This window comes from Azolla caroliniana, unplaced genomic scaffold (assembly GCF_043228905.1).
Source record: "Azolla caroliniana isolate FFs.n. ecotype wild unplaced genomic scaffold, voAzoCaro1.0.p SCAF_12, whole genome shotgun sequence".
NCBI lineage: Eukaryota > Viridiplantae > Streptophyta > Polypodiopsida > Salviniales > Salviniaceae > Azolla > Azolla caroliniana.
The window spans coordinates 1,550,937-1,695,115 of NW_028230447.1; the positions used below are offsets into that span (position 1 = coordinate 1,550,937).

General features: G+C 39.5%; 8 protein-coding genes and 1 pseudogene across 14 annotated transcripts in view; 5 read left to right on the plus strand and 4 right to left on the minus strand.

The window, feature by feature from the left end:
- Positions 1–606: 606 nt before the first annotated feature.
- Positions 607–13,216, plus strand: LOC147856754 (FKBP-like peptidyl-prolyl cis-trans isomerase family protein). Its single transcript, XM_087328245.1, has 7 exons — positions 607–759; positions 949–1,280; positions 2,146–2,229; positions 3,520–3,569; positions 3,913–3,961; positions 4,051–4,125; positions 12,973–13,216. The coding sequence occupies exons 1-7, from the start codon at positions 726–728 to the stop codon at positions 13,090–13,092; spliced, it is 744 nt and encodes a 247-aa protein (XP_087184371.1). The 5' UTR covers positions 607–725; the 3' UTR covers positions 13,093–13,216.
- Positions 13,217–13,266: 50 nt separating this feature from the next.
- Positions 13,267–19,511, plus strand: LOC147856755 (uncharacterized). Its single transcript, XM_087328244.1, has 2 exons — positions 13,267–13,404; positions 16,579–19,511. Exon 2 carries the CDS (start codon positions 16,686–16,688, stop codon positions 19,281–19,283), a length of 2,598 nt encoding a protein of 865 aa, XP_087184370.1. The 5' UTR covers positions 13,267–13,404; positions 16,579–16,685; the 3' UTR covers positions 19,284–19,511.
- Positions 19,512–30,995: 11,484 nt separating this feature from the next.
- Positions 30,996–39,019, plus strand: LOC147856756 (uncharacterized). The gene is made up of 2 exons (XM_087328702.1): positions 30,996–31,020; positions 36,848–39,019. The coding sequence occupies exon 2, from the start codon at positions 36,868–36,870 to the stop codon at positions 38,749–38,751; it is 1,884 nt and encodes a 627-aa protein (XP_087184828.1). The 5' UTR covers positions 30,996–31,020; positions 36,848–36,867; the 3' UTR covers positions 38,752–39,019.
- Positions 39,020–41,217: 2,198 nt separating this feature from the next.
- Positions 41,218–44,843, minus strand: LOC147856757 (NADH dehydrogenase [ubiquinone] 1 alpha subcomplex subunit 1-like). 2 transcript variants are annotated; one of them, XM_087328942.1, is made up of 4 exons: positions 44,706–44,843; positions 42,460–42,580; positions 41,592–41,675; positions 41,218–41,509 (listed from the first exon to the last, which is right to left on the minus strand). In XM_087328942.1, exons 2-4 carry the CDS (start codon positions 42,556–42,558, stop codon positions 41,489–41,491), a joined length of 204 nt encoding a protein of 67 aa, XP_087185068.1. In that variant the 5' UTR covers positions 42,559–42,580; positions 44,706–44,843; the 3' UTR covers positions 41,218–41,488. The 2 variants fall into 2 exon arrangements, with proteins under 2 accessions (XP_087185068.1, XP_087185067.1); XM_087328941.1 differs by lacking the exon at positions 44,706–44,843 and having other exon boundaries at positions 42,460–42,615.
- A 2,412-nt stretch (positions 44,844–47,255) lies between these two features.
- LOC147856758 (uncharacterized) lies at positions 47,256–55,983 on the minus strand. The gene is made up of 6 exons (XM_087328828.1): positions 55,639–55,983; positions 54,510–54,623; positions 54,101–54,187; positions 53,769–53,941; positions 47,945–48,041; positions 47,256–47,601 (listed from the first exon to the last, which is right to left on the minus strand). Exons 1-6 carry the CDS (start codon positions 55,924–55,926, stop codon positions 47,485–47,487), a joined length of 876 nt encoding a protein of 291 aa, XP_087184954.1. The 5' UTR covers positions 55,927–55,983; the 3' UTR covers positions 47,256–47,484.
- A 1,207-nt stretch (positions 55,984–57,190) lies between these two features.
- On the minus strand, positions 57,191–69,330 carry LOC147856759 (uncharacterized). Its single transcript, XM_087328544.1, has 11 exons — positions 68,838–69,330; positions 67,515–67,825; positions 67,333–67,413; positions 66,355–66,474; positions 63,638–63,845; positions 63,452–63,540; positions 61,984–63,257; positions 60,140–60,390; positions 58,895–58,985; positions 58,409–58,651; positions 57,191–58,065 (listed from the first exon to the last, which is right to left on the minus strand). Exons 2-11 carry the CDS (start codon positions 67,615–67,617, stop codon positions 57,256–57,258), a joined length of 3,270 nt encoding a protein of 1,089 aa, XP_087184670.1. The 5' UTR covers positions 67,618–67,825; positions 68,838–69,330; the 3' UTR covers positions 57,191–57,255.
- A 39,431-nt stretch (positions 69,331–108,761) lies between these two features.
- Positions 108,762–133,645, minus strand: LOC147856760 (inositol hexakisphosphate and diphosphoinositol-pentakisphosphate kinase VIP2-like). 6 transcript variants are annotated; one of them, XM_087328455.1, is made up of 33 exons: positions 133,563–133,645; positions 133,289–133,420; positions 132,844–132,975; positions 132,624–132,767; positions 132,316–132,375; positions 130,771–130,817; positions 121,619–121,702; positions 121,326–121,389; positions 120,510–120,663; positions 120,245–120,315; positions 120,045–120,149; positions 119,693–119,785; positions 118,792–118,866; positions 118,624–118,709; positions 118,332–118,541; positions 118,127–118,226; positions 117,948–118,018; positions 116,382–116,463; positions 114,479–114,634; positions 114,048–114,090; positions 113,685–113,767; positions 113,538–113,600; positions 113,367–113,441; positions 113,164–113,283; positions 112,005–112,246; positions 111,350–111,394; positions 111,197–111,263; positions 110,181–110,252; positions 109,747–110,006; positions 109,599–109,656; positions 109,329–109,493; positions 109,158–109,232; positions 108,762–109,033 (listed from the first exon to the last, which is right to left on the minus strand). In XM_087328455.1, exons 4-33 carry the CDS (start codon positions 132,714–132,716, stop codon positions 108,785–108,787), a joined length of 3,168 nt encoding a protein of 1,055 aa, XP_087184581.1. In that variant the 5' UTR covers positions 132,717–132,767; positions 132,844–132,975; positions 133,289–133,420; positions 133,563–133,645; the 3' UTR covers positions 108,762–108,784. The 6 variants fall into 6 exon arrangements, with proteins under 6 accessions (XP_087184581.1, XP_087184579.1, XP_087184582.1 ...); XM_087328453.1 differs by having other exon boundaries at positions 132,624–132,773; XM_087328456.1 differs by lacking the exon at positions 132,624–132,767 and having other exon boundaries at positions 133,563–133,643.
- LOC147856761 (uncharacterized) lies at positions 128,123–129,890 on the plus strand (annotated as a pseudogene).
- Positions 133,646–143,162: 9,517 nt separating the features above from the next.
- LOC147856762 (uncharacterized) overlaps positions 143,163–144,179 on the plus strand; it is a 2,962-nt gene continuing 1,945 nt past the window's right edge. The window contains exon 1 of the mRNA XM_087328732.1: positions 143,163–143,932. Within this exon, the coding sequence (XP_087184858.1) occupies positions 143,226–143,932 (707 nt within the window). The 5' untranslated portion in view covers positions 143,163–143,225. The remainder of the gene's footprint in view (positions 143,933–144,179) is intronic.

Genomic DNA, 144,179 nt, shown 5'->3' on the forward strand with positions numbered 1-144,179 from the left:
AACTCTCAGACAACAAAACCCATCTTCCTTGGTTCAATTCCCCCTTGGTGCCTGCGGCTCACGTTTCACATGCATGCATGTAACTTTGCGACAACATAGGTTCCTAAATAAGATATAGGCTCTGCTCTAAATTGGACATAGGATCCTTCCCAATATGTACCTAATCCAAGCTATCATTCCATGCATGCCCGCCCTTCTTCGTTTTGTTGTTGCTACCCCAACTAAGGCCCAAGCCTTTTGTAAAAACTAGGCAATCTATCAATATCTGTCACTAGTAAGGACAAACAGACGAACCAAGAGATCTGTCGCATTCTTCGTTGTTCCAAGAGGCCCGAATCTTTTGTAAAAACCAGACATCTATCTACATATATCAATAGTCGCCAGGATGGACTGGCAGACCAAGAGACGAGTCGCATTCTTCGTTGTTTCGAGAGACCCAATTATGTATGTATGTAGTGCCGGGTGTCCGTCGTGTGGGACCATGGGAGGCGGGCCAGGGGCCTCTCTCTCTTCATTTTGGTTCTCTCTCTCTCTCTCTCTTTCTCTCTCTCGAAGAGTGCTTATCTCTAAGCAATGGATAGATATAGTTACTTCACTTACTATATATGTATTTGAAGAAGAAGAAAGAAGAAGAAAGAAGAAAGAAGAAAGGAGAAGAAGATTGAAGGTCTGTCTATCTTCACCATCATCATCTTCATCTTCATCAAGCCCATCCATCCCTTCTAATGGTGTCTACTTCCATGCTTCTCCTTCATCAAGGTAAGAAGAAGAAAGCAAGAAGAAGAAGAAGAAGAAGACGAAGAAGGAGACAATCCATGGCCGTCTCTGTTTTTCTTTGTGTATCCATATGTGAATCTATGGATGCTTTTCTAGATATATAGATTTATTGCTGTTTGTGTATAAATTTTTTCCCACGTTTGTCATTAACTCTGCTTCTTCTTCATGAAGGTCCATCTGCCCAGCTTAATGCGTCTCCGTTGCACCATGTGATCAAGTTTCCTTCTTCTTCTTCTTCGTCTTCTTCTTCTTCATCTTCTTCCCCTCGCAACAGAGGAGTGATGATGAAGCCATCGTGCAATAACGATAAGAATAAGAATAACGTAAAGAGACGAGATTTTTTGCAATTGCTCAGTGTGGGGACTGCCATTTCTACTACTTTTGATCACAATGTCCGTTGGATCTATGGACGTGATGATGATGATTGTGCGATTGCTGCTGGCCTCCCTCAAGAAGAGCCTCTCAAGCTCTGTGATGCTTCTTGTGAGAAAGACCTTGAAAATGTATGTTGATCGCCAGTTTATTAATTTTTTTTCGTTCTCTCTTTGTTCAATGAAGCATTAATTCACACATTCCCTTTCAGAAATTGATTATCTGTACGTTCAATCCCATTGTCTTTCCGCATTTAAGCTTTCATTCACATATTTCCTTGACAATGTAGTGTTTTGATTATTTGCACATAAATTCCATCTCCCTTGTGCATTCAACCATTAGCAAGCATAAATTTCATTCTGTCTTGTGTCTTTCTTTGATTAAGTATTATATTCATTGGTTTAGGTGTTTGTGGAAATCCCTAACAGCATTAAAACTTAGATATGCCATAATTTCTTTGGATGTAAGAATTTGTTTTCGCAGCCATCCTACATAGTGTAGTTTGTTCATGCTCATTAGGAAACACTCAGACTGAAAAATTAAGTCATGTTGTTAGAAATGCAATGTCATCAATATACTTTAGCCTTATGGGTTGGCTAAATGTTTAAGTTGATGCTATTAAAACCCCATTATCTGGCGTTTCATTGGAAAGATCTTAGTTTCCAGATCACTATTGTAATCATCTGCATTTCAAGATAGGTGTTCATGATTGAAAGTTTGAATTTTTTTGAAAACAAGGATGTCATAAAATCATGATTCTAGTCCCAGATCATAATTGCTTTTAGTTTCTTAATTTTCTGAAATAATACAATTCAATCAAGGAGACGTTTTCATCGATAAGAGGATGTTTACATTGAGCATAAGATGATCATGAATATATGTAATAGGCATCCAACCTTTATTCCACTTAACTATATATTATCAACTAACAATTTGAAAATAAATATATGTATTTGGAGACTCATGGTTCTAAATATTTTTGAGTTCTATCTACAGATTCCAACTGTCACAACTGAGTCTGGTCTTCAATACAAGGACATAAAAGTTGGTTCAGGGCCAAGTCCTCCGGTTGGTTATCAGGTTCGTTGACATTATCTTTTCCATGAAAGGGGAGATCAGATTATATATATATGCACTATTTCTTGCTATGCCATTGCAAGTTCTCTTTTTCTGTGTATTCAAGTTTAATGAAGTATTCTCAACAGCGTCTGCTGGAGTTTTTTCATATTTCTTCCAATGTTGGATGGAGTGAATGAACAGCAAAATATTGCATGTTTTTCACTTGTTAAGTACGGCATCAGCAGGAGATTATTTGCATTCCTTCCAATGTTGGATGGTGTGAATGAGTGGCAAAATACTGGGAAAATATTGCATGTTTTTCACTTGTGAAGTAGTGGTGGAATATGTATTCTGTTTTCCAAGTACACAACTTTCAACTACAGAGATGCATAGATAGATATATCATCCTCTCTTAGTGACTATGCTTATTTCTACTGTTCTATTGACTTCTACAAAATTTTGTGTTGCATTTAGTTATATGCAATTGTTTTACTTGAAACATTTGGCTGTATTACTGTAAAAATATCGTACATTGTTATATTTATAGGTTACTCGTAGTGTACCAACCCTATGATCTATATATGAAAATAAGGAGATAAAGAACAAAATCTCTACATGATGGTACTTAGTATTTACATGAACCAGTGGGAGGGGCTATATGCTCATGGAGGCATGCAAACTGGGAAAACAGAGATGTTTTTGTCCAGTCACTTGGAATGTTGAACCAGCGGGAGAGGCTATATGCTCATGGAGGCATGAACCAGTCACTTGGAAGGGAGTGTTGGGCGCTATTCAATGTCTAATTAGAGGTGTCTAATGTATAGGCAGCTTGTTGCTCTCATGTTTAATGAGGTGTTGTAAGAAGAATTCCCTGAGGAGTTGGACAATGGTACACTCATAGTCATAATCAAGTCTAGTGAGTCATCACCTTAGTAGAACAAGTATCACGCTGTCATGATGGAAACATATTTGAGTTCTATGTTCCGCAATATTCTGAGCATGAGATTCAATATGGTGGATCACATACTTACGCTTATGAGCAATCATAGAGGAGCAGGGACAATGTACTTCAGTAAAGCTTTTTGACACCGTATTGAAAGAGTCATGTTTGAAGTCTCCATTGACCTCTTATATTGACTTGTATGTTGGATAATACTTGAATCCAACCAATGTAATTTTCTTAGTCCTTTCAGGATGTAAAATCCTGCATTTATTTCTGTTTGTTAGTACAAATATAAGATTCTCTTTCGATGGAGGAGAATCTCTATATGTATCTCTCCATTCATTGGTTTCTCATTATATTGTTTTCAGGTTGCTGCAAATTACGTTGCCATGGTTCCATCTGGGAAAATCTTTGACAGGTACACATGGAATGAATGATTATAGTGTCATTTATTTTTATATCATTGGCTGTATACCTAGGAAGGGTCTAGCTGATGAATTAGCTATATTAAAAACGTTCATTTTTTGGACTTTTTGATATAAATAAGGTTTTCTAGTGATAGGGGGATAACTGCTTTATCAAGATCTGGTCATAGGTTTTTAATTACAATCTGCTACTTGTGAACTAAGATTTTGTGAGGAAAAAATGGACCATGGTCTCAAAATTCTTTTCAGGAGAAATGATTTTTCTAGCATTTTAAGTTCTACGGGCGTGACTCATACAGAATATAACTTTTCATCTGTTTGTTTTTTGTTAACTAGTTCATTAGAGAAAGGAACACCATACATATTTCGAGTTGGCTCAGGACAGGTCATTTAACAATTAACTTTGCTTCCAAATATTCATGATGATAAAGTTGTGTCGTGCTTTAATCTTGTGAAGATCAAAACTCTATATAGGTTGTCAAGGGTTTAGATGAAGGAATTTTGAGTATGAAAGTTGGTGGGAAACGTCGCATATATGTACCCGGACAGGTACCATGATCATATTCTTTTGAATATTCATGTTTTTTATTTCTTCTCTCTTCTAAGTACAACTCTATGCATTTTTTTATTAGGTTTTTGGTGCTCAACAAGAACAATGCCTCTAGATCTGTCTTATTTTTAGATTTAGCGTAATTGTGAAAAGAAACTTTAGGAAAGAGAAGCCTTGTCGGATTGTTTCACACATGCAATTTCGGCCTCTTCAAATCTGATAGTATATCTTCTTTCTTTCTTCCTCCCCTCTCATATCATAACTTCTTTCTTCATTCAATTTCTCTTTTTCTACTCTTTCCGAGAATAGATGGGAGCATCCCTAATAGTGAGCGAAGCACTACTCTGTTTAGGAACTGGTATTTGTTGGAGGATGGCAGCTCCAGACCTCCACTCTCTTTCATCTTTATTATCTGTCTTCAACATTCTCTCTCTAGAATCTACGACTTTAAATGCCTTCTCTCTCTTCCACTTTTCCAAGATATTCCCTCTTATTCCTCATTTGTTGTACCTTTTTGGTGGTACAAGATTCACTTAACTAGCAAACAACCATTTCACCCATGTTCCCCAATTTTGTATAAATAGGCTATACTAGCCACTTTTATAAGAACTTTATTTTTGCTGCTACTTACAAACAGGCTCTGCTCTTCGGCTGTATCTCTACTCTTTGCAACTATTTTGCTATTGCTGTCTAACATCCTTCTCACAGCTTGGCCGTGTCTATTTTTTCTAACAACTGTCCCGTTGTTACACACATGGTATCAGAGTTGTGAGGTAGTAAACAGTGATGCTACTACACACATGACTAATGGCAAATCTATTTTATATAATGTCAAACCCAACTCCTCTGAAAGCTTTCCACCATTTCTACTCTCAAAGAGGGGCACTGCTCGCCAATTTTCTACACCCAATACAGTGTGGTAGAAATGAAGAATCAGGCAGTCCAAGAGATGGCTCGTGCAATGCTCTCATCTGATCTTTCTTTCTTGGTTTGGGGTGAAGCTGTCAACACAACAATCTACATCATTGATTGCTGTCCAACTAAAGCAATGCTACAGTGACCCATTCAGAAGCATTTACAGGTTTAAAACCCTCAATTTCTCATTTAAAAGTCTTTGGTTGTGATGCTTATTTTCACATTTCAGATCATAAATGGACTAAAATTGAGTCCAAAACCAAGAAATGTAAGTTTCTTGGTTACAACACACAATCTAAAGCTTACAGGTTATGGGATCTAGAATCAAAGTCCTTAGTCATCTTTAGGGATGCTCATTTTGTGGAGTCTAAGCTGGATGACTCTAGGATTTTACTTGAGTTAATGGTTGAAATCCCAGCTGCCCCGAAATCTCCTAGTCTAGGTGAAGATGTCTCACCGTCAAGCCCCCATCTCCTCCCACTCCTACTCAAACTCCAAGTCCACCACTTTTCTACCAACATGAAAAGAACATGCAGGTCATAATGGCTTCTTTACTCATGCAACTTTGCCTTATTGTACACTCTTGTGCAATCGCAAGGTCCCACTACAACAAAGGAGACTCTTGTTCTTCCGAAGTGGAAAGCGACAATGGAAGTTGAACTTTATTCCATTGAGTGGAATCACACGTGGGAGCTTGTCCCTTGGCCTCAACATAGGCAAGTCATTGGATTGAAATGGATTATCAAGAACAAGTACCATGTTGAAGGTACTTTGGATAAGCATAAGGCATGCTTAGTTGCAAAGGCTACTCACAATTGGAAGGATTGCACTATGAGGAAACTTTTGCTCCAACAACAAGGTACACCTCTATTCAATGTGCACTTGCATTTGCGCACAACAAATGGCCGATCTTTCAAATGAATGTCAAGTCAACCTTCCGTAATGGTGACTTCAAGAGGAAGTTTATGTAGAACAACCTCCAGGTTTCAAGATTTAAGAGTGGAAAACCTTGGTCTACATGTTACATAGTCTTGTATGGTTTAAAGCAAGTTCCCAAAGCTTGGCATGACAAAATTGATGCATTGTTTCTCTCTTGGGTTTCAACACTATTTTGTTGACAACAATCTCTATGTCTTTTCCCAAGATGATTTGTTATGCTTCATCATATTATATGTTGATAACCTTCTAATTATAGGGTCCCTTGTGTGAGAAAAGCTGTTAATAGCAGCAATGGAAAAATTAGAATAAAATAGACACAGCCAAGCTGTGAGAAGGCTGTTAGACAACAATAGAAAAAATGGTTGCAAAGAGTAGAGACATAGCCAAAGAGTTGTGCTTGTTTCTAAGTAGTAGCAGAAAATAATCTTATTACAAAAGAGGCTGGTATAAGCCTATTTATACAAAATTGGGAATGGTTGTTTGGTAGTTAAGAGACTCTTGTACTACCAAACAGGTACAATAAACTAGGAATAAAAAGGGAATATCTTGGAAAAATTGGAAGAGACAAAAGGCATTTAAAGCATTGCAGATTCTAGAGAGAGAAGAATCTGAGAAGAGAGAATGTAGTACAGAGATAATAAAGATGAAAGAGAGTGCAAGTTTGGAGTTGCCACCCTCCAACGCCTCCTCTCAGCTCTAGAACGGCCATCAAACATTGAGTCGACCGAGGAGCTGATTAATGGCATGCCTTGGTAGCGGGAAAAAAAAACATAGAGATTGTTGTCAGCATAACAGTTTTGAAACCTAAGAGAGAGAAAAAAGGTGTCAATTTTGTCATGCCAAGCTTTGGGAACTTGCTTTAAGCCATACAAGGCTTTGTGGAACTTGTAGACCATGTTTTTTTGCTCTGAAATCTCAAAACCTAGAGGCTGTTCAACATCAACCTCCTCCATGTCTCAATTAAGGCAGGCTGACTTGACATTCATTTGAAAGATGGGCCATTTGTTGTGAGCAACAAGTGCAAGCGCACATCGAATAGAGGTGTACCTTGCTGTTGGAGCAAAAGTTTCCTCGTAATCCACTCATTTGACTTGTGAGTAGCCTTTTGCAACTAAACGTGCCTTGTACTTATCCAAAGTACCATCAACATGGTACTTGGTCTTGAAAATCCATTTCAGTCCAATGACTTGTCGATGTTGAGGCCTTGGAACCAGCTCCCATGTATGATTCCGCTCAATGGAATCAAGTTCAACTTCCATTGCGGCTTTCCTCTTTGGAAGAACATTGTTCCTCTTTTGCTGTTGTGGGTTCTTGTGATTGTCCAACAGTGCACAGTAAGGCAAAGTTGCATGAGTGAGGAGGCCGTTGTGACTTACGTGTTCGAGAACCACATGTATACTCATGAAGTTCAGCATCGGAGAGATGAGAATCATGAATGGTGGCTTGAAGCCACTTGGGAAGTGGTGGAAGCTGGTTTGTAGTGGGAGGGCAAACACGTGGAGTTGAGGGAGAGGTTTGAATTGTTGGCGAAGTTAGAGATTGAGTAGGAGGAGATGGGGGGCTTGAAGGTGAGACATGTTCGTCTAAAATAAGAGATTCGGGAGGAGCCGGGATTTCAACCGTGAACTTAGGTGAAATCCTAGAATCATCCGGTTGAGACTCCACAAAATGAACATCCCTAGAGATGACTAAGGACTTTGACTCTAAATCCCAAAACCTCTATGCTTTAGATTGTGTTGTAACCAAGAAATTTGCATTTCTTGGTTTTGGACTCAAATTTCATCCTTTTATGATCTGAAATGTGAACATAAGCATCACAACCAAAGACGTTAAAATGAGATATTGAGGGCTTTACACCTGTAAATGCTTATGCAGGCGTCATTCCAACAACTGCTTTTGTTTTTGTGGGCAGCAATTGATGATGTAGACTGTTGTGTTGACAGCTTCACCCCAAAACGAGAGAGGAAGATCAGATTGAGATAACATCGTACGAGCCATCTCTTGGACTGTCCGGTTCTTCCTTTCCACGACTCCATTTTGTTGAGGAGTATTGGGTGTAGAAAATTGGCAGCAGTGTTGCACGATGATAGGGCTTAGCCGTGTTGCACGTTTGACGGGTCAAATTAATCCCACCCGAAGGAGCTTATCAATTTCCTCTTTGTCTTTGGCCGCGTAATTGGGACTCGTTCAGTAACGGCGCTGCTGCACGGGTCGGGCATCACGCTTCAAATTGATTTGGTGCTAGAAGTATCGCGGATTTAACCCTTTCATATCGCTGTAAGACCAGGCAAAGACATCCTGATACTCCGTGAACAGTCTTACCAACGCCAAACGTTCGTGGGGGGGTAGTTCCTTTGCTATTTTCAGGGATCTCGGGTCTGTGGTGGTACCGAGATTGATTTCTTCCAGAGTGGACGCCTTCACCCGTTGTGAGATGGCTAATTCTCGTTCGAGCTCGTCGCATGCATGGTGTAATTTTTCGATCAATCTTGGATCAGGTTCTCGGCCTATATCTTGCTCTTCTTCCGCTGGCTCGAAAACATAAGGGCCGACGGCTGTTACGATATCAATATCGAACAACGGAACAATCCTCGGGTGATCCTCCAGGAAGTGGCCCACATAGTCCATTGAGCATGTGGACACCTTCCGCATACAAGGGAGTGGTGTCCTGTGGGGTGCGGATTTGCTCCTCCGTGGCGACACGTACCTTGGTTTTCCCGTGTCGGAATGATATCATTTTGCGCTGCCAGTGCTGCTTAATGTTGGCCGTGCGTAAGCAGGGACAGACGAACAGCATTGGGTAGGCGCCAGGAGCATCCAGCCGTAACACCACTGCCGAAATCGTGAATGTGTGGCCTCCGAGGATGAAGTCGAGGTGTCGGATTAAACCCATCGGTCTGATGGATCGTGTATCTGCCATCCGAAACCAAAATGGGCATGGTTCCCATTGGGTAATGCCGAAAACTCGGCAAGTGGCCTTGCTGATGACATTGACCGTCGATCCACTGTCGATAATGCAACCGTGAACATCCCGCCATTTAATAATGAGTTTTACGGCGGGGTTTTGGGAATCCATTAGTGGTGGTCTTGCATTCGGCTCAGCAAGGTGCACGCGCATGGTCTTCTGATCTTTCCCGGTGGTCAAGGAAACCACCGTGTCCTTGAACCGTGGAAGTAAATGCAGAAGCTTATTTAGGGGCATTGATATCTGGCAGCTAGTAAGTGCTTGCCAAGTGGGATCCTCGTCCAGCGAATCGGTGGGGTGGGAGGAAGGCGATGCACCGATAGTGATTTCCTTCATCTCGGTATTCATGTGGTCGACGTTTGCGTTATTAGATTTCTCGATCCAATCCTTCGCGGCTTGCCGGACTTCATCTTGGACTTCCCATTGCATGTGTTGTGCCTTGCTTCTTGTTGTGACCTGTTGGACTTCGGCCATAATGATATTTACTGTGGGTCCTTTGCCATGATCACTGACCGGACTCTGTGTGGCATAATGCCCTGGTTGATTACAGTTAAAACACATGACCGGCGCCGAGTTGCTTGATTCCCCTTGCTCAAATTGAGTTGTTTGATACCGTTGGGAGTTTTCTTCTCTGGGCGGCGCGGCGTATTGCTGTGCTCAGTGGGAGTCATCGTAAGGCTCGGTCAAGGCGACCAACGATGGTCTGGACGCGGTGGGTCTTGGCGTTGATTATCTGGAGGTTGTTGATTATTTCCCGATTGCTGATGACCTTGATTATGTTGGGGAGGCTGCTGATCGTGCCTTTGGTTGGAACGATGTCTTGGTTCGTAATCGTCGTTCTAATCGTAGTAGTCGTCTACTGGTCGATAGCGGTCCTCCCTAGGCCGATAACGATCTTCCTTGGGCTGGTACCGATTGTTTGGCCGATAGCGATCCTCCTCGGTCCTATACCTCTCGTCATGTTGGTATCGATCATCGTATTGGGCCGCTCGGCTTCCCGAAATCTAGGTGGCGGATGATTATGATCCTCCTGTCGAGGACGATTGTGGCGGGGTTCGATTTGGCATACCGGGGCAGCGGTTGTGTGAACAAGAGCGAACACCGGAGGCTACGATACAACAGCTGAACGCCGAGGACCACCTAGTGGCACCAACAGACAGTCAAACGACCGAGGAACAACCGACACACCTCGAGCAGGCGGTCGAGTTCGACACTAAAGTAGATGACTTGCAGCAATCACCGAGCATCTTGCACATTTTTTATGAAGAGTAAATAAAGATCCATAGTTTTGGCAAGGACATTCTTTTCGATTATGTTATTTTTGGGTTCGACGTGCAAGGCACTGTCCCACGGGCGTGACAGGTGTTAACCAGTGGGACAAGGGTGACAAGGTGTGAAACGAACAAAGGGAGCGAAGTACCACAAACAACCGAAAAAAGAAAGCTGAGTAGCGTAAAAAAGGCATACAAAGACTATAAAATTGAAGGAGCAGGGGACCGAAGAAGGGAGAGGATAGATCGTCATTAGACTAAGATTAGAGAGAGAGTGAGTGCTTACCGATAATCGGTACTTGTATCCGAGTGTATACACTTTAATCGAATATACTTCTTGTGGGCAACTCAAGTGTTTGTTTTTAAGTCTAGTATATAAGTACTGTCTGTGTAAGAGTTGTGTTCTAGGATCGGTTGTAGCCGATATCCCGGAAATACTTTTCTTTGTTCTATCATTTGTACTCCATATAAGTGGAACGGTCTAAATAATGGCCTATAGGTCTCACTAGTACAGGGAAATCCGTATACTGGGTGACAACTCGGAGAACAGTCTCTGTGATCCCAATTTCTTATTCGTGCCACCATACCTTATTCCGATTACCTAGGAGGAGTAATCGAAGGTGTTTCCTCCAGTAGAGAGTAACACACATTAGTTAAGAAATTGACTTACACGGTTGTGGAATCAGAAGAATATTATGTTTGCCTTTTTACTATTTTTTATGAAAAAGAGAGATACCATTGCCTCTTCACTTACGGCTTTATCTCATTATGTAAGGCAATGGAATACACAAATTACCTAGGAGGAGTAATCGAAGGTGTTTCCTCTGGTAGGGAGTAACACACATTAGTTAAGAAATTGACTTACACGGTTGTGGAATCAGAAGAATATTATGTTTGCCTTTTTACTATTTTTTATGAAAAAGAGAGATACCATTGCCTCTTCAATTAAGGCTTTATCTCATTATGTAAGGCAATGGAATACACAAATTAACAATGATTGGGACTGTTCTTACTAGAGCTCAAGTGACATAACAAGAAGTTTTTTAAGGACAACAATACGACACATTAACTCATCAATAAAGAACCATCACAACTATCTTTAGTTCTATTATTCATCATATAAGTCAATTGAGGGCTGCATAAGTACGGTCTCAACCACAATGTTCAAAAGGGGTCATAATAAAGTGGGAAATAGCAATTTGTTGTGCATGTAGGCCAGACCCATCTAGACCAGAACTCTGTCATCCCCTGCCATGGACAAATAAAGGCCAGTATTACGTGACCACAAAGGTGCTTTTGCCTCAAAGGACTCTCCACCTTGGATTGTTCCATGATGGGACCTTTTGATGCGAAGATTTGAGTCCATCTAAGCTTAGAATATCTCGCTAACAATACTGTTTGGTACCTCGGGAAATTCTATTAAGTTGCATTAATTCTATTTGTTCTAAAGAATGAGAGAACATTTTAAGATGTAAATTCTTGCGTTGCCTCAGAGCCATTCTGGCTTCTTAAAAGATTCTAATATATCTTTCTTTCTACTCTCTGCTACGAAATTCTTCGGACATGCTCATGAAGCTTTGTTAGACCTTGTTGGAATATCATCCATTGTAACTCATGACTCACATCCTGAGATTTCTAAGGGTTAGTGGTGACATAGGTTCCTTCCCATGATTGAGTTGCCGCATGGATTAAAGGAGTGCCCAAGTTAGGCAAGTCACTCCGTAAAGTACATAAAGTTGGTGGTTAAGATGGGAGTTTGCATTTTTAAACCAAGACATGTGTAGCTTCCATTTTGGTTCAGATGTAGACAATCAGCCAGTAAGAACACTGCCGAAATAGCTACCAAGAAGATAGCTCTGTTATACAAGAAAACATTTTTAGGTCACAGACTCTGTAAGGATCCATAATTGCTTACCATTTTTGTGCTGATCACTAATGATGAGATGAGCCCAACTTTCATGCCTTGGCCCCACAATACAGAAGTGGCCCAGATTCTTTTAGTCCAGGAGGTGCAATGGTGGGTAGCAGTGATGTGTTATAGGAACCATACTTTATCGCAATACCTGAAATTTAGGAAGGTGTCCACTTGGTCCTTATGCCTTTCCTGGCGAAATCTCCATAAACCTCCGCGATTTTCCATGCCCATTCTTCCATGGAAAGGTTTATGAGCTTGCAAGCATAGTATGAACCATACATGCATTCGCATTTGAGTATGTTTTGTTCATTCGAGTATGGTAAACACCCTCGACATATGGTAAATACCATACCTTTGTATTCATGTTTTACTGTAAGGTAAAACTTTTTTTAAGGTAAAAAAGAGAAAATAATAATAATAACATAAAAAAGAAAATATAAGTATGTTTTCATAACATATACATTCGTTTGCAAATGTATGAAAACGAATGTTTGAGCAAAAGAATGCGAATATTACGTTCTATGTTTGCAAGTATATCCATGCTGATATCGTGCATAGAAACCGCAGCTTGTCGCAAAGAATGAGGTCGCAATTGGGCATATATGCCTGTAATAACTAAAATGAATGCCTCAGGCTTGAAAACTGGTGGTTAGCCTCGTCAATGCCCCCAAACCTAGAGAATTTAATCTTTTGCTGTTAATTATTTATATTAGTGTGTAGTTTGAAAATAATTACGTACTTTCTGAAAATCCAAGTTCATTTGTGATAAATTGGTTTTGCTCAAACATGTTGCACACATTACACCGTTCTAAAAGTGGTGTTGCCTTGAACCATTTGACAGCTAGCCTTCCCGAAAGGTCTTCCTTCAGCTGCTGGGAGGCCACGTGTACAACCAAACAGTCCTGTTATATTTGATGTCAGCCTTGAATATGTACCCGGTCTCGATGATGTGGAGGAATGAACTGTAATACATATATCCTTTTTTGGGGGGTCTTCAGTGTGAATAGCACGAGAAGCGATGTCAAAAAAGGGGTGTACAATAAGTCTCTTACTAATTATAGAATGTATTCATTTTTGACGATTCATATTCTTGCTTTCTTGGCAACTATTCGTTCATCGCCAATTCGTAAGTTGTAGCAAAAGTTTGTTTTAAGAATTCCAATGCTTCTTTTGAACATAAGTCTTGTGGTATAGCAGAAACCTATGGAGGAAGTGGGCCATAAGAAATACATGTTTGTGAGAGCCCATCTAACATCTGGAGATTGGTGCCAAGGTAATGGAGTTACTAACTAGTGTTTGTGAATAACAAGTACAATTTTACTGGAGACATAGATTGAAGGCAGTGGTCAACATAAGTTCATGCCCAAGTAGGCAATGAGGACTATGTGAGGAAGTGAGACTTTCCAAATCCACACAATAATGTATTTGTATCTAGGGTAACCAAGCATGACCACTATATCGATTTTGGATACAACAAATTATACACAATTTTTTCCCCATTTGGCTTACTAGCATTCTAAGAGAAGCACACTTTCATCACCACTGTCCACTTGTGTGCGATCCACTTTCTGCTATCTGAGATTACTACTGAATGTAGTATTCAGAATTGCACTTCAAACCGTTACCACAAAAAATCTACATGATGTTACTTGCATGAGTTCTTACCTCTGCTTTTGCTAAAACTATTGTAATCAATATATACAATCGATTTATTGAAGCGTTACCATTTGAGTATCAAATGGAAGGCGCAAAACCTTTTTAAAGTTTCCTGCATAGTACAACACAATTGAAAATCATTACTGGATCATATCTAAGGTCATCACAAATGTTGAATTTCATTATGTGGAATCCCAATGTGGTTGGTTTGATAATTATGAATGCTTCCTATAACATCTTTTTTAGGTAACTTTGTTACCATGGTCAAATTCATGTGTGATTTTTGTTGCAATAGTTTGTAGTGCTAGGCCACATTGAGCGAACATATGTGACTATTGTGTTGGAGTTGTTGTGATTTGAAACTCCAATGATATTTTTACAAAATACATGAATCCTATAGTTAGTTCTTTACATCCTTACCCACATGAAATATGCGTAAAACCTTGAACACTTCCCAAGTCCTTAACACAAAAAAGTTGTAGAAGATGATTAGTTGTTAGCAAGCCAGCCTTGAAGGCCTCTCCGTCTCTCAACACGTACACAAAAGCCCATTTTTGTTAAGTACAAATGTTAGATAGTGACACACAATGTTTTTGGCATGAGAAGCGAGTGCGTTTCATTCCTTTGGTGCCAAAAGGTTTGCGTGGCCGACGTAGAAAGGAAAAGGAAAAGGAAAAGGCGATGGTGGGGGGAGTATAAAGAAATTCGATTACTTTTTCCCCTAGTATAGTAGTGGGTGGCCTCTCTCTTTGTCTCTTTTCGTGTAGACGCAGACACGCACCATTCCTCTCTCTCTCTCTCTGGGTCTCGGATGTGAAGGTGAGTAGCACCTTTTGTCTCTCCCTAGGACCACGTAAATACTCTCTCTTCTTTTCCGTAAAAAAACGTGAAGGAAACCCGCACCTTTCTTCATCGCGTCCGAGTAAGTTTTTCATTTTCTGTTTTCCTCTCGCGTCTCTTTTACTTTACATACACACAACACACACACACACACACACACACACACACCCATACACACTTTTTCTTTTAACCTTTTTCTTTTTGTAAAGAGGACCTCGTGGGATGTGTTTTTTTTTTCTTTGTGATTTTTTTTTAGACCACAACAAATGCATTTCTTGGGTGCCCCCCCCCCCTTCCTCTTTCACCTTTTTTCCTTTTTCTTTTCTCATTTTTCCTAGGCTTTAAGAAAAAAGCAAAAAAGAAGAAGGAAATACATAAAAGAAAAAGCCGAAAGCAAAAAGTAAAGATTTCCCAAACAAAAAGAAAAGAAAAGAAAAGAAAGGAAGAAGAAAAAAGTTTGGCGCCACAAAGCAACGGACTCGGAGGGCGCCACGTGGCGCCGTGGCCCCCGGCCCCGCTGACGTGGCACTGCGCGTGCTTTGCAAGCTAAAAAAAAACAAACAAAAAGTAAATAAATAAAGCAGCTTTTTTTTTGAAGCTTTTTGACACGTCACCCGGCCGCTTTCTCGGGGGAAAAGAGAAGGGAAAAAAGAAAAAAGTAGAAAAAGCTTTTTCTTGCTTTTGTTTTGTTTATTTATTTATTTTTAAAAGGAAAAACAAAGCAGGCAGAAAAGATGGCCCCAGCCCACCGCCGACGTGGCAGCCCCCGTCCGACGTGGCAGACCCCCGCATGACGTGGCAGACCCTTGCCTGACGTGGCAGATCCCGGCCGACGTGGACGGCCACGGCGGAATAGCCCAGCTGGCGTGGCACAATGGGAAACCGATCTGCTCGGGGCCCCTATTTCGTGGCACTGACGTGCCGGCCGACGTGTCAGGGGTCCTCCACGCGGCCATCGATGCGTGCCGCCACGTAGGTATGGGCGGGGACAGCTGGCAGCGGAGGCGATCGTCTCTCTGTTCTTTTCTGTTTTTTCTCTGATTCGCTCGCTGCTTTCTTCTTCGTTTTTCGTTCGTTTGTTTTTCCTTTCATTTCTTTTCTCTGTCTTGTTTCTTTTCGCAACAGTCATTCATGGCTATGGAAAGCTCAGATTTCGACTAGTTCTCTCTTCTTTTAACGTCTTCTCTGTTCCTTCCGTTTCTACTCTCTTCTTCTCTCTCGATTTTTTTTTTTTTTTTTTGTTGCCTCTCCAAATTGCAATGCGTTCTTCATTCATCCCGAAACCCTAAAATATCAACCAACAATTCCTTTCATTCATCCCGAAACCCTAAAATATCCCCACATTTCCTTTCCTTCCTTTCTCCATGCCTGTGAAAACCCTAAACATTGTCCATTAATTTTCTTTGCTTCTACCTTAATCTTCTCTTTCTGCTGTTCTTGTTGATTTTCCTTCCATGGTTAATGAAACACTAAACAGAGATTTACCTTCTTTTGCTTGTCCTTCAGCGCAGCAGTTTTTTTGATTTTTTTAGTTTTCGGCCATGTCCAAACCCTAAACCAAATTGCCGTCTTTTCTTTCCTTGGATTCTTTCAATTGATTTGAAACATTAAACCCCCCAAAGTCTGCATTCTTTTGCGCAATTTCCATGCCTGGAACTCAAAAATCTACAAAAAATATTTTCGCGCTTTCTGTGTATGGAGATTCATGAGTTCCATGAGCAAAATAATTTAATCTTTGTCTTCTCCTTCTCTGTATAGTAGTCTACATTTATTGTCTTCATCTTCTCTGGTGAAGTCCATGTCTGGAAAGCCCTAAAAAATTCTTTATCTCCTTCCCCATCCTTAACACCCATGCCTCTTAAACCCTATATTGGTTCTTCTGTACTTTCCTGCTTCACTTTTAACATCCATGCCTGAAACCCTAAATTTTAGTCCCTGTCATCTTTTAGAGATTGCAAAGCGGTCAGATAGTATTGCATTTTGGCTTAATTGCTGGCGTTCAGGTTAGAAAGCTAGTCGCGTTGAATCAGAAGTCAAGAATCTAAGCTAAGATCTGCCATGGATCAGAAGAGCAGTATAACAACAGATCAGTCGTCTGCAGAAGAAGAGAATGACCAAAAGCCTGTGGATGATCAACCCTCGGTGGCTTGTCCGAGATGCCATAGCTTCAACACCAAGTTCTGCTACTTCAACAACTACAACGTGAAGCAACCTCGCCATTTCTGCAGAGAATGCCAACGTTACTGGACAGCAGGAGGTTCTCTGCGTAACGTCCCTGTTGGTGCGGGTAGAAGAAGGAACAAAGGATCATCGCCGACGATCAGCTCTAATGGCGCCATCGCGACTCCTTATCATAACGATCACATGTCAAGAAGCCTTTTTACTAACCACCATGGCAGCGATGGTCATGAAGGTATGTGCGTTTCTTCTTCTTCTTCTTCTCCTCCTGTTGATTCTACGGTGTCTTCCATTCTTTCCTTCAAGCAGCCCGCTATGGCGACAAATCTGTCAGAATCGGCCCAGAGAAGCTTTGCGCTACTACACAATCTGTCTGAAACGCAGAAGAACTTCGCGGTTCTGGCGCAGAAGCATCCTTCAGAGTTAACGCAGCAGAATATTGCGGTCCTGCAGAAGATTCACTCAGAGCTAACGCAGCACAACCTCGCAGCTCTGCAGAAGAACATCCACTCAGACGCAACGCAGAATTATGAGGCTATGCAGAGGAACGGGTTCGAGACACACAAGAGCTTCCCTGCTGTCCAAAAGAATCACACAGAAGCTCAACACAGTTTTGGAGTTCTACAGAAGAATCCATCTGGATTGCACCAGAGCTTCACGGTTCTTCAGAAGAATCCATCTGAATCCCACGAAAGTTTAACGGTTATTCAGAAGAATGCATCAGAAACACATCAGGGCTTCTTAGTTCCGCAGAATAATCCTTCGCACACCCCAGACTCATTGAATGCTGCCACAGAGACGATGGAGAAAAAACCTGACAGAAAAGTTTCACTGGAGTTGAAGTTATCCAAGGCCAATGGTGAAGAAAAGGTCGAAGAAGGATTACAATCTGCGAAAAGTTCTGCAGAGGATAAGATGGTGGTGCTAGCACCATCGTCTTATACTTCTACTGCACATCATCCTCTTCCTGCTCCTCCTCCTCATCAAGATCTTCCATCCTCTCTACACAATACAGAACATGATGAATCCACTTGCTGCTCTTCAGTAACAGCAGCTCTTGCTTGCTCATCTTCAGAAGCTGTATCTCATCCTGCTACTGCTACTGCTACTGCTACTACCATAGCCATGGCACCTTCCAATATTGTACCTCCTGTCTCGAACCTTCATGCAGGCTTTGTGAATCCATCTCCATTGATGTTTCATCCATGGCTCTGGCCGTTCATCCTCAACAGCACTGGAGCTTTGCTCGGTGCGGGTATCCCTAGATTTGATCCATCTTTTGCAGCAGCTTTTAGTGCTATGGCATTAGCTCAAACTGATCCTACATTAGCAGCAAAAATCGCAGCTATGGCTTCTTTAAATGGAGCTATGACTTCAAATGGAGCTATGGCTATCAATGGAGCTATGACTTCAAATGGAGCTATGGCTATCAATGGAGCTATGGCTTCTTTAAATGGATCTACGCCATCCAACGGAGCTGTGGCTATCAATGGAGCTATGTCTGCTTTCAATGGACCTATGCCTTCCAACGGAGCTGTGGCTACTAATGGAGCTTTGCCTTCTTTGAATGGAGCTGCGGCTTTTTTGAATGGATCTATGCCTTCTAATGGAGCTGGGCCTTTGAATGGAGCCATGCCGCAGAGCATTAATCCCCAAGTTTATCAACCTTCAACGGCTTTGAGTAATACTCCCCAATCTTATAATCCAGCCTCAATCTCTTCAAGCAGTATTCTCCAAGCTTATAATCAAGCTTCGATGGTTTCTAGTAGTATTCCTCATGGTTGTAATCAACCTTCGATGGCTTCTAGTTGTGTTCCTCAAACTTACAATCAAGCTTCCATGACATCAAATATTGTTCCTCGACCTTACATTAATCAAGCTTCCATTGCTCAGACCAGTATTCCACCATCATCTTTGAGTACTCCTCATGTCGATCCAGCTCTCATGGCTCGCGTTGCAGCTTTAGCTTCTGGAAGCATGGCTCATCTTGATCCATCTCTAACAGCAGCTTTAGCAGCAAGCTACCTACAATGGCAACAACAAGCATGGAATCCTTACACATGGGGGTTTCCGTGGAACCTTCAGTGGAATACATCAAATACTATTATGAATACAAACACGAATGTGAATACTGCTAACAATAGTACCAATATTAGTACGGCCAATGCCCCGAATATGGTAAACAAACGGCCTCGATCTCCTCCTACAAACGAAGAGCAAATATCAGCTCTCGAAATTCGCAAGACCTCGAAAATAGAAGCAGACACGGAAGATGGAACAAGAAATCATAGCATTGGTCTGCCCTCGGATTTTCCTAATCCATTAGGTTCGCTTGGCGCGTTTGGTTCCTTCAATCCTCAACTTAATGGTAGCTTTCTCACACAGAAAGCTATGGCTCAACAAGGAGTCGTGCAATCGGATCAACAGTCTAAACCTAGTAGTCAAGCTCAATCAGTTGCCTCTCAAGAAGGTACTTGAGAGTGAATGTTAAAAAGGTGTGATTCAGTGTAGGCTCTCTTAATCTTAACATATATGTATACATTGTGAATCATCAGCTATCATAATGAGGTGAAAACATGTATTCAAGTTTTCATCTTCCCATGAAGAAGAAAACAACTAAATCATATTTGAGGTTTCACCACTGATCAATCTCTTGGGCATGAAGTATATGTCTTCTAAGTAATGAAAGGTTATAAACTTTTATACCCCACGAGAAGTATTCTCTTTGTATCAGTGAGTGAGTGTGTATGTATGTATGCCTCAAGTCATGCATTTGTATTTATGTATATATATATATATATATAGTATGTGGGTATCTTTGCATGATGGTAAGACCCCATCAAAAAATGCAAGCCTTTTCTTGTGACTGAGAGAGAATTCATCTCAATGTTTGAACCCTAAGGATTTGATAAGCTTCTGAAATCTTCGTCCATTGAAAGTGAAGAAGAAGAAGATGATCACATGGTAAGTGCAAAGTGGGGCTATGGAGCTTCTTAATTGTAGCTATGCATTTTTGGGTGTTCTTAGATAATCTTTTGGTAGTTAAATGGATAGTGCCCAAAATGTGATCCAAAGGAAAAAAGATGGCATCACCCTCCAAATGAGGGGGGAAAGAGACCAAGCAACCGAAATAGTTATTCAAACTAGATGTTTGGAAACCTAACAGTTGATTGATAGAAGTTCTTATTGATGGACAAGTCCATGAGAAGTGAATCGCTGTTTCTAACCTTAACCAACACCTTACATAAAGAGACTGATTTATTCTCCTTTTCTCTAGGCAAGATCCTATTGAAAGTATATCTCATAAGCATCTCCACAATAAGGCCCTTTGATTTAATCACTAGAGCATGCATCCGATTTCGCGTTTCTCCAAAGAGCACTTCCATGTGCTTATATCAAAGAAGTGTGAAGCAGCTTGCAGATGTTATGAGCTGATCATGCATCCAATCGGGCACTTGGGTTACATAAATTGCTTAAATTGACAATTGAAAAGCCTATCTAATGTTTCTAATGGTGGCGTAGGGGTAAATGATTGTAATTGTTCCATAAATTTAAATCTAAATGTAATATTTCTGATTAGGATTGAAACGCTATCATCGTGTTGAATCTTGAAACCTTAGTACATGTCTGACATCATTGAACACATTTTAAATTAAGTTAACACCTTGTTTGGGTTATTGAAAAGAGAACTCCAATGGCGGCTCAAAATCTCATGGAGTTGCCTCTCCCTTTCCACATAAGGTTTTGGATAACTCAAAATCATGTGGTGTTTTAGTCCACTGCCATTTGTTTTGACTTTCATTTTTGCAAGTCCTCTTTGAGACAATCTCTTTATGATTGCCTCCATTTTTCAAAACTCCATCACAAATTATTTTGCTTTACTTTGAGTACTTTTTGACCTAGAATTGAAGCTTTTCGCCAATAAGGTATTTGTCGCGAGTAAATATGATAGAGACAAAAGAATTGCAAAAGAAATGTGCTTTTATGACCAAAGTAGTGACTACAATGGTGAGGCAAATACCCTTGCCTTGACTTTATAGAAGGGTGTATAAATGGCATTTTGTTGAAGGGCCATGCTAGAGGAGTAGAAGCCCAAACCCGTGTGGGGATACTCCAAATAGAAGTGGCATGATAGTATAGTGAGTAAATAGTCAAGTGAGTAGCAGACAAACTTTATGAACAAGAACCCTAGTGAAATGAAGTGTCTTATCTCGCAATATAAGTTATATGAGCCTATAAAGTTTCATGAGGTAAATTACAATTGCATGACATGGTGTAATGATCCAACCCCCTCAAAAGAGTTAATGATGTTTGCTTTGAATATCATAGTACATAGTACATCTACAAATGTAATGTTGCTCAACTTTGTGTCCCATTCAAATAGTTGGCAAAGCCTACACTCCACTATCACGTCTCCCATTCACCAATCTCCTAAGATTATGTGAAAAGATGCTTAGTTGTTTGATGATCACATATATAGTCCATGAGTAAGATGTGTAGCCATGTATCTAGAATGGATGATGAAACCATCGAGGGAGACTTGGAAAGTGGGTATAGTGATTTGTCATCCTTGTCCCATGATGAGTTAACTCATATATTCTCAGTCTTTAGCTTTGTGTGTGATCTATTATCACCAAAACAACTTTCAATCGGTTAATCCCTCGATTAGGCTAATCCAAAATATTAACCAAAAGAGTCTATTTGTTTATATGCACACAATTGCAAGATCAATGAAGTGCCTCTTTGAGCATTATCAACATTTGTTTGTGTTTGGTTGTTCCGAATAAGTGCATAGGTAGCAAATGAGAGAATAAGTCATGAATTTGACTATGAAGTCAGTCTTTGTTCGTTAGAAAAGACTATTGCAAACATGTTGGATGCTAAGAGGTCTAACAATAAAGGACAATATGAAAGGATCAAGTATTAATGGAGGAAGGAACTTGATGGTATATAAAGTTAGAGGCATTTTTAAAAGGTAGAAAAAGAAAAAAAGACGCAGAAAATGTAAGGCAAAGAAAAAACCTAATAACTTCTTCATCTCATATCCAAATTTCAAAAGAAAAGATTCATAAGAAAGCTAACAAAGAGAGCTTTCTTGTTAACAAATTTGGGATGACAATGCAGAAATAATGGTATAAAAAAACGCCTCACATATACTTGAGGATATGTAAAAAGAAAATATTCTAAAAGGGAAAAGGCAAGAATAACGCAACCAAAAACCTATAAATAGGGGGGTATTCTTAGCAATTGAGAAGGAGGAATAAGAAGGCTAGACGAAATAAGAGGAGTCTTAGTAAAAGAAAGAGAGAAGAAAGAAAAACTATTCTAAACTAGTGTCATCGAGATTAAAGTAGTTCTTTGGGGATGTTACTATTGGAGTCTACGAAGATGGTATTGTTTTCCTAATAGTATATTAAAGTATTGCTTTCTCTTCCTCTTCACTTCTCTATCTTTTTTCTATATCTCTCCATCATTTTGGCGCTCTAGGGAGGGCCGATTCTTTCCATACCCCAAGGAGGGTTAGATTTTTTCCGTATAATTAGAAGCCAATATGGCTTTTCAATTTGCTTTTGCAGGTGACATGGTCTAAGATGGGGGAGCTTTCTTAGCTGCCTTCGAACATCATGCAATATCAATAGGGGAGATGACAGATTTTGAGAAGCTTCCTCTATTGGTGGCCACTTTTTATGGACGAGCAAGGGATTGGTATGAGTCCTTGCTACGAAACCAACAAGTGAATTACCAACTATTGGCGAAACAATTTAAAGCTAAGAATATTCGATGCCGAAATGCAACGGAAGTACGAGAGGAACTCTTTCGCTTATGAACGTCATCAACAATGGAGTATACTGATTATGAGAGGGAGTTTATTGACATGTGGACCACATGGATTCGACTACGTGGTGGAACAGAGGATGAATGGTTTAAGATGAACCGTTTCAAAGTGGGATTAAGTTCACACTTTGCGTTGGAGGCAAATCTAAAGTATCCTACAACTTTCCAAGCGCTTGTTCAAACTTTCAAGCCTACAATAGACAAATCCAAGTTCTAAAAGAGAGAGCGGATTCAACTGTTGCAGCATTTAAATCTCCTATTCTTCAACAATCATCAATTGTGCATGGAGATCAAGTATTCCCTAATGTTTTTATGACCATTCCAACAACATACCAACCTAATGTTCCGGTGATGCAAGAAGCTACTCAACCTAAGGTGGAAGGAGGTTTCTCAAAGCAAGTAAATCAACGTCTCGATGAAATTACTCGACAAATCCAAAACGTGCAAGCAAATTTTAATGTAAGTCAAACTCGTGATGCTCCACGGCAAAGGAGAGTGATTGTGTGCTACACATGTGGTGTTGAGGGACATATATCCGCACGATGTCCTTCACAACAACAAGGTGATTGGAGTCAAGGCATGTATCAATTTCAGAGTAATCAAAACAACTTTCACCAACTCAACAACCATGTGGTAAGAGGGGAAAGTACTTTAGTGCAAATTCCAACAATTCCCCCTAAGGTAAATCTTATTGACTTCATGTATGATATAGCTGAAGATTGTGATGTTGCACATATTAAGACATCTAGTGCATCACATAAAAATAAAGAGTTGGAAAGAGAGTCTAGTAACTCTCAACAAAATGAGAAGGCTAAGGAGACTAATTTGGAGGATAGACCTAGAAAGAAACATTCACGAAGATAGATTAAAATTGATGATATGCCTACGGGGAAATGAGTAGAACCATTCGATCTCAAGCAAGAGCTAATCTCTAGTGAACCTCGCATCACTTGGCCACAACTTCTTCAACTTTCGCCATCACTAAAAAAGGAGTGGGGACATGTATCGAGTATACAACAAAGTATAAAGACATCGTAACATTGTGCGAGGATTGTGCAAGTGAAAGATCGAAAGGATATTTGGCCCGCTATTTCAGCAACTGTTCAAGGTCTTTAATTACAGATGCCTTAGTAGATAGTGGTATTAGAATTGATCCTACATCTAATGTCATATTGAATAAGATTGGAAATCCTATCTATCAAAAATCCTCTACAAGGATAGACATACTTGATAGACATTTAGGATCTCGTTTTGGAGTTATAGGGGATGTTGTCGAGTGTTTTGGTATATCCATTTCTATGGATTTACATATAATACTCCTTAAAGGGCCATCTTGTTCCTTAGTTTTAGTACAATCTTGGATGCAAGAATTACATGTAATATCGCATTGGACTATGATGAACTTATCACTGTCGAATGGGTTTAATATCTTCTATGACTTGTATCTACAACGAGTAAAAAGGAGAAAGAAACATCTATCAACAATGGCAAGAAAGAAGAGGAAAGCATAACAAATGATAGATCTTCGTGGGATAGGGAAAAGAAATTGTTCCACGTGGTGTGTAAGGATGAAGGAAAAATGTCATTGAAGAAGGTATTATAACCTTAAAGGGGAAAAAGAAGATGATTTCAAACAATGTCCAAGGAGAAGAGGATCTAAGGTTTATTTCTATTCATTCTAAGTTTCCAAAGTTATTCATAGATGACTATTCACAACTAAGAGAAGGAATCAAGCACCACATCAAGTTGAAGGAAACTATACCAATTACCCAAAAGCTTCGACGATTAGGGATTGTGCAAAAGGAAGACCTTATAAAGGAGTTGAAATCAATGTTGCAAGAGAGTTTCATTTATCATGTGGAGGATTTGAAGTGTGTGTCACCTATTGTTGTGGTTCCAAAGAACAATGACATCGACTTCAAACCCTTGAATGATTCCACCACACGAGATCAGTTTTCACGTCCTTTCCGAGATGAGATTCTAGATGAAATAGTTGTACATATAAGACAAGGTAACGTGGAGAATGTGGTGTTGGGAAAACATATCCCTCCATATGGGAAGGAGAGAATGAGTCAGATTAGTCGGATTCGAAGGAAAAGATAGACTGGATCCAGATTCAAATCAGTGTCTAGATCAATGTTTGGATAGGCATCCGAAAAAGGACACATATGTAAATAAGTTTTGTGTTGCGCCTATTTAGGCTAGAGTTGTAAATAGTCCTAAAGTTATATCAATGTAAATATAACTAGGGCAAAACATTAGGCATGTGATGTTCATATTGTTGTAACTGTGTGATATTGAGTGTGTGTGTGTGTGTGTGTGTGTGTGTGTGTGTGTGTGTGTGTGAGTGAGCGTGAGAGAAGTGTAGCATCTCTATTGTAACCACCTGTAGACAAAGAAGACAAGCTCGAGGTAGGTAGGTGCTTGTGAGTCTCATTGTATTTTCTCTCATATAGTGAACAATTTGGAGTAAGTGAACTCCCATGGTTTTTCCTATTCAGGGTTTTCCATGTTAATATCTTGTGTCCAATATTTCTGTATTTTTGTTTCTCTCCGTTTGTACTTGAAACTCAGTTGTGGCCAAGTCCCATTTTCTTATCGTGTAGTGTGCCAAGAAGGAAGTAATGTTGATAAAGCAAAGATCAAAATAATTCAAAAGGTGACAACCCCAACAAGTCTCAAAACTTTGAAGGTATTTGTGCAAAAAGTTCGTTCGCTTTAAAGGTTTATTCATATGTTGACATGCCTACTTCTATCAAGAACTATGTATCGCATGTCCCTACTTTTGTTCCAAGAGTTGATAAAGACATACTAATTGTGGTAACCTCTTTCTTTGTATTGACAAGTAGAAAGATGGTGATGGTGATTGTCAATGTGTGTGTGTGTGTGTCTAGGAGTGTGAGATTTTTTTCTCACTCAATAATTTGTTATATTTTTAGTATTTATACTCCTTTGTCTATAGCCTACCATAAGGCAAAGGATTTTTTCATCTTCTTTTTTAGGCTCACCATAAATGGTTCGCTCAACAAGCAAGAAGAGGGGCTAAATGTGAAGTCAGTCTTTGTTCGTTAGAAAAGAATGTTGCAAACATGTTGGATGCTAAGAGGTCTAATAATAACGGACAATATGAAAGGATCAAGTATTAAGGGAGGAAGGAACTTGAAGGGATATAAAGTTAGAGGTGTTTTTAAAAAGTAGAAAAAGTAGAGGGGGGGGGGGGGGGGGAAGACGCAGAATAAGGCAGAAAAAGCAGGGCAGAGAAAAAACCTCATAACTTCTTCATCTCATATCCAAATTTCAAAAGCCTCACATATACTTGAGGATATATAAAAAGAAAATATTCTAAAAGGGAAAAAGCAAGAATAACGCAACCAAAAACCGATAAATAGGAGGGTATTCTTAGCAATTAAGAAGGATGAATAAGAAGGCTAGAAGAAGTGAGAGGAGTCTTAGTAGAAGAAAGAGAGAAGAAGGAAATACTATTATGAACTAGTGTCATTGGGATTAAAGTCGTTCTTTGGGATTGTTACTTTTGGATTCTAAGAAGATGGTATTGTTTTCCTAATAGTATATTAAAGTATCCCGTTCTCTTCCTCTTCTCTTCTCTATCTTTTTTCTATATGTCTCCATCAACGATCAGGGGGAGGGTTTCATAATCTTTGTATGGAATTCATTATTTGAAGTAGATCGTGAACTACCATGGGTAAGGACTTTGGCTCTCCCATGACAATCTCACGTGGAATTGTATCAAACATTGTATAAGCATGGTGAGAAACTTTTCCATAGCTTCCATCCATCATGATATTCTATGTCGGTGATTTTCTTCTATGAGTGGTTCTCTACACTTGTAGATGGATGGCCACGAGGTATCATGTGATCGATCACTTACACCAATTAAACCAAAATGTTTATAAGTAGAGGTTCAAGACAAACCAACACTGACAATGAGTAACACTTTTACAAAATTTACACTCTTCGATTACAATGATGACATTAATGTAGTTATAAATGTGTGCTTGTAATGGGGCTTTTATACTATATAGGATGGGTTGTTATCCCAAGTTAAGCTTTTAATAACTTACAATTTGTTGGTTGCTTGATGATCAATGATCACTTTAATCCTAAACTATTCATATAGCATCTTAAAGTATATGCTTCATCTTCCATGACTTTCTATGCAATATAAGTGGGGAGTCTACGAGTTCTCCACAATGAGGGGTTAGCTTGGTGGTTGCAAGGTAGGCCTTGACTATGGACAAAGGTACCATGGGAGTGGCAGTCTCAAGTGTAGCATCTTCATGGCTACTCACATGTTGGTCCCACCTAGACAAGATGGTGACCCTCATTCATTGGTCACATTCATGCCCGAGTTCATGGTATGCTTGTTCTATAATTCTCCACATCTAGGAAGTCAGCTTCCTTACCTTGCTGGACCTTACCTCTATGATCTGCTTGGACAAAGTGAAGCTAGATTGCATTTGCCACCCATTCGTGCCAAGAAAGCCTTTATGGCTACCTACAATTTCTTGACCCCCTAACATTGGAGATCTCATGGTTTGAGCTCATGTTGGTTGCAACGTCCTTGGTCACGACCTCGTTTTTGGAATTTGTGAGCTACTTAACTAGTATATTAACTCATTTGATGAGTGTGGCCACATGAGTTCTCGAATGATCCGATCATCCATCATGAGGTTTGGCAATTAGTCTAGCTAAATTTGGGGCCTATGCAAGGTTGTTGACTTTTGGGCTTTCCAATCCCCCTTCTCATAGCATGTTCAAGCTAGAGAATTTGCTATGCTAACTAGTGGGATAGCTGTGAGCATTCCCGTGGTCGAGATGAACTTTGGCGCCACTATAGTGTGTTGCACCTCTACATTGGATGTTGATTGGTCATCTAGTGGGGATAGAGAGGGTTGGGCCTTCTTGTGGACGATTATCGTGATCATAGGCAACTACAACATGAGTGGGTTTTGTGGGGGCCGATGATATCTTGGGCTATTGGCAACAACCTAGTTTCCATGAGGTACTTGATAAGGAGCCATCACAAGCTTTTGCTAAGGTTCTATCAATGTGGATTAATCAATTCTTTGGGGGCAACTCAAGAGTTGGGGAAGTTGGGGTTATTGGTGGTGGGTTGTTAGGGTGACGTGGTACTTCTACTGGTCCTTCAACCAATGTGAGCAAAGGTTGGAAGAGAACATTGAATGATCAAGGGAGAGTGGTTGGATGCAAATTCTTCAAATGTTTTGTGCACTGATGCAACTTCTTCTGCGACCGTGGATTTTGCGACATAATGGCCCCAATTGACATCCTACCCTTGGTAGGCCATAATATTTTGGGGCACATAAGGTAATTTGTAGTGAAACAACCCCCTTTTCCAATAGGAATGCCACAACCTCTGGGACGAGCAACTTGGGTTGTCCTAGGTTATGTATATCTTGGACAAGATTGAACATTGTTTGAATGATTGAATCATCATGTTGGAATCGGGTTAGTATGGTTGGCTTTATAGAGTTTGGCCTAGAATTATGTATGTGCCAAACCACCGTGTTTGGGCATGGTGGCTTATTTGCTAGCCACGAGGAAGGTTGCTAGGGTTGTTGATGACAAATGCCTTGTCTTGTAGGGGGTAAGTAACTCGCATATTGCTCTTCCCAACCTTGGCATTATGGTTTAGGTCCACATGGAATTGATTTTGAAAAATGTGTGTGAGTCTCCATGTTGCAATTTAAAAAACTCTCCTTGTTTAAATATATTCACTAGAATATCTTACATTGGTGCAAATGAGCTAGTTTTGAAAAAATATATTCTCCCCTTACTGAAGTGTTAGATGCCAAACACAACGTGTTGTGGAAAATCTGCTAATTTCATTGTTGTCATTGTTTTCTGAGGAATTTGCGTGATCTCCAATTACAATTGATAAAGAGTTTCTAGTGGTCAATCTAAACCTTTTATCACAATCTACACTAATGAACCCATGAACTTCATTTTGCAAAGCACAAGAATTACAACTATGACTTGATGGATGTTTACATGTACATTTGGAGCTTCTTACACAACCTATAAAAGCCAACCCTTTCACATTTATCCATTAGTGCATGACGTTTTGTTTATATCTCAAAGTTTGTTTGGGAATTTCAAGCACATACAGGAAGCAAGAGAATTGGATGTGTCTGCGAAACATGCCCTAGAAAATGTGGGGATAGTGAAACCCATGTAAGATAAGGTGTGTATACCTTATTGAGAAGGTGGAGCCTCACCTCTTGGCACTAACTATAAATAGAGATGAGAAACTCATGTTGGCAAGCAACTTGTAAAGAGCAAAGTCTAGTTGTTGGACAAATTACATTTGTCTTCATTCTCTTCGTCTCAGACTCTCTTGCTCATTGCCATATTTTGACTCTAGACTCCTTGCGCATTTGTGATTTGCTCATTTTCATTAGTCTCTTCAATAGGAAAATGAGTGAGTGATCAACAGATATTAGTATCCCAATAGTGGAGATTATTATCGTATTATGCCATCGAGCTAGATTATGATTAATGAACTAAATGGATTTGTAAGTAGTTATCTGTTATGCATTTCCTTCAAATATTTGATTGATTAATATTTGGTGTAATGAACTTCAAAATCTACAGTTTAACTAGAGATGTAACTATGCGTCAAAAGGAAAGCAATGACTACCACATTTTGCTATACATTATATTACAATTTACAATTATCGTAGCTACATGTAATTATGCAATCATGGAGTCATCGAAGGCAAGTTAGATGACAATGTATGATCATGCTAAGAAGGCAAATAACTTTGACCTATGGCACCCAAAATGAGCATTACAAGAGAATCTCTTATGTTGGCACTCATGTATGTTTTTTAGGGAAACTATCAATATGTTTACACAAACTACCCTTTGTATTTTCAACAATACCAAAAACATAATATATCCTTAGTTTTAAAGTAGCCCACAATGGTTGTTTTACCTCCAACTTCAACGCACAATAAAGAGCCAATTTCGCCATCATTGTAATATGCTTATACATAATAAGATAAATGATCATTTAGTATGCTTGATTTCTAAGTTACCTATATGTGCTTGGGAAAGTTGACTCCAATAATCACATGATAATTATGATGAAGCACACAATTAAGAAAACAACAAGCAACACATGGCTTCGAAACATTCACTTAGTCAACATAATGATAAATTCTTATTACTTTGATCGAGCCTAATGCAACAAGATTTGGATGCTATTATTCTTGATGCCGTGCATTGCTTAAAATGACGATTGGTTTAATCGTGTGAAATTTACTTCACAGACATCATGTCGTGATTGGTGTGAAACTAATGTTCATTATGCCCAAGAGTATACTTTGATATTATTGAAAACACATGATGTACCATTAATATTTCTTTAGCATGATGTGCGTATATATGTATATATATATCTTGTATTACGAAAAGACAATGTATCTTGTGTATACAAATATGTAATGTATAAATATGCCATGATTGGAATCATACCTACCACCATTTCCTCATATACTTTTGTTGCTTTGATTTTCACAATTTGTCTATGTTTGCTCCATATCACATAGTTATGCGGTAGACAAGCAAACTATGTTAAAATCTAGGCAAGTAGTTGTCTACCCCAAGTTTGGGACGGATGATCTTGATCCGCAAAGCCCCCCCCCCCCTCCCCCGAAATAAAAAATAAAAAATGGAAGCACCTTTGATTGTCCGGCCTCAAAAAAAGACTTGGACAAGCAACAATGATGCACTCTCCAAATTCCGGGACATGTGTTTTTTGATCCTCCCAACATACTGGTCAATTAGGGTCATGGAGAATTCTGGAGCTCGGACTACGGTGATAGGGCTAATAGAAGGATTTGTTCAGGTCACAGAAGAAGAAGAAGAAGAAGAAGAAGAAGAAGAAGAAGAATTTAAAAGAATGTTGGAGAAGGAGTTGTCTGGGTCACAAAAGAAGAAGACGAAGAATTTAGAAGAAGAATTTAGAAGAAGAAGAATTTAGACGAAGAATTTAGACGAAGAAGACTTTAGAAAAAGACTTTAGAAGAAGAAGAAGAAGAAGAATAGGAAGACAAACCAAAGGATAGATTAGGTCCCTCGGATTCGATCTAGGCCGTCCATTCCAAAACGCATCGGACGGTTCTGATCTTCTCATCAATGCGTGTGATACATACTTGACACAGAGAGAGAGAATAGGAGGAAAAATAAATGAAAATTACAAATCCGTTTTATTTTTGGGCTTCTGTTTCAGAAACCCTAAAAATTCTCTGCGTCTTCTCCTTCTCCTCTCCATCCATTCCATGGCTTCTTCCTCCTGATCTCTCCCCTCTCCATTCCTAGGGTTTCCTTCCAGGTTAGTTTCTCTCTCTCTCTCTCTCTCTCTCTCTCTCTCTCTCTCTCTCTCTCTTGTGCTCTCTTATTTCTCTATACTGGAAAACGGTTCTCCTGTTTAGCTCAATACTGTCACGAATCTCCCTGTAGTTTTGTACCTCATCGCTGTAACGATTCTCTGTAAAGTTTTATATCTCGACACTGCAACCATGCTCTGCGTAATTTCCTTTCCCATTTTATAGATCATATATCTGTTTCTCCTTCGAACATACACACACAGAAAAAAGAAAACTCTCTCTCTCTCTCTCTCTCACACACACACACACACACATGTATGTATGTATTCATATACGCAGAAGGACATAAATTCTTTTATCCTTTTATGCAAAAAAAGAAACAAGTTTTTCTCGTGAAGTGAAGATTCTTTTTAAAAAAAAATCGTTGAACGAAAGCATTATATGTAGTGAAATGAGTACTGTCTCCAAAAATCATATGCTAAATTTCTGCCATGGTCGATTAATTTCTAGAGTACTTGTGAAAGTATAAATTTCAGAACTGTTGCATTCTGAATTGATTGAGTTTAAGCAACCCATTTCATATCAACATACTCGTCCGACATAGGTGATTGGTTTCTTCAATGCTTTCAGCAACATATTTTTATGAATGCTGTATTGGAGAACGTACAGGTTCACACTTTCTATATATCCACATGTCTGTGCGTGGGAAGAGTCATATTTTCAGGAATGAAACATTTCATTCACAAGAAAATTCCTTCATCTTTCCTTTTGCTTCATTTGTATAAACAACACAATTAACAACCTTGGCTCATGCTTTATTCCTTAAAACCAAATCACTTGAACCAATTCTTATATTTACAACCTCGTAACAACTCATAATACATGTGGAACCCTCCAGTTCCTTCTTCTTCGTAGGAGGGATACTATAATCTGATGCTTATCCTCTTAACTAATAAAATTGGTGTCTGTTCTTGAATATCATTTCACATGTGTTAAATCATATCCCACATTATTAACTGTAAGTGATGTTTAAAAACCAAGACTATGTGTTTGTTTAGCAAGATGAAGAGATTACATTATATTTGGTGAATGTTACATTCCTCAGTTGAATGTATCCACTAAGCTCTAAAAAGGCTTTTAAAAATGTGCATTCATTGTTATATACAAAAATAAGTATCATTGCTACCTCCCAAAAAACCATGATTAGCAACCTCCAGGTATATCTTCGCTATCTGAACATCTGGATGAGGCTATGTGATATTGATGTATAGATATGACAACGTAGCCTACAAAATATGAGGGGATACCCTTCACCTATTAAATCGTAGGATTTAAGATTGTTAACTGTTCTGGCGGAAACACCTTCGATATGCCTACAAGCTATCGGTATCAAGGGAAGTGTAATCGTGAAGACTGGTGCACGGAGGTGTCGTTAGGGGGAGAACACGGAAAGCATACCTGGAATAGAGCCCGGGTCGTATACGTAGTTGAGACCCTAAAAGCGACGACACATAGATGAAAACAACAAGAGCTATAGATATGTATTACTGCAATAGTTAGCGATGATTACAAAAGAACACGGCCCACAGCCGGTAGCCTTACAAAGCTTTTTTAACTATGAACCGACCTCCCTAGGCTCTGGATATCTCCCCTTTGCTGAGGTACGCAGACCTCGGTTTATATACTTCTTTTCCTTCATACAACGCCGAGCGGTCGGCTGATTGTGAGGCTCGAAACTCGGCGTTTTACCTAATTCTCCCTTACCTACTCGCCTTACTTCCGGCGTATTATATTTAATTAATTTCTATTTTTGGCCTATGGACAACACCTAGCACGCCCGTGGGACAGGACTTTGTCCGTCGAACCCATGGTTCACCATGGATTTAACAAAACCACACGAATTGCAAAAATGGCCCGTTCCTACGGGGCTTAGAGGTTGGTCTTATTCTTCTTCCAATATGCTGAGGATATCCTCGGGGGCGTGGGGTTGGGTTGGCTGCTCGGCCGATGGGGTTGGTGATGGGGGTGGTGTTGCCGAGTTGGGGATGACGGTGTCGGCGTGTGTGCCCTCCTCTGTTGGGACCGATGCAGGCAGGGTCGGGGTTATAGTCTGTGGCTTCGGTGGGATGTGGACGTTGGTAGGAGCAGACTCCTCCGGTCTAGCTGCCGTGGGGAGTGACTCGGTTCCTTGCTCGGTGTTTGTGGGAGCTCTGTGACTCCCGGTAGCGAGTCGTTCTTCCTCGTATGCTTCGGCTTCTAAACGAAACACCATTAGATCGTCGTTGAATTCCTCCAAGAGTTGCTCGATGGCCGTGGTGTGGGATGTTGCCAAGATATGATATTCTTCCGTTAAGTCCTCACGGAGGGTCTGGATGCTGGTGTTATCCATCTTGTAAAACCCTCGGCCCTCCTTCCGTCGGTTCTCGGCATCCACGCTTAGTATGTGTAGGTCCGTAGCTTGGGCTGACCACTCCTACCAAACATGGTCAAGCGTTTCTTTGATCTTCGTGGTGAATTGTTGGCGATACTTGTGGATTAGGGTCTTGATTTTGATATCGTCCATGCCGATGCTCGCGCGGTGAACTTCCAGTGCCTCCCTTGCGGCCTTGGCTTTTGCGGGTGAAGAGTGCTAACGTAGCTTGATTATCTTTTGCTTTTTCCGTGATGAGCGCGATGGTCTGCTCATAACGGTTGGTGACCTGAGCTACAGTTTCGTCCCTTCCTAGTTACCAAGTGTCCCGGTGTTCTTTGACGGCGATGTGCTCGGATTGCAACTGGTGATATGCATCGGAAATTTTTGCTCGTTGCTCCTCCGAGATCCTCGACTTCTGCATATTTTCGTTGACCATGTCCTGGAAGGCTCATTGATGATGGCGTAATTCCTGGTTGTCGGTGAAGAGCTCTTGTTCTCGTTGGCTATTCCGCTCGGTTTCTTTGATGAACCGTTCCTTAGCCTCAGTTATCGAGACTTGGAGGGTCATCACCTCTTGTTCTCGTGCTTCAAGCGCAGCCGACCTTTCAGCAAGCAAGCGCTTGAGGTCCGCTTCGCGGCTCGCGGCTCATTCTCGTTGTTGGCCAAGAATGTTGTTGTGATTCTGTTCGGCCATTTCGGCCAACGCGATCTGGGCCTGAAGCTCCTCCTGGTAGTCCCTAAGGGGAGGCCCTATCTGGGTTACCGCTTGCTGGAGTTGTGCCGAGGACTCCGTCTATCTGTGTCGCTCGTTCCATGACTTCCGGAGGTGGTGGCGTTTGTGTCGAGGCGTGGCTGGTATGGGGGTGCGGGCTGATATCTGCCCGTGACGATGGCTCACATGCTTGTACCGAGTCAGTCATTGTGCTGGCCTCGGCCATGGCTACTGTGGGGTGGGCGGTGTCGTCTTTGTGTGCTATGGTACCTTCAGCACTCAGGCTCGGGTTCGGAAGAGTGGCTGGTGAGACAGCTTCACTCGGCGTAGGGAGGATTAAGGGCGGCTGTTGCTGCGTGAGTGTCACCGGTTTCTCCTCGGGGGCTTGCCATAGGTCGGTAGCCTGTTTGGCTTGCTGATGCGCCGTTTTGATACGTCGGGCCATGTCCTTGGCTGCCCGAGTAGTGTGGTGTAGATTGCGATATGCCTCAACTAAGGCCATGTTCAGATCCGGTAGTTCCATGAGAAGCGAAGCATTCTGGACTTGCTTCTTCCGTCCTATCTTTTGTAAGGCTTGATCCTCGTGAGGTTCGATTTCACCCATTAGCGCGTGTTGGTTCATCTTTGTTTCGGCGTGCTCCTCGGCCATACGAGCGGCAGCAGCTACTTCGACTGGGCACAACTTACGAGTTAATGGATTTCCTCGTTCGTAGAGGCTCCCGTAGGCTGGACAGGAATGCGTCCGGATTGTGTTGTGCAGAGACATCGTCGGCCACTTGTTTGTAGAGATCCTAGAACCGGATCGTGAATTGTGTGACCGTCTCGTGCGGTTCTTGTCGCATGGAGAAGAACTGTCGGAGCAATTCTCGTTTGGGCACCTCGCGATGGAACGGTTCTAGGAACTGTGTGCGAACGTCGTGGAATGTGCCAAACTCCCCTGTGTCAAGGCCAGAATACCATCGCACAGCTGGTCCATCGAGGGATAGCGTTAACTCGGCAATTTTTGAGGCCTCGATTTCGGCAGGCGAGAAGCGCTGGGTTGAGTGGTTGGCCTGCCGGTGGATACGAAGGCACGGATGTGCGACTCCGCGTCGGGGCTGTCGGTGTATCGTGGGTAAGGATACGACATGGTATCGAATTCGGAGTCTTCCAGTAAAGCCGGAAAAGGGTTAGGGTCAGGGTGGGTGATCTCTGGAGGGCTTGGTGGAGAGGTTGGTGTGGACTCGACTCGCGACCAAGTAGCAGATGGCGAGGATTGCAACCGGTGAGCCTCCGATGTTTTTGGGAAGGACTGGTCCGTGACCGCTGAGTCGGAAGTGCCTTCGACTGGCTCAGGGTGTCGGCCAGATGGCCGAGACCGCTTGATGCGCATGGGCGCCGTAATGGCGGCTGAAGGTTGTTTTCAACGTAGTTCGCTGTGATCTCACAGCTGTAACTGGGCGTGCCAAATTGTGTTAACCATTCTGGTGGAAACACCTTCGATATGCCTACAAGCTATCGGTATCAAGGGAAGTGTAATCGTGAAGATTGGGTCACGGAGGTGTCGTTGGGGGGAGAACACGGAGAGCATACCCGGAATAGAGCCCGGGTCATATACGTAGTTGAGACCTTAAAAGCGACGACACATAGATGAAAACAACAAGAGCTATAGATATGTATTACTACAATAGTTAGCGATGATTACAAAAGAACACGGCCCACAGCCGGTAGCCTTACAAAGCTCTTTTAACTATGAACCGACCTCCCTAGGCTCTGGATATCTCCCCTTTGCCGAGGTACGCAAACCTCGGTTTATATACTTCTTTTCCTTCATACAGCGCCGAGCGGTTGGCTGACTGTGAGGCTCGAAACTCGGCGTTTTACCTAATTCTCCCTTACCTACTCGCCTTACTTCCGGCGTATTATATTTAATTAATTTCTATTTTTGGCCTATGGACAACAAAGATCACCTTATTTCTTTGGGATAACCATCCATATGCTTCATTTCTCTGTTGGACTATTGCCTTTTCTAGTTGATTTCTTTTTCTATGTGATCTGCAGTCTTTTGTGACTGATGGAAACCCTATTATCCCCTAACCTTGATCCATTGGTATTCAAAGTCATGTAATTATGCTTTGATTTCAATCTAACATTCTCATTCATACCATTGCTTTCATTTTATCTGATACGTGAAGTTAGGATTTCTTTTACGGAGTGAGTATTTTTCATTGACATGCTAGATCAACTAGACACTGTACAATTACCAAGTGTTTCAAAAATAAAGCGAACATTTTGGTCAATTTTTTACTTTTATTTAATGATTTAAATCCCAAAGTGAATCATGATTGGTATAAAGGCTGTTAATAACAAGCATATCATAAAGGCACTTTCTTAACTCTGCTTGTATAGTATCTCAATGAAAGGCACTTAGTTCAGAATTCCCTTAGTAATGCAATAATTTATAAATGCACTTACTTAGCTCTCCTTTTGTAGTCTCTCAATGGAAGGCACTCAGTTCAGAACCCCTTTAGTATTGCAATAATCTTTCTATTGATCAAACCATATATTAGTTTCCATCAAGCCAGAAATGATACTAATCTCTGTTATGATTTTCGATTTGATTCTGGAAATAACCCATTATATCTTCTGTTGAATTCTATGGAAATGCTCAGCATTATGAAGTTTTTTCTTATTTTCTTGCTTCATTCTGTCTGAATTCCTTTTTCAGAAGTTAAATTAGAACTGAGGATGGAAGCTCTCGTAGAAGAGTGCAAGATGGGCTTTGCAAGGAAGCTAGCTTCACCAAGTTTGAAGACACGTGAAAAAGCTATCTCACTGCTTGTTGCGTGGCTTACATCTAAGAAGCATATTGAAGATGAAGAGTTGAAAAAGATTTGGAAAGGACTTTTCTATTGTGTGTGGCACTCCGACAAGGTACCTGTGCAAACTGATCTCATTGAAAGATTGACATCAATTCCAGAGAAGCTCGATGGTGCACTTTCATTACAATTTTTTAAGGTTTTTCTTGTGACCATGAGAAGGGAATGGGCTGGGATAGACAGACTCAGATTGGATAAGTTTTATCTTTTGCTAAGGAGGTATTTAGTCCATATGTTGATGGTTTTGGAAAGGTCAGGGTGGGATGCCAGTTTGACCAAAGAGTTTATGGATGCCCTTTTGGAGTGGACATTCTTGGCAAAAGATCATCATGCTGCTCTGGGGATTAATCTCCATTATGCTGATATTTTTCTCAACGAACTTGAGAAATTTCTCCCATTGAGAGATGATATATTTAAGATATTCATAGAGCCTTTCATACAGGTCATTGCCCATGCTTCTGACAAGTCCCTTCTCCAGAGAATTAGAGAAAATATTTTTGGACGCCTTCTTGAGCATGGGCATGCCTATGTTAGGGCCAAGCAGAATGAAACTTTATGCAAATCAGATGCAGAATTGCTTGGGTTCTTGGCTCTCAGCTCTCCATTAACTTTTGAGGCTTTTAAACTTGCATCTATGCCCACTGTTTCACAAGCAAATCGGAAACTTTTGTATGAGTTACATAGAGAATATGAAACTCTTGAGAAGCTTTTCAGTGCCTCTGGCATCGTGCTTCCTATATCTGGAAAGATAAAGAAGAGAAAAAAGATTATGGAACAGGCAGATCCAAAGGTTAAGCAGAAAAAGAAGAAAAATAAGTATGCTACTAAAAGCATCAATGTTCTAGCATGTGGAACCTCAGAAATGGTGGAAGGTGAAGGTTCAGGACAGAAGAGTGAACTAACATTCACAGCAGACAAAAATGGAACCAATGAAGAGCTGAAATTGGGTGAAGCTAATGTATCTGAATGCCAAATAGATACTATTTCAAGTAACGGCACACTTTCTACTGAAAAGAAGGGAAGCAAGCAAAAGATGAAGTTGAGTAAACGGAAAGTGTCTGAGGCTATGACAGACCCTTCAAAAAGTTCCAGGCCAGCCTTGTCAGGCATGAAAAAATCAAATAAAAAGTCAAAGAAAGAAGTTTCTGAAATTCCCTTAGACATTGTTGATGTGGCTGAGAAGCATGCTAACAATGTAAAAGAAATTTCTGATTTTACAGCTGAAAATGACGCCAGAGTATTAACCATGGATGATTCAGTGATTTCAAATCTGAAAAGGCAGTTTGATTTACTTGCAGAAGAAATATCTGAGTCTGACACATGTTTATCACCTGTTGCCATGATTACTGCTGTTTCTCCACGTAATACTGGAAGTAAGAAAAAGAAGCTAGTGGATGTTTGCGAAAATAAAGGAGCAAAGTCGCCCAAAAAAGTTGATGCTGAATCTAGCATGGACACCTTTGAAAGAACTACCACCAGTTCTACTAAGGTAAAAAAGGTAAGATTTGCTCTCAAGAAAAACTTGGTGTGGAGACCAACTTCTCCGCTTCCACCAGAGAGTGTAAGAGTACCTCCTTCAGCCACCCCTCGAGGGAGTGCTTTGAAGAAAGGAGTTCCTCCTGGTCCTATCATTTCTGAAATGAAAAGCATGGCAATAAAACAGCGAAAGGGGACTCCAAGAAGACCTCAAAATAATGCTAGAAGTATAACAAAGAAGCCCAAAACATTATCTAACCGTCGGAATAGCCTTTGAGAATTTATCACCATTCATTTATGTTAAGTGATTTGACCAAAGGCTTGGGTGATTAGATGTGGTTGAAGCAGTAAGATATCTCAACCTTTGAGAGGTGACTGAGAGGCATAAGTCTCTGTCTATGAAGCATCTGGTGATTTGAATTTTGACCTTGATTTCTTTTCTTTTTTCTTTTACCTTCAATCTAATTCTATTTGACACCATTAGGAACTCCGGATACTCTATTGAAAAGGGAATACATTTGTTGAGGTGCTCCTTTTTTTCTGTATCTGAAAGTTTCTGACTATACATAAGTTTGTGTGGCAGAAGTGTTGCTTATATTTCTGATACAGGCTTATACAATATCTTCATGATACTGTACAGAAATGTAAGTCAGAGACAAGGTTCTGTTCTCTATCTATGTATACTCTCTTGATTTAGGAATTCAAATGCCAATATATCAAGCAGAATTACAGAATGGCTGGCTGAATGTTTCTTTGTCAATGCCCTCTGGTATTCTAGGGATTTCACTTGCTCAATTAATCCTGTTTGTTGCTTGAAGAAATTTACTTTGATTCATTGGTTTGTAATTGTATGTGAAAGAGATCATGGTCAGTCAAAAGTTGTCCTACTGTATAGTTTTTTCCATGCAGGGTAAGACATGATCAAAGAACTGGGATAATTTGTGGCCAAGTTGTCCTACTGTTTAGTTGATTGATAGTGTATGGTAATGTACGATGCTTTAAACTAGTTCGCTGCAAAGATCCAGACACAAGTGTGGTAGGTGAACCTCCCATTCTTACTGATGGATATTGTAAAAGAAAATTGCAATATATTATATATATATATATAAATAGATATAGATATTTGACATTATTGATAGTGGATGGTAATTTACAATGCTTTAAACTAGTTCGCTGCAAAGATCCATACACAAGTGTGGTAGGTGAACCTCTCATTCTTACTGATGGATATTGTAAAAGAAACATGCAATATATATTATATATATATAAATAGATATAGATATTTGACATTTCCAAGGCTGTGAAAGAAAATTCACGTGGGATTGTTCTGTGCTCAGTACGACATGATCAAACTAGGACTAGAGTAATTTTATGTTAACCATATTTAGTTGAAATCATTAAATTTATTTTCTGTAGCTACTAATCAATTTTGAATGCCTTTTGAATTATGCTCAGAAAACTTGGTTGACATAATTGATGAATTGAAGGTGCTATTTAAAAGCTTGTGTTAATATCTGATAGGGCTATCTATATAATTATCTCTCTTCATTTTTATAACCTGCACTTTTTAGAATTTGGTAGAATCCAAAAACAGCAGGATAATGTATATGCTTTAAATTTTGTGGTGCAAGAGTCTTAAGACCTCAGGAGTATATTTATCTTGGGTAGTGTTTGAAAGCTTTTGAATGCATATGAAGAAGTAAGGAGTCTGCTTATCTTCGATAGTCCTTGAAAGCATGTTGCCATGCATATGTAATACCTCAAAAATATGCTCTTGGATATTACTAAATGCACATGCAAATTTCCCAATGAAACCTGAGGAGTCTGTTCATCTTGGACAGTCTTTGAAAGCACAGTGCATGCATACGAATGCCTTAGAAATATGCTCTTGGATATGTATTCCAAAATGCATGAGCAAATTCCCCAATAAAAAATGTGCACGAAATCAAAGAAGTGAGTCTGTTCAGAGGGTTGCTTTTCAGAAAAACGTCTTTATGAAGGTGTATTACTGACAATTTGTGAAATTAAAGGTAAAGATATTCTCAGTTACGAATAATGCCATTTCATGGATTGGGCAAACATGACTTTACAACAGTCACGTCCTCAGGAATAGTATACACGGAATGGAATGGCTAAAAAGGCCGTTTTCACCACTACACAGTAAACTGTTGCATCAAACAATTAGACAAACGATTCAATGGATCAATTTCAATACTAAGGAATAGAATGTCTTTAGCAGGAGCTAAATCAAATTATGCATTCACAAATGACATCAATTCGCAGTGAAATTCCTATTTTGTTAACAATGTCTGGTATAGATAAATATTGGCTGTTGTCCATGAAATGAAACAAACACAGTTCTTTTTGGTAGCTGTTCCTACAGAAGGGCAACTTTCTTCCTAGCATACAAAACGAAATGTTGAATATTCTAAAAATTCGTGATGATTAATGATTCCAGTCCATAGATGTGCATTTACTTAAAATCTTTAGGCAAACAAGCTGTAGCTAAAGCATTTCCTACAAAAAAACAGAAACATGAAAATGGGTGGTTTAAAGTTAGAAGCTATTGACAAACTTCAGTCTCCCTATAAAAACAGGTGGTTTAAAAGTGCGGAACCTATATCTGTTTCTCTCTACACGTTCTCAAGGATTAATAGAGAGTGGACAGTTCAATTATGTGATCAATATCTTCCATCATGTGTGCTTGGTTTGAAAGTCAAAACACACCTTGAAAAAGCAAAACCAGAATTCACTATGTTTTAAGCTCAAAATATTTGACGATGCCATAAAATAAAGACACATTCAGAAAAAATGTGGATCTTACTTTGTCAATATCTGAAATCACCCACACGTACTTTTATACTTCTTCCAATGATAAAACATGCTACTAATTGAGTAAAAGTGCAAACGTCAGTGACAATATCAGCAACTTTATATATGATGGCTGAACAAAAATTTCTAGTTTTCTTATTTTTGTAATCAAGATTGTCAAAGTTTGTTCCAATGTGAAACACTCATTCGGCCTTGTTACTCGACTGTAAGCACATCAAAGAAAGAAAATGAAATGGGAGATCTAATATGGAAATCAAAAGAAATAAACATTGAAAGAAAAATTACCTGAGCTGCTTCAGCTTCTTCGCGAACCCTCCAATCTCTTTCTTCCATGGCTCTATCCCAAGCATCTGAGCAAGGATGTTTGGGCTGAAAGTAACATAAATATAGAATAAATCCTAATTAGAGCAGAAACATAAGGAACCCCGATATCCTGGAAAATAGTCACTGGTCTACAAATAGCCAAAATGTTTCACTGATCCCAATCGTACCTTTTCTTTTCCTCTTATATAAACTATATACGATCTCGTGAACGAATGACAAACAGATCTCCTGCTTTTAAGATCCTAGAAAATGTATTAATCTCTCAGGAATTACCACCTGCTGTGATCTATTTGTTTTAGTTGCTACAAAATACATTAATCTTATCTACATCAAATGCTAAACAGGTTTCTAAAAATGGATTCTCAAATGTTAAATAATTTCTTGTTTTAACGTTTCACAGTCTGGCCATCTCCATGCATCCTCCACTTCAGATCATAATATTGTACCATAACATTATGAAGTCAGATCTAACCCCCTCTTTCTTCAATGTCTTTTTTGGATTTCACTGAATATCCTTATATTTATATTAATAGTATACAAATCACCTGGCCCAGCTTCACAATGCATAAATAGTAAGAATTATAAATGGCGCCAATACTCCTGATCTACCTGAGCATTAACCCGTCAAACATTTTGTAGCACCTTTAGCTACATAACCAAGAAAATAATATTAAATATATATAGATATAATATATGCGTGTTTATGCATGTATTAACAGAAATTTTAATTCTGCAAGAAACACTATGTATATACTCACAATCAAGATTAGGTTCACCACCCCAACAATAATTTCGACGGAAAATAATTAACCATTCTATAAAATAATACCTTGCCAAATGCAGCCTTATGGAAGAAATCTTGTGATTGTCCCATTATGAAAATCATCCCAACAATAATTCCCATGGGGAGCATGGATTCCCACCACATTTTTCCTTGTTCCTAAAAACCACTGCATCAGCAAGAAGTTAAGTGAAATAAAACATGTGGATGCTATACAATGTAGACAGTGCTTAGAAGAACAGTCATCTTTTTCCTATCTCAAGTGTCATTTGGCACAACAGCATGGTCTTAACCTCTCCATCACGTATTGAAAAGAATAGAAAAATACTACTTAAATGGGATCCTCAGGGTTTTCTATAAATCTCTGCTGCGACTGTCCCATTATGAAAATCATCCCAACAATAATTCCCATGGGGAGCATGAATTCCCACCACATTTTTCCTTGTCCCTAAAACCACTGCATCAGCAAGAAGTTAAGTAAAATAAAACGTGTGGATGCTATACAATGTAGACAGTGATTAGAAGAACAGTCATCTTTTTCCTATCTCAAGTGTCATTTGGCACAACAGCATGGCCTTAACCTCTCCATCACGTATTGAAAAGAATAGAAAAATACTACTTAATGGGATCCTCAGGGTTTTCTATAAATCTCTGCTGCGACTGTCCCATTATGAAAATCATCCCACAATAATTCCCATGGGGAGCATGGATTCCCACCACATTTTTCCTTGTCCCTAAAACCACTGCATCAGCAAGAAGTTAAGTAAAATAAAACGTGTGGATGCTATACAATGTAGACAGTGATTAGAAAAACAGTCATCTTTCTCCCATCTCAAGTGTCATTTAGCACAACAGCATGGTCTTAATCTCTCCATCACGTATTGAAAAGAATAGAAAAATACTACTTAAATGGGATCCTCGATCCTCAGGGTTTTCTATAAATCTCTGCTGCAGTGATAACCTTTGACAGTTTAAAATCTTAGCCCTCCTCTAAAAATTTTGCAGGTGTCAAACATTGTAAATGCACAAAGTTGCTGGCTAAATGTAAGGATTGGGATATCTAAACTATGACACTTGGAAAATTTACTATGAGAATGGAAGCCAGCCCAATATTATGAATTTGCCACCAAATTAGTACTTGATCTCAGGGGGAAATTGCTGAAGACGGCTTGCCAATGCAGACGCTCACATCTGGACACCCATGCTGTGACACTGATGTGCACAGGCTTACGCACATTGAGCGTACAAATTGCTGGTTAGCTGAATAGTGAGCCAAAAAATAGAATATTCCAACTCAATCTACCAAACACAAAAGAACATGAAATGCCTTCCATATGAGGACACCAGGCACGACTTGCAAGAAATCCCACAATGTTTTATCTTTCAAGAAGTTCTAATAAGAACAAAACCATTGCCAATGACAGTGGACATACTTTTTGCTTGTCGCCTTGATAATAGAGCCAAACAAATGACAGATTCAAATAGTGAAACAAGCTTGGTTCACATTCCAGATTTTACAGTATATTTTTCTTCCTCCATTCTTTTAATCCCTCAATTCCACGGCAGGGGAGAGTGCATTGAACATTTTCTGGTTCCATGGGTCATATTGGTTCTCTATGGACATAAATGTATATCATCATCACCTTTCTCTTTCATACACGCTTACAAACATACAAGTACAAACCCCCTACTTCTCTCCTCTACAAGAATGTTCCACTTTGTTGAGTCAGCAACAGAACCAAGTAGTTACGTTGGTAGGGAAGAACTGTGGGAGCATCGAAGCAGAAAGCAAGTAAAATAACATCATTTTTATAGGTGAGAGGTTAAAGGCCCACCAGGACGATGGGCTTCCTTATACCAATCTATTTCCAACATAAACTTCCATATATCCTCCATCCCAGTTGTCATATGACCTTATACGGCATCATAGACAGAACCCAAGTTTGATCATCACTATGGGATCACCCCCGCTCCATGGATTAAACCACAGAGATAGATCACCAACAAAGCACCATTATTTTACCACACATGCTCACATGATCTTATTCGGCGATTTCTTGGGTGGAGGATAAAACAATTTAGGCATATTTTACATCTCTGTCGAAACTCTGATGATGTTGACATTGAAAGAAAAACCCAAAAAGAAAACAAAGAGAAACCCAAAAAGCAACAAAATAGAAATACAGATGAAAATAAAAGAAACAGAAACAAAAATTCAAAATACAACAACAGAAAACACAGAGAAAAATAACATTAACACTGATGACGATGAACAGGGATGGTGGGTTGATTACCTGGACCAGTATGACAGAGATCCTTGCGAAGCAGGCGAACGATCTGACCTAAACGCCAAAAGATCTAAAATGAATTGAAAGATGAGATGTGAAGATAAGAGCTATTTACGAGTACAATTTACTGGTTCCATTAACCTGCAATTATGCATAATACAAGCTCACTAATAGTGCCATGGTTTACGGACAATAGATCTTATCGAATGTTAAGGACACGACACGGATTTTTTACAATGATGGTATACATCGGATTTTTACAAATAATCTACAAAGAGTAGTATCAAGGATTATAATCTACAAAGGGTAGTATCAAGGATTGATTACCGTCGTGTGTGATGTTCCCTTTTCGTCTTAAGAAGCTCTACTCATCTCGTGCCAGCTATGATGCTCCCAAGTCCTTTGGCATCTTGATATCGAGAATAGTTGTTCCCATTCTTGAATTGTTGAAATAAGAGTAGGGGTTTGTGACATTTGTGGTGTTGTTCATTAGGGGCAAGGGTAAATGCCCAAGAAAGTATTGAAAATTCGGATCCAAATGATCTCATTGCTAATTGAACAAACTTAAAGCAATTAACATAAGAGGTGGATTGGGATAATTCTCCTCACCCAATTGAATGTTGTCAAATAGAGAATTTTGTATTGGTCCATCTTATCTTCACATCATGTACAGAAGCCAAGCATAAATACCTCAGAATGCTAATGCACCTCGGTACAAAGGTGAAACTCCAGAAACTAAAATAGAAGAATCTCAAAAAAGCACACAATTAATTGAAAGCCCTATTTATACCATTAAACTCACCTATATCCAAACCATAATGTGGACAACCATATAACCATCGATGCATGAAATGGTCACATAATACTATCAAATGCCTTTCAAAAACGTTGCTTGTTTAAGCTACAACAAAAGATATTAGGGACATAATTGATAAAAAGTAAAAGACATAGAAAGGTTGATATGACATTTGATGATCCAAGTTGCACTCAAGCTCTTTCCATAGACACAATTAAGAAAGTGGTGGATTTTTTAGTACATGAGCCTTATATCCCTACATGTTTAGATAAGGGCATGTACAACCAAGCCTAACATTAAAATGATTGTACTAATTTAAGAGGCCCTAAAGATGGAAGGTATTAAATTAGCCTTGGACGTAGGATCATGTGTCCTCATATTGTTTTTTGTCCACCTTGCCAAGCTTTTACTTGTACATCACCTATGTGTTTTGGTTGGTGGCATCAAAGGCTACCCCATGCTATTACTAGAGGTGTGTCTATTGTTTGCCCTTACAATGGGAATATGACTTTAGCATTGTTAGGTCTTGTAAGGAAATCGAGATCCCAATGAGCTTTTTGAAACAATGGTTCAACAATTGGATGTGGAAGTATTATGTTACCACTTCCTAGATTCTTGCACAGTTATGTGCATGCATGCCGAATTGTTGGGACAAGATAACCTTTTACAAGATTTTGAAGTGTGCAAAAGCTTTTATTGCCATTGACCATAATGCCAAACAAACCAAAATCCATACACATAGATGAAGATTGAAAAGAATTCCAATGGTGATAATAAGATTTCTTTTGAAAAGGTTGCCCTCCAAGCTTTAACAAGACACATAGAAGAGGGAAGAAGAGCAATAATAAGGAATGCTTGCCATGACATTAAATTATCAATATTAGTCTTCACCAACAAACCAATCACCATGAGACCCAATTAGACACTCTTAATGAGGGCTCAAATTCCTCTCCTTTTGAAATCCTTCTTTTTCCAAATCAACTTCCCGATTTAACACTCTTAACGTGTGATTCAATCATTTTGAAACCTAATTGCACCTCTTGTGCTTGATTTTGCAATCATAAATTTTGCAAACCAGCCTCCATTTCCTCAGAATTTGATGCAATTCCTACATTAAACCACAAACAACAGAACTTAAGATAACTACAGCATAGAACTAATCAACTCAAGTTAGGAAGCCCAATGTTGATTTTTTCCATTCAAATCATCTGTCCAAGTGATAATGGAGAACATACTGAAAGTTTAGGATTTGCAACAAAGCTAGCATACATAGATTTAATGCCCATTTGTATGCAACAAGTTAAACTTCTTTGCAATAAACAGAAAGTACCCCATAAAATTGACATACAACTAATTGATAACTGATGCTAAAAAAATCAACACTTGATATACATATGGAATGTACAAGAGATGGAATCCCAACGCTACCTTCAATAATCTTTACCATGTATCATTGGGAGTTAAATGTGCATCAAATGGTCAACCTACAAAGGTTTGCAGTACATAATAAAAGATGACACACCAGATTGATTTCACCCAGAATCCTACATTGTCACTTTTGCTTTCTATTGTTAATTTTGCCAATCTTCTAACATGAGTTGATTATGTCCAAGTCATGCATCTTCATGTTCCACTAATATCATATTGCGACAATTTAGCTCCAAAGGCAATGGAGAATGGCATCATTAATTTAGAACGCTATATATCATCAAAGAAAAAATAAGTTTTGATATTTTGAGAAAAAATAAGTTTGATGTTCCCACAGCACAAATAATAAAGCTTGATTTATTCCAATCACAGGACAGCAGTAATAACTATTTGTTCTCTCTATGGCCTGTTAACTGGATTATGAAAACAAGATTATTTAATATACATTATTACATCCAAGAATATTGTTTATGTAAACCATGTTCATAGTATATGTCACTATAGACAGTTACAAGTGTACAGACTTACTACTCCTGCTCTCACCAAAGGATCAGTGACATCTCATTTATCATTGTGAACCCTCCCATGATTTGGCATTGCAAGGTCAAATGAACCAATATCCACATTGAAAGTGAGTGATGTCACTTCATCTACATACCTCAATTCATAGTCTCCCTCCTAGCATACATGTTACAGAAAAAGAAAGCATCAGAATTTTGGTGAACGCCATCCTAACTTTTTTGTGGTTATGTGCCTAGACATCCATCTGGATGGGCACCTAAAGTGTTCTATCTAGTGCGAGAGGCACATGAAAAAGAAAGCAGATTTCCAATGTGTGAATAAATACATCATTAGTTAGAGGGAGATTGAGGAGATCCTATTTAGACATCCAGATGGGCACCTGAAATATTCAGCACTTTCACAAGATATAATATTATAGTAGGGTAAACAGCACAAAATTGTTCACAGAATCAGACGTAATGTAACCTATATTAACAAAACATACTATTACCGTCCTTACCATTTTGCCAGATGAAGTTGCAAGAGGACATGCAGAAGTGTATTCGAAATTAGTTCCAGGAAGCAAAACAGGCTGCTGACCAACAATACCTGGACCCCTATTACCACCACAATCTGTTTATTAATATGACTTTTCTGCAATCTATTCTCTTTGAGTGCTAGCATAAAACAGTTTAAAAACTAGGAAAAAGATAATCCCCTCTTCTAATAGTATCTCCAGCAGTGTAGAGCTTGAGGAGTTCTTCACAAACACACTTCTGCACCAGTAGAGTCATCATTAGGCAGCATTGAACTGACATCTACTCTAATGCTGGAAATGGAGGTAGGCACGAGTGTCACATTAGTGCTAATCACTTACGAGAGTTTCACTTAAACACTTACATTTGTTTCATTGTCTTTATCACATGTTAAATAAAGTCAAAATGATTAATTATTATTGGCACAACCAGCTTCATACAAGGTTTAGGAATTTAAGATGAGAGTAATTAATACTCAGAATCTTGGTTCGAAAGGAGTTATTGAGTATCAACTGGACATTTCCATTTTAGTACCTTGTTTGGCAATACCAACATTGGTCAAAAGGAAGAACAAGGGGAAAATTTATAAACCTTCGAGAAAAACCTTAGAACAAATATGTAAATACCCTTGTTTACCATCTTCTCTCTCTCTCATAGGCCAAACGTGGTTTCATGGACTATAAAATATCTATTTAAATTTCCCTCCTCCTTGAGACAGGATTGCTTCCCATGAAGATCATGGCCATGGACAGGGTTGTTAAATACATGCTTGGGGTTCAAAAAAGTCCCTCACATTAACTTCCTAGAATTGCATGGGAAGCAAGTAAAAAGATCCAAAAGACGCATAAAAGCCAAAATTTTGTGTTCCAGTTGGATGCAAGATATAGTAAAATGGTTTGGTAGATGGGATGCAAGACACTTGCTTCATGATGCATCACTAGATTCCTCCGTAAATGAGGACTTTTTGTAATGCCAATGTATCATGACATGGGACAAATGTGGAGGCTCACGCTTCACACATTATACTACATATGTTGCACCTAACTACAAAACCATATTCTTCGCGGAACGGGGAAACCGTACACATCGATACATGTTAGAGCCCATCCCGTTATTTGCCATTCGAACCATTGCTTTCATGTGACTTAGCTCACATGCATTGTGAGATGGGGCGTTGGGGCACAAGTGATGAGAGTGACCAACTATGCACACTTTGCCTAAACAAGTTCGAGAGTTTGAGTATCACACTTTGATACAATGCTCTGCCTTTGATCATATTCGACCATGCTTTCCACATATCTTTGACCGAGCCCAATCCTCACACTAATTTCTCTCATAACCACAATGTGCAATTTCGATTGCAACATTTGTTGGTAAAGTTCTTGAACATTGAGAGTTGCTACTCATTTTCACATGTATCACGTGAAATGTAATATTTTTGGTCTCATTGGTCATATTTGACCTCCAAAGACAATAATAGAACCTATCTATCTATCTAACTACACATATTGCACCTAGCTACAAAACCATATTCTTTGCGAAACGGGGAAACCATACACATCAATACATGTTAGAGCCCATCCCGTTGTTTGCCATTCGAACCATTGCTTCCATGCAACTTAGCTCACATGCATTGCGATGTGAGATCGGGCTTTGGGGCACAAGTGATGAGAATGGTCAACTATGCACACTTTTCCCTAAACAAGTTCGAGAGTCTAATATCACACTTTGATACAATGCTCTGCCTTTGATCATATTTGACCATGCTTTCCACATATCTTCGACCAAGCACAATCCTTGCACGAATTTCCCTCACAACAACAATGTCTTCCCTCACACAACGGCCAATCCCCCCAAACTTTGTAGAGTAATACAAAATAGTTGGTATGATGAGGAATGTCGTGATACAAGGAGATGCTTGCAACGTGATGTAACTCGGGGCATTTATACACAACCAAGCAAGCACAACCTTCCAACGCCTTGTAAGGAAGAAGAAGAGATTGTATTTAGCTAAATTTGAAGATCATTTGTATCGCTTGTTTCTAGGCCGAGAGAGTAAAAGAGCATGGAAAATGTTAAATGAGAGGCACCCACCACACAACTAACCTCACCTCAGGTGAGGCATGAATATGCAAAGGTTCTATATGATATCCCGGGGCAACCTTCTCTTCTCCACCCGAATGCCTCACGCCCACATGAATCAACCTTCTTTACACCACAAAATGTAAGAATGCCATTGATCGGCTACAATTGGGAAGGCCCAAGATCATGATGGATTGGCGGGTGAGCAATTTATCTATGCCCGTGACACGTTGCTCCCATTGCTAGCACACATCTTTAATAGAGCCATGTGTGAAGGTTTCCCCACTAGATGGACTCAGCATACCATTGTACCAATCCTCAAGAGTGGAGACCCCATGATGCCAAGCAACTATAGGAAAATCATGATTGGCCATTACTTGGCTAAACTATATGGGTCGATTCTAGAATCAGAATTGAGTATATGGGTAGAGCAGAATGGCTGCTGTTTAGTTGGACAGGCAAGCTTTCAGAAGGGGTTCACAACTTTGGATCACATATTCACCCTCCGGGCCCTTATTGAGGAGGGCAGATCCCACAATAAGAGGATTTATTGCTGCTTTGTGGATTTCCGAAAAGCCTTTGACACTGTGACTCTATGACAAGAAAAGTGTGGTCTTCCAAGGGCTTGTTAGAGGCGATGGCTAGCACAATTGGAGTGAAGCAAGGATGCCCACTATCCCCCACTCTCTTTGGTCTCTATATAGATGAGGTATCACATTACATAGAGAGATTGGGGAGTTCTGGAGCACGCCTAGTAGGTATAGCTATACAAATATTACTATATGCTGATGATATTGTGCTGACTTCTGACTCTCCGGAGGGACAACAAAGACATCTAAATGCCTTAAAACTATTTTGTATGGACAAAGGTTTGTCAATCAACATGGAGTAGAAACATGGGGACTGAGTCTTAACAAGGCAAATCATTGGAAAGATTTAGAGAGACCTTTAGTGTCAATGATTGCTCGCATGATAAGGAGCAAAGCATCAGTGCCCCACGATATAATCCGGGCAGAGACGGAAGCAACACCTATAATAACCGAGGCATTGTTCTGATCAATGACATTTATCCAACGTTTTTGGGAGCTCTGTAAACGAAGGTACCCAAGGTTGGCACTTATGTCATCAAGACAACTGGCTGAAAATGGAGACACTCATTGTTGGCATTCTGAAATGCAGCAATGGTTCGAGTCACATGCACTACCCCCGTTCCAATATAGCTTGGACTGTCCCCATCTAAATATGACCAAAGTAGAAAAGAACAGAGTGATCCGAACTGATATTATTAACTTGGAAAACAAGATAACATGGATCAGCCCCAAAATATCACTTGGTACAAAGATGGCCCACTATAAGACACACTTCTTACATACATTGGAGGATGGATTTGTCATCAGGCCACCTTAAATGGACATACATCTATCCTATGCGCTGCGTAGTGTGATAGGGCGGCTGCGAACTTCATCACATTAGCTACAAATTGAGGTAAGGTAGGCAGATATACACGACTACCTCTAGAAGAGAGAATTTGCCAATTGTGTCATCAAGGAGTGGAATCTGAGGAACACTATGTTTGTCATTGTAGTGTCTTTTATCAAATCAGAGGGAGATACCATTGCCTCTTTAAACAAGGCTTTGGCCCACTACGCAAGGTAATGGAATATGAGGACCAATGATGCCTAGGACTTTTCTTGCTAGAGCTCAAGAGACATCGAGAAAAGTTGTTGAAGAATATAGCCACACAAACTCATCCACAAAGAACAATCACAATTTTCTTTAGCCCCATCACTCCTACTTAATGCTACAAGTCAATCACAGGATACACAAATTGGCTCTAGACTAGGACTTAACAAAGGGGTTACAATTGATCGGGAAATAGCAATTTGCCGTGCACGTAGGCCCCAGCGCCCCAGCCCCATGGACCACGACCTCGACACCCTTGTCATCGACAGATAAAAGCCATTATCTCCCGCCATCGTAGGTGCTTCCCTCGCTTCGGAGACATTTCCATTCTGGATCGACCTATGCTAGAGATCTTTCGAAGCCAAACGCTACAATATACCTAACTTGAGAATCTCACATGTGCCAAAAACCACATTCCCTCGTTTCTTCTCTTCTCATCTTATTTACTTTTATATTTACTGTGTAATATTTATTTTATTTTGATTTGTTCTCAAAGACGAGACAACACTTAAGATGTAATCTCGTTAATATCTCTCTCTCTCTCTCTCTCTCTACAAAACACTACAAATGTACCACAAATAAATGGTGCCATTGCTATATGGGTAGTAGGACATATTGAATCATCACTAGGCAAAACGAAGTCCATCGAGGAAAGAATTTCAACTTGCCCCAATTAACAAAATTACCACATCAATAATCCCTTCAACTTTTGTACATACACTCTAACTCCATGCACATATCCCATAATGATGGAATCCCCAAGATCTCAAAATGAAGAAAATGATCGTCTCTAATCACTGGTTGAGGTAAGTGATATTTGCAACACCCATCGTCTTGGTATCAAATACCCAAATTTTGACAAGAAACCAGACATTCCATGAAGTGATGAATCCTATCTTCCATTAGAACAATGCAAAGGTCAATAAACCCATAATTGGGCAGGATGTGTAATAATCATTGTGTTTCAACAAAATCAAAAACCTTTCACAAGAGGAACAGTCTCTAGGATCTCCAAGCTTCAAAAGTGTGTTGCATTGTCTACTACAGAAGCAGAGTATGTGGCTGCCACTGAGGCATGTGAGCAGGTTTTATGGATTTCATGTCGGTTGGGAGATCTTGGCATTATAGAGTTGCGTGTTCTTCATTGTTACAATCAGAGTGCTCTTATGCTGGCACAGAATTCTATCTTTCATGCAAAGATGAAGCACATACAAGTGAAGTATCACTTCATCAGTGAAACACATGCATATAGGTGATAACCCAGCAGATCTTCTCACAAAGAGTCTTCCAGCAGAGCAGTTTGCTCATTTTCAACAAATGCTGGGAGTTAGATAGATATATGTATTTCAGCTTTGCACATACGGAGACTTAGTTGATCCTTTCTCCTCTCGAAGCAAGTTGCCTTTAGGTGGGAGGTTGTTGAGTATAAAGGGCCACCATACCTTTTATTAGTGCACAAGTGTGAACACACCCTTGCCACACTTTAACCTTCATATGTATATATAAACCTAAAGAGAAGACACCGAAAAGAAGGAACTATTGAGCATCTCTCTATCTCTGCCTCTGCTTCTGCAGCTGTCTCACTCAATGTCTGTATGTGTGTCTGGTTCAGAGGTGCCATTAATCTGCTCTCAGCTCCCTTCAGTTCAAAGTCCATTGTATGCATTAACCTTGAAACAAAGGATCACTTAGCACGATCATAAACTTTCGCCAAATTTAATTGCACCATAATCAACTCATGATGAGTAAATCAGCTATAATCCATGGCCATTTGAACATCAAGCACATCCTTGTTAAGCCCCTGTTGGACGTTGTATGGTGAAAATTATATTGGGCTATGTGTATCAACTTTGGCAAATAATTTTGTAATCTATTTGCCAAGACCTTTGTAAATACCACAAGATCAGTTCATTGTTACACAAGATAATGCACTATATTTTCCTTGGCACATAATGAATATCTTGTTAGATTCAAATTGTGTGCAATTTGCAACTATTTGAAGAATATTTAATTTAGAAATATGATACAAGTTCAACCCCTTACCTGACATGTTCAGTTCTACCATTTGCATCTGTGATACACCAATGCCTACTTAACACCTGTACAGGTCTAGCACAAGTGTTACTAATGCGGACTCTATAGGCAAAAAAGTATTGTCCTTTCAAGGGCTGGCTGCGTTCACTGATGTAAATGCTCCTCACTTCCACTCGAATTCCCTGCTATCACAAATTATTTATATGACTTTTTACCTTTCCTATATAATAATACACATTTCTTTTACATACCTTACACAATTCAAGGTGATAAATTGATTAAAAATTAAGCTAATAAATCATGATTGTAGTAAGAATTGAACAAAGGAAAGAAAAAGTTACATGTGTAATAGTATCGCTGTAACAACGTGGATCAGAAACACATTTCGGTAACATGTCCTCTAACTGCTTACGATACTCCGTGGCATCCTGAACTATGGCCAGTCAGCACTTTTCATAAATAAAATAAAGTTACATACACACACAGTTTGAATCTACATAATGTATATATCAAATCTAAATAAATGAGGTACTTTGTGGCATTCTAAAAATTGACAAGCCAATGGTCTCCATAAGGAAAAAAAGAACAGCATATATAAAGTAATAATCTATACCTACTTATATACAAAGTAGTAGTCTAATATATATATATATATGATTCAAACCTAAGCAATTTTGGTACTTTGTGACATCTTGAACTTTAGTCACTCAGCACAAAAATGATGAAGAAAAGATTAACATAGATACATACTTCAAAACGCTCCTCTTCCACAGCTTTATTGATCAGTGTTTGTAGCTTTAACACTGGATCTTGCTCCAAGAGTGCATTGATGGTATCACGCGTAGATGCAGCGTTGGCATAATCCTGAAGAAAAACAAATCACAGTAAGGCACATTAATAGAGTATATTTTATACCAGAAATTCTCCCACAAACTCGAAACTGAATGAGTTCCATTCCTCAAATGTAAATATATGCCGAACATCAATGGTACAAACAAATGTGAGAAGAACAAGATGTCCATATGTGATCTTTGATTGCCTGAAATCTTATTCTCTGTGTTACAACAAGATAGCCATTGACTAGGCATAGTACAAGCTTTCTACATTCATTTTACCTCCTTAAAAGCAAAACTTTCATATAATAATGATAATAACTGATCTTTAAATACTTGAATCAAAAAAATTCTATGCTGGAAAATTCAAGTGTACAAAAAATATCTGAATTGGTCACAACAAAAATGAATCAAGATGGCAATTTGTCAGCCACAAAAGCATTCATATACCTTGTAGCACTACCACCTTTACTTGCCAAAAGAATAAGTAAAACAAAAACGTAACACACATATGGACATTGAAAGGTAACATAGCAGCATTATCGTCCTCCCAATGTGTATGCATATAGGAAAAAAAGTCTGGATTTAACACATGAAAAGACGATACGTACATGAAAGAAGATAGTGTATGAACGCGAGGAAGAACATTAGAGTACATGAAAGAAGATAGGTGTATGAACGCGAGGAAGAACATTAGAGTTAAGATGTGCGTATGGATATGAAAAATGGGATGAGATTGCGCATGAACATGCTGAGGAAGCTCAACTTCGATATGAAGAAGTAGAAGAAGATAAGACTCAACACATGCATAAGTAGATGATGAAACAAGATCAAATTTAGCATATGCCTATGGAAATGAAGAAGAAGAGGATGATAATGATGAGACTTAAGATATACGTATAGATCGGGAGAATCATTGTAATACATGCATATGGACATGAGAGATAAAGGTTATTCTAACACAAAACATATATAATTGAAGCATAAGAAGAAAAACAAATGCATATAACAAAAATAAGTAAATAAATGGCAATAACGTATCTGACCTCTTGTGCGATTGCCATCTCCATTTGCCTGTGGAGTTGTTGGAGCATCTCTTCTGCAAAAGAGGAGGCGCTGTTGAGCCTTGGCTTCCCAGAGGAGCTGGCCGAAATCCTAGAGCTTCCAGTAGGCGGCAGGTGAAGAGACAGGCTTCTGCTGCTGGGGAGGATCGGAGGGCAAAGGGAGGGGGAAGAAAGGAGTTTCCAGGGCGCTCTGGTTCTTGCATCAGGCTGAGGGCGAGAGGAATGACTGAGGAATCGAAGGGAAGCAGCCATTTGCGTTGCTTCCCACATGAAATCAGTCAGAAGCTTTCTCTTCAGCTCCACATTTGATATAGTTCCGACTCTGTGTGTGTGTTTAGAAAACCGGTTCGGTTCAAGCTTGAAAACACTCAAACTGGTTAAGGCTTAACCGGTTTAAAACCGGTTAAGCTGAAACCGAACCATAGCTGATTCCTACCACTAGGGTAAAACCTTACCCAATGTAGACTAGAAGGTCATGGGTTTAGCCCCTACATTTTATAGTGGCATCTAGTAAATTAAGAGAATATGTATGTGCAGGGTAATAAAGAGGTGAGATAATTGGGTTTTGAACCTAAGACATAGTGTTAATAGTGTAACGACTTATCACTAGGGTAAAATGAGAGAGAATATTTGTTGGCATCAAAGTTGTTGGCAATCTCAAGGATATTATTACATTGAGATGGAAAAGAATGTCTAAACTCACATTTGAATTGAATGGCAAGGTTAGGCTTGGTCTCACAATTCAATCAAACAACAAGGATGGGCTTGGTAATTGTGGAATATGTTATCTTAAAATCACATAGGAATATAATGGCCTTTCAAACACTCCGAAATAAATTTCACACATCACAAGGATATGGCATATTTGCCAATCAATATTGGCATTGCCTTGTCTAGTCTTCCTTGCCCTAGGGTTGGTGGTTGAGGAACCATGGAAAGATTGGTGTTTTGGTACTGAAAAATCAATATTATTTGTGGTGCACACTAATGATGTGTGCCATAAGTTGGTTAAGGATAGAGCTTGGTTAGCAAATAAGGTTTTGGATACCTAGCACATTACTTTGACGTGTAAAATGGTGACATGTGTGGCATTCTTGCTTATTACACATGAATAAATATGTACACCCTCACTTGTTCAATAGGTCAAAGGATGTATTGATCCATCATGAACCTTTACCTTTTGTTTGAATTGACAAGTCAAATCTTACATTCTTGCTTGAGCTTATTAGGCCAAACAATTCTATCTCAATTCGCAAGATTGTCTAGCAAAGACTAGAAGATCGTGTGCTCAACCTAGAAAATCTATAGTGGCATCGAGTAAATCAGAACATGAAGTAAGATTTGAACCAAAGTTCATAAGTTAATTTAAACTTGGTAATAGGCCTAATACAAGAAAAAAAAAGAAAGGTGATGATATATTGATGTCCATGGACAAACATGACATGATGGGAGGTGGTGAGGAAAACACAGCAAATTGGTTTCATACATTACCTACATATAAACAAAAGAATAATGCATTCACTTAAGGATAATCACCTACACGTAGATATTGCCATTATAATTAAATAAAACAAACGGGTGACAATTTCACCCAAAAACTCAACAAGTAGACCAATCAGAGTCATATCCATGACACACTGAAGGGTTAGGAATATCGAGTTTTTTTGGTGAATGTGATATCATTTCATTCGTTGAAGAGACAAGAACATTGGAATTTCTTGGTGAATGGGATTTCATTTCTTTCGTAGAAGGGTTAGGAGCATCAGATTTCCTTGGTGAATGTGATTTAGTTTCTTTAAACGGCCCCTGAGATTGATTTTCCTCCTCGTTTTCACAAGCCTTGGTGAAGCCATGCACGTTTCTTAGATCCATAATGGTTGAGGTTAGTGCAGGATTTGTATTGACTTTTACTCTGTTACCATACAATCCCATCACTCTATCTCTACATGAGCTTTTACCATCATTGTCTTGGACATCATATGATGAATGAGTTGCATCATTCTTCGGTTCATGTTTGAAATGTCTTCCATCTTGAATTTGTTTACTGACGAGGTCAAACATATTTAAAAATTGTTGTAAGGTCTTAAACAAATCAAGTTGTCGCTGTGGCTGGTCATCACCATTCTCTCCAAAATATTCACATACATTTTTGAGCTTCATTAGGCTTGTATCCAGAAGCTCTTTGAGCTCAACAACATTACAGAAGCATTCCTCGTAGAATGGAACCAATGAGTCAAGAAACCGAGAACGGAACACCGACAGGTCAGTGACATCATCTCTTGCAAAGTCTATTTCCTGATTTGTTAGTTTTAACCCAACTTCCAACTCTTGGATACTTGCAATAATATTTTCAAGCTTCAAATTGGATGCAGTTTTTATAGTTTTCAGCTCATCTCTAAGGTAGAGAATCTGCATCATAAAGAGTATATTATATACATACACTTGTGAAAAGAAAAGAAAGGCAAACAGTCCACATGAACGCAGCTTCAAACAACTCTAGGAAAATTTTTCCATTTGAAAGACTAGTTTTGAAGATTAAAACAACTGCACAAAAAGTGATGACAAAAGAAAAAAAATCAAAGAAATTAAAAGAAAACCCAATTGCGAAAAGAACAAAGAAAAACAAACAAGCATGCATCTGAACAAAGAAGTATACTGAAGTAAGTTATTGGTTTAAAACTTTGCAAAATTATGAATGTGTGCAAAGGAGGACGCAAAAAGAATCAAAATCAATGTACAGAACATTTCATACCTGCCCATCCACCTTCAGAAGCTCTGCTACAACAAAATGCAGAAGTGACATCTGCTTATTAGATCCTTTAACTTCCACCAGTTTTAGTAATGAATCTAACTTGAAGCCTTTTGCATCTCCTTTACTAGTATCACCATTCAGGTAGTTTCCAACCGCCAAAACTGCCTCTAGAATCTTAACAAACTTCCTACTACCTTTAAGCTCGTCACAACCATACTGTAACTGCAGTAGCTCTTTCTTTACCTGGAAATGAAAGAGATATAGAAGAATGAATGCAAGTAAATGTATTTTCTCTCAAAGGCAGCAACTCATTGCCGGAAATAGTTCTAGTCTACATTGGTACTCAATGTTGTCAACATATTTCTTGGCAAGCCCTTAATAAAGCCTACACTAAACTCATTATTCCAAAGCTTAAGGAAATGCAGTCACTCTACTTTATTTTGCACCAATCTAAAGAAAATTACATTAAAAGAAATCATGACATACTTGGTTGATGGAATTGCTGCTTTGAGTCATGAAGTGAAGAACTCGTATTCGTTTCTCCACCCGTGGGATAAGCATAATCTCCAAGTAATATCTATTAGTAAGACGAAATTGACAGCACAGAAAACAAATTATGTCATGCAAACATTATTGCACTAATGATTTTAAAAGAAGTAAAAGTTTCAGTTTCAAGATTCACCCCTTCTCCAAGTGCCAAGTTAAATATTCGCCCTTTTCGAAGGGCCCATCCCAATGCTAACTATCACAGAATTGCACCTGCCTGAAAACTGATAAGGTCAAATCCTTTTTCACTACTGATATAGATTGAATGTGTTCTGTTTTACCATTCTTGTCATTTGCATCATCTATTGATTATCTACAGATTTCACTAACATATAACCTTCTTCACTTAGGCCTTCCTAAAATCCTAACTCTGCACAGTTCAACTTCTCAAACTAATATGCACTATAAACCAGTGTGGATGCATAACACCAAGGGAATATTTGAAGAGTTGTAATTTCCACCAGCTGCAAGTAAAGCTTGCCATCTTTTATTAATTTCCTGGAAGAAACAGTGTGTGTATCCCACGGCCACTGCAGGGTGGCCATGAGCTCATGCCAAATCGCCAGCAATACATGTGTAATAGACTCAGCATTCTGGCAAAGGGCATGGACTCCTCCAGATACACCATAACATGATGGTGGAAATGATAGATAATATATTATAACATGAATCATCATTTTATATTGTAAGAGGGCAACATATCCATGCTGCCTCAAGAATATCTTGAAGCTATCAACATCAAGGCCGGGGAGGCTGTAAGGAATCCCCCTAATCAGATAGGTGAACATCTGGCCTATGCTACTAGTACAAGTTCCTATCAAAGAAAACCAAGCCTATGTAGTCATTGAAAGTCTTTGTGTTGAGTTTCATGCTGAATAGTATACCATGGAACAGCACTAACAGGATCTTTTCACGAAGGCCTCGCAACATGTGGTGTACAACATCATGCCTAGTGGAACCTGGTTGACCACCGCCACTCTTATCCAGCAAGGACACATTAGCAGTGATGAACAAGTTTTTGATTTGATTTTACATACAATCGGAAGATTTAGTGATTAAAAACATTGAAATGACTAGAAAATCTAGTAATTTAAGCAGAATACCTATTCACCAAAAAGAAGCTTTTACTTACACAATTTTAATGAATACAAGAGGCCATGTGTTATTAATTTATAAGGTTCTCACTTTTCTACTTCAGCCAATTGCTGTGGATCACCATTGAATTCTTTCAGCAGACATATATCCTCCTTTGTCGGCAAAGTACGCATGAGTACATGAAGTGTCTCACTTGTCAAAACTCGTTGATCAATTTCATTCAATGCTTTGCAAAGATCAGAGAAGGGTCTACGCAAGCTGGACAATTGAATGCTTACATTATGTGCTCTCTTTGTGTCAATAACATGAATGCCTTGAGGTCTCTTCTTCATTAATATGGTCTGATACAAATTTGAAAGAATCTCCAATAGTTTATTTATATACATATATAGATAAATAAATACAGAAGAAAATATATACAAAAGTATATTTAAATATATATGTATATATCATTCCAAAACGTTAATGTTAAGTGTGAATGTGTCATGTCCATACAAATATATTCAGGTTGGATAACATAGCCAGATAGTAAGGGACAGCAATGCAGTAGTCCTTATTAACAAAAGGGGGACAATGTAGGTGATTCTGGATAGACAATGTTCACCATATCATCCAGCAAAAGTCCATTAAAAGACTGGTATAAAAGTATGACCATTGAATGACTGCTATACGATTCTGTAGTCTAGTAAATGGGAAGTTGTTGAAATGTATGTCATTTTGGTTGTAAATGTAGCAAGAGAAAATCTACCATGTATTAGCTTGTATGCAAAATTTCAACAATTCCATTGCGATAATATTGATAGATGGTCATTGGTAATTAATTCAACCAAGAAAAAATAATAACAGCCCACCAAATATGAGTATCCACTTTATAAGTACAAATTACAATGTTCTCAAAAGCACAGCTTGATCTAGTCAAACCAATTTTCATAAAGGTATTATTGTAGGAGGACAACAATTAAGGCTTCATGGCAGCAATTACTGAACGTATGTATTTCTCTTAGGACTCCTTACTCTTCATGTGTTCAACACTTGGTTGTCTCATGGCAAAAAGTGCTCTGCTCCATCTCAAAGGATTTTGAAGTTTGTTGGAGCATGGAAATTATTACACATCCCCCCCAATTATGGGGTTAGCTAGCAACAACTACAAAAATATATTGCATTGATGCAAGGTCCTTTACCTTTACAAACAGAAGAGCAACCATGGATTAATTGGTGTTTATTGGGTAAGACAACATTTTTACAAGTCACTACTAATATCTTGCATCATTGCTCCATTGAGTCTCTTCGATGGCTATCATCTAAGGCTGAACAAGAATGGAAAATAAATAACTTTGATCATGGATGGTGGCAGATCTTAAAACATAATTAATATTCTAAATTGTCACTTGTAGCAAAGGTCTTCATTTGGAGAGTTTTGATTTTGGGATTAACTCTAAAGCAACATGGACTAGCAACAAACTTGGAGACTATGTATTTGTTGTTCAAACTTCTAGACACAATAATAGGCCTGGCTTACTAAATAGAAGTTACAAGTGAAAGTATTTTTGTACTCCCAGCGTAATATAAAATAAGACTGCCATAACTAGGTCTCAACAATCATATATGAATTAGCCATCTCTTGGTTGAAAAGTCAAGATCTTCTTAAGTATTGTTTGATTTATTGTCGACATGTCAATATCAAACCTCAAGACAATAATAGGTCTAGCCTCCTGAATAGAGGGTTCAAGTGAAAGAATTTTTCTATTCATCGTGAAAAGACTGGCATGTAATGTAAAATAAGGGTGCCATAGCTAGGACTGAACAGTCATAAATGAATCCTTTGTCTTTGGTTGAAAAGCCAAGACCCTCCTAAGTATTGTTTGGTTTACTATTCACATGTCAGTACCAAAATCGATTCAATTTAAAGTGGGATTGAAGCTGAGCTCTTCTACCTTTCCAGCTTCTGCATTTGGAGTTGAGGTGTTTGCAGAAAATAGCATTTCAAGCTGTTTGAAATCCATGCAGCTATTCGCTGACTCAACAGCTGCTTCCTTCCAAACCGTTTTCTGTGTTAATGGCACACTTATCTTGCTCCAACTCAGCTGCTTCATTTTAGCTTTTTTAGCATCTGCTGGATTCTCTTCCAGATTGGCATCTGATTCCTTTATACTGTCATTCCTCTTTGGCATTGCATGAGGTGGAGCTCGTGGCGGTGGTGTTATTGGTGACTTCAAGACAGCTTTTAATGGTAATGGTGGTGGTGGTGGCGGCGGCGGCGGTACTCGTGGCGGTGGTGGAGGTGGTGGAGGAGGTGGTGGTGTGCATAGATATGTCGAAGGCGGTGGAGGTGGAGGTGAATGAGAGGAGACACAAGCATTGCTAGGCTGCAAGTTAGCAGTAGGTGTACTCTGCAGTAGTAAGGGATGTAAATGTGGATCTGATAAAAGCTGTGCTGTAGGTGGAGAAGTGACAAGGGGAACAGTTTGCACTATCAACGATTTGACGGGCGGTGACGGTGAAAGGGGAGGTGATGGCAATGTTAGTGGCAATGGGCATATTGGTGTTTGTAAAGATTGATTCCCATGACCTTTCTGTTGAGCTTCACCATGTGATGCAGCTGAACCACCATTTTTGCCACTATCTATGCTGGTAAAAACAGAATATTTTTTATCAAGCAAAAGAATCCTCCTTTTACATAATATATTCCTGATATTTTTCTTTAGTCTAAGATTAAATGTAGGTCCACTTTTCAAATTGTTCTTGCAATTCTGGTTCAAGTATCTCCTTTCATTTTCCAATGACAGGAACTTGTGAATATCTGCATTGAAAATCTTACGGTGCAATGGAATTATATTCATATGCTCCATGTCAGATGATGACAAGCCAACTGTCCTTTCATCCCTCATCAACCTAATGTTCAGGTAGCTCTGGGTGGAGATCACTTTATTTTTAAGATGAGAATTAGAGCTCTTTAAACTTCGTATAATCTGTGTATTTGGAGTGTTTTCAGAACCTGCATTCTCACTGCATCTGTTTCCATGCCATAGTCTGCCAATTTTAAATCTTTTGATGCTCTTGTGACATTTCAGCCTTGTCTGTATCAACTTTCTTTGGCACGTAAAGAAATTTATAGACGGCTCGCAGCTTCTACATATAGAATCATCTTTCTCTCTTAGTTGATTGTTCTGGATCTCGCGAAGTAATCCATGCCTCTTTGATTTTAAACCTATTTATTCCACAACTATAGGTAGATAAATATGCATGTTATTGTGGAGAAACACATGCAAAATTTAATACATGCCACATGTAATTGTTGGGGATGAAAAGGGAGAATTATGCAATTGTGATCAAGTTTTTGGCATGAATCCACTAAATTCTTTACATATGCACTGTGGACAAAGCCTTACGCTCTCTACTCACAGGAGGGTTGATCACTCTCAAATAAATATCTCCACTGTTTGACAAAGAATATTAGAAGGCGAGTAGAAGCTTCTTCCATTGTCAGCCATCTATAGAAAGATTGAAGAAATATCGTGTCAGTTAATGTAAATTGTACTGGATGATCCATGATCTGATATTTATTTACTCTTGATTTGATTAAATTACCTGTGAAAAACATCATAACATCTTTCTTTATTTAAAATTAAAGGCCCAATTAATGACCCTAGCCTCAAAACATGTGCCCAATCATTACCAAACGATGACAGCTTAAATAACAGAAAAGAAAGATCCTTCAGGATTCTATAGTTGCGCTCTGGTAAACTGTTCAACAGCATCCGTATAACATATCGCTGAGAATCAAAATTTCTGTTTTCTGTAAATGGAATTCAATACATGAACAATACTATGAGCAATAGTCATATATATATATTATAAACTCACCATAGCATTGTTGTTGAATATTTTCAAGAAAAAATAGAAGCATACAAATAAAGAAAGAGAAAGACACATCAACATCTTTTAAGAGGCCAAAATGGCCTATAAGACCAAACAAGAGATTACATCTTAAAGTGGTGTCTCATCTTTGAAAACAAAACAAAAATAAACATAACTACACAAAAGACTACATAGAAATAAAATTAAGATGTGACTCAAAACGTTCTTCATCTATAAATGTAGAATTCTTAAGCTAGATAAATTGTATTGTTTGTCTTGGAAAGATCTCTAGTATAGATCTACCTAGAATGAGAGGTCTCCAAAGTGAAGAAAGCACCTACAGTGCCCAAAGATAATGGCCTTTATCTATTGGTGACAAGGGAGGTGAGATCGTGGTCGATGAGGCTAGGGCTTACATGCATGACTAATTGCTATTCTCTTTGTGTAGTCTTTAATTGACTTGCCGCATGAGTAGGAGAGATGGGACTATAGAAAGTTGTGATTGTTGTTTGTTGATGAGCTTGTGGCTGTGTTGTCCTTCAATAACTTCTCCCTATGTCTCTTGTGTTCTAGCAAGAAAAGCCCTAAGCATTTTTAACTCTCGTAGAGTTGGAGTATGCGGAAGCATAGCGCGTGCGTGAGAGTGGGTGTATGAGCAAGAAAAGGAATCAGAGAAAATAACCAGAACTATTAAAATACACATTAGGGGGATGACAACTTATGCATTGAAGAGAAAACTATATTAATCAACTAACGATCATCAAAGAATATCAGATATCAGATATTCTTATGACAAAATCGTACTCGGGTGGATATCTTGATTAAATTCCACCAAACACATTTAATGTGGCAGTCTCTTGAGTACTTGCACATAAAACCCCCTTGGCCCATTGGATTTAGTTGATGATCTTTAGTTTATTAATGTCGTTTTTTCTTCAGCGCATAAGTTGTCATCCCCCTAATGTGTATTTTATTATTTCTGGTTATTTTCTCTGATTCCTTCTCTTGCTCACACCCCCACTCTCACACACACACTGCGCTTCCGCATATCCCAACTCTAAGAGAGTTAGATTCTTTAGAAAAATGTCCAATACTCCATCCAAATTCATTAAATTCACAAACTTGTTAAAGCCAGACAAATCTGCTAATAATTGCTTGAAGATCGAGGAAAAGTTTTAAAAATCATTAAGCTAGTAATCATGTGTACATAATGTGCATGGGAAACACCAGTAGAAGGCACAATTTGCATTTCAACGTGCAATGTTTGTTAATCATTTTCATCAGCTCATTTGTGACAACATCACCGAATCAAATAATTAGACTACTAACAGTCTACCATTAAAATTATAAGCTGACATTAAGAAATGTTATTCAGAGCAATATCTGCTCAATAAAACTGAATTGGCATATTCTAAAGACATCCATTGTAGTCTGGTGCAGGATGAAAAGTTTCTCCAAAACAAGGATAGTGCAATCAGATGGCCTTGATTTGTTTCTGTGGCTGGTGTCTAGGTGGGCACTGTCATTGTGCACGGCACAATGATGACACCTTTGGGTTGTAAATGGACTTGCCCCCTCTAGCTAAGCTCCAAGTTGTAACGAATCATCTGCATCATAGTTGTACCAGAGTGTGCCCCCTCTAGCTAAGCTAGTGTGGTTTATTCTTGCTAAAGAGATATATGTGTGTGTTTACCAGTCTTGCCGACAAGAAAATCGTGATCTTGTGCAGCTACAAGTAGTAACTCATCATCTGCAATTTGAATATAGGAAGAGTAATGAGTATAAAGCCACATGGCAATGTGGGTGTACTGTCCAGTTGTCATATGGAGCATCTGCATAGTTGTACCAAATCTTATGTGAAGCAATGGGGGGCTTATGCAGATTTTCTTTGACCATCTTCCATGCGCTTTTACTTTCTTTGCCAAGAACAGGTTATATATTTATTCTTCAAGTCTAGCTAGCTTGGTTATATATTTATTCAAGTCTACCTAGCTATGTTTCCCTCACAAGTTGCCTAAACACCACTCTCAGCATCATGAACCCAAGGCCACTTTTTTCTTGAATTTGTTCTGTGTGTTACAAACTTCATTATCCTACAAATATATTTTGTGAGACTTTGTCATGTGTGGTGTTGTAACCAAATCTGGATTGTGGAAAGACATACACTGCTACCAAATGCAGAACTTCTGCAATTTTCAATTGGTAAGCATAGGTTCAATTTGAGTATCTTGTGATATTTGATTATATGGCACATAAAATATTAAATGAGCTTTCTTGTTCTCATTTTCTTAAAATGTTGAGCAGAAATTTCGTTATTCCTTGATGTCTCAATATATATAAAGAATAGACATCATCAAAACCAAAGACAAGTTCCAATCTTCTTACAAAAAGGCATTGCATGCAGACATTCATAGAGTAATATAGGATATGAAAAGATAAAGGAGTACCTGCTATTGTCATAAAATATTGATAAAGAGAACTTGTAAACAGAGACCCATTTAACTTCTTAAGATGCGTAAGTACTATATTTGCTATGGCATATGGGCATATGGTAACTTTCAATGAACCTGAAAGAAGTGCAGAATCAATAAGCACACAAAAGCAAGAAAGAGATACACAAATGCTTCTTAAGAGGCTGAGATGGCCTATGAGACTGAACAAGATATTACATCAGAAACTATTGTCTCATCTTTGAGAGCAATAAGTCAACATAAATATAAGTACATTAGAAAGGCTGCCTTAGGTATCAAATATTCCTGCCAGCTAAGAATGAATATGAACGAGCTTAGATGGACTGAAACTTCAGTCTTCAAAAGATCTCTAGCATGAGCTGACAAGATAGAGAGGTCTCTAAAGAGACAAAAGTACCATTGGTAACAGGTAAAGATTTGTCAATAATTATGGTGATGAACCCATAGTTTAGATGGATGTAACTGACCTGCACCACAAATTACTTTTGCCCAATATAATATAACCCCTTTAGAATGTCATGGTCAAGAACCTACTTTATTAGCCCTCGATTGACCTGCAGAATGGGAGGGAGAGTGATGCTGCTAAAGAAGGTTGGTCCAGTTTTCATTTAACAACTTCTCTCTATGTCTCTTGGTTATTAGAGATAACAGTCCCAAGCATCATTGTTCTTTGTATTCCATTAACTTGAGAAGAGGACAAAACCTTGTGTGAAGAGGTGGTGGTATTTCCCAAGTTATTTCATAGGACACAATACAATGTCAAACATAGTGTTCCTTGGATTCCCCAACCCGATCGCATGATAGTTAGATGTGTTCCTCCATAGATCACGTCTTCAAAAAGACCAAAGAAACCTATGAGAGCAAACCTTTCATCCATTTAATCCTTAAAGGAATATTGTAAAAGAGGGAGAGAGAGAGAGAGAGAGAGAGAGAGAGAAAGAGAGAGAATCATACGCTCATTCCTAGTTTCTAGCCATGTCTTCGCAATCACAATATCTTCTTTACAAGAATGAACTAAAAACAATCCATCACAATCTGAATATCACAAAAGAACACTTTAATGTTAGACGTGTTTGCCCAAACAAACATGTTTAAGCATTCCAGTTACTCATTAACCTCAACTCTAGAAGTATTACCAGTTGAAAGGAGAACTTTTATAGCTTTTTCTAGTATCAAAACACTTTGTTCTCCCAGCATCAGACAATCAGTCCCATTTAATCTCTTGTTAGTTATGAACATTTTGAAATAGTATACATATTTTCACGTAGCGCTAACTGGATTCATATACTTCTAGTAGTACATGATACTGATAAAGCACGTTGGATGCTCTTGAAGTGGAAAAGACATCTTGCAATTTCACTGTAGTATGATGCAGAGTTGAACAATATGATGTTACAGCATTTTCTACTCAAATGAATAGTTGAATGGCAGCATAAGATCTGAAACCCTGTCAATGATAATCATGTCAAATTACTAGCTCTATGATTAAGAGGATTCAGGGTTTAAGAAGATTCTTATTTGAACTACAATGCTCCACCAGGAATCAGGTTTCAAAGAAAAGTGGGCTGAAATTAGAATGTCCATGAATACAAAAGATGGAAAGAATATTCTCTGGCTTCACAATTTTATGATCTTTAGAGAGCCTTCCTTTGCTAAAATATTCCCTTCCAATCCTCATTACAGCATTATGTACCAGATTCATACAAACTACTCATCAATAACCTGGCATACTATCAAGATCCCAACAAAAAATAAGGTATTGGATATCAACGTCTCGATGTCTTCCCAATGTTACGGTTCCTTGTATGATTATGCTCTCAAGGTTTCTTCAAGAATATATTGAACAACGCTTTAAGGAAAGACGAGAGAAATGATGAGGAAAAGCAGAGCATGCAGCAAAGAAAACATATAACCAGTCCAAAGAATTTACATTGCTAGAAAGCTAACGTCTTTTAGAGGGCTCAAGTGATTCAGTTATGACTTTATAAATATTTCTATTACTGAAAGGGCAATACACGCCAAAGGTATAATAATTATATCAGAATTCTAACTGATATCTGGAAATGGGAAGGTTCTATGCCCTTCTCTTTCCATATATCAACTCCTACGAGGGAAATTTGTGTTACACCAATGTATTGAGAACATGTCTCGGATACCTGACATATTATCAACCTAACTCTAAAAGTCATTGTATGCTTAAAATGAGGTTATCTTGATCACTTGAAACCTGGAAAGCTTCATCATCTTTAATGCTATCCACAATCAAACAAAGAACACAGAGACAACAATCAAGACGATGTGACTATATCGTCAATCCAATTACAAGATCAATCATGCGAGGCTCACCTTATATCAAGAACCTATTTCCATTAAATCTGCTATTAATCTGCTCTAAATAATAACAATAAGGTAAACGTGACTAAATCTATTCACATCAAGATAAAAAGCATGAGACTCACCTGATGCCAAATCATGTAAGAACCTTGAATTCGATGAAAAGAACACCACATTTCCGTCCATTGATAAGTCCTTCCAAGAAGGTGTACATGCTAAATGTTGTCCATACGGATCTTTGCAATTGTGAATATCTTTCTAGATTGTAGCAAGAATTCCATTTCTATCTCATTGTTATGACCATCTTTCTCTGTTGCACCGTGAAAGAATTTCCATCTTGTAACGACGCATACCTTCCTGTTATCGACATGATCATTGTAAGAATGAGTATCTTTCTACCATGTAACGATGGATATCTTTCTATCCCGTATGCATGGAGGTATCTGTCAATCTGGTAACCATCAATACTTGCCTACCTCGTCGCCATGAATACCTGTTTATGTTGAACCATGAACAAGATCTTGCTGGAACATCATCACCCTCACAATACCCCTTACCATATGTATATGGCGAGCAATCTCTGCAGGCGATGGCAAACTCTTTGCAAATCAACGACATTGTTCATGTTATGTTAGCTTACACGCCCATGCATACACATACACATGTACATATATACATACATACATACATACATACATACATACATACATACATCGACGTGTCTATTCTACATCAAATCATAAAGAGGGTTGGCGAGGGAATCGCGGCCACAGACGGTGCAGGTCGCTTAGAGGAAGGCACGTGCGATCTTCACCGTCAGATTTCGATAAGGAAGAACACACGAGAAAAAAAGTTCTGCAAAGGTCGCCCAACCCTGTTAGAGATCGCCTAACCGTAGGTAAGTTTATATTAAGTTGGTCGCCCAACCATATATTTTTAAAACGGTTGGGTGACTTGTTTAAGCAAGTCGCCCAACCGCAGGTAAGTTTATATTGAGTTGGTCACCCAACCAACTCAATATAAGATGCAGGTCGCCCACCCGATGACTATAAAAGCCTAAAACCTGTCATTATCTCTCATTTTTTCAAACGAGATTGACAGGGTTTTTTTGCCATGAAAGAAAACTATCGTCAAGCGGCCTACGATTGACATAAGTGGCAATCAATCTCCTCCATCACTATTCCCAAGTATGTTCTAAACCCTATTACATCACTTTTTCTGATTTTTTTTACATGTGGTAGGAATTGTTGAGGGATTAGGGTTTGGAATAGTTGAGGGATTTTTTTACATGTGCTCATTTGCAGCTGACAATCTTGCATGTTGATGTATGTGTTCATTTGTAATTGTGTACTTTCCATCTGCATTTGCTTAATGGAGAGTTGTGTCCAAGGGTCTTGTAACATCTACACTCTTTTACCTTTAGATTTTCATTCTTATCTCTTCAGATCATCCAAATCTACCACTACTTCGTAGAAGATGCCAGTCCCATGTAAAACCAATTTTATGATGGATAAGACAAGATTTGCTAAAATTTCACTGAAGGAAAGAATATAAACCAGAGTGAGAGTGATGTAAGAATATTGTAGAGAGAGAATATCGAGATAAGATGACAAGATTCCAAATACATTTACTTCCCGCATTTTGTACTGGGATATGGTGATGGAAATAATCGAACTTTCCAAACTTCACCTCTTGGCCACAACCAAGGAAAACACACGAATCGTTGTTGCAGAAAATGGGAAATGCAATGGACACACGATTTATCGTGGAAAACCCTGTACGGGAAAAAACCACGGGAGTACAAGACTCCGAACCAAAACTATGCACAGAGAAGTATACAATGGCGAGCTGCAAGGCGACGACCTTGAGCTCGCTGTCCTCGCCACAGGCGGCGGAAATACACAGAGGCGTCGACCTCTTCCTCTCTCACGCTCTATCTCTCTCACGGCTGCTCTACCTTCACTCCTCTTGAGTGGAAAAACAGAAAAATAAGTAGCAACATTAAAACTGTTTGCCCTAAGTCATATTTATACACATATGACTTTGGGGCTATTTACAACTATAGCCTCAAGGGCCCTTAGCAAACATATTCACGGATATGTCCCCGCATCCGGATCTCTCTCCGGGTACATTCGTCATCCGGCTCCGAAGCCGGGGTCTTCATCATCCGGTTCCGAAACCGAAACCGGGCTCGTCGGCATTCATCTCCGACATCCGACCATCCCATCCGAAGGGACCGTAATCCCAATATATGGGGGCCTTCTCATTTTAGCATGATATAATGTGAAGGTTTATATGAGTGAGGGACTAATTTGAAGCATATTATGGAAATATCTAGGTTACCCCACTCATTCATGCATACAGGATTCTCTAAAGAGAAATTCAAGCACGTTGTTTGGACTTGGATACTAGAAGGATAATAGTGCTCTCTTGCAACCTTGGCAACTTAATTCAGGCATATGGTTTGTACAGTGACAAACACATTTAATCAGACTAGGATTCTATATCAATACCAAGCCTTTGATAATTTTGAGCAGATAAATTGGTTTCTCACCCATCACTGGACATTTGGATGGAGGGGAAATATTGTTCAAAGAGGCTTATTTTGTTATGATAGGCATAGTGCATGTTTGTGCTTTCTTGTGACCCAATTAATAAGTCCACAAACATGAGATTCTACACCAGTTTGAAGAGTCATTAATGCGAGCAGAAAATATTTGTTTGGATGGCCTATAAAAGATGGCATGTATGATAGCCATCCTAATTCATGGCATATGATCATTCTGGTTTGGAATGAGAGTCATGTTCTCATGAAGTGGAAGTAGATTGATAGTCCAAGAGATTTTGAATCAGCTTTTGTGGTTGTGCTGCCACACACATTATGTGAGGATTGACGTGTTTGGCTATGAGAGCAGAATAATTTGCAAAACATTTTGTGAAAGATTCCAAAGCTAGTTTTTTTATGGCATAATGCGATTTTAAGGATCTAAGCCTAGTAGGGTTTTCTTATATGCTACAATACAATAGTGTTGTTACCTTATTACTGTAAACAAGGGTGGAACAATCCTTAGTTTACTATCCTCATCCTATGCATGGTGTTTTAACAAGGCTGATCTTATTTCCAGGTCTAATTTTATACAGACGAGGCCAACTGTGAATTGTGAGGTCGTGGGTTGAGGTATACTACTACAATCATAATTAGAGCATTCCTCTTGGTTGTGCCATAGCAGTTGTACTTTGACAACTCTTTCTCACATGCCTTTCTTCATGATGAAATGGTCCATGAGGTGCATTTCGTCTGGCTTAGTGGTCAACAAGGACCACATCTCGGTTGTGAGGGTTGATTCTCAGTGGTGCCCTATACCACAAACATGGTCTACATGTCAAAAGAAAGATGAGATAGAGGGAGATTTTTATGTCAAAGATGAGGTTGACATAATTTTTATGTTGAAGAATGAGATATAAGGAACTAATGAGGGTAGATTCTCATTGGGACCCTATATTACAAACATGGTGTGCATGGAGAGAGAGAGAGAGAGAGAGAGAGAGGAGAAGAATATATCAAAAGGTTCTACTGGACAAAGAGACTTATGCATCACAATGTAGCTAACATGTTATGATCAAGGACAAGAAAAATTTGTTGTTTGGTTATGTTACGATAATTAGTTAAATTTGACTGGCAAACTATGTCTATATAAGCCCCTACATGAAAGAAAGAGACCTCGTGAAATTTTGAGCTCAAAAGACAAGCGGTGTATTTATGAGAAGAGGATAATTAGTCATATAATTTGGATAATGGTTCTCCTTTGTCTTGAACCGGTTTGCACTCTTCAAACCTAAATCACTGCGTGATATTGACTCAAGAAAAAATGCACTTTAACCATGATGACCTGAAAGTTATTTTAAAACTGGTTATGATACATTTGATGTTGGTTATTGTAACCAAGAAATCATGATGTGGGAAGACCAACGGTCATAACCAAGAAATCGTGAAGTGGGAAGGCCAGTGGTTAACTTAAGTGCCGGAATGAGGGGGGAAAACTCTTAACCAGTTCTAGAACGTGCGCTTCACACCAGAGCTTGCATCCCCGTGATACACTTTGTGTATTCAATAGACATAGTCCTATCACGAGGGATGCGTATAGAGGAGGAGGCGGGTACTCTGGGGGCATGCTCTAATAGCTATGAGCGGCAGAGATCACTCAGAAGATTCATGGACCCCGAAATCAAGTACAATAGAAATCGGCAAACATATATCCAGAAGCTGAAGGTTAAGGTTGTTTCGAGGTACAACTCTATATTTTGGAATCCACACAAATTTTGTATAGCGAGAATCGACTCATTGTATATCGCGAGTACTTATTAATGGAAAAGTTGTTGGAAATGAGTGTTTATCTCAAGTTGATTTGTTGTTTTAAACCAATCTCAAGTTGTGATCTAAAGTTGATTTGTTGTTTTAAAACAACCTCAAGTTGTGATCTCCAATTGATTTGATGTTTTAAACCAATCTCAAGTGTAAATCAATCTCAAGTTGGTTTGTTGTTTTAAACCAATTTCAAGTGTAAACGAATTGATTTGCGGTTTTAAACCAATCAATTGCCCAACCCTTGTAAAAAACATCAATGGTAATAAAGCAGGTCACCCAACCTATATTTACCAAGTCACCCAATCCTCGTAGAAAACATCGATGGTAATAAAGAAGGTCGCCCAAACCTGTTAAAAATCATTCTCTGTCCTAAACCAGGTCACCCAACCGTTTTACAAAACAGCTCGCGATTAGGATCCAGGTCGCCCAACCTCTTTTAATACGGTCACCCAACCTATATTTACCAGGTCACCCAACCCTCGTAAAAAACATTGATGGTAATAAAGAAGGTCGCCCAAGCCTATTAAAAATCATTCTCTATCCTAAACTAGGTCACCCAACTGTTTTAAAAAACAGCTCGTGATCAGACTCCAGGTCGCCCAACCTCTTTTAATATGGTCACCCAACCTGTTAATCACATTCGGCCAAAAAAATGGTCATATTAACATTTAAATTAATCACATTTTAAGTCACATTAAACCCTTCACCGTCATTTTAATCAAACCTGATTCCATCTCCAATTAATTACCTCTTAACATCAGATTCAATTAATCACATTCTCTGTCTTAGTCAAGTTCAATTAATCACATTCTCTGTCTTAATCAAGTTCAATTAATCACATTCTCTGTCTTAGTCAAGTTCAATTAATCACATTCTCTGTCTTAATCAAGTTCAATTAATCACATTCTCTGTCTTAATCAAGTTTAATTAATCACATTCTCTGTCTTAATCAAGTTCGATTAATCACATTGTTTGACTTAATCAGGTTCAATTAATCACATTCTTTGTCTTAATCAAATTCACTTCATCATACTCTCTGTCTTTAATTACCTCTGACTAATCACTACAAGAATTAGAAGTTATCGAGATGAATCCAAATGAAGTAGATTTCATCACGTCCTTGTATGATTCTGAGGATGGTTATGCATCACCATACTCCGCAACCATTGACGAAGACTTGGATTCGTTTGCATCCGAAGACTATGAGTCGGCTTCATCCGAAGAAGAGGCGGAGGAGGTTGATCCCTTCATGTACTGTTCGGCGAGGTATTTTGCGTTCACAAGAGTTACGTACGATTTAATGCTTAAAGATTTATCAGATCAAGTTAAGGTAATGTTTGAAACATTAAACACAATTGCAAGGGGTGCACCTCTTAATTTACATGCATGGCGGCGCATGAAGAGTCATCTCACGCTTAGAAATGAGAATGCAATACACCTTAAGGCATCACCTCATCTTCATGTTACGCACATAGAGGAATGGAGGGAGATAGTACTGGCGTCACATTGTGGCGCATCGCACCGTTCTTTGACGGGTACTCTGACAGAGTTAAAGAGACTTTGGTCCAATGACCTTCGTGACCATGGGATCCCTAGTGCGTATGTGAAAGCAGTGGTTGACTGATGTGGTTGTCAAGTTGTGTCAAGGTTAACTCCATCTGACATGGAGGGGACAAGTGTCGTGAAATATAAAAAGTCTAGACCCATAGAAGTGATCAAGATAGAGGCCCATAATGTTGATGATACACTCATAGACGTTCAATTGAGGTATCACACACGCTTCCATACAGGGGCCACAAGGGGTGCACATGTGACTAGGTATAATTGTCACCGATCCGGTGTGGCCAACAAGCAATATCCGTGCACTCGACATAGAAAGAATTCATCCCGATGTGGGTGTACTTTTCATGTGAACGCTTGAATGAATGACGGGGTTGACCATGGGACAATGACCCTTTCAATATATGAACCTCATACGGCTCATGTACCGGGAAGTAGACTAGATGCGTACTATTTGCCGGTGGCCCCAAATGTTATAAGTTGTTGCCGAGATGACCTTTTTATGTTGGATGCACACGACATGTGGCACGGATGAGCATGCGTAAGGAAGCATATCATAAGTCCAAGGCTAGTTCATTAGACCTTGTGAGTTATAGGTTCTTTATGATACCAAAGGAGGTACATAACATGGCCAAAAAGTTAAAAATTGGGAGTGTTATGTGTGAAGTTGATTGTTCTTTGATGATGCAAGATGCCTATGCCCTCCGAGATCTTGGGAAGGTGGCTCATGTCCAACCCTACTTGCCTGGTGAATATGGATCTCCCGCAAGGCAACCGTTCATCTTGGTGCTCCAAGATGAATGGATGTTAGAGATGTGTGAGCGATTGTCAATAAACAACTCTTGGGCAATCGATTCCACGTTTAAAACAAACCAATTTGGCTTGCCATTATATGCAACTATGGCCCCAAATGCTGTGGGAGTTGGTACCCCATTATGGTACATGATATGTAGTTCTAATAAGGGGTCTAACCATGAGCAAGTAGCTTTAGAAACTTGCTTGAGAGTCATATTTGCACGGATGCCCAATGTGAGGCCAAATGCCATAGTCCTTGATAAAAGTTGGACATCATATAATGCCATAAGTAATGTGGTTGCGACAGACCGATTATCTTGGATAGTTACAAATGGGCAAAGGTCACAAACACATTGTTGACTTTTGTTGTGTCAGTTCCATGCAAAAAAAAGATGGTTGGACAACTTGTTGCCAAAGGTAAGTACAACTGAGAGAAACCATCTTTATAATCGGATGTGCCAACTCATGCAATGCATTACGGAATCCACATTCAATGCCCAATGTGAGGAGTTAAAGGTAGAATATGCAAAAAAGCCAAGTGTTTGGCAATATATAGAAGGAGGATGGTGTGGCTTGACATGTGTGTGGAGGAAACTGTGGTCCAAATTTGGTAGAATTTTCAACTACGGACATGTTCACACTACCAATCTTGTGGGAGAGACATTGGCAGTTTATCAAATATACTGCCTTGAGAGGGAGGATAAACCGATCAATTACCAATCTTGTGCATGTTTTAATTGGGGACAATCAAACTGGCACTTGCATCAGGGTACTGTTATTGAATGGTACAAGCAACGACAAGAAATATGTGAGAGTGGTAGATTTGCACCCCGTGCAAATTGTAGGGATCATACAACAAGACTTAAAGAGGCAGTGAGGCTACTAGAGAGGTATCAAACTAATGATGCAACAATGCATATTGTGGACGAGCCCCAATATTGGTTTAAAATATTGAGCTTGACAAAACCGAATGTATGGTATAATGTATCGTTCCAATGCTCATATTGTGATTGCCAAGACCCTACGAGTAAATGTAAGCATATACTCGGCATCAGGATGATTATTGAGAGGCACATGCCACATCTATGTGGGTCATTGCCCTTTATAGCTCATGCAACCCATATGTGCAATGACCATTTCACAGAGATGGAAGTGGAGATAAAGGTAGAACTGGTCGAGGAGACAAACCTTATAACATCACAAATGGAGGAATGGGTGTCAAAATCACAAACGGCTGAGGGGGCTATTCAATGTCTTAGGCAAGGGTTATGATCCCTCAACCGTGCAACAATTTTGGCATGTGTGGAGTCCATTGAAGAAATGAATCAGACGGTGGTGTATCATGCAGGTGCACCGAAACCAACCAATGAAGAAGACTGTGGATCTGTAAGGCGTAAACAAGCAATTGGTGCAAAAAGGGGAGCATCAGTCAACATTTCACAAGATCTTATTGGCAGCTCCCCAAACACTTCCAAGGCACACACTGGAAAAATGCAAAGAGGCACAAGTTGAGCTAGGAGGCGGTTGCCAATATGTGCGACAGAGAAGATTCGATGCTTGCAATGTGATGCCTTGACCTTTAGATCAAGGGACTCAAATGTTGATTGTTGCAAGAATTGTGGCCGCATCTTGCCATCATCTCCGGATGAGCCATAAACATAGCTTGAGTGGTTTTGCGGACTAGTGCATTTGGGTTTACAATGTTTAAAGTGGATTTATGTTGATTTATGAGTGCACTTGGGAGTATGTCATATGTTGATTTATGTTTTCAGTTTCTTGTTTCAAGTATGTCACATGTTGATTTGGGTTTACGATGTTTAAAGTGGATTTACGTTCAAAGGATGTCATATGTTGATTTATTTTTCAAGAATGTCATATGTTGATTTATGTTTTAAGTTTTATGTTTCAAATATGTTGTATGTAGATTTATGTTTCAAGTATGTCATATTTTGATTCATGTTTCAAGTATGTTATAAGTTTATCTCTATTTTAAGTTTTATGTTTTTTAACTTTTAACTTTTATGTTTTAAGATGATTATTTGTTTTATGTTAAGTATGGTGAAGATCGTCAATTTTGAATAATTTAAGGTTGGATTTTGTGACTGTTTGATATGTTATTGTAAGTTTTAAGGGTAATGATCAAGCTTATTTGAAGATTTTGGTCGAAATGATACATTTGGTTGGGCGACCTGCAAAGGTCAAGGTTGGGTGACCTACAACGGTTGGGCGACTTGCAACGGTCAGAGTTAGGCGACCAACAACACAAAGTTGGGTGACCTCTGACAGGGTTTTTTTCACGCGTTCTTCCTTATCGAAATCTGACGGTGCAGATCGCACGCGCCTTCCTCTGAGCGACCGGCACCATCTGTGGCTGCGATTCCCTCGCTAGCCCTCTTTATGATTTGATGCAGAATAGACACGAGCTACATACATACATATGATGGTGACTATTTTGCTTCTTGGGCTTGTGTCTATCTGCTACCAAATCAAAATTAGGGTTGGCAAGTGATTTGCTGCCAGAGATGGTGCAAGGCATGTTTCTGAGGTTGTGTGCAATCTGCACCATCAAATATTTATCTAAAAAAGCGCTCGAGTTTCCGATAGCCCGACTCTGGCAGCCTCAGTCACCAGTAGTAGCTTGGTTCAAATCAGGAGCCCAGTCGACTCAAGGCGAGAGCCCGACTCAAATTAGGAGCCCAATCAACTCAGGGCAAGAGCCCGACTCCAAGCCTGACATCAAAAACTTCGAAAATACCTTGAAGTGTAAGAAAAAACTCCGACTTCAAAATCGTCGAGTTTGAAATATATAAAACTTCCATCGCTAAATCTAAAACCCACGCAAACCTTCTTCCCAATGTAAAACAACAAGGAAGAGATCATTCCAAACACCGTTCTATCTTATGTTTAATTGAAACATTAAAATTTCAACCACCAGTAATATCTCAGCCACCAAAGTTTCACTAATAGTCACGCTCCTGTCTTTGAATCGGGCCCCTGCCCTTTAAGTCAGGCTCCTCCCTTCGAGTGGAGCTCTTGCCTTTTAGTCGGGCTACTTGTCGATGTGGGGTAGTGAAAATATGGCGAATAAAACATATACATTTTGATTAACATATTCATGTCATGATTTCAAAGTACCATGTATACACTTTGCTACCAATCGCCATATATACACTTTGAAACCACATAAAAAATGTTTCGGAATTGCTTCCTCGTTCATATGAATTGCTTATACAAAGAATGTTGAATATACCATGTACAAAATGGTTGATATACAAGACGTTCTTACAATGTAATGGCTGGCAACCAAGATTTATCGATACAAATATGACATTACAAAAATGGGAATATACAATATGGGATGGCAAGGCTAGTCCACCAGTTTAAGATATCGAAAACCGCAAAACCCAATGTGACTATTTCACTATACTCATCCAAAGGAGCTCCATGTCTTCGTGTCCAAACCAATGCTTAGAACCCTACACCACAATACTTCTAAGAACCAATTCTCAAATCCAAATTTGGGCTACACTTACAAAATCCAGAGATCCCAATGCATGCATGAACTCCTCAACTAGCATCCAAATTTTTTGCATCACGTAATAGCCTTAGTCAATCCCATTGTGTTGCGTTGGGATGTGCATTTTGTGATGTCTTCCCTCAGTTAGGATGCAATGGCCTCTAGGCGCACTACAAACTTCCGTACAACCATATCTGCCAAAGTCCCATGATCATGTGGCTTTCCCAAATCCAATGTGGATAGTTCCAAGTTCTTCCTCACCTAAATCTGATGTAATATGTTAACATTAGGTTGAGTCTACCTCTTTCCATCAAACTTGGATTTTCGCCCTTCTCAGTTTAGTTGGTGTCGATTCAAATGGTTGGCTTTGTCCACAATCGGTTGATAAACCACCATCATCTTTCGCCATTGCAAGCCTGTGAGTTTTCCACTAAAATACCGAAGTTTGGAATAAGCATATTAGTAAAGCCATACATTTAAAATGTCATCAATCTTGAGATTCATACTTACATAAGATTCATATCTAACAACAATCTTTAATTTGAGCTTCTCCATTCTTTGGTCCTTTATTGAGTCGTATATTGTCATCTTGTCTCGCATGAAATTGACATGAATTCTGAATCCATGTAGGTTCAGAGTTCTTTTAGATATAGCGTGGATTTGGTTATTAGCTCTCATCTTCCAAAAAATGCTTTATTAATCATCGCCTTTCATTATAGTTGTTGAAGAATGATGGCTCACTAGTCTTTCCATGAGTCGATTACTCTTCTTAGTAAGAATGTGAAATAAAACATATTATTTGTCTTCACTTTGTTTAAGAGAGTAATCGAGAGAGAGATATTAGTACTAATTGGATATCATTAAGTGAGTAAGCGGCTCAGAGGTATTTCACAACTATCTTCGCCCGATTCACCACCAATAGGGTGTACGACATTGAAGGGAGGTAAAACTCCATCGGTTGATAGAAGTGCTTCCGTGAGGTGCACGGAATCGACACATCTATTTGGTGCCACTATTAGGGAAACAACTAGCGCTTGACGCTATCGATGTATTGAGCTAGGACCGTAAATAGATGAGAAAGATGTGCTGAAATATTCACACGGTAAACATAAAACAACAAAATGCACAATACACTGTTTTATGTGGAAACCCTAAACAGGGGAAAACTACAGGAACATATATTCCACTATGTCAATGGGAGTACAGAGAGAAAAGAATATTACCAATCTCTAAAACTTAGATATTACCCCAAATTAGGGTTTAAGGCAATTTCCATTGAACTATGCCGCCGCTCACACGCGCGCTCTTGCGTCTCTCTCTTACTCTTTATTTCCTTCTATACAGAAGCTCAACGCTATGTTTTGCACAACACACTGAGTTTGCCCTAGCTTTGTATATTTATAGATAGGAGGTAAGCTATTATTATCATTATCTAATAATAATAATAATCATTAATCAGCCGACTACTCAACTAATCGATTTGACTAGCCGACTCTTATCTCCGCTATACAGTCGACCCGAGTAGTCGGTCTTATCTTCGACTTGGATCATCTATCCAATATCGTCGACTCTCCACGTCGACTCGCTGGTCGATCCGATCGACCATCCTGTCGGCCTGACCGGTTGACTTCATTCGACTGCTGACTTTTCCCAATTAGCTAGTTGGCCTCTCCCTTAGGAAGGACAAAATCCTAACAAACTCCCCCTTCACTCCTATGGCCAGAGTCGTCTAGTCCTGTCTTTTGTCGATAGACTCTGAGGTTGTCCATAGGTAGGTTTTTTGTGAGCATGTCGAGTCCATTATCATTAGACTTGTGGATCTTCACAAGGGTAAACTCCCCCTCATCCACCTTCTCTCGTAACCAGTGATACCTTCTCTATATATGCTTGGACCGGGAGTGGTACACGGCGTTCTCGGCCAAGCGTATGGCACTCTGATTATCGTAATGAAGTAAGAATATTTCTTGCCTCATTCCCAGTGTCGTGAAGATTTTGGGCTACGGTGAGAAACCGGGAAATATTGGAGGAATCGGCAAAGTGCACCATGTGCACCCACTCTTTTAGAACTTGTATAGGGAATAGGGCCGCCCTTATGGCGCTGAGCGGCAATAAAGTCGGGATGGAGGATCCCACGTATCACGGGATTTATCCCACATAATCACGCAACCCTCACCTTGTTCTATAAAAGGGAGGGCGCACTTCTTGTACAAGGGTTCCCACCCGTTGGGTCCCAAACAGTTTTGTTCCTCACTTTGAGGTTTCGATTAGTGTTAATGAACTTTTGTGTATAACGTCTTTCTCTATGCTCTATTCTTTGTTAGGGTTTCATCTTGGAGTGTGTGTTGTCTCTGTTTTCTGTTAGGGTTTTGGTGTCTTCTGTGTGAGTGTGTAGGTGGGGTGTTGGGTTGTGGCAGGTGGTGTGTGGACTGTCTGTGCTTTCCCCGAGTTCCTGCTCGTTGGCTCTCAGCACTCTGCTATCCGACATGTCTGTGAGTGTGTGTGTGTAGGTGTTGGCTTCTACCGCTTATGTAGAGCTTGCGCGCTAGGTAGTTCATTGGCTGGTCTCCCTCCTTGGCGCACAAGACCCCACTTGGTTTAGCGAGCCCATGCGCTCCCTGAAGGCGGCTTGGCACAGGAGGCGGTCGTTCTGGAAGAGGCGTGCCCTGTACGAGGGTCCCATGGCGCGGACAAGCCCAAGAGCTCCCCGACCAGCCCTAGGGTGCAGGCTCCCTCTTCCCCTCCGTGTGGAACTCGCATCGCAGCGAGCGGTGCGTGTGTAGGTGCGTGTGTCTCCGGTTAACGTAGGGTTCGAGAGCGGGTGCGTGTGTGGTCGCCGGTGTAGAGGTGCCGGTTGTAACTGGGTGTGTGTGTGTGGGCGCGGTTAACCGGGCCATGTCCCGTGCCTCTTTTGGGCCCCTTTTACATACGGGCGAAAAGGGTGGCAAGGACGAGGGTGCGCTCTCTCGCTTCCCATGCGGTTACCGGTCGTGTCCGGAGAGTATCCGGGATCGAACCGACCGGCAATGCGGCAAGCCCCTAAAGATTCGGGTCCCCGACAACTCCTCCCCTCCTAGTTCATGACCCTGGCGGTCCCGCCCGGATCCGACATGCAGGCACAGATATTTGCGACACCAGTTCACTAAGAAAGTTCTTCATCCAAATCAGTTCTTTATTGGCCTCTACCAAAGCCATATACTCTGCCTCTGTGGTTGACAAAGCCACCGCCTTCTACAACCTCGATTGCCATGGCATTGTTCCCCTTGCATAGGTCATCACGTAGCCTGATGTGGATTGGTTTGAGTCTACATCCCCTCACATGCTTGAATCGGTAACCCTTCGAGCATAGGTTTTCCGACACCATACCTAAGGCACACCCTCGAGGTGCCTTTCAAGTACGTGAGTATCCACTTGACTGTTACCTAGTGTTCTCTTCCTGGATTACTCATGTATCGGCTTACTGCTCCCACAACAAATGCTATGTCTAGCCTCGTACAAACCATAACATCTCGACCTTTTCCTTCTCCCCTTTGGGGCATTGATTGGCATTCAACTTGTAGTTTGTCAACAACATAGAACCGACCGCCCTTGCTTCTGACATGTTGAATCTTTCCAAAATCTTTGCCACATATTTTCCTTGTGACAACCATAGCACTTTTCTTAGTTCTGTCCCGAACTATGTGCATACCCAATATTTGTTTGGCCGGTCCAAGATCTTTCATGGCAAAGAATTTGCCTAGGGCTTTCTTTAAGATCACAATTTTCTTTGTGTCCTGCCTAACTATTAACGGTTTATTCATAACATAGCATCCCCATGATAGAACATTACCTGCTATTGATGCATCCACAGAAGCCCAATTCAACCGATGATGGCTACTAAGCAGAAAACCCCTTGAATTTGAAAAGAGAAAGTTCCAGATCAAGGGCTATCTCAACAAGTCGTCCGTTTTCAAATGCACCTTCCGAACTAGAAACTTTTTAACATCTGACCAACTTGTGAGAATTCCATTAAAAAACATATCTTCTGATAAGGTTGTTTTAAACAAATGAAAATTTTGAATAAAGCCCCATCTTAATGATGGTTGCCACTTTCCTCCTATTGTTGGACACATAGTAGACAACCAATGCATCATCAACCAACTCCAAACACCTTGCATTGGCAACATAGCTCTAAACACAAATTTAGAAAGCAAAGCCTTACACTGTGCTTTTGGATCCACCAACCCCAACCCACCATTTTGTCGCGGAGCAATCAATACTGCCCAAGCTACTCTAGGCCTTTTACCTTGACTTGTTTTTCCTCCCCAAATGTAATTACGAATGAGGCGTTGCACCTGTAAAATACATGATCTAGCAAACAATGTAGTTGAAGCAATATACCAAATAGTAGCTAAAAGAACTTGGTTAGCTACAAGTACACGACCTACAAGTGACAAGTTAACCGAATCCCAAAGCAACAAGTTTCTCCTTAATTTTACAAGTAGAGGAGCAACTGACATATCTGCAGTAACATGAAGTCCCACTTGGCAGCCTAAGTAACGAGTAGTGGTTCCATTAGGAACCCACTTGAATTCCTGCAAAGGCATCCAAGTAAGCAAGGAATTTTGTGATACCCAAAAACCAAGAGATTTATGCCAATTTATCTTTGCTCGAGAGGCCAAACAGAATTCCTCCACTACTTCTTGCAATTTACTTAAATTTTCATCATTACCTTGAACATAAATTGCAGTATCATCTGCAAATTCTGCATCCAACAATTGTTGTTGCGTGGCAAGCAAAGGCAAACCCTTCAGAGAAACTTGAGAAGAATTTAAATACATTGAGAATGTTTCCATTACTAGCAAAAACAGGAATGGGGCCAATGGACAACCTTGATGTACAAAACGTGAAATAGAAAATTTTCTAGTTTGCCCACCAACGACCAAGACTGAACTAAAGGCCTCACGATACAAGGAAGCTACAACCCTAATCCATTGAGCAGGAAAACCTAATCTCAAAAACGAACCTTCCATGAAGTCCCAATCAACTCTATCATATGCCTTCTCAAAATCTAATAAAAGTACCGCAAGATCTTCTTTATTCTTCATTGCCATCCCTATTAATTCCCAAAACAGAAAAATATTGTCAAAAATACTATGTTCTTGCATAAATCTTGTCAATGAATCATGCTCAATCTCTGGAAGAAAAGGTTGTAATCTCAAAGCCAATAACTTAACATAAATTTTGTAAATTGTATTCAATAAAGTAATGGGCCGCCAACCCTTCACCTCATCCGTAACAACATCACCTTTCGGAATGAGGCATATTAATCCCTCTTTCCATTGTTGTGGCATAATACATGTATTGAACATTTCTTGAAATGCTGCCAGAAGACATCGGCAATCAAATCCCAATATGTAATGAAAAAATCTCTTCCCATTCCATCTACTCCTGGGGACACATCTGGCCCAACACCTTTAATAGCTTGTAATATTTCAAAGGAGGAAAATGGACAAAGAAGTTGAAGCAATATCCGAGATGTTACCTTAATCGCAATAGCAACCCATACTTTTTGGCGCATTTGTAGAGTTTTAACACTTGGAGTATCTGCTGATAACAACGACTCATAATAAGTGGCTACAATATGCCTCATTTCATCTCTATCCATTGTAACTGTGCCATCAGATCTTTTCAACTGTACAATTTGAATTTATTTCTTTTAGGCATAACATGTTGGGAATTTTTTTTTGACATGGTGTCACCTTTTGCACACCATCTTGCTGCAGATGCTTGAAGAAAGAATTGAGCACGAGAAAGAATTGAGCACGTTTTTGCTACAAAGAAGAAATAAGCATCATAGCATTCTGTAATTCACAATGAATATATTGAGAATGAGGTTGTTTTTCTTGCAAAATTTGAAGAGAAATCAAACCTCTCTTAGCATTCAACAAATTTCTAGTGTAACTACTTTTTTTTATCTTAACTTGTTGTATAAAGAAGTTGGAAACTACGAGAAGAGCATTCTGTAATTTTTGACAATTAGAATCCCCTACAACCATTCTCCAAAGTGACAAAACTGTATTATGCAAATTCATATCGTCAACAATAAACCTTGGCACATACAATCGAGAAATCGAAGTGTGGCTGTCCATACAGAATTTGAGCATAATCGAGGCATGATCAGAGAATGAAATGCCCGATATAATACCCACATATCCTCCACGATCCCAAAAGAAAGAATCTGCATAAAACCTATCTATTCTCGACAAATTAAGAGCGGCACTTCTTCGATTGGAATGTGAATATAGCAAGGAATCAGGCATGCGAGAGAAGGTAGGAATATGCCACAAATAAGTAACTTCATATTTGAAAATTAATTTCTCCCACTCACGCAATTCCAAACCCGAGACAGTAGTAGAAGATCCACCTAATCTATCAATAGGGCTTTCGATCATGTTCCAATCACCACACATACATCAATGTTGTGCCACAGGAAGATCTTGCAATAACTTATTCCACAATTGAATTCTTGCAGTAGCAAAATTCAGAGCATATACATTCAAAAAACCAATCAATTTTCCAGAAATAAGAATAAGCATATACTGAACTCTACCACCAAACAAGACTCTAGCTTGTACATGAGACTGCCATTGCATTCTAACTGCGATACAAAGGCCACCTTGAGTACCAGAAGGTCCAAAAACCGGAACCCATTCATAAATCCAATTACCACGTAGTAAATTTCTATTCGATGCTATCCTTCGTGAATTAAGATGGTGTTCTTGAAAACATAGCATATCAAGTCGACCTATAGAAGGTAAAGATAATTCTTGATTCAAGTAACATTTTACTCTATTACAATGACTCGCACCTAACCCTTGAAGGTTTCAAGATAAAATATTAAAATAATGCATATCAAGATTGAGATGGAGAAGACCTCTTATTAGTCAAAACCACTTGTCTCTCCTTTTGAGACGAAGTTACTGCTCTTGTTATTCTTTTTTCTACATGGGAATCCTTGAATAAAACATGATGGTCTTTATATACCCTATTTTTGCTATTCCCAAGTGCTTTTGTAGTATCCTTTGTAGATGTTAAAACATATGGTGATTGCCCGACCCATGTCTACAAAACAGCTGAATATGATGGAGCATCTACCTTTGGATCGTTATGTTGAAACGATGTTATCATTTTCTGAACTGACGCTTTAACTTTCGTCTGGCATTGGGTCAATGACTTGAACAATTTCCAAAGAGGAAATGGAAACCGGCATAACTACATCTTTTTGCAAAGCATCCATACTACATTCCGGCAATACTAAGGGAGGAGGAATGGGTGGAATGATCTCCATAGATGGAGCAGAAACTGACATTCCTAAATCTTGCCTCAAAGTGTCCATACTACACTCTGATAGTGCAGATTGAGGGAAATTGGAGCAAATCATATCAACACTTTTTCCCTTACCCTCTTTATCTAACGATGTATCGAAACCCTTTACTTGTTGAGTTTCATGAGGCAACAATGTAGTGACAACACTATTATTTTGTTTATTCATAGCTGCAATAGGCTTCCCATGGGCAGTCAAACAATCTTTTTCGAAATGGCCAATTTTTTTACAAGAAAAACATTGGTTCGACAAACCGAAGTAAAGCACTTTCTGAATTTTATAGATAGAAGGGAAGGTATTATTATTGTGAAATGGACATAAGAGATCAAAACCAACCTAGTTAGCTTCTTACTTCTTACTCAATTTATAGTTGATACAAAGGTACCCATTTGGGTTGGCTTAGCTAAAAAGGGTGTGCTAAAAGGGTGAGTTGGCTTACATACATGTATCCTAAAAAGGGTGTGCTAAAAGGGTGGCACAAGGGTGGCACAAAGGAACACATGCACACCACATCCCCCCCCCCCCCCCCCTTGAGAGAAACAAGAGACTAAGGAGCAAGAACAAGAGTAGTGTGTTGTCGAAGGAGGGGGAGCATCTGTTGGAGATAGAGCCCCTATCCATGTTGGCAGGTTTCAAATGGATATCAATGGATGATTCTGGTGGGAGGCGAGGGTTATGCCCATAGGGTGCTCGAAAAGGGTTGATCTGTGTCAACGCTGTCGTGCCTTTCGGCACCAGATCGTTTGCGTGAGCCGGGTGGGAACCACCGGGGTTTTGGACTAAGAGGAGGAAGAATTTGAGGCTAATCTAGTTATGAATATGAATAGATTATAAGAAAGAGATATAGAAACTTGTGAATCCCACAAGTATAATTATTTTAGTTTATCTTAATCGTAGTAATAAATTGAAATAGTTTAGAATAGATTAGAGTATATTGAGAAAAGAGATCAAACCTTGTGAATCCCACAAGTATTAATTAAATCGGTTATATTATTTTTACTTTTTCACGTAGTGTACGAAATACACTACGACAACGCCTGTACGGATGTATTGTAGGTGTGGGTGACAAAAGGAAAGATTTGATCCTAGGTTTTGTGGCATGGATCGATGTAAGCGGCAATCTCCCCTTCTTGAGGGTCTTGTTGAGGTGTTCGGTGAGGCCATTTGTCTGAGGATGGTATGGGGACTTAAACACCTGGTGGACACCTAGTTGAGCTGCAATGACGTTGAGGACAACCCCGTGGAACTGGCGGCCCTCATCAAATAATAGTTGGACAGGGCTAGTGACGGAAAACGAGCTAAACACCGAGTCATTTGAAATAGGTAATATGTCGCATTTTAAGAACTGTCCATCAAAAAAAGGGAAAAATTAGGGTGACTCACAAAAAGGGGTGCCACATGCGTAAAGGATTTTAAAAATGACCCAAAAATATATTGATTTCTAGTATGTACGAAAATTTATGTGTTAAAAAAAATAGCCTAAATAATGGACATGCCAAACTTACAAATAAATGTCCAAAATGACTAACACCAATATTTATAGAAATTCATCCAAATCTTGATGTACAATACAATATTTACAGTTAACGTATTAGAACAATCGTTTTCCAAGTTTATGCCATCATCTTCATACCCATTAGATGAACTAGTAGGAGTTTATTGTTACCCGTATAGGTGTACGGGAGGGTCAGGTGTAATGTGTAATATGAAATGTTAACGTGTGAGTGTTAGGTGGGGTAAGTAGGTTTAACTACCCCCACTTGGCTTTTTGTAATGTACTAATCTTGTACTATTTAAACCCCACCCGTGGGGCATGGAAAGAAGAAGAAATATATTAGAGTTACCCCTCAACTGTGTCTATCTCGATTCTCCCTCTCTCTAATTCTCTGTGATTCTCTGTGTGTATCTCTCCTTCTCTCCCTCACATTCGAACCCCCTTGGGAGCGAGGTGGAGCCAAGTTCGGCTCCACCCCCCACCCATCAACACATGGCATGCCCTACGGGCCTAACCCCCCTTGAGAAGAAGTTTCTATCTTTCTCCCTTTCCATCACTAATCTCTCTCTCTCCCCCTCTCTACGGGTCTGTGTCCTTGTGTTAGGGAGCGGTGTATGTGTGGACTCTATGTGTGAGAGCCAATCTCTGATGGCTATGGAGATGGAGCAAGAAGAACACCTATTAGATATGGAAATCATCTATTCATCCTCTCTCTCTTTCTCTCTTTGATCCTCCTCCTTTGGATCTTATGTGTTATGGCTAAAGAAGGACTTATGATCAACATCGATCTTAAAACTAGGTATTCTTGTGTTGGCATATGGCAACATGACCAAGTTGAGATCATTGTGAATGAACAAGGCAATCACACCACTCCCTCTTATGTTGCATTCACTGATACTAAGCGTCTTATCAAGGATGTTGCCAAGAATCAAGTGGCCATGAATCCTAGCAACGCGGTCTTCGATGCTAAAAGACTTACTGGATGAAGGTTCTTCAAAGCAAAGTGATATCAAGCTATGGCCATTTACGATGTTGTCAGGTCTTGCTAAGAAGCCTAAGGCGGAGATAAAGCAGTTTGCAGCTGAAGAGATCTCATCTATGGTTTTAACTAGGGAAAAGTACCAGGATACCCCTGGAAGTTCGTCTATTTACCAGAATGCCCTTGGAAGTTCCAAATTTACCAAACCCTTGAGATATGTTGACTAAACGAGAAGGTTTGTGTTAAGCTAGCTCTGATCGAAGTTATCAATCATAGAGCAGTAATCCAGTCGAGGAATTTCCAACCGTGAGAGAAGAGAAGACCGATGGAGTTTCCGGTCAACGAATTTTTGGCATGGGCTTGTGGGTTCGACGTGCAATGCACTGTCCCACAGGCGTGCCAGGTGTTACCCATATAGGTGTACGAGAGGGTTAGGTGTAATGTGGAATATAAAATGTTAACGTGCGAGTGATAGGTGGGGTAAGTAGGTGTAACTACCCCCCACTCAACTTTTTGTAAGGTATTAATCTTGTACTATTTAAACCCCACCTATGAGACATGAAAAAGAGAGAGAAATATATTGGAGTTACCCTCAACTTGTGTCTCAGTCTTGATTCCCTCTCTCTCACTCTCTCTGTGTGCATCTCTCCCTCTCTCCTCTCACATTCAAACCCCCTTGGGAGATTGGCTCCACCCCCCACCCATCAACACATGACACTCCCGGTGGGACAAATTGTGTTGTCTCCTTCTTGGAAGCAACACCTTCGATTACTCCTATGGTAATCGGATCAAGGGACTGTGGTACGTGGTGGAGGTTAGGGTGAGAGAGGGATTGCTTGGCAATCTGATTCATACCAAGAAAACAGTCGGCGTATGTTAGCGGTAAAACAAGATCTTAATTCAAGCTGTTATAATTCAGAAATGATCTCAAGGCCCAGAACAAATTGTACCCAAAACTAGATATATATTATGTAATTCGAAATAGTAATACACAGCGCACGACTGGAGTTACAAACAAAAATCACAATAAGATATTCTACGTGTTCTAGTACTATATTCCTATCTTAAATAGGAGGTTTCTCTTCTCTCTTCTATCCTCCTCTGTTTCATTTCTGCTTCACGTTTTATAGTTTTCTTTCCCGCTTGGTGTGCTTCAATCTTTACTCGTTTTCAGCTCCACGTTTCACGACTGCATTTTCTTCACCACCTTCCCTGTTACGGTTGCCTTTACCTACTTCCCCTACATCCAGATTCATTTTATACCCAAATTACCAATCTGTCCCACGGACAACAACGCCCTCACTTTCACACCCCCACTACGTATGCAAGTGCACTAATGTACACATGACACTTATTCCTCACTAACTCCCGTGCATTTTAGCACCCTTACAATTTCCCTTTTATTTCTATTTACATTTTCTAAGGTACATGTGCACATGTTGCATATTGCCGACTTTGCCCGTTCCACCCGGTTTTCTCACCATTACCGAAAATTCTCACGACACCGGTTTCATGGAGCATCAGTCTATTATGGACAACGTGATATTGTTCTGGGAGACTGTTATGACGGCAAGGGAGACCAAGTAGAACTTAGCCTGTATGATGCTCGACTTCAAGAAAGCCTATGATCGAGTGCAATGGTTGTTCCTTGAAGAAGTGATGAAGGTCATTAAGCTACCGTGGGAATGGAGGTGTGCTGCTCAAGCCTTATATAGGAATGGCTTGAGTAAGGTGTTGATTGCAAGGATGAAAGGAGCTAGAATCTCTCTTTATTAATGAAGCAATTCCTACCTTTTTTAATAGTCAAGTGACAAATTTACATGGTCTTTCGATCCCTAACTCAAGGAAGTCCCTCATGGACTCTGAGTTCGCAGGCGATATGATGTTGTACCTCCAAGGTAATGAAGTGAATCTCGAGAGGGCACATGTTGCTATTGATTTCTTTTGCAAAGCATCGAGAGCCTCCATCAACTGGAATAAGTCTAGGGGCTTCTGGATTAGCTCGGACGTAAAGATGGTATGGAAACCAAATGTTGAATTCAGATGGATTGCAAAAGGGGAAGCCACTAGATATCTGGGAACGTGGATTGGTGTAGACATCGACAAAGGAATACAACTGAAACAAATTCAAAGTAAAATCTATAACAAAATACGCATCTGGTCAGGGGTGAAGTTATCATTGGCTAGCAGGATCATAGTAGCTAACCATGCACTCTTGTCTATTGTATGGCATGCAGTCTCAGGGGGGATGTTTGACAGGCATGCTATTCATACGGTTAAAGCGTGTATCAAGGGATTCCTATGGGCCGAGAACAGGAAAGACAACGCGTCACCTAAATTATCATGGTCTACATTGATTCCTCCCAAAAGTAAGGAGGGTTTAGGTTTGATTGACTTGGATTGCAGAGTTAGTCATTGTTATGCAAGGTATTGGTAAGGAGCTTGCTGCCCAGAAATGAGTTATGGAAAACATTGATTCATAAATAGGAGCATCCTCTGGAGTCCACGAATTGGTGGGCATTGGAATCCACAGAAATCATGGCTATTTTGTATGGACTTAAAGCCTAGGAAATCTAATTGGTTGGCTGATTGCACATGTATGTCAGGGATGAAGGCGTGGAGTATGCTCCATGAGCATCTAAGTCAGATAGGTCCAAGTACTAATGCTAAATGGATGCACCAACCCCTATTGTGGAACGAGACCTTAAAGTCGACACAGGGAAAGATTCTTGGACAAAGCAATGGTATGTCGTGGGCTAGATTATACTGTGCAAGGATTCATTTAGTGGCGGATTGGATGCGATTGTCCGCCAGTAATTGTGATAAATTATATGAAGACTTGGGAAAGTTTAGAAAATGGCAAGAAGATGCTTGACCTAATTAATACAACACTATACTCTGTTCCTATTTGTAATGGGGAAGAGGGTGAATGGTCCGGACAATGTGTTGAAAAGGGAAATATTATCAACGTTAAGGGTCAGGAAGAACAGGAAGATCATCCAATTGGGATCAGCAAATGAACGTGCAAGTTGGTTCGCAATTAGAATTGTGGCATGAGATGGCAAGAAATGGAAGGTGAATCCACTAGTCGATGAGGTTGAGGAGGACTGGATCTGGTATGTGGTTGGAGGCAAGCCGCTCGAGTGTTTAGAACATAGTTCTAGGCATACGTCTCATTCGTGCCATACTCATACGTGAATATTCATATCATACTTGTTACGGGCATGACCATATAATATCCCGTGGTAAGAATTTACCGTAGTAATCTATACACGTGGATAAGTGTGAGGGTTAAATGAGAGTGTAAAGAAGGGGAGGATTACTTTTAATCCTCGGGATTGAGACAACCCATTAGGTCAAGTGTGAACTTGCCTGGGGGCCTTGGGTATCGCTATAAATAAGAGGCCTAGCTACCCTCATTTGATCATCTTTTGACTACATCGAGACTCTGCTCGTGTGGTGGGTCAACTCTTGTAGCGAGCGCGCCAGCACCAGGTACGACTCGACGCCACGGCGGTGGTATGGGACGCCGATCGAGGCTCGAGTCCGTCTCGATCCCTTCGCTCGGGGGTGGTCGGGTGGATCGGCACCCTTCTTTCTCTTTCTCCTTTCTATCTTTCATTTCTTTATCCATATCTTAAGCTTACTTTAGTACTAAGATCTATAATATTACTCATATGTGAAATGGATCCAAGTATGATTGAAATCCATACGCAATATATACATACACACATATATACAGTGTACATATTTTGTGTTTGTGTGTGTGTGTACAGTGTGTGTGTGTACAGTGTGTGTGAGAGAGAATTAGAATTAGAATTAGAATTTTTATCGTCCATAAAGAGGCCAATTTTGACCTATGGGACCAGAGTATACATGTGTTCTTGATATGTGGAGCCCTTCCTAAGAAGGGGTATTCATATATTAAAGCACAAAGTCTCTATGTGTGAATAAAGCATACACATATGAGTTCAACCTTCTCAGTGGTGGGCACTTAAGTTATCACTCCCTCTTAGTATGTCAACATATCTTGAACGAATTGCACTATATGTCGAGCATGTGAAGAGCAAGTGACATTCATCCTCTACCATGCCTTCATTACATACTTTGCATATCTTCAAATTAGTTACATTTTGATATCATGATGCAACTTCAATACCTAACTTGTGAGATCGAGTGCGAAGTAGTGTAAGGGCTCTACGAGCATTACTACTCATATTGGTAATGAGAAAAGGTTGGATATGATCAATAGGCATTCTTGCTTTATATTGAGACCAACATAGAGGGTTGGCATTTGCGATGTAGTATTCTAGCTTTGTCCTCTTAGCATCTTCCCACGTCATCCTTAATGATTCCACCAACCTTTCCTCAATCATTACATATTGCATAGCATTGCCCGAAAGCTCTAAAAGATCATCCAAACCCCATCTTCTAAACCATTTCCTTATGTCAACAACCCAACCGGATGAGAGAATCTTACTTTTATGATTCTTTTGTAGCTTACATCCAACATTCCAAGCAAGATGTGGTAATCGATGATTCGGCATATTCTTGACTTTTGTAATGTATTTATATACTTTTTGGAGTGCCAATAGTTCAATGGATCGAACACCTATTTCCAAGAGCATAACCTAGTAAGAGGTAGTGCATTTAACTCCTAATTGCCTCCTTAAAAACATCTTTTGAATTTTCTCAATATCATTCCATGCATTAAGAGAGATGGTGCCACCCCATACTTCTACTCCATAAAGCAATACTTGAGTTACCATGGCATTGAACAACATTAGTTTTACTTTCCATCCACAAGTATCACTTTGGTTGCATTGGTTCTCCAAAAGGTAATATGATTTCCAACCGGCTTGGAGCCTAGAATCAAAGCATGCACTCCATTTATTTGTGGTAGGTACATCAATACCAAGATATTTAAAGCTTTGAACAAATTGTATGTGTTCACCTCTATATGTGAGCATAGGGTAATGATGAGGTTGGTGTTAGGAAACAGGTCCCTCTGGATGGGAAGTGAGAAGAACAGTGTCAATGATCAAACCAGATGTGGAGTACCCGGCAACGGAAGAACCGGTGAGAACCGGATGAGGATTACCCGGAAACGGAAGACCCGGTGAGAACTGGATGACGAGTGCCCGGCAAGCGTCGGATGATGCAAGCCCGGTGAGGAGTGCTCACCGGATGAAGGGACATATTTGTAAATATTTTTCTGAGAGTTCATCAGGGCTATATTTGTAAATAGCCAAAAAGTCATTTTAGTATAAATATGACTTAGGGCAAACTTAGTGTTGTTGTTGTCATTCTTGTTGGTGCAAGATTAGAGCGCGTAACCGGTTACTGAGAGAGTGAGAGAGAGGAAGAGGTCGTTGCCTCTTTTGTAACCGCCGCCTGTGGCAAAGATAGCAAGCTCGAGGTCGTTGCTTCAGTGCTTTATTATTATACATTCTGATATAGTGATAGTTTGCAGTCTGTGGGTTGCCGTGGTTTTTCCCTAGTTTGGGTTTTCCACGTTAACATCCTGTGTACTCTTCTCTTCACTGTGTCGTGCGTTCATTACCCGTTTTCTGTATCTTATCCTAGGCTCGGTTGTGGCCAAGCGTTGTTCATCCGGAGCGTGTGTTCTTGTCAAACTGGTATCAGAGCGAAACGACACAGAAAATGGACGAATCGTTGGGAGGCATGTTCAAGCTCACCGGCTCCAACTATTCCGTGTGGAAGTCGAAGATGAGGGACATGCTCGTGGTTAAAGATCTTTGGTTGCCGATTCAGTTTGGGGACAAGAGACCGGACAAAATCGACGCCACGATATGGGAGGTGATGCACATGAAGACAACAGCTTACATCCGGTGCTTCATCGACATGAGTGTATACAACAACTTCAATGAAGAGAGCAAGGCTCATGAGCTTTGGGAGAAGATCGGCATTATGTTTCAAAACAAAGATGTTGTTAATCAGGTTTCTGTATTTCGGAAGATAGTAAGACTCTGGTACCAAGATAGCTCCAGCATGGCGGAGCACATGAATGCCTTCCAGGGGCTGATCCACCAGGCAACATCATTGGAAGTACCTCTCACCGATGAGGTACTAGCGCTACTCCTGCTCGGTTCCCTCCTAGATAGCTAGGAGACGTTGGTTGTCACCTTGGGCAACGCCGGGCCGGAAGGGAAACGGTTATCCCCAACAAGAGTGAAGTCGAGCTTGCTAGATGAGGAGGCACGTCGGAAAGATAAGGATACGAGCTCCGACTCCAAAGCGCTCCTTACCAAATCGGAACACGGAAGACAAAGGAATCGTAGTCCCCAGAACCGGGAGAAGTCGGGGACACGGTCAAAGTCAAGGGGGAGGCCTACCTGCTTCTATTGTGGCAAGCCAGGACACTTCCAGAAGAACTGTCGGCATTTCCGAAAAGACAAGGAAACCGACGGTACCGATTCGAAGTGGACCCCGAACCGGAATAGTAAAGACCGGAGGGGGCCGAACCGGAAGGGAACGACGGCAATCGCGGCAAGTGAAGAAGAGTTGATGCTCATCACCAAGGAGAGTGAGCTAAACCTTGCCAGCGACGAGATGACCTGGGTGGTCGACTCCGGAGCGTCATTCCACCTCACCCCGGACCAGAAATGCTTCTCATCCTACTCAGTCGATGATCACGGCTGTGTCCGGATGGGGAATGAAGGTACATGCCGAATTGTCGGCATAGGAGACATGTGGTTGACAACACCAACCGGATGCAAGCTGCTGCTGAAGGATGTCCGACACATTCCAGAGGTTCGTCTGAACCTGATATCAGTCGGTCGGCTAGATGATGAAGGCTACACGAGTAGCATCCGGAACAGGGTTATGAAGTTCAGCAAAGGGAGCCTGATTGTGGCTCGGGCCCGGAAGGTCAACACGTTGTACCTGATGAATGCTTGGTTATGCCCGGAGGAAGTGAACGTGGCATCTGATACTACCATTGAGCTGTGGCACAAAAGGCTGTGTCACATGAGCGAGAAGGGGATGAAGAGGCTTGCAAACGACAACCTCATTCCAGTGAAGAACATGCACTTGGAGAAGTGCACTGATTGTCTGGCCGGTAAGCAAAACCGGACCTCCTTCCGATCGAGGCCACTGATGAGACGTAATGCACCACTGGAGTTGGTGCATACTGATGTGTGTCAAGTGGACATGAAGTCACATGCAGGATCGCAGTACTTCGTGACGTTCATAGATGACCACAGCCGGAAGCTGTGGGCCACACCGTTGAAGACGAAGGATCAGGTGCTATCCGTCTTCAAAGAGCTCCACGCGAGAGTGGAAAGAGAAACTGGCTGGAAGCTGAAGGCGGTTCGAGCAGATAACGGAGGAGAATACCAGGGGCAGTTCGAGGAGTACTGCCGCTCGAAGGGAATCCGGCTTGAATTTACCGTGCCAAAGACGCCGGAACTAAATGGGCTGGCCGAGAGGATGAACCGAACCATAATGGAGAGGGTCCGGAGTATGTTGGCGCATGCAAAACTACCCAAGAAGTTTTGGGTTGAGGCACTGTCGACAGCGACGTATGTGATAAACAGATCACCCTCAGTGCCCTTGGATGGAGACACGCCGCAGAAGGTGTGGACCGGTAAGGAAGTGTCCTACCGGCATCTGAAGGTGTTCGGGTGTCTCGTGTACGTGCATGGTGCTAAGGACCGGAGAGGAAAGTTAGATCCAAAGACCCGGCCATGCATATTCCTCGGTTACGGCGACGATGAGTTTGGCTACCGAGTGTGGGACCCGGTTGACAAGAAGGTATTCCGGAATCGAGATATTATCTTCATGGAGGACAAGACGCTCTCCGACTGGGAGTCAGAGAAGAAGATAATGAACGCCGAGTCGACCGGTAAGGATCGATTCTACGATGAGCAAACCCAACCGACAAGAAACCGGTTAGCACTCGAGGAACCCACCGTTCATGGTGAGGATAGCGAACCAACAGAAGAAGTAGTAGAGGAAGCTGAAACCGGAACTGGTCAAGACCCCGAATTGGATTCGGATGAAGAACAAATTGTGGAGCCGGTTACCGAAGGCCAAAGACGGAGATATCCTCTCAGAGAGAGAAGGCCCCCCCGGAGATTTCCGGATGTAGAGCATGTGCTGCTGACCGATGAGGGGGAGCCGGAAAGCTTCGAAGAAGTGAAGGCCGACACCCACAACCGAAAATGGTTAAGTGCCATGCAGGATGAGATGGATTCCCTACATGAGAACCATACATACGAATTGGTGGAGTTGCCGAAAGGAAAGCGGGCACTCCAAAACAAGTGGGTGTACAAGTTGAAACTGGGAGATGCCGGAAACCCCCCGAGATACAAAGCTAGGATCGTGGTGAAGGGGTTCCAACAGAATAAGGGCGTGGACTTCGACGAGATATTTGCCCCGGTAGTAAAGATGACCTCCATCCGGACGGTGCTGAGTATAGCGGCAAGCATGGACCTCGAGGTAGAGCAGCTAGACGTGAAGACGACATTCCTTCACGGTGACCTCAAAGAGGAGATCTACATGCAACAACCGGAAGGATTTGTGGAGAAAGGGACGGAGCACCTGGTATGCCGGTTGAAGAAAAGCCTGTATGGACTGAAGCAGGCTACCCGACAATGGTACCGGAAGTTCGACTCCTTCATGACCGATCAAGGGTACCACAAGACGCAGGCCGATCACTACGTGTTTGTGAAGAAGTTTGAAGGAGGCGACTTCCTGATACTCCTTCTGTACGTGGACAACATGTTGATCGTCGGACGGGACCAAGCCAAAATACGGATGCTGAAGAAGGCTCTCAACCGGACCTTCTCAATGAAAGACTTGGGTCCGGCAAGACAGATGTTGGGGATGCATATTATCCGGGACCGGTCAATGAAGCAATTGTGGCTGTCACAGGAGAAGTACGTGACAAAGGTGCTTCAGCGGTTCAACATGTCAGATGCGAAACCGATCGGATCGACACTTCCGGCAAACTGTAGGTTATCCGGTAAGCAAAGCCCAAAGACGAAAGCAGAGAAGGCGGATATGATGAAGGTTCCATATGCCTCTGCTGTCGGGAGCTTAATGTACGCAATGGTGTGTACTCGACTGGATATTGGATACGCAGTCGGAGTGGTGAGCCGGTTCATGAGCAATCCTGGCAAGGAGCACTGGAATGCGGTCAAATGGATACTCCGGTACTTGAAGGGAACTTCGAATATGTGTCTCCGATTAAGCTCCGGTAAACCTCAACTTGACGGTTTTACCGATTCGGACATGTCGGTTGATGTGGATACCAGCCGGTCTACATCCGGGTATGTAATGACATATGCAGGGGGAGCTGTTTCGTGGCAATCGAGGCTGCAGAAGACGGTTGCATTGTCAACCACGGAGGCGGAGTACATGGCGGCTGTGGAAGCCGGCAAGGAAATAATATGGATGAAGGACTTCATCGAAGGGCTCGGTATCCGGCAAGATGAATATCGGCTCTATTGCGACAGTTAAAGTGCCATCCACCTTGCTAAGAACGCAACTTACCATTCCAGGATGAAGCACATCCAGCGTAGGTATCACTAGATCCAGGAGCGAGTAGAAGATCGAGAGTTCGCGCTGACGAAGATCCATACGAACAAGAACGGGTCAGATATGCTGACCAAAGTGCTAATACCAGACAAGTTGGATGCATGTCGGAAGCGGACCGGACTAGTAAGACATCCCATGCCGGAGTGAAGAGGGAGTTTGTTAGGAAACAGGTCCCTCCGGATGGGAAGTGAGAAGAACAGTGTCGATGAGCAAACCGGATGTGGAGTACCCGACAACGGAAGAACCGGTGAGAACCGGATGAGGATTACCCGGAAATGGAAGACCCGGTGAGAACCGGATGACGAGTGCCCGGCAAGCGCCGGATGATGCAAGCCCGGTGAGGAGTGCTCACCGGATGAAGGGACATATTCGTAAATATGTTTCTGAGAGTCCATCGGGGCTATATTTGTAAATAGCCGAAAAGTAATTTTAGTATAAATATGACTTAGGGCAAACTTAGTGTTGTTGTTGTCATTCTTGTTGGTGCAAGATTAGAGTGTGTAACCGTGTACTGAGAGAGTGAGAGAGAGGAAGAGGTCGTTACCTCTGTTGTAACCGCCGCCTGTGGCAAAGATAGCAAGCTCGAGGTTGTTGCTTCGGTGCTTTATTATTGTACATTCTGATATAGTGATAGTTTGCAATTTGTGGGCTGCCGTCGTTTTTCCCTAGTTTGGGTTTTCCACGTTAACATCCTGTGTACTCTTCTCTTCATTGTGTCGTGCATTCATTACCCGTTTTCTGTGTGTCTTATCCTAGGCTCGGTTGTGGCCGAGCGTTGTTCATCCGGAGCGTGTGTTCCTGTCAGTTGGATGGTTTGCACTACCATCATTTTTGTTTTCTTCACATTCATTGCTAGTCCACTACTATGGCAAAATTCTTCTAATAACCCAAGTAAATTTTGCATACTATCAACATCATATGAGAAGAGTACCACATCATCACCATATAGAAGCAATAAGATAACTTGTTGCATCAATTTGGGAGCATTCAATCCTTCTTCTCTTGTGGCCTTATTTACCACTTCTTCTAATTTATCAATACATAAGCCAAAAAGTGTGGGTGATAGTGGACATCCTTTCTTGACCCTCATGTTACTTAAAAAGTGCTTTGAGGATCCACTATCCATTTTTAGTTGGCATTTAACTTGTTCATATAGGTGTGCGACAGCAACTCGGTACTCTAATGGCAGGTCAATCTCTTCCATTCTATTCCAGAGCTCACTTCGTGGTACGATATCAAAAGCTTTCTTAAAATCAACAAAACAATAATAAAGTGTTTTTCCTTGTAGTCAACTCTCTTCCATGATTACTCTCAATGTGACCAAATGATCCACAGTGGAGCGTTTTGGTCTAAATCTTGCTTGCCCAAGTGCTCTTTTGCTTGTACTTTCAGCCCATGTGCTTAGCTTTTGCGCCATAATAGTGCTATATAATTTAGCAATAGTTGAGCTCTCCATTATTGTATGATAATTTGATACTTGATTCTTCTCTCCAGCTTTAAATATTGGTTTAATCCAATTCATTAGCCACTCATTTGGAAATCCTTGTTTTATAGCTTGATCTATAATTGTCATTATCCAATGACGAGTATGTGGCATTGTCCATTTAAAAAGCTTACTTGAGATGTAGGTTGCACCCGCTGCTTTCCCACTCGCCATCTTCCTTATTCCCTTATTGACATCATCAATATCGATACATGTAGTGCATGGTGTTTCAATTTCCTCAACCATAGGAGCCACACCTTCATGCATATATAGCCTTTGTACATAGTCTAACATCTCTTCATTTGTAAAGTGGCCTTTCACATCTTCTTTCTTACCCTTGAGTTGTCCCCATGCTAATTTTGGTTTGACCTTAAACAAGTTTTTCTTTTTCATCTCTTGCATTTGGAAATATCTTCTTTTCTTTCTCCTCGCCACTTTCTTATAAAGGTTCCATGCAACAATCTTTTCATTTTCCCCCTCTATGGACTTAAACCATTTGAGATACATCTTACATTCATCGTCGAACCAAGAATTACATGGAAAACTACACGTCTTATGCCCACCCACATGCCTCTTAAAGTATTGATACCCAACCTTAAGGATGATATCCTTCAAATGTTGCCAATTTTCTTTAACATCGTTGCTTAGAGAAAAAATGAACAAATGGTTCTCCTCTTCATGTGCATACATCTTAGCTTTTTCGTAGCAAGGTCGGATGATACATCTTTTTTCGTCTTTCACTCCATGGCATCTATTTGTGAAATGTGGAATTGCAAGCTCTAGGTACAATGGTTTGTGGTCTGAGTCCGGAGATAGAGAACCAACTTCAAACACATTCACCAATGATAGATCACATGCCATCATTAATGCGTAGTCAACCACACTTCCTCCACCCGAGGATGGTAAACATGTGAGCACATTTGTCAATGGGAATGCCTTTATGCCATTTAGGATAATCAAGTTTGTGCAATTTAACATATGTATCAAAAGTTTTCCATAATTAGACATGATACAATCCTTTGAGTCACGCAATAGACAATGTTCTACTACATTTTCTTCAAATGTCTCCACGTTTTGGAAATTTCCAACTCTTGCATTGAAGTCTCCCATAATTAAAAATTTACCAAGATTCTCAAATGAAAGTATATTATGGCATAATTCTATAAAAGGATCATCACAATCTAATCCAAACCTACTATAGTAGTTTGATGAGATGAGAGGAATAGCTAACTATCTATCTACTTTCTTTGCATGCACCACTCAGAGAGGAGTTCCTCATCTATCCTTACATACACACAGAGCGGAGAGAAGAGACATGCAAAGAAAGCATGTAGAGACAGAGAGAGGAAATCCCATAGAGAGAGAGAGAAACACACACACACATATATGGTTTCTCTTTTTGATTTGCTGTCATTTTTGGAATTTCTTAGGTTCCCTCATTTTTTATGACTTCTCCGCTTCTTCTTTTTAGGTTTTCTCTAGTTTCTCTGTAATTGTTGCTTTCTTAGGGTTGTCTCAGGTTCCTCTATGATGTCACTTCCTTTCCCTTTGTAGATTTAATCAACATCTCTGTTGATTTTTTTGGCTTCTATTTTTTAGGGTTTTCTGAAGCATCTCTCTCTCTCATTCTGTTGTCTTGTGTGTAAAATGTTTGTTTCTTAGGTTTCTTTGCATTTCGTCCCGTTTCATGGTTTGTCGGGATTTTCTATAGAATTCAAGCCTTTCAAGCTTTGTTTCTCTGTGACATGATCCTTTGTTTCAAGATGGAAAACGAATATCGTGTATCATACGCGAAAGTATACAAAAGTTTGCATACGTCTACCAGATTGGACGTATGCGATATTAGGAACTATGGTTTAGAATGGGATCTTGCAGAATATAAGTGGAGGGGAGAACAAGATAAATCAATAGGTTTCTTCGAGTACTCAACACGATTGGGAAGAAAGTTATGCTTGCAACATGAGAAGTGAGCCAACAAATGGGCCCATGTACTTGTCGATTTGGTCTTCGTGGATAGAACCAGGAACATGATATGGAACTCATTCCTACTTGAGAAGGTCAAAGTGTTTATCTGGTTAATCACCCATTGGGTTGTTCCAACTCGAGAGTGACTTGTGAAAAGGAGTGGCATGAGTGATTGCAAGGCGTATGAAGTGAGTTTGGAGGACATCGCACACTATTTGTGGAGTTGCCCGCTTGCCCAAGAAGTTTGGATGAGGAGCTTAAGAATCTTGGCTTAGTGCGAGGTTAATGTTCATGTGTCGAGTGCAACAACTATCTGGTTTGTTATTGAAACAGTGCTCGGCCACAACCGAGGAATAGGATCAACACTTGGAAAACAGGAAATACCGAATGCACGAGACAATAGAAAGAGAGAGTACACAGAATATTTTACGTGGAAAACCCTAAATGGGAAAAACCACGGGAGTTCTCAAACTCCAACGATCACTATGAACAGGGATGTACAATGGTGAAGCTACAAGGCAACAACCTTGTGCTCACTGTCTTCGCCACAGGCAGCGGCAATACACAGAGGCAACGACCTCTTCGTCTCTCTCTCTCTCCCTCTCTCTCTGGCTGCTCTCTTCACTCCCTCTAAGTGAAAACAGAAAAATGAGCAACAACATAAACTGTTTGCCCTAAGTCATATTTATACACGTATGACTTTCGGGCTATTTACAAATATAGCCTCAAGGGCCCTTAGCAAACATATTCACAAATATGTCCCCGCATCCGGATCTCTCTCCGGGTACATACGTCATCCGGCTCCGTAACCGGGGTCTTCAGCATCCGGCTCCGTAACCGGGTACTCTTCATCCGGCTTCATGCCGGGTACTCTTCATCATACGGTTCCGTAACAGCCTCCGGGCTTGCCGTCATTCATCTCCGGACATCCCATCCGGAGGGACCGAAATCCCAACACTTCCTTTCCCTTTGTAGATTTAATCAACATCTCTGTTGATTTTTTTGGCTTCTATTTTTTAGGGTTTTCTGAAGCATCTCTCTCTCTCATTCTGTTGTCTTGTGTGTAAAATGTTTGTTTCTTAGGTTTCTTTGCATTTCGTCCCGTTTCATGGTTTGTCGGGATTTTCTATAGAATTCAAGCCTTTCAAGCTTTGTTTCTCTGTGACATGATCCTTTGTTTCAAGATGGAAAACGAATATCGTGTATCATACGCGAAAGTATACAAAAGTTTGCATACGTCTACCAGATTGGACGTATGCGAATATTAGGAACTATGGTTTAGAATGGGATCTTGCAGAATATAAGTGGAGGGGAGAACAAGATAAATCAATAGGTTTCTTCGAGTACTCAACACGATTGGGAAGAAAGTTATGCTTGCAACATGAGAAGTGAGCCAACAAATGGGCCCATGTACTTGTCGATTTGGTCTTCGTGGATAGAACCAGGAACATGATATGGAACTCATTCCTACTTGAGAAGGTCAAAGTGTTTATCTGGTTAATCACCCATTGGGTTGTTCCAACTCGAGAGTGACTTGTGAAAAGGAGTGGCATGAGTGATTGCAAGGCGTATGAAGTGAGTTTGGAGGACATCGCACACTATTTGTGGAGTTGCCCGCTTGCCCAAGAAGTTTGGATGAGGAGCTTAAGAATCTTGGCTTAGTGCGAGGTTAATGTTCATGTGTCGAGTGCAACAACTATCTGGTTTGTTATTGAAACAGTGCTCGGCCACAACCGAGGAATAGGATCAACACTTGGAAAACAGGAAATACCGAATGCACGAGACAATAGAAAGAGAGAGTACACAGAATATTTTACGTGGAAAACCCTAAATGGGAAAAACCACGGGAGTTCTCAGACTCCAACGATCACTATGAACAGGGATGTACAATGGTGAAGCTACAAGGCAACAACCTTGTGCTCACTGTCTTCGCCACAGGCGGCGGCAATACACAGAGGCAACGACCTCTTCGTCTCTCTCTCTCTCCCTCTCTCTCTGGCTGCTCTCTTCACTCCCTCTAAGTGAAAACAGAAAAATGAGCAACAACATAAACTGTTTGCCCTAAGTCATATTTATACACGTATGACTTTCGGGCTATTTACAAATATAGCCTCAAGGGCCCTTAGCAAACATATTCACAAATATGTCCCCGCATCCGGATCTCTCTCCGGGTACATACGTCATCCGGCTCCGTAACCGGGGTCTTCAGCATCCGGCTCCGTAACCGGGTACTCTTCATCCGGCTTCATGCCGGGTACTCTTCATCATACGGTTCCGTAACAGCCTCCGGGCTTGCCGTCATTCATCTCCGGACATCCCATCCGGAGGGACCGAAATCCCAACACTTCCTTTCCCTTTGTAGATTTAATCAACATCTCTGTTGATTTTTTTGGCTTCTATTTTTTAGGGTTTTCTGAAGCATCTCTCTCTCTCATTCTGTTGTCTTGTGTGTAAAATGTTTGTTTCTTAGGTTTCTTTGCATTTCGTCCCGTTTCATGGTTTGTCGGGATTTTCTATAGAATTCAAGCCTTTCAAGCTTTGTTTCTCTGTGACATGATCCTTTGTTTCAAGATGGAAAACGAATATCGTGTATCATACGCGAAAGTATACAAAAGTTTGCATACGTCTACCAGATTGGACGTATGCGAATATTAGGAACTATGGTTTAGAATGGGATCTTGCAGAATATAAGTGGAGGGGAGAACAAGATAAATCAATAGGTTTCTTCGAGTACTCAACACGATTGGGAAGAAAGTTATGCTTGCAACATGAGAAGTGAGCCAACAAATGGGCCCATGTACTTGTCGATTTGGTCTTCGTGGATAGAACCAGGAACATGATATGGAACTCATTCCTACTTGAGAAGGTCAAAGTGTTTATCTGGTTAATCACCCATTGGGTTGTTCCAACTCGAGAGTGACTTGTGAAAAGGAGTGGCATGAGTGATTGCAAGGCGTATGAAGTGAGTTTGGAGGACATCGCACACTATTTGTGGAGTTGCCCGCTTGCCCAAGAAGTTTGGATGAGGAGCTTAAGAATCTTGGCTTAGTGCGAGGTTAATGTTCATGTGTCGAGTGCAACAACTATCTGGTTTGTTATTGAATCAGCTGCGTGGTTCCATGCATGGAATGGAAGTAATCCTTTAAAGGTGGTGCATGGAATTGTACAACCTTCAGCATAGGGGGGTTCATTCTACATACAAGAACGATGCGTGGACATTTGGTTATTAGTGGTTGGGGCCTGACCTTACAATTTAGCATGTATGAGTATCTAGATGCAAGGAGTCTTTCACTGGTAAGCGAACCCCACCAGCTGAGAGTTTAATGATGATCTGGTTTAATCTTATTTCTACGTCACAAAGAGAGTTTGAAAGCATTCAAGGGACTTCAAACGCGAATGAAGAAGCTAGAGGCCATTTCCTCTTGAAATGGAGAGGTTCTCCGAAGCTACAGATGGTGGATGGCAATGCAAAGTGGATTTATCAGCCACCACGGTGGTTGTTCCCTCTGAGGGTACCAAACATCGTAAATAGGTGGGTGTTGCCACATGAGGAGATTGGAGGATGTCTATGTTGAATTAGGGTTGTATGAGGCTCACGTTGAGGGTATGCGGTTGAGTAATACTGTGCTCATCAAATGCATGTTGTTATAATCTAGATCCTCCAAGGGTAGGTTGCTCATCGTGTTCGTCCCTCTTGAGGCGGTGATTATTAGCTTATTTTTTTGTTGATTCCTTTGTACATGTTGGTCTCTTTGTAGCCATGCAAGTTGGTTTGTAAGATATGAGTTGATGTATATTATCCTATGTACATTGACTTAACAAATGGTAGTAAATTTTTTTGGAAAAAAATAAATACAAAATAACATGAAGTAGTCTATATTGTGGAATAATTCGTAGACTAATGCCCAAAAATTGAAAGCCCATGAAAACATGGAGCACCACCATATATTAAAAATTGTGGATGCATGATCACATTGCCTCTTTGCATTTTTGTCATTTAGAACTACAAAACACAAAACACTTCGCCATGCCCTCATTATATTCCTTTTTTATGAAGCTCTGATAGAAGCCACCGACATACATACACTTTTCTAGAGAAATTCTACTTTGCATGACTGCACATAACTTATGTTGAACTCAAGACACATTTGTCGCTCTTCTAACTATACATGTGTATGAATCGGACATGATAGAGGTATCAATCTTCGTTTCTCCTTGCCACATGGAAAGTGGGCCATAAACTTATCCGATCTCTAATTAGCTCGGCATACATTATATATGGACATCTTTACTTCTAAGGTTCCGTAAGGGGTATACAATGACTACAAAACACATTAATACACTAGCATACTAGCTTTGGCAACTAGGCATTATACAATTGTGCATATACTTAAGGTTTCATGGGATTTAACATCAACACTAAAACCTTATGAGCACCCTAGTGTACTAGCCATTGTCTGCCAAGCACTATACAATTATATACTTGAGATTATTGTGGTAAAGTGTATGCTCACTGTACAATCACAAAAACTCACCAAACTAGGGGAGGATAAGCTCGTTATCCCTAATCTAAGAAGGTGATCACCATCCACTTCAAGAGAGTAAGCAAACAAGCACATGTCTCACTCATTAACTTTTCATAGCAAAGCTTGGGCTTTTAAGTGTCAAGGCGAATAAGAGCAATTGAGAGCGGAATTGTCGATGTGATGGTTATCATATAATCACACGATAACTACACCAATCATATTTTTTATTTGAATAAGCCTTAAGGCAGTTATAGTTTTGTTGATTTTCATGCATGTTTTGTGTAGCATTTGTTAGTTATAGAGATATTGTTTTTCTCTTGTTTTATGCGTAACATCATCAACATTCATTGTCTTCTTTTGTTGCATGGACTACCATTTGTGATACCATATCTTGATGATACTACAATAATTATGGATACCAATTTGGAAAAACACGTGATTGAACTCTAATTACCATGCCATGTTTATTGTTAGAACTTTGTGAATTAATTGTGTAATCTTCCATTGGTATTTATGGAATTTATTGCTGTGATGATATATTTATTTTTCAAGTTTTTGTTACTAGGGTTAAGGGTTCATTATTGCAATCTTATTATTTGTAAATTATGTTATACCAAAATTTATATAAGTTACAAATGAATTATTCCAATTTCCAATCATTCGTAGTTTTTCTTTTTTTCATTCATGAATTATTGAACAATTCTCTTGAAAATAAACGTGTTTGTTCTATGATTGGAGTCAATTAGGAGATAAAAAATTCTGATAGTTTCACATCCAACAAAATAAAAATGGAGAATATGAGAACCATTCACCAAGGTAATGAAGCATTCACCCTAATTGTGACTCATTGGGCATGATCAAGCAATGCATTTCAAAAATTGAGTACAAGCAAATGAAATTGCCCAATGTAAATATAGAGGGGGAAGAATAGGTGACATTCCCAAGCATTTTGAATTCTCCACACACCTTGCTAAACATTTTGTTCAAACAAAGAGAGATTCTTAGGGGTGACCAAGCACAAACAATTTAATTTCCTCGACATTTACTACACACTTTATTGCAAGTTTCATTTCGATGGATGCATAGTGCCCTCAAGTTAAATAGCTTCGAGCGAATTATAATAAATGATATACTAGCTAGACTAAGTACGACAACAACGAAACAAAAAAGTTATGTCCATGTCAACCTTATACCCAAAAGCAAAAGATCTTAGAGATTCGTGCAACAAATGGCTAATAATTTCATCAATTATCTCTCATCACACATGCTACTATAATATGAAATTATTGCTTGTACAAAGGATGAAAGCAACTTTCTTCAAAGTTGAGCTATACATCCCCAGAATCAATTAACACTTACCTCGAATGGAACTGCATTGAAGCCTAATGTTAATTAATAACGAGGCTCAACTTAGATGCATGTATAACTGCACTTAGGAATCTATACAACAAAAAGCTATCATGAAAATTACATTGATACATCAAGCTATTGGGCATCAAATGTTCTACTCAAAGCAACACAAGTCGGAACATGTCATGAGCAATTAGAGATGAAAAACACAAACCTCAAAGGAAAAACCTACCAAGTATGTTTATCGTGGAAAGCCCATAAGTTGGTTGCATGTGATTAATTGTTAGTTATGTTGGGGAAGCACAAGACAATACCACTCTTCCACACGAAAGCTAACAAATCTTTTCCCCACTTGTAATCAAAATAGAAGATAGTAATCAAAACCAAAACTAATCTTGACAGCAATTCAGCAAGAAACTCCACACTTGAACACTAACAAGATCAAAGAGACACGAGATTTATGTGGAAAACCCCGATGTGGGGAAAAACCACAGGACCGTTCACAACGGCACCAAAATTCCACTAATAAACAATAATCCAGTAGGTACAACAGGTTTTCATCTCTAGTTCAAAACTAGAGGCTTTACAATCTTCAAGGTAAGACCTTGGATCAACAAATCTCTACAAATCATCACATATAGTGGTAAATTTCACAAATTCATAAAATCTGATCAGAGTAAAATCTATAAAGATAGAGAGATCAAAAACAATAATCCAACTGTTGGATTTGAAGAAGATAGTATCATGAACAAATCATTAAACTTTGGCCACGATCGGAGGTCGTTTGGTCATCGATCGAGGCAAGAATAGTAGCTGGCTACTCTACATCTATCTTCTATCCCTCTCTCTCTTTCCTTTCTTGCTGCATGTTCTTTTTAGTGTATATTCTCAAAAAACAGAAATAGTAATAATAAGGGTTATGTTTCTTAAAAAACCCCTTATTACCCCTAAGAAAAAACCTATAAGTAGAAACTTTATTTGAGCCCTTTTCATACTAATTTGGACCCATTACAACATACACATCCACATACTAATGTGGCTTAAAAAAACATAGACCCAATGAAATATTTGGACCTCTTCCTCCATGTAGGAGGGAAGAACCCAACAAGTTAGAACTTCTGGTTGTCATTCTTATTGTTGAAAGGCCATAGGTTGGCAAAACGCTCGACAACTGCCACACCTTTGGGGAATAACCCAGAGAATCCTTGAGGAGTTGTTGCTGGTGGGAAGTCTTCTGCTGGCATTGCAAATGGCTGAATCATGCTTTCCAATTTGTGTAGAGTAAGGTAGGGTGCATCCCCTTGTAATGTCTCCGGTGGAAATACAGGTAATGTATGGTCCTGATGCCGCGGTGTCGCCTTGAAAGCAAACAAACAAGGCCAAGAAGTTATATTTCTTTCTTTTTAGGACAGAAATAAGAAATTAGGAAAGCGATAAGAACATTCTTGAATAGCTATTAAAAATAGAACATTCTTTGATTACCTCAAGTGGATTGACAGCTGCTCCACAGCTGAACAGTAGCTCAATCCGGAATCGCCTTGGATCATCAAGTGAAACCTGTAAAAACTTTCACAATCTTAATGCAAATGGAAAAAGCATTTTATTACTAGAAAATGGCAAAGCAAATACTACAGTTGATTGATCCTTCCTCACCGCTTTGTTTTCAAACATCCTCAGAACAATGTGAGTGAGATAGTCAAGCTCTTTAGTTTCGAAAATCTTATGCATCGCCTCATCAACAACAAGTCCTTCCTCTTCATGTGAACCATCCAAATTGCAATATCTCAAAACATTTATCAATGAGTGTATATGTGACTCCTGTCAAAATCACCGAAATGGTCAGGTTTATTGTATCCACTAACAAACTAAATAAAAAACTTCATACTTCACATCTATGTCCATATTGAGATCTATGTAACATACCGAGGTAAAATATAGACGTGTACGGACATGGCGTTCAGGAGTTCTGACATTTGCATACCTGAAATGACATAGATTTAGTCACGGAATCACACATAATTCAGGAGAGATTCTGCTATGATCACATCCTCCAAATACAAGGTCAGGTTACTTTGGGTCAAGACGATATTGTGTTTCTTTATCATCATCCTCATCAGCATCTAGAGATTTGTCACTGTTTGAGCTTGACCTTCTCAAAGTATCATTTTTTAACTTAGATTTTGCATGTTTAGTATCATCAGCTTCAGTCAGCTTTGATAGTTTAAGTGTTGGTGCACAATCTTGTGCAGATTTCAGCTCAGCAACACTTATGGTCTCTTCTCGTGCATTGTGAAGGTCGATCAAAAGTTTTCCAAGAAGTTTGCGGGCTATCTAATTAAAGAAAAATAAAAGCATTAGACTTTATGGGCCACTGAGAATATGTTAAAGACAGAATAAAGCTAATCACCAGAAAACTAAAACAAAGTAAAATAGAAACTAGAGTTCCTTGCAATTCTCTTCCAGCAAAAAAATAAGCAGAAAAAGGGGACCTCAGGAAGGGATTACCTTTGATCCAATTTTCAGTTTGTGAACAGGATTGATTCCATATTCATTGGGTATTACCCCATCAGCAAGAGCCTAGTACACAATAGCACAAGAGACCATGCGTCATGCAACTTCCATGTAAACCATATATCATTAACAAGTATTTAGATCAGTTTAACTCTTGGCTACAATAGTGTCAGTATAACAAAAAGAAGTTCACAAAAACAGTGGTTGCTTTTCTGAAGCACTAACCTATGACTAGCAAATAAACCAAAATATTACAGGTGAAGTAATTTGTTTGTGGAGAAACGACCTGGGTAACCTAATCAAGCATCTCCAGTCTATCATTACAGTCTGTATCACACAAAGAGAAGTTTCCTTTTGCACCAAGAACAAGAAAAATTAAAAGAAAATTCTAGGGCAGTATGAGCTAGGGAAGAGTCAGTAATATTACCACTCAATGCTCATTGATGGGAGGTGGGTGTTCGCCAGATACAAGAGTATAAGTGGAATAAAGGTGTTTTTGAGTCTCTTATATATCTTTGGCTGCATCCTTGTGAAACTGGAGACTCTGAAGGCTATAAGAGCAAGGTACAGCTGGTCTTGGTGGTTCTTTTGTAGGCATATATATAATGTTCATCACTTAGGTATATTTCATACAATAACAGTTTTGAAGCCCTACTAGGATGAGGATGATTTCATGGATATTTTGGCTAGAGGATCTTTGCCATCTTTGGTCTAGGATATCATACATCAAGTGACTGAACTTTGATTCATTTGCTAACAACTTGTATCAGAGAATCCTTTGGAAGTCAGAGTACACTTGAAACACATTATTTACTCTGGCTAGTTTATCATAACTACATCAGATCAGGTATATCATAAATATTTATGTTTCTCCTTGAAAAGAAACAAATTTAGAAATTATTTCGAAGCAAGAGGCATCCACATTGGTGTCATTTGTAAGAAATAGATAATTGGAGTCATTTCCTTTCAAAGCATTCATAATGCATTCATTCCCAAAATTTGGTGTGTACCTTGGCAACAGTATAAAGTTCTGCAAGGCCATCAAGTTTCAAATGAGTGTTGTGTAAAAGGTCATACCTATAAATCAAAAAAAATTAAGCCATGAATGGTTCCCTCAAAAAAATGTATACCCAGTTAAGACATCATTGATATAAAGTACTTACTTTGAAGAGTCGTAAACATCAGGAATCTTGGTAATATCATATCGACTGAAAAGAAAGACAATATGATGAATCCTTGGAGCTTCAATAGAAAATAGAGAAAATTACCAAAACGTGTTTATATGCTTGCTTATTTCCAAACTTCCCTGTATATGTTTGATCAAATGGAGCTTTAACATGCTCCTATTCACATGAAATTGAGATTAGGCGCATCATGTTGCTTTAAAATCAAATATGAGGTTATATGGTTGAGTTACAATCGTAACGAAAGGTTTTCAACTAGCTACAATATTAAATTAGCTATGGTTGAGTTACAATATTTAAGTTTCTAGTTAGAAAGTGGGTAAATCTCATTTGATTTTGCCTCTAATTAGAAGCTTAGAGTTTTAATCAGCAGCTTCTATCATCCGGTATATTAATCACGATAAGCTACATATTATCCTTAAATACAATTATTAGGTTGATTAAAGTATCCAGTATACTATAAATACTTATATTGCTTATGTTTTTTCTTAACTACATACCTAAGCTTCATTTTCATGTGGTTAGGAGCATCAACTTTGATCAAGCATATATGCGTTATTTTGTAAATAAGTAAGCATGCTTTTCAAAATTTCCATAACATATGATCACTTGGGAATCAGAACCAACAGTTTACCCTTTCCGCTCATTATAGATATCTCTCTCTAGCTTCTTCCACCGAGCAAACATGAGGAGGAATCCTTCACTGCCACATGGCAAACCAGCTGCAATACGATCAACATCCATATTTGTTTTACCTAAGGCCGTTGCCTGATCATACGGTGGCAAAGCTTCATCTGAAGTTGTTTCCTCTAAACCATCTTCTTCCGTTTTGCATAGAACCTTAACTTGGCTAGTCACCTTTTTAATAAGCTGTACCTGTAACAAATAAAACAGCAGCAATAAATTGTTTGACCAAAACTTAAATATATCCCGCGTCATCTCAGACAAAATAGTGGATATCACCCTTTCAAAGATATGATTTTCAGATTCGTCCAGATAAAATATAAAAGCGCATTTATAATAAACAGTTCCACTCTTCAGAAAAAACACTAGCAGAACAAACTGTATAATTTAAAATCTGGAATGATCTAATTATCTGCAAGAAAAATGAATTCTAGAAAGCATCAGGTAAGTAAGAAAACATGTAGTTCCTAAAGAATGTAGAAAGCATCAGGTAAGTGAGAAAACACATAGCTCATAAAGAATATAGAAAGCATCGCTTACATAACGAACACATAAAGCTCGTTAAGAATGTCGAAAGCATCAGTTAAATGGGAAAAAGTATAGTTCATAATAAATGCATCTCATTCTAGGAACCAGTCATACAAAATGCTAATTAGCACAATCTCCAAGCAGCGCACAACATTGAAAAAACAATGAGAAAACATTGTACTGCTACTTCCTTGGGCTGTTAATCTGTTTATATGATTTATATATCACCTTGGTACTACACATTTGTTATATACTTCACATCTGTAAATGCACATCTCCACGCCAATAAATCTAAAAAAGCATATGAAATGAAATTCAACCATTATCTCCATTTACTCATTCTCCACATATGATTCTCTAAAGCGTCTCTAAATATCATATATACATTTATATTTGAGTCATTCCAACTGCTTCCTCACAATAAGTGTGATATACAAGCATTCATGACCAGAAGCATTTCTTGCAAACACATTTGCGCACATAAATAAGCCTTTGGAGAAATACTTCCACTAAAACATATCTTCTGTTAATGTTGTAAATCAAATGCAAGGCATATATTACTTGAACTGTAGTTTCCCTACCAGCTTGGGAAGCAATTCCAAAGCATTCTCAGGCAAGCCAGCTGCATCCGTCATCCAAGGTTTTTCTGAATTTGATGAATTCACTGACTTCCCTGATACAATAACATCGTAGAGGCGAGCCTGTTGTAATTCTAACTAGATGAGACAATGTACTAAGGACATATTACAGATATAATCAAAATATAGACCACTTCATGCATTACTTTTGCTTCTTCCATCTCTATACTTGCTGTATCTAGTCCATCCAGCATGGATGAGTCTTTGCTTACAAGAGAAACCTGCATATGAACAACCAATCCATCAAACCAATGCTATCAGAATAAAGAGAGAATTTTACGATTCTTTGATTAAAAAATAATTGGAAAACTCATTACCAAAATCGGCGTTAATGGACCTTCTAAATCAAGCAAACCTTTTGCAAAAGCTGCTGCTGACATCTGAAAGAAATGAACATTGGAAAGTTTTAAATCATGGACATTGATGAACAAAATTCTCTACTATTGCATTCCTTTAATTAGTACCTGAACTCGGCCCTCTTCAGAACTGTAAATCTTAAGGTCATGGCGGTAGGTACTATGAAGACGAAGTAATCCAGTACCTTCACCTACAATACATGGTAATGCTTCTACATCTTAGATAACAAATTGATGATTTAGTGGAAACTCTTGGGCTTCATAAGCAAATTGATGATTTCGCGGAAGCGCTAGAGCTTCAGAAGGCACAATTGTAGGTTTGAGGCAACAAACAGATCAGATATTTACTTCACAACCTTGGTTTCATAACTAAAGCCATGGAAATGAGCCCCAACTGAGCAAATCATAGGTAATATATCCATATTCATAAAATTGAATCTTGTTGAAAGTTTAGATCTCATAAAGACTTACCTGGATACATTGAATTTCTAAATACACGCCCAAGTTCCTCTGCCTGAAGCAAAAACAGTAAAATTCATAAATAAGGCAATGCTAAATTTGGCAGCAGAAAAATATACCAGTATTTGTATGAGAATTAAATCTTGAGATGGTAGAAATACAGATTTGTGCAAAAGCATATGATAGATCAACAGTCTGCTTTCCTTTACTAATAAGGATTCCATTCTTCTTGAATGACTGATCAGACAATAACATTATAATCTCATCAGGAAAATGTTTTGCAAAGTGTGGACTATATAAAATGAGCTAGTACAAAAAGATTCATTTCCTCATTATGAATGAAATTTACCACCAATTTCCTAGACAAAGCTGATAATAGAATAATGAAACTGCTTCAATGATATTGCTTAGGAATGAACATTTAAAAGAAAATCTGATTGTACCTGCTTTCGTCCTGCATGTGTTAAAACACCACCATATTTCAGAACCATCAGGGCTTCAATTGGATGTTCCTCCTCTGTTTTATCTTCTTTCTGGACCATCGCCCATTTTGTGGGCTTTAATTGAACTTTTCGATATATACCAGAGAAATGCCCTCCCTGGAAATCAGAGGTACGAGAAATATTTATACGGCTTTACAATATACTTTTGTGGTGCATTATGCATTCTACATGCATCCACCCTAGATGATAAATTGCGATGCAGAGAATGCAGTTAACTACCTCCAAGGTCACATACCTAATTATGGATGTGATGTGTCATATGGATCTACCTCTAACTGATTGAACCCTTAAATACCTGGACCACTTTTACTAACCTAAGCCAGAAAGAAAGAATGGAACTTTCCAAGCTCTCCATTCCTATGGACATGAACATGCTATACATTTAATAATGAGGATATGCCTTGATTGTCCCCATAGAGATGAATGACAATTGGTGTACAATTCCATCTTTAACCATAGATAGAGGTTCCTCCAGTTGGGACTAGGTGAGAAGAGTTCTACCACAGTAATCTACTTAATGAGTTAAAAATATCACTGAAGAATTCATTTGAGGATAGTATCCAATCCCTATGATTATGGATATTTCTGAATCTTTCTGGCTGAAGATTGTGTCACCATATCTGTACCTATTACAGGAGAGTCGGCATATATCAGAGTGCCCAACAACTTAAGTTAGGTGGCTTTTCCAGAAAGAGCTACTGCCTTTCAAATGTGACTCAAAAGTTACACATATGAAAGGAAACAGGAACTTGATAGGGACAGAAAATTGAAATGGAACCATGGGGAGATGAAGCAGAGGGATACATTCAGTTCCAACATGGAGGGGAAGAACTCGGGATTCAAGACAGTGTACGTCAGTTCCATAATCAATTTGCCTTACGCATTTATTAATCCACAACCATTATACAACTATGTTCCACCCATGATACAACTTATTGATTTACTTTGATGTCAAATCATGATATTACTACGCTCCACCCATGGCAGTCGCCTCCGAACGTAGTGATGCATCATGCATGCATATGATATACCTGATCGGGCAACAACAGAATGCCCCATTTATGAAGTCGGATTAAAAGTTATGGTTTATGAACCCGTAAATTCACTTATATGCGAACAAGTGAAGGGTGCAAAAGAGAGGTTTTCTTAAGTAAACATGCTGACAGCTGGCAGCTTTGAATCGTTCATATAGGGGTGTAACAGTCAAAACGTTCAACAGAAAATTATATTCTGCTTTCCAATAGAAATAGCATATCATATGGGTGATGGGAGGACCAGTTAGAAATTATCAACCCCTACCTTTGAGTTACAGTTAATCATTGCAAGCTTAATTAGATCTATTTCCTAGAATTCACTTGAAAAACGCCAGCTATATATGTTCAAAGCCAGTATTATGTACTAGCTCTTCAATTATTTAGTTTATGGAATTAATTATGGATTCTTGGGATCATCTAGACACATCACAAATCAAGTCTCCACATTATGGCTACTGTTCCTGTAATATGGAAAATCTACGAATTTACTATAGTGCAGCACAATAAAATCGAAAGATGAAGGGGAAATACCTTTTATGTAGGAGAAAGCATTATGATTATCAGACACTTTGGATTGTTAAAGAAGGGTTAATCAAATGAGATTTCATATTTTGATTGAATTTATGCATGGCAAGGATACTGAAGTTTTCATAACAGAAGTGCCACAACTAAATTCAATCATTGTTTATGGAGGCCTTTGTCTTTGAAGTTTGACAAGGTAAGCAAAAACATTGTGATAATAGGATAGACTCCCTTCCCACATAGATTTCACAATCACTTTAAATGCTTTATATGTCAGAAATCCACACCTCCTCTAAAACAGCTTTAACATGTCGAAGTTTTTCAGCGTGTTCCAAGTCCTCAGCTTCACTATCACTCTCTTTACCAGACCTGCATATAAAGAAACAGTACATGCTTTTTTACCCCAACTGCTGAAACTCTCGCGGCAATTCTTAAAACTAATGAAGGAAATATAAAGAGATTATATCATGTTAACACATACAACGCAGACAAGACCAATGTGTCGAAGACATAAAAATGCCCCAAAAAGACCACCCATTTTTTATTTTCTTTCTTTGACAATAAGATTACAATGAGAAAGAGGCAATAGAATGCACGTGATAAGAACCTACAAGTTCCTCATTTTTATTGAAATCATAATGAGGCAACCAAAAGACTGGAAAGTAGCAATCCATCAGACCACAGTATCCATGCCATGTGAATAGTGTGTGGTTTAACTGAAGAATGTTTAGGTATTGCATAAATTTGATGATAAGTCAATGCAACAAAACATTCCTGTTGCATCATCTGCTTAGAAGGGAACACTGATTCTCACTTTACAGGCATAAAGAAAATAAATGGATTCTGTCTCCCCCGCTAGATAAACATCCATCTGTCCAATAAACGTTTCAGTGCAAAAGATTTCACCCTTAAAACACATTTCTCAGCCTGATAGGTTTCAACAATGTCAAAAGTGAAACAACAAATTGAAACATGCATTGACACAACGTATACACACATAAATTAGAAGAGAAATAATGGAGAATTGGACTTCTCTATATCTGTCCCGTAACATACTGTATATCAAACCAGGTGCCTTACATATCCAGTTTCTGTTGTACTGATTCTTCAGCTAGAAGCAAGCTCCTGGCTAAAGTGGAAGCCTTTAAAGACCACATAAGAAAGCAGATACTAGATTTCAAATAATGTTCCCATTAGATATCATGAAAAATAGAAATAAGTGATATTACCATCTCTGAAAGGCCAAAACTACCTATGAGACTAAATCATTTTTAAATGTATAAAACTGACAAAATCAATTTTTTTAAATACTAGATTACCAAGAATGTCAACACTAAGATGTCATGAAAAATAGAAAGAAAGTGATATTACTGTCTATGAAAGACCAAATTATCTATGACACCAATCAACTTTTTAAACATATAAAACTGACATATGTGATGAGTGAACAGCAAAAATAATCCTCTTGCATGAAACGAACATTCCTGGGTTATGTGCTCTGTGACACATCTAGCAAACTTGCATTTTCGTGACACTCCATTTCATCCTGTGTGTATGTTAAGACACTGAATAGGCACACATTTTTGCAGATTAGAGAGAAAAACCTACTGCATGCTATAAAGTGCTGCCACTTGTCATGTATATTCAGTGCTGCTGCACCTATATATTACAGGTGTAAACACATATGACCTCAATCGTTGTTGAGGGACCAAGTTTAATCACCAGTACCCCTGCATCTTTTGAACATGCTAATGGCACCGTTTTCCTTTAATATGCATTCTTGTTTCACAATCTAAGCTATTGTTATTTAAAGGTAAAGAAAACTTGAAATTGACAGGAGAAGATTTCCAAACCTAGCTCTTGGAAGAAGTAATCTGGTCGCATCTAAAAGATCTTGAAGTTGAACAGCACTTTTCAGTTTTGCCTGTGAGAGAACCAAACTACTCATCAGAATAATTTAAAAACTGAAATGGTCAAAAAATGTGCCAGTTAGACTTAGAATTGTACATTGTGGTTTGTAAGATAGAAATACCTCTGCCCTTGGTCTTCCTCCATTATATTTAAGCATCAGATTCAGTAAACGCTCCTGTGTCACCTTCATCTTGACCTTTTGTTTAGGTGTTCTATCACCACTGATATGCAAGCACAAAAAATTACGCGTACAGTCCTCATTAATATCCCATCCAAACAACGCACAGCAGAGACAGAATAAGAACTTAAAACTTTCATTTCCTTACTGTCGAATAACTGCAATAACACATCTCAGTTCCTCTGATTGGCCAAATGTGCCCAATGTAACACTGCTTCCCTGTCTGGAGATTTCTACATGCACAGGTTCACTACACTTCCATGGCAAAGAATTGAAACGAGGTAAACTTGATGATAGATGTGGAGCCTTCGCATCCAAGAGCATTTTTCGTAAAACACAGGCGGCATCATCATAATATCTAAAATGTCACATTAAGGATAAAGTCTGAGTGCTTCCAATTACGGCATTAAATTTTCCTAAGTAGAAATGGATGATTGTACTTGTATGAATTTTTCACAAAGCTCCAGCCATTGACATCACAGACATAGGACTTTCCTTGTGATCGTAGAAGATCAAATCCACAGACCTATTCCACAATATACTATATTATTTCATTGGTGAAAAAAATTGATAAAAATCTTTAATCTGCCACTAAATATCAACCTCACCGCTTGCCCAAAAGCTACACAAACTTCGCGAGCCATCTCCTTCTCTGTTGGAGTTAAAAGTACTGGATACCTAACCTGCTAAAAACAAGAATATAATTCCTCAAACAAAGTAAAAATAATAATTACCAATGAATGCAAAATAATATAAAAATGGTAGATCCATGAAAGGATTAAGTTCTTTTACGAAAAAATAGATGTGCACAATTCCTATCTGATCATTTATAGAGTAAACAAAATCCCATGGATTACATTGTCGTAAAGGGAAGCATAAGAAATAACAGGTGATACAGAACTAACAAGAAAAGGAAGCAGATCACAAGACTATATCAAGAACCCAAAGGTTCAATAAATAAATTAATAGAATATTTAGAATGGCTGTGTGGGCAGTAGTCAACAACATGATTGGAAGATTCTGTTGATTTCGATGAATCCTCTATCAAGTAGAAACTCATGGCTGGCAGATTAATGAGTTTAAGAAAGAGCTCATTGTTACACTTGGAAAATAAGACCCTCGTTAACTTAGATACTACATTGTTAGTTTTTATTTCTCTTCAGCTCAGTCTCTAGTTTTCCCTGATTAGTTCGGAGTCGATTACTTTGTAAAAGCTTGGAGGTCCCATGGATAGTGTTGGCCTCTAGAATACAATAAAAGATTATTGTCAGCATCCTGGAGACCTTTTCCATTTTGCTAGAAACTTGCACGTAATTTTTTATTCCTCAAGTCTGGACATTCAATTATTCAACTTTTGGGGGCATTTTTGCTTCCTTTGTAGCACTTAATTCATTTTTCTTCTTGTTGGAGCCTACTCTCCTGATGTTGGTTTTCTTCTCTTCACCTGCTCCTCCCATGTAAGCAATTCATAGAATCAATAAGGAGAAAATAGTAGCCAAAAGGGAGGACCTCTTTCCCATCAGCACTACGCATCACAACTCCATCAACCACTGGTGATTTCCTTGCCTCCGCATGGGCATATTCTTGACCAACTGTATACACCTGCAAAAATAAGTGGCGCACATAAAAAACTAACTTCTAAACCATGATCAGATGACTTTATCTACATTGACCATATTCAGTGATTGGGAATCCAGCTAGCAAGACATTTAGTTCCACATTTGAAATTGAAGGCTTCATTAAAATATGATATAATCTCAATCACAAGCATGTGTTTATTGCCTCAAGAACATCCCAGTATACCTTATGTTACTTAGACTGCCCCATTTATTGTTTCCAATCCTCTAAGTAAAAAATGTACCTTTACATCTGTTCCCCCAGTAGGCATGAATTCCTCATATATATATGAAGAATCTCGGCGTACTCTTCTTACTTGGGGTTGGAATTCACTGGAACGATTACCAACCTGTTAACAACATAAAACTGCTTAAACAGAAACAAACATCTCAAATAACAGTACATTTTGAGGAAAGAATCATTGAAAGAAACCCGAAGGTTCACCTTGCGAAATAGTTCCTTCATGCCTCCTCCAGCTGCACTTGGATAATATATTCTTACACTGTGATTTTCACCTGCACAAAACATAGTTCACATTGGCTGACCACACACCGACTCTCACATATGAGACTCATGATATAAATCTAAAATGGCAATGTAGAATAAGGATCCTTATTAATAAAACAAGGAAAGTCTTGAAAATGGTCTTTTCACATCTTTGATGATTCAGAAATTCATGGAAGCCTCATATCGTAGGAAAGATTCTTACCATCTACAGGCTTTTCAACGAAGGGCTTGAACATTCGTTTGCCTTTCACTGAAATGAAATCCTCTTCCTCAATAAAGTAATCAATATTTTCGTATGGAGTATCTCTGTTTACAAGGGCATAACTAGGAATAGGAACTCCATGTTTCTCCAAATGCTGCAATTAACATAATAAATGATTTAACGTGTAACAATGCAAGAAATAGTTCATAAGCTCAGCTGCTTGCCCATAATAATAAACCCATCATAAAACCAGAATTTGCATTTCTCCTTTTCCTAACTAGAATCACTACCATTCAGCATTATCACAAGAAGTGCCATGCCTGAGTGACACTCTCCACTTCCAAAGCCTTTTTAAAGTTTTCATTTTTTGATAATTTTCAATCTCCAATCTATGAATATGTAAAAATCAATGAAGAAATAGCAGACCTTGCTTCCACAGGACTACCCTGAAATTATACACACTTGCATGTGAATTAACCAAAGATTCATATTGATCACGTACAATGCAAAGACTATGATATGAACAAATATCTTTCTTGAAGTCTTCAGATTAAAAATGTGCGCAGAAGTAGCAAGAAAGAGACTCATTTTATCATCATAGAGTTTAACAACAGGACTACCCTGCAATTATACACACTTGCATGTGAATTAACCAAAGATTCATATTGATCACGTACAATGCAAAGACTACGATATGAACAAATATCTTTCTTGAAGTCTTCAGATTAAAAATGTGCGCAGAAGTAGCAAGAAAGAGACTCATTTTATCATCATAGAGTTTAACAAATTACACACACAAGTACCCCAGAAGCTTACCGCATACACCTTTCGACGATCACGAAGCAAATGTTGCATCTTCAAATCATTAACAAGAAAAGGCCTGTTGAAATGAACATCATGACTGAAACACGTCCATTTGAAATTCAACAACATTTATAGTATAGCATTACAAGCAGCAGATATCTCTGCCACAAGAAGACCCTCACTTAGGCATGTCTATCACAAAAGCTTTCCTATGACAAGAATACCTGAACAAACCCTGTTTTTCCAAACTGTGAAAATTCCTAGGATGCAATGAAAAAAATAGTACATGAGTTCCAGAGACATACTTTCTTAGATCAGCATATGCTTCTGCCTTCTCCATCGGAAACCCAGTGGAATAGAAGGCAATCAAACAGTCACAATTGGGCCACCTGCAACATAAAAAGTTGAGCCAGTATACGAAACACCTTGACCTAATACAAAGTAAATCGTTCAAAATTTATCTATTAATTATGCAATCCTTGACCATCTACTCTGACCATACTCATTTTTTCCCACTTCATCTTGTGTTTCCTGTGATTTACATCATTGAGAAAAAACTACCTCCTCTAGATGAGCAGTTGACACAAGGACTGAGAAGTAGCAAGCTGCAGGCCCCTCAATCTTGCAATTGTGGATTACCCAGATCTCCTCCTGGGGGTGTTGCCATTCTGTTGTGATACTGATGCCATTTTGTCATCAATTTTCACTTAAGTGATGAAATGATCAGTGTTTATAACCTTGTCAACACTATATTACTCCATCCAAATTGTAATATCATGATGTTTCAAATTCTCATAGACCTTTGACCTTTCCAAATTCAGGGGTTACACACCATTTTCAACGTTTGTTGAGCACGTTGAGTTACCAGGGGCCATTTCAACAACCCCTGATTTTGGTTGACACCCATAAATCATCGAATAATTTCTTCATCGGTTCACAATTCTTTTGTCCAGTAGAATAATATTTTCAGTTGTTAGCCTTCCCTGTTTTGTGACATGTGGTATGCTGTCTAGTTGAATGAGCTCCAAAGCCGACTATCTTCTCACTCAAGTGACTTCAAGCTTCTTTTGGTGCATACAGTTGTCATTTTTCATTATTGATTGTGCCCACTCTTATTTCTTAGTTTTGCTCTGTACATTTTACGATGGAATTAATGGCATCCTTGATTTGGATCCTTTCATATTCCAAGAGGAAGCCAAAAAAGTCTTGTCAAAGTCATATCATTATTCTGCAGTCAACAATACACCTATAGGTGGTAGAGCCACACAAAATAGTTGGTATGATGAGGAATGTCATCAGATGAGGAGCTTGGAACAAGAAGTGACCTGGGGGATTTGTACACAGAAACACGCAAGCACAGCCTTCCAACGCCTTGTGAGAAGAAGACATCATATTTGCCTAAATTTGACATAGAGCTGTACTGGTTTCTCTAAGAAAGAGCATGGAAAATGTTTAATGAGAAACAACCTAGTGCACAATTGAACTCACCTCAAGCTTGGCAGGAAAATGTAAAGATCAGGACTGCAATTCTTCTTGGGAGAGGAAAAAGTGGCACCTACTATCTCGCACATATCTAGTGGTAACATTCACAGGACCTCAGTTCTTCCTGTAGGAGGCTGCCTGTGCTCAACTTTCTCGTGGATACGCAGCCCTTGGTACCCTTCAAACACAACATGTATATATATCCAATTCCAAGAACCACTAGTAAATTGTGGTTATTTGATACACTTGAAACGCTAGCTTTTCTATACAGAGTAAAAATTTTGGGACCCAGGCTCATAACTGGACAAATTTGGAGAAACCTTTAGTCTCAATGATTTCTGAGATGATGAGGAGGCAAAGCATTGCTGCCACATGATAATATCCAGGTGAAGATGGGAGCAGCCCCAATAGCAATTGAGGCCTTATTACAATCAGTGACCAGTATCCAAAGTATTTGCATGCTCCCTAAGCAAAGTTACTCAAGATTGACACTTACGTCATCAAAGAGTTGGCTGAAAACAGAGACAATCATTGTTGGTATGTTTGAAATGCAATAATGGTTCCAGTCACATGGCATAAATATATGAACAATATTGTTGAGAATCAAGCTCAACTTGTATGAACATGTGCTTATGAAGAAAAGGATAATGTGTGAAAAAGTGTGTGAGCACACTTTATTGTAATCCGTGTAGTTGTCGAGTGTTAGTGTGGTCAAAGAATATTAGATATTCTTATGACAAAATCGTACTCAAGTGGATATCTTGGTTAGATTCCACCAACACATTTAATAGGCCAGTCCCTTGAGCACTTGTATATAAAACCCCCTTTGGCCATTTAGTTTAGTAGATGATCTTTAGATAATTACTATAGCTCTCTTAAGTGCATAAGCTGTCATCCCCCTATTGTGTGTTTTCTTATTTTTCTGGTTATTCTCTGTAATTCCTTCTCTTGCTTATACATTCACTCTCTCTCTCTCTCTCTCTCTCTCTCTCTCTCTCTCTCTCTCTCTCTCTCACACACACACACACACACTATGCTTCTGAATACTAAACTCTACTAGAGTTAGATTCTTTACATGGTATCAGAGCGTTAGGGTTAGAGATCCTTCACTGAGCTCTACCATTGAAACTGTGTGAGCAGCTAGAGATGTTGTTTTAAGACCTGCTATCGTCACTGCAGTTTTGCACAGCAAGAGGCTCACGTTAACAGGATCATACGAATCAAGCTAAATCAGAAAAATGAATGCACGGATGGGTAGCACACTTCCAACAGAGAAGTTGGACAGGCACAACTACGCATCTTGGGAATATAAGATGCATCAATACCTAGTTGGGCAAGGGTATTGGAGTTATATCGAGGGAGCTCAAGAAACAGCCCCCAATAGTACAAATCCCAACTACCCCACATGGCAACAAGGCACCAGTAGGGTGATGTATTGTTTGGCAACATGTGTGCAAGATCGCATGTTAAGCTATATTCGTGATGCGAAATCCCCAACAGAAGTGTGGAAAAACTTGAAGAAGATTTTCGCGGCTTCAACCACAGCGAGAAAACTTCAACTCCGGCAGGAGTTGAACAATATTCAGCAGGGGGATATGTTCGTGACGGACTATACCCTCCAGATCAAAGACTTATGTGATTCACTTGGCTCCATCAATGTCGCAGTTGATGATGACGAGATGGTGCATATCTGCCTTGGCGGCCTCACACAAAAATATGGCTCATTTCGAACTGCCATAACAACAAGGGAGAACCCCCCAAGCTTTTTCGACTTGCAATCCATGCTAATGGTTGAGGAGAACCATACACGGTCAAAAAGCACGGCATCTGATGAGCAGATGCTATATACACATGATGATCTCGGTCGAGGTCACGGTCATTTGTTGTGGAAATTGGGGGAGGAATGGCTGAGGAAGAGGTGGACGACGTCCACAACAGTTTAATTCCAGGCAGCAAGAAGGTCGAAACAGCCGAGGGAATTCGGGCAAAAAGGGGAGCTTCCACCAGCCTGCATCAACCAGGCAGAACCAGCAAACTGAGTGCTGGTATTGTGGAAAGCCTGGCCACTTTGAAGCCGAGTGTCAGAAGAAGAAGAATGACTCAGCTGCCTCACCCTGGCAGCAAACAAACTATGCTGTGATGGCTGACCTAGAAAACAAAGTGCCGATGTTTGTTATGCGACACCGGGCGAATAGCATGATAGCAAGTGTTTCCCAACCTGATGATGTATGGTTCGTGGACTCAGGTGCCTCAAATCACATAACAAGTCATCAAGAATGGTTCATGAATTTGAGGGAACCTGAGAGACCCGGCGTGGTGGAGACTGGTGATGACTCCACACACATGATTGAGCACATTGGAGATGTGGCCCTTAACAATCACGACAACAAGGGCTACATGAAGGATGTATTGCATGTCCCGACAATCACAAAGAATTTGGTCTCGGTTGGCCAAAATGTCGAACAAGGAATGCAAGTGCGATTCAACCAGGAAGGTTGCTTCATCGAGGATAAAGGCCAACTTATCGCTCATGCAAGAAGAGAAGGTCGCATGTTTATTCTTGATGCGACTGAGGTGAACACAACAATGTATGCAAAGGGACTCAAGGCGGAGTCTGATATTGAGTTGTGGCACAAAAGGGTTGGCCATGTAAACCTCGGTAAACTCCGATCAATGCAAACAAAAGGGGTTGTGCACGGATTGCCACGATTTACTTCGAAACATCCTGATAATGTATGTGAGGCGTGCCAACTAGGCAAGCAACATAGGCATCCATTCCTAAGCGAAAGAAATGTGAGGAAAGGCTTGTTGGACGTCATCCACTCAGATGTATGGGGCCAGCTCATTGAGAAAGATGGCCGACTCATAGCGAAGGGGCGGAAAGACGGCCAAATGTTCATCCTCTATTCGAACGAGGTGAAACCGGCCATGTATGCCAAAGGTCTCAAAACCAAGACAAGCATCGAGTTGTGGCACAAGAGAATCGGCCACATAAACCTCCAACGGCTTTGAGCGATGCAAACAAAGGGAGTCGTCATTGAACTTCCGACATTCGAGTCGACCGAGTATGCAAAGCGTGTCAACTCGGCAAACAACATCGACACTCATTCCCGAAGGAGATCCACGCAAGCAAAGGCCCCGTCGACATCATACACTCGAATGTATGGGGACCGGCTCAAACGCCGACGATCGGCTGATGCCAATTCTACATCACCTTCATTGACGACTACTCGCACTACGCGTGGATCTTCCTGATGAAGAAGAAGAGTGAAGTGTTCTCCCACTTCCAAAAGCTCAAGGGCCAAGTCAAAAAAGAAACCGGTCGGCACATTCGATGCCTACAATCGGATGGAGGCAAGGAGTACTTCTCCGATGAATTCACCTCCTACCTCCAAAGTGAAGGCATTCGAAGAGAATTCTCGTGTTGACACACACCCCAACAAAATGGAGTAGCCGAAAGAAAGAATCGGCAAATACTTGAGGTAGCATGCGCCATGATGCATGAGAAGCACATGCCGAACTTCTATTGGGCCGACCCGGCATCCACGGTCGTCTATCTCATGAACCGGTGCACCACCAATGGAGTCCATGAGTTAACTCCCTACGAGCTCCTCGTCGGAAGGAAGTTGATCCTGTCGCACCTCAAGGTGTTCGAAAGCATTGCGAATGTACGCATCCCGAACGAACAACGACAGAAGCCCGACGCGAAGTCGGAGGAATGTATCCTCATAGGATACTCGTCCAAGAAGAAGGCATACAAGTGCTACAACCCTTCTACCCGAGCGGTTCGGGTAAGTTGAGACATAGTCTTCGACAGTCCGCATCCTGGTACACACCAGAGACAACTTCGATTCCAACTCCGCTCGACTCGGAATCCCCCGAACAAGAGGTAGAAGATGGAGATCACTTCGAACACATGTTCGAAGAAAGTTTGACTACGGCAAGGCCTAGTGGGTCACAAGAGCCCCGACGCGACCCAAGTACGTCGCGGCCAAGTACGAAGTTGGACAAAGGCAAAGGTAAGATGCCCAAATACGAAGTTGATCACCCCGACGATAGTGATTCGGATGTGTCAGCTCCCTCACTAGACAGTGAGTTCGGTGTACCCATCATGCAGACACCCGGAGCAAAGAAGGCGCTCACATCGGCGAGCGAAAAACTTCAATGCTCATCTAGAGCAAAGAACCCCGTCACTCGGCTTGGCTACAACGAGTACACGGTCCATCACTATGCCTTCGCAATGAAGGTAGCGGCCGAACAAAAGCCCAAGAGCTCCACCGAAACGGCTTATAACCCACAATAGGTGGAAGTAGTAGACCTTCGCCCACACACTACAAGCCTTCGTCCCCGGCTTGAGGGGGAGGAACTGAGATTGTCACGGCGAAGAAAGCCGAAGGCCGGACGACAGCACCCGAAGCCAACGAAAGCCAAAGCGGATGTCGGACGCCTCACACTTGAGCTTGAGGGGGCGTGTTGAGAGATCAAGCCCAACTTAGTTTAGTTATTTAGTCAACCATGTAACTTCCTAGTTACCTAGATAGAATCTAGTTAAGAGTGTTGACTATAACGCCTTAAATAGGACCTTGTACTTAAGTGGGATATTCTAGATCCTCCACTCCTAAGTACATTTAATATAGGACTTATACCTTAGTACCTATATTCTACTCACACATGTGTACCTTTGCACATGAGATGTATATATACCTCATTGTGGGTATTTTTGTATTTTGATGATGATAATGCTAATTTAATATAGTTACTCATCCCCCACCTTGTGTTGTTCATAAGTGTAACTTCCTCTCTCTCTTCCTCTCACACACATATCACTTAAGCTTCTGCTTATCAACTAATCACATAATTAGGTACTAATTAACCCATGTTTAATTACCTAATTATTAACAGTCGTAAACGACCCGAGCACTTCGAGTGCCAACACGAAGAAGACGAGCACGTGGCGATGAGGGGATAAAGGGGTATGAGATGAAGAAAAATGGTGAAGATGAAGATGAAGAGCTCCGAAAGAAAAATGGCGATAGTCTCCTCTCCCAAAACGTCTCTCCTCTCTCTTACTTTTTACACGAGTTTCTATATCTCCTTTCCACCCTTTCTTTCCCCTTTTCTTTTGCATGTGCACAATTAACTGCCTTTGTGTGCACACACATTGCACATGCACATTTTGACCCCCCCTTTCGCCGGTTTTTCCCACACTCGAGCCTGTGGACCCAAATACATATAGGACGATTATGATAGGTCATACACTTGCTAAATTATATGGTGCAATAATGGAAGCTGAGCTTAGCAATTATATGGAGACCCTAAATCTTCGCACACTTGAACATGCTGGCTTTAAATGAGTTTTTTCTACTATTGATCATATCTTCACACTTAAATGCTTAATTGACCAGACTAAGGCTCGCAAGAAGAAATTATATTGTTGTTTTGTGGACTTCCACAAAGCATTTGACATGGTCCCTAGAGAGAGGTTGTTTCATAGGCTTAAAAGCTTGAGGATACCAGATGACATGATTTGGGCCATCGACGCACTATATGAGCAAGTCTCTGGGTGCATCAAATGCCTAGGTGGCCTATCAAATTGCTTCACTAGCACTATTGGTGTAAAACAAGGTTGCCCCCTATCACTGACACTTTTTGGGATCTACATTGATGAGATCACAGATTTTATCGCCCGTAAGGGAGGCAACGGAGTAGTCCTTGGGAATACGCAGGTTCATATCTTACTCTATGCGGACGACATAGTTTTGCTCTCTAAATCCGAACACGACCTACAAAGGCACCTAAATGCCTTAGACGACTTTTGCACACAACGAGGATTGGTAGTAAATCTAGGGAAAACTGAAGTCCTTATCTTTCACACAACAGCCCAAGTTAGAGCTAAATGTCACCTAACCATCTCCCATAGCCCAGTTGAGATGGTTGGATCATATGTCTATCTCGGTGTCACTTTCAATGCCTGCTCAGGTAAATTTTCGATGACACAGGCAGCGAAGGATAGACTTACCAGAGGACATGCATCCCTCTCACTCCTAGAGAGACAATGTCACCAAGCATACTTCCAAGAGCCACGGACTAAGGGGTGGCTCTTTGACTCATTAGTAACCCCCTCTCTCATGTATGCATCAGTGGTTTGGGCTCCAGAGCTACCATCTTTCATGTGGATGCAATTAGAGAGACCATTGGTGATGATGTTATCACGCCAGCTCCGAAGCAAATCGACAGTATCACATGACATTATTAGAGTTGAGTTCACTTTACCCCCGATGCTAGTAGAGGCACTTTTTCAACTTGTAGTCTTTATTCATAGGATACACAGCCAACCACATGATAGGATATCCTATCAAGCCTTTGAGGCCTCTAGGTCATTGTATGAGTCCAGCTATACTAGCTCATGGTATGGCATGATGGTGAGTTGGCTTCTTATAAACGGTCTAGACATTAATAACCTACCTCCCCTTAGGTACAACCACGCAATTGATAGCACTTTAATCTCTCATGAGGATCATAATAAAGTAATACACCAAAAAATATAGCAAATTTACATTCGGTATAAATGGATTACACCATTAGAGCCACTCCCATCTAAAATGTTGTACTATAAGGAACACTTCATGCATTTCTCGAAGTTAGGTTTTATTACACGACCAAAAAACCTAGATGCATTCTTACCAAATGCACTAAGGGTTGCCATTGGACAACTTAGAATATCATCTCACCAACTTGAGATTGAGCGTGGTCATATTAATGGAGTCCCTAGAGAGGAACGGATATTAGACTATGTCGCATAGACATTGAGGATGAGTACCACTTTACATGCAAGTGCCCAACTTACGCCGAGGTAAGGGCAAAATACCTAGACATACTCGGTCCCTCTCCCACCCTCCCGAAACTATTAAATACTCTAGATATAAAGAAATTAGGTAGATATATCCTAGAACTAAAACAACACAGAGAAAATAAGCTACAAAATGTTGACAATAATGTTTTTAATATTCACCAACATGTAACAAATGAAGTTTTTCAGGAACGGGGGGAGACAACGGATGTCAACACACCTGCACCACTCAGCCTCTTCCTTGATGAAACAAAAAACCAAGGAAGAACCAAACGCCCTCATATGCCGGATTTCAAAGCAACTCAACATGGTGTAGAAGCCATTAAGAAAATAAGGGAACATGAGCTACACCGCCTACAAGCCATGGCGGGTCATACCCACACCAAAACCCTTTGACCTCCCACTTCTTTTCGAGAGGCTTGGGTGGAAATGAAATTAGGCTTAGAGCAAAGTCTTTTCCTTTATCGAATGTGTTACACCATACCACATTTTGTACAATACTAGAACTCTCCTAGCGTAAGTACTATTTTTATTTTACTTTACTTATTATTATTATTATTATTGTCAGTTCAGATGATTGGAAAAAAAAAAACCCATTTTGTTGTAAACTAATTGTCTCATGGGCCAATTTTGGCCTTAGAAGACGTTAATAGCTTTCTTTTCTCATGCCATTGATAGAATACTTGGAGATATCTCTGATAACCCATATGATTCAACAAGAAGGTTTGATCTTTCTTTCACCAAAGAAAGACAAACTTAAGGTTCATTCTTCAACATGCCAACTCCACGTACATTTCTATCCTAGATTTGCTTGTAATGAGATGAAAATCTAAAATGTCATTATATGGATGAGTGAAAGATAGCACGTAATGTTTACAATATATGATTGATATAAGAGCTTGAGCGAAAAGATAGACAATAAACCTACTCTATAATGAACAAACTACAGCAAAAGGTATACCAACTCTAAATTACAGATTGGGAACACAACATTAGAGCAATGAGACAAATAACATATTTAAGAAAGCATACTTCCAAAATTCACTAAAATCTGAAATCTGAAGCACTAAAGCATAATGACTAAAGAACTAGTGAAGATTTATAATATGACTTTATTAAACTTACTTTTCGATGGGCTCTTCAAGAATCACCTTGTCTCCAAATATGAAAATCTGTCACCAAGAGCGTCGTTAGTTCAGGATTTAACTCCCAAATGAATTGAGGCTTGCCAAATTAAATCATCATTAGGCTTATGTGTGGTTTGACACTAAGGCTTCAGTAGTGGTACATGTATCAAAGGCTTCAAAATGAGTAAGTACCATGAACTCATGACCTATAAATAAACCTAGTTGAAAGATATATTAACGGCTTTTAAAAGGCCAAAATGGCCTATAAGACCAAACAATAGATTACATCTTAAGTTTTGTCTCATCTTTGAGAACCGCAAATCAAAATAAAATAAATGTTACTAAGTAAACATACAAGTAAATAAGACACAAGAGACTAAAGAATCTTGTTACGCAATTCACTTGTTTCTGAAGTTCCATTTTTTCACCAAATTGTGTTGGAATGTTGACATCAGTTCACTCCACAATTAATGGGGTGTTCACTCTCTTTCTTTCTGAATTTTTTCAGCCTTTATATAGATGAGATCTCTGCCTATATCAGTTAAAGAGATATGAGGGGCTCAGCTCTCAGGAACTTGGGATAACCCCTTTTTTTTAAACAGATTTTATGTTACACAAATTCCAGGTGGCATAATTCTAGGAATATTACAAAAGGTAATACATAGTACATACAATAGCAACAGCTGAGGTTTAGAAAAGGAGAAGAGCTGTGTATACCACCATCTAATAATGCTACGGGCTAAGTCAAAAAATAGGCCTGTAAATCAATTTATGCCAAACAGTGGCCAATATATCTGACGACATTATGGATTTTGATACTCATACTATTATATACGTATGTTGGTGTCCTATCTCTAGACTCTAACTTTCAACATGGATTATTGTGCATCTAGACAATCTATGCACTTTTGCACCTCATTATGCGATTTCAGTGGATCTTGGTAAAACCAAGATTATGATTTTTAACACTACAAAATGATGGGTTGGGAAATCTTGACATATGGATAGGACTCATGGAGCTTGTTGACTCATATGGCTACGACTTCTCTACATTGGGCTTTATGGAGCCAGCCCTGGATTACTTACGGTGGATATACAGCATTATGTGAACAGGAGACAAAATGCGTGTATATACAGGTTCAGGTGCCCCATGCTACATTAGACTGATAACACTCTAACCACATTTATAATCCCTTCATGGACTAAGATCTGTGCAAACCTAGACCCCCATAGCAAAAATTAGTGCATATATGATGGATGGATGTCAAGGCCTCACTGTCACAGGTTTAATAAAGCTAGATAGGTACATCACTGATTGTAGAAGAGGGTCTTGCGATATCATACCTTCAGATCATAGTGAGATCTCATATGACATGTGTAACGTCGGTTCTTGAGTCTTCATTGAAGCTCAAATCAGGGAAATTCTCCACGCTGTGGTTTTAAACTACTTGCATATATAGATACCTACTTCTCTCTTGGTGCAACATATAACCGAATGACTTGTAATCTAAAAACAATTCTGCTTTTAAAAAGAATAATTCACCTCAAATTCACCGAAGGATCTTAGCCTGTTCAAAATCTGAGTCATTGGAGGAGAGCCTGCCTGTATACATATCCAAAATGCAGTTCAGTTATGAAAAGGAGCTTGAAACTTCCTTGATACCCCATGCAAATTGTCAGGATCATGCACTGCTATTAAAAAGACCCAGCAATCTAGTACAGTCCAATCATATAGCATTTGCATGTCGCCATTCAGAAAGAGCATTCAAATTGGCATGCACAGCTATCTTCACATCATTTTCACATCGAACAATAAATGCTGAGTAAGCCGTGCATAGACAGAAGACCTACTTTCTTCTCCATAACACAAACTCCAACAACTATCTTCGAGAAATGATGGCTAGAATCAGCCTGGCACAAAGCATCTTTGTTGTCCAAACTCATTTTGATCTTTTTTCCGGCTTCCCACAATAGACAGAAATAGTAATACTATTTCTTTTTCTGCAGAAAATGACAAAGGTTGTATGAAAAAGAAATGAAAACCAAGAAACCAAACAGGAGATGAAGTTACCTTATACTTGCAAGAAGAAGCATAATGCTACACCTTTGTTATCCAAACTCATTATTGTCTTTTGCCATCCTTTTAAACACATAAGGAAAATCTGCACATCTTTTAACCTTTTATCTGCAGAGAGGGCTGAAGCTGTACAAAGAACGATGCATTACACAATGAGAGCGGAAAAGAAGGTCAATGGAGGATTTCACCTCATGATAATATGAAGAAGATAAATCATCGAAGTTCAAATCCTACATTAGAACAATGATAACCGTGTCTTCCAAATAATCTTTGTTGTCCTAGTTATTTTCAACTATAGAATATTTCTGTCTTTATCTGTAGGAAGGGCTGAAGAAATTATAAATAGACTTGAGTAGGGAAACAGAAGTCGATATTACCTTAAGATGACATGAACAATAATTGACGTGAAAACCTATGACAATACCATATAAGCTGTTACCTTATGATGGCATGAACAATAATTGACGTGAAAACCTATGACAATACAACGTAAGCTTTGTCTTTCAGTTCATCGTTGTTGTTCAAAATCAATCCTTAAAAGTTTTGTCGAGCATTCAACAGCAGAATTTTTCTGCTATGAAGATGTTTGAAGAAACGATGTTTACTTGAGCAGGAACACAGAAGTTCAAACATTCAACATCGGAAATTTTCTGTTATGACGATCTTCAAAGAAACAATGTTCACTTGAGCAGGAAAACAGAAATGGATATTACCTCACGAGGGTATGAATAAAACGAACAATTGATGTGGAGTCCTGCATCAAGGCAATGGAAAATGTAATGCTCAACTTCATACTTCTTCTTCCAGATGTCCAGACACTATTCTCTAAATAAATTTTCACATTAAATTGGATAACAAAAAGGCAATGGAAAATGTAATGCTCAACTTCATACTTCTCCTTCCAGATGTCCAGACACTATTCTCTAAATAAATTTTCACATTAAATTGGACAACAAAAATTATCTCTCTGTATATGTTTGTAGAAAGGGTAGGATAAAAACAACATTGTACATTTGAGCAGGAAAAGGGAGATGAACAAGAAGAAGAAGGTAATGGTGATGGTGACTTATCGAAGTGAAATCCTACAACAGTATTCCAAAAGAAAAGTTATTATGTTTCCTAGATTCATCAGTATCCCTATCAGACATTGCTAATTGCCTTCTGCAATAATTCAAATAAAATTCACCACGTATTAAGCTGAACAAAGCTTCTTCTGAGAGAAATGGAATGGAAAAAGGAGGGGGTGTTATATATACATACATACATACATACATACATACATACATACATACATACATACATACACACCTGCAGAAGTGTGTATATGTAAACATACATACATTTGTGGGCATATGTATACACATGCAGAAAGCCTTACCAAATTACCTTCTTTCGCGAGATTTTTTTCACGTGTGCGCGCAATCCAATTCAGCTTCGTTTGTGAGAGAAACACAAAAGGGAAGGGATTTCGGAAACAAAGAGAAGCCTAAAGCTCCAGCGGAATTATACGACCTTTGGCAGCTAAATTGCTGGGATCGAATTTTGTTTTTGATCTAATGAAGGAGAAAAAGACGTAGAATTTTCCAGGAGAGGTGATCAGAGACGCGATTGGAATGAAGATTGCTCCCTTTCAAATTTTTGTGTCTGAGAGGGAAAAGATATGGAAGGAGGAGGAGGAGGAGTTAGGAATGGAGGATTTGTTTGTTCTCTTCGAATTTTGGTCCGAGAGAGGCAGGAAACAAGAGAAGGAAGAAGCGATGGAGATGGAGATGGAGATGGAGATACACAGAGATCAGGCTTTGGTTGAGAGAGAGAGAGAGAGAGAGAGAGAGAGAGAGAGAGAGAGAGAGAGAGAGAGAGAGATGACGGAGCTATGGCGATGGCTGCGGGGAGAGAAGAGAGTCTTTGTTTTCTTTTTTCTTTTTCTTGTGAGAGAGAGAGAGTGTGTGTGTGTGTGTGTGTGTGTGGTTTCTCATATTTATATGATATACCCCCATAGAGAGAGAGAGTTTTCTCATATTTACATGATATACCCCCCCCCACACAGAGAGGTTTCTCATATTTAGAGAGAGAGAGAGAGAGAGAGAGAGAGAGAGAGGTTTCTCATATTTACATGATATACCCCCCCCCAACACAAAGAAAGAAAGAAAGAAAGAAAGATATATTAACGTCTTCTTGGACCAAAATTGGCCCATGAGACAATTGGTTTACAAAAAAAATGGGGTATTTACCCATTCAAGAGGTTTCTCATATTTAGAGAGAGCGCGAGATTTCTCATATTTATATAATATACCCCCAGAGTGAGAGAGAGTGAGAGAGAGAGAGAGAGAGGTTTCTCATATTTACATGATATACCCCCCCACACAGAGAAAGAAAGATATATTAACGTCTTCTTAGACCAAATTTGGCCCATGAGACAATTGGTTTACAAAAAAAATGGGGTATTTACCCCCATTCAAGAGGTTTCTCATATTTAGAGAGAGCAAGAGATTTCTCATATTTACATGATATACCCCCCAGAGAGAGAGAGAGAGAGAGAGAGGTCTCTCATATTTACATGATACACCCCCCGCAGAGAGAGCGAGAGAGAGAGAGAGAAGGTTTCTCATATTTACACGATATAGCCCCCGCCACGGAGACAAAGAAAGAAAAAAAGATTCTCATATTTACCTGTCAGAACCCCCCCTTGCCGATTTCAGAAACTTTTTAACCAGTGAAAGATCGATATGCCTGTCATTCGTTGGATGTTGGTGAAGAGCAATTGAAGAGTTATAGCATTTGATTCTTTGGAGTTGGCATCTTCTACGTGAATTGTGTCGGATATATTGCCTAGACAATTGTTTGCCGATGAATTGAGGAGTAAGAACCGTTAAGTTTTTTACGATCGTCATGAATTGAATTACAAGACCAAAGCATGAAACTTCTCCTCCATAAAGGAGAGATATGTTGGGGGTGGGGTGGCATTTTGAGGATTCGAAAACAAGCAATGACATCAAGTATATTTCAGGTCAACAGGATTTTCATTTGTTTTATCGTGGGAGAGAGAAATAAGTGTTCCCATCTCATCGGGTCAAGTCTCATTGTTTGGAATATACCCGATTTGTTCTTCACCAATGCCCAAACGAAACCCTCCTCTTGAAGGTGCGATTTGTTCCATCAAATGATCATCCATTGGATGACTATTTATGAACTAATCCAGTGTGACACAATATCCCTATGCGGCAAAAGTCCGTAAGGTCATTGATAGATTCTCATAACCAATCCCCCCCCCCCCCCCCCCCCTTTCAAAATATTTTTGGGAATTCTTCAATGTTGGGAACAGATTTCCAATCTTTCCCCCCAAATTGTTTGGGTTCTTATTCAATCATTTAAGAGGATTCTGAATAGAAAACGTGTGGGTTATTATTGAATCACTTAAGTGGATAACATGGACTATTGTAAATTTAAGGAAGTTCCTCGAGGAACCATCACTAAAACCTTAAAGTTTCCTAAAAAGGGAAACCACAAGTTCTTAAATTCAACTGAATTAGGAAACAATTCAAAAGCTGTTAATAAATACTACACTTAATATCAGCGAAATGAAATACTAAAACAAAAAAAGACTTTTATTCTTCCTAGACATTCATTAACTTTTGACGTATCACAAATTTGTACTGTTTTAGACCATTCGAAATGAATCCCAAATCAAATGAGATTGTTCAGCCTTTTAATGATGTGTGGCTTATCAATTTATGGTACATAAATCCTTGACTCACATGCAATGTTAAAAATTTGCTTCCCAACTTGTACACTAAAGAAATTATTGAGATGTTTTACACAACATATATTCTTAATGCTACAAATTGAATGACCCGAAATGATACATTTGATTTATAATGCTTAGTCACATGTATCCGTGGATCATTCATGATTCTTCACACAGTAGAATATCGAGTTACTTTGAGGATTAATGATACTTGGGGTCTTGTGGGAGTAAGACCCCCCCTTTTTTTGTATACATATTGATAATCATAATATGCTTCCATCAGTTTTTCAACATTTGAGCACAAAGAAAAATGATTCTCAAATTTTTATATTTGGGCTAAGGTCAAAATAAAATATTCTCCCCCATATCTCTTATGCCAGGTTTAACATTTTATTACTTCAAATTATTTGATGTATTTCTCTAATCAAAGGAGAAGCTTTGACAATCCATGCACGATATTATATTAATGTTCAGTTTTCATGCTCCAAGTTAGAAGCTCAATAATTATTGTTACACGAGAATTTATTGCTATCGAGGACCGAGAAATTGTATTTGGTCAAGTTTGTGAGTTGGGGATTGATCATGCTTGCTCTAAAACCTCGAGTTTAAGCTTCCCATTGTGCAAGGGAAAGTATATTATGTTCAAGATTAAGGATTAAGGATCCATCGATGATGTTTTGCAATAGTGTGATGATTTGGTGATATTGTATAGAATGGCTTCAACTTCCGCCCCCTCCCCCTCCCCGCCAAAGAAAAACAATTCTATTGTCAAGAGTTACTTTCCTAGCATCAACAAATCGCCCAAATGATGGTTTTCTCATGTTGTAATTCAAAGATAAATGAGATTAACAAATGTAATGTCTACATAGATTACGTGTTTAAAAGAAGATGACCAATCATGGATAGAATCTTCTTGTTACCTAAATCCCATTGTTGTAAATAGATTAACGCAACTTATGTATGCACACATATATGTGCAACACGCATATAACACCTACTACACACATGCATATACATAAGCATACATGCTAACTTGTCTCTTGTCTATATCTTGCACCCATCATACATAAAGTGTGTGGAAAAGGTAATTCCATGTATTGATTGGCCTACAATTATCCTTAGTTTGTATCATTGTGTTTTCTTAGATTGTAGAACATCCCTGTCCTCAAAAAATATTTGTCAGAGAATCATATCATATAAAAACTTTAGTAAATGCAACTAGTGGATTTGGCCTACAAATATATACAGGGATTTATATATTTGTCGTATTGCCATGTCAATAGCCAACTGATTATATCGATAAACCCTCTCATTCGGTCAATCACTCGCTTATCTCGGGCTTGATCTTTATGCCATTGTTGGAAGTGGCAATATCATCACATAATTTGCGGTTTCGTTAGAAATATAAATAAATGGTTAGAAACACATTGAACATAAGACCTCTAGAGAGCACATATGATGAAAATGCATTATGTTCATATTGTTTTAGTTAGTTTTACGCAAATCCATTCAATATGTTAAAGAATTTGATATAAGAATCCACAACACAAATTGGAGAGCACACATGCATTTCCATCTCAAAGGGTTTGAGCATCTTTAAGTCGAAAAGAAATACTATGAGTGAGTTATGTGAATTGGTCCACAACTTTATAGAGCTTCAAAAGTGTACGAATCAAAAGCATTAGCATATCCTCTACAAAAGATTAATACGCTAGAGTCTAGAAAGCAACTAACTCAATAATGCTTTTCTACGTGTGTTTTACCACTTATGTGGATTCATCGTTCCACCATCTTCCCATATCTAGAAAGTGGGCACTAGAAGATAGAACACTTTTAACATATCCGATTTGTTCCCTATTAGGGTGCATAGCATTTCAAAGCTTTTTGGTAGGATGGTTAGAAAATAGAGCCACATATATTCATTATCATTTGAAGTATAGCAAAACATTTACAAATATCCAAACTTTTGTGACAAATATTTTGCCAAGTGCATAATAAAAAGGTCCACGTCACATCTAACATCATCACATTATAAAACATGATCGATGTTACCGACAAAACATAATTATTGCTACCGACTTCACTCACTTCTAAAATCAATCATGCTATTCAAAGCACGGATAAAATGACTCATCATAAATTTGATAAGTGTTTAAATAGACAAATGTTGAATGTTCTAAAACATACTTGTCGAGCATCACTTTTTATTGATACTAAGCGAGTCAAAATGTAGTTGGCATGCACCACTTTTTATGGAATCTGATACTAAGAGTCAATGTCTAGGGTGAATGGATCAACAAATAGATATGGGCCTAAAGTTAATGTTCAATAATTCTTCTCTTTCAATGGACAAAAAAAATATGAAATATAAAGCATGAAAACCACAGAATGGGCATGTAAAGCTTATTGTTCTCAAATTGGCACACTTGTTTGTTCCTTTTACTAAGAAAGAGTTGACACTAACCAAGAGGCGCGGTGTCATCATCATTCGGTAGGGAACTACTGTATGATCAAATATTGAGACTCAAGAGAACACATTCATCGAGTTGAAGAGTAAGGCAATGTGCATATGTCAGCATTACAAGGATCTCGATAGGTTAGATGGATACCCACCGATGTTAGGACTTCCTAGTCAAATCATCGACATATGATTAAGGTTGGTATGCATGTTGTGATATTCTCTTACGATATTCAAGCTCATCAATTGTTTGCGTAAACATCTGTGCATAGAAGGTATTAAATTATACGTCAATGTGCAACAATGCACATATTTTGAGATCTATATAAGTCAAATTACACACCAATATATTTAGTTTGGTAGTTGAACCATTAGGGCTTGGAGATAAAAATGACATAATAATATACACTTGTATCTTTAAGGACGATTGGACTTGAGTTGGGAAGAAGTTACAAGAGAAATAGCTACTATAAACACAACATTGGACAAACCTAAAGGTGCATCCTTAAGGATTCAAATACTTCACCAAAAGATGGAAGTATCACTCAAGAGATTGGAATAAAAAAGTGGGGGATCATAAATGTACCACCAGATTTTGTTGTTCAATGTATGAAGTGCGATGGGGGAGAAAATGCCGGTGAATCTCATGACAAGAAGGGATACGTACAAGATCTAGAAGATAAAGCTAATAGCGAGGACCATGTCGATTATTATGAAGACCAAGTGGATGATAAGCATCATGAACAAGGAAAGCAAGGTGTTATGTGCTAAAGTACCATGTGAAAGCATTGCCTTTACACATCTGCTTTAGATGTCCCCTCAAAACTATTTCTTGATAGATCCCATAGATTGCTTTATTGAAAGTGTAAAAGTAAAATATAGAAATATGAGAGGTGTACTCCTAAATCTTGCGCATCTCTTGTGCAATAGGCTCGATGTTATGTTCATCGTAAGACCCTTTCATAAATTTTGCTTGAGAGCTATATATGTTTGCCATGTAAAGGCATCATAAAAAAACTTGGTTTACAACATTGGCTATGGCATTAGCATTGCCGTGTTTTCAACAAACAAAAAGAAGTGATATACTAGAATATAAAACTAGGCTCACAACATTGACATTGTGGTTTCTTTCACAATAGAACGAACAAAAACCATAATGTTGCCAATACAACTTAAAAGGTAATGCTCACTCTACTCATAAAATCAAGCCCAATTTTGATATGACTTAAAAGAACATACAAATTGAAATAAAACATTATGACACCATCTTTGAATCATTTGAACCGATTATTTCACTTATTGGAAAGATTCCTTGTTTTTACTAATATATATATTGTTGATGGGAAATGTCAATATGAAGTTAACATCCACAAAGAACTAGATGGCTTTTCAATGCACAAATGCACTCGAATAAAGCTGAAATATTTGTGTAGAGATTTTTGTTGTTTGGCGGCAATCGTAAAAAGACTAACTCCAACAGGCTTGAAAAAACAAATGCTATTGACATGCAGTGACCAAATACCACATGATTGCGAGCTATCCCAAACGTCATAAATGCCCAAAATCTGATCCAATGAGGGGACTCTTTGAATATCAACAAATGTAAACATCCTCGTATTTTATATCAGTGTATAAAGAAAGTTGTAACCTTCTTGGTAGCTAGGTTCGACTTCCATGGACTCTTTGAATATCAACAAATGTAAACATCCTCGTATTTTATATCAGTGTATAAAGAAAGTTGTAACCTTCGGGCGTTTTGTTCTTAATACTATTGAAGAAAATCTTTTATAAAAAAAGAAGAAGAAAGATATCATACAAGTTTACAACCAAAAAGATATTCTAGGTTATATGTTTTGAAACTTGAGATGATGATTAGCTTTGAGTTGCTAGAGAATAATTGTTTCAGATTGTCTACAACATCTCACACAAAGAGAATAAGTAATTCACTTTTTTACCTATGGTGAAATCCTTTATTGGATGTTTGCCCAATGAACATCTCTATAATAACACCTTTTCTTTAAGTGGTAAAACCCAAAGTTTAATGTGTATGTCCTTCCATCATCCCTCAAATCCCAAATGAGGAGAAATTGCACCATCTTTTGGCATTTCGTAATCAAGTTTTCTTCCATGTTCGAGAAGATACCATGCAACTTATGTTTTCTTTGGACAAATAACATGATCTACCTTGATTATCAACCAAAAGCTTGGATTTATGTTTACCAACATTCAAACTTGTATGAGTATTACTCAATAAATTGAAGTGCAATATAATTTATCTCTTACGATTATTGTTGGATGCCCGTATACAACGTGACCTCATTTATGAATATTAATATAATCATGATCTAGATTATGGGGACCAACTGTTAATGGGTTCCTAAAGTTCAACAATTTGGGTGCCAATAAAATATAAATATTAAAAACTAGAAAGTGATAAATAGTGTTTGTTTTTTTCACCTAAAGTGTTCAACGTGGTGTCGTTTGTCATTCAAATCGTCAAGAGATATGTTCGCGGGACTCTTCAGAACTACAAGACCTTGAGGAAGATGGAAAGTTATGCCCTTAACATGTGCATTTGAGTATTTGTGTAGGGTATCTTATTGGGGTTCAAGCTTTTTATATAATCTTTCTTGTTAACCTCGAATAAATTCTATTGGATGTAGACAATTATTTGGTTTATTGCCTCCCGTACCCAATGCATTGAGGGTGGTCAATATGGTCTTCTTTCGTATTACCGTATGGCTTGCAATGATCTCTTCTATTACCTTATTGATTAAATGTTTCCCTCAACCACTTACAATCTCCACGGAGATTCGAATCGGATCATGGCATCATTTGCTTTTGCTGCCTCTCAATGGTACCACCTCTTGTTAATTTGTCTACCGAGAGGCCATTAACATATATCAAAGTCTTGTATGACTCTTTTGCTTGATTGGTCCCACAAAATATAATCCCCATTTATGGAAGGGTCCTAATGGTAGAATAGGTGGACATGCATTTGGTACTAATCTCTTGGTTGGCCCCACTATTGATACATTTCACATTTCTCTATGTGATCGTGCATACCCTCGCCAAGGTTGGGCCATGACAACTCTACTTGCATGATGTTCATTTGGGCGGTGTCATCAAACATATGGTTGAATATTATTTCTTGGTGTGTTTACTTTAGGACGCCATGCATGTCGTGGCCCATTTACACACCTTCTCCATCGAAAGTTAACTCCACGTTTATATAAGGTTGACTACAGTCATGGATTCCTATTCCATAGAGCAACTTTACAAATCCTATCTTGAGCCTCTTCCTTAAGAATTTGATTATTGTTACGAAGTGAAGTCGTACATTGTACATTGCTACGAAGTCCTGAACCCATACTTTCAAATCTAGTGTCCTCACAACATCCCGAACAAAATTGGAGATGCATAAGGTAAGAGGCCATCAATACTTACTTCCACAAAATTCGAGAGCTAGTCCAAAAAGACCGCACGAGCCATACCCAACAAAGAGGAGATCTAAAATTTGACAATGATATGATCAAACCAGACCAGGCCAAATGTCCATGTTGGCCATACCTGACCAAACCAGAGTCAATGCCCATGTTGGGCAATACCCGACCCAACCAATGTACATGTTGGCCATACCCGACCTAATCGAAGTAGACCCGATGTCCATGTTGGTCGTAGCCAACCAGACCCAGAGAGAATCAGACAAGACCAGACTCGATGACCATGTTGGCCATACCAGACTTAATCGAAGTAGACCCGATGTCCATGTTGGTTGTAGCCAACCAGACCTAGAGCGAATCAGACAAGACCAGACTCGATGTCCATGTTGGCCATACCCGACTAGACCTGACCCGACCAATTCGGACAAAGACCAAACCTGATGTCCATGCCGGCCATACCTGACCAAACCGAACAGAATGAAACCTCCACAATCTGCTAGTACTACTAATAGAGAGGCCATATATCCATTCATTCATCCATTATCAAACAAACTAAACTCTTATTATTATGTATGTACATTAAGTGAATGGGGCCAAAAAACTAGCCGTTGGAGACACAGAAGAAGAAATGCAGTAAAGAAGAAATATACTGAGAAATAGAGAGAGCTTTTCCATCGCCATCGCCATCGCCTTCTCTGATCTGTCTGTCTTTCTGTCCGTCGGAGATACTATGGTGTTAGGGTTCCTTTTAAGCAGAGCTTTACATCAACAAATGGGGAAATTAGTCCATTTCTCATCCACATATCAACCGCTCGCTTCATCATCATCATCATCATCATCTTCTTCTTCTTCTTCGAGTCCTTCCCCTTCTTCTACAATTGAAGATACATGGACTTTAGATCAAGAAATCATGGTGAATTTGAAGCCAAATGAAGGATCCAAGACGTCTTTAGACGCAATTATTCCCAAGGGTGGATCATGGGAAGAAGTAAAAGGCCTTGGAACTCAGCAGATCTCAGCACTATGTCGAATCGCTTCTCAAGGTATACTGTGGAAGCACCCAAGCAACATACCCTCACTCTCATATGTTTTATCTTTACACTATGGAGGCGAAGTAGAAGCAGATGGGAATTGTCTCTTCAATGCCTCCCTAATCGCCATGGGAATCAAATCTTTATCTCCTCAAGAGCTTCGGTTGAAGACAGTTGAAAGGTTCGTACGTGATTATAACAGCAATGGTAACTGGCATGGTAATAATGATTGGTCGAGACTCGATCAAGATGTCATTGATTCATCAATACAGAATCTTTATTGTCCGGATTTAAACACTGGATGGGGGGTTCATGTGGTTCAAGAGGTTAAACTTATCGTCAAGAAGTTGGAGCGCAAAGCATTGGATTTGGCCATTGAGGATCTCGAAAAATCTGGCATGCCCAGGTAAACAAACAAACAAAAGAAAGAAGAAGAAAATGTAGCTTTCTTTATAATCGTTTCCAAAAATCACAAAAAATATATAATCCTTAATCTAATATTGGTTAAAACAAGAACAAGCCATTTTTTACAATGGGTCAATTTTTCATTGAAGTGGTGGGGTGGAATTGTGATCGAAATGGGGTAAAATCAAATCTTTTGTAATGTTGCCTAAGTAATCATTGCCTTTACAATTTAGTGATTCCAATGTGAG

Bases quoted from the DNA above. Each gene is read 5' to 3' on its own strand.
- LOC147856754 (XM_087328245.1), top strand. From the start codon at position 726: ATGGTGTCTACTTCCATGCTTCTCCTTCATCAAG. The intron at 760-948 runs GTAAGAAGAAGA...TTCTTCATGAAG, and splicing joins CATGCTTCTCCTTCATCAAG to GTCCATCTGCCCAGCTTAAT. The intron at 3,570-3,912 runs GTACACATGGAA...TTTGTTAACTAG, and splicing joins TCTGGGAAAATCTTTGACAG to TTCATTAGAGAAAGGAACAC.
- LOC147856757 (XM_087328942.1), bottom strand. From the start codon at position 42,558: ATGTGGTGGGAATCCATGCTCCCCATGGGAATTATTGTTGGGATGATT. The intron at 41,676-42,459 runs GTATTATTTTAT...TGTTACTTTCAG, and splicing joins ATAAGGCTGCATTTGGCAAG to CCCAAACATCCTTGCTCAGA. The intron at 41,510-41,591 runs GTAATTTTTCTT...ATGTGCTTACAG, and splicing joins AAGAAGCTGAAGCAGCTCAG to TCGAGTAACAAGGCCGAATG.
- LOC147856759 (XM_087328544.1), bottom strand. From the start codon at position 67,617: ATGTTCATAACTAACAAGAGATTAAATGGGACTGATTGTCTGATGCTG. The intron at 63,846-66,354 runs GTACTCCTTTAT...TTCCATTTACAG, and splicing joins ATATTTTATGACAATAGCAG to AAAACAGAAATTTTGATTCT. The intron at 58,066-58,408 runs GTATGAAATGTT...TTTATGATGCAG, and splicing joins TTCTGAAGGTGGATGGGCAG to ATTCTCTACCTTAGAGATGA.
- LOC147856756 (XM_087328702.1), top strand. From the start codon at position 36,868: ATGGAAGCTCTCGTAGAAGAGTGCAAGATGGGCTTTGCAAGGAAGCTA.
- LOC147856755 (XM_087328244.1), top strand. From the start codon at position 16,686: ATGGATCAGAAGAGCAGTATAACAACAGATCAGTCGTCTGCAGAAGAA.
- LOC147856758 (XM_087328828.1), bottom strand. From the start codon at position 55,926: ATGTGGGAAGCAACGCAAATGGCTGCTTCCCTTCGATTCCTCAGTCAT. The intron at 54,624-55,638 runs GTCAGATACGTT...GTTTTTCTTCAG, and splicing joins AGATGGCAATCGCACAAGAG to GATTATGCCAACGCTGCATC. The intron at 48,042-53,768 runs GTAAGGGGTTGA...TGGTGGTAATAG, and splicing joins GGTAGAACTGAACATGTCAG to GGGTCCAGGTATTGTTGGTC.
- LOC147856760 (XM_087328455.1), bottom strand. From the start codon at position 132,716: ATGAGTTTGGACAACAAAGATGCTTTGTGCCAGGCTGATTCTAGCCAT. The intron at 111,264-111,349 runs GTAAGTACTTTA...TTTGATTTATAG, and splicing joins GATGTTTACGACTCTTCAAA to GTATGACCTTTTACACAACA. The intron at 109,657-109,746 runs GTAACCTGACCT...ATGTCATTTCAG, and splicing joins CAATATCGTCTTGACCCAAA to GTATGCAAATGTCAGAACTC.